We start from the raw sequence: 144,179 nt of genomic DNA, 5'->3' as shown, positions 1-144,179 counted from the left end.
GGAAATTCTGTTGAGCGGCAAGAACAGGGCAAATGGGCTTGAAATTCTAAATTCAAAAGAGGTATAATATAACTCATAGAAAAATCATTGAATAAGAATTTCCGGGGAATATGCACATCTACACAGTGTTTCCTTATCATCTACAAAGTTTCATGAAATCATGCTAAGCGATCTCCAAGAGTTGCAATGACAAGAACAGGACACACAGACTCAAAATTCTAAGTTCAAAAGGGACATAACTCCCACAAAAATCATTGAATCAGAATTTCCTGTGGATATGCACATCTACAAAGTATGCCCTTTATTAACTACAAAGTTTTACGAAATTCTGTTGAGTGATCTCAAGAGATTTGTGCTGACACGAAAGGAACTGACAGACGGACGGATCCCAAAGTCATTACGTCATCTGAGTGACTCAGGTGACCTAAGAACAAATGTCTCCCCAGCTTCCCAAATTGAAATTGCTCCAAATTACACACCCCCTTTAATGCACTGCATGGTATGGAGAAAGCATGAGCAGGAACATCAACATTATGAACCGCACTTTGTGTATTGAGGACAAAGATAGTGAACAGATTCTATCTCGATGTGACTGATGCCATTAATTGTAATGATACAAAACTAATGACTATTACGCTGAAGTACCAGTAGAAAGTCAATATACCTTGGTACAACAACAAGAGACCCAAGGGCCACATCGCTCACCTGAGTCACCTTGGCTCATATTTAAAGATTTGTCCTATATATTCGCATGGAAAACTTTGATCCCTATTGTGATCCCAACCTACTCCCGGGGGCCATGATTTTTTTCAAAATTGAATCTGGACTAGGTCAGGAAGCTTTCATGTGAATGTAGACTTTTCTGGCCTAGTGATTTTTCATAAGATTTGTAACGATTTTCCCTACATATTTGTATGCATAAATTGATCCCCTATTGTCGACCCATCCAACCCCCCGGGGCCATGATTTTAAAACTTGAATCTGCACTATGTCAGGAAGATTTCATTGTAAATTTCCACTTCCTTGACCCAGTAATTTTTGAGAAGATTTTTAAAGATTTCCCCTATAGATATATTTGTATATAAACTTTGATCCCCTATTGTGTTCCCATAATACCCCCCGGGGCTATGATTTTGACAAACATAACTCTACCCTATGTCAGGAAGCTTTATGCAAATCTCAGCTTTTCTGGCCCAGTGGTTCTTGAGAAGATTTTTAAATGACCCCACTCTATTTTTGCATTTTTGGAATTATCTCCCCTTTGAAAGAGACATGGCCCTTCATTTGAATAATTTAAAAGCCCTTCACCCAAGGATGCTTTTGGCCAAGTTTGGTTGAAATTGGCACATTGGTTCTGGAGAAGAAGTCAAAAATGTAAGAAGTTTACAGACAGACGGACAACAGGCGATCAGAAATGCTCACTTGATCTTTCAGCTCAGGTGAGCTAAAAACTTATAAAACAGTTCTCTTTGATCAACTCTAAATTGTGGGATATTACTTTATCCCAGGATTAGAACAGTGAGAACATCATTTAATGATAATGAAGTATTGCATACAATTTAGAGTCTATCTGATAAGCCATATGGGAGTAAGTGTTCACAAGCTATGTTACACTTTCCATCCCTCTTAGATCCACTATAACTTTCAGGAAAGTTATTGGATCATCACGTCCTGATAATATGCATATGTACAAAGGACATTGAAGCATTATACAAAGTTTCAAGTTTATCCAGTAAGCCATAAAGGAAGAGAAATGTTGATAAGATTTCGTGACAGACAGATGGGACGGACTTACAGACAGATGAACACAGTACAACAATGGTCCCCATGGGCCAAATCGCTCACCTGAGTCAAAATGACCCAGATGTGAAGACTTTCCATATATATTTGCATGTAAAACCTTAGTCCATATTGTGGCCCAATCTACGAGGCCATGATTTTTATAAACTTGAATCTACATTATGTCAGAAAGCTTTCATGTAAATGTCAACTTCTTTGGTCAAATGGTTCTTGAGAAGATTTTAAAATATTTTCTCTATATATTTCTATGTACAATTTTGATCCCTTATTGTAGCCCCAACCTACCCCAGGGGGGGGGGGGGGGGGGGGGGGGGGGCATGATTTGAACAAACTTTAATATACACTATGTCAGGAACCTTTCATGTGAATGTCAGCTTTTCTGGCTCAGTGGTTCTTGAGAAGATTTTTAAAGATCCCCCCCCCCCCCAATATATTCCTATGTAAAATTTTGATCCCATATTGTGGTCCCAAACCTACACCCCTGGGCTATGATTTGAACAAACTTGAATCTGCACTATGTCAGGAAGCTTTCATGTAAATGCCAGCTCTTCTGGCTCAGTGGTTCGTGAGAAGATTTTTAAAGATTTCCCCTATATATTTCTATGTAAAATTTTAATTCCCTATTGTGGCCCCAACCTACCCCCGGGGCCATGATTTAAACAAACTTGAATCTGCACTATGTCAGGAAGCTTTCATGTAAATGTCAGCTCCTCTGGCCCAGTTGTTCTTAGGAATATTTTTAAATGACCCACCCTAATTTTGCATTTTTGTGATTATCTCCCCTTTGAAAGAGACATAGCCCTTTATTTGAACAATCTTGGAAGCCTTTCACTGAAGGCTGTTTTGTGCCAAGTTTGGATGAAACTGACCCAGTGGTTCTGGAGAAGATGAAAATGTGAATAATTTACAACGACAACGGACAAATTTTGATCAGAAAAAAAACAATGTCCCTGACAGAGGGGAGACTTGATTACCGACTGCATACGAAAGGTGGTCGCCAGAGATAGATCAGATGGTAAGATACCTTCCCTCAATTCTAAAGGACAGGAACTGCTTCTGTGGTTAGGATGCCAACATCTCTTGAGGCCAAGAAAGCTGAAAAATGATTGTAGCAATGAGTGCTGGAACGACCAGAATTCAGACATGGAAGTAAGATTGAGTGTAATTCAATGACAATCAATCAATTGCATCACTAGTTTTCATGTAATCTGCTGCTAAATGTAGAATGATCAATTGATTTTTCCCCCTGTCACATTGAACAATTTTTTTCAGTTAAATGGTGATGCCAGTTTTTATTGGTGGAAAAGAGAACCCAGATACCTGTACAATGTACCTGGGAAGAGACCACCGACCTTCCGAAAGTAAACTGGGAAACTTTTTCACTTACTGGCGCGAGCGGGATTCGAACCCACGCAGACAACATGTAGAATGTATATAAAGTGAGGGGTGGAGTTACAAGTCACGCTTTTGACAAATGACCAGATTTGAAGCATTTCAAAAGCAATATCTAAAATTACATGATTGTTTTAAGGTCATTCATCTAGTCTAAGGGAGATAACTGTAATATCTACCATTCTCTTTACACTTTTGCAAGAAAACTGAATACTTCTCCAACTCTTCTTAGAGTACACGAGGACTCCCACACGTATCTACACTCAGGTAAGACTGCAGGTTAATGAGATGTTCAGCCTCCACTAGCAGGGTAGGTCAAGCTGTACTGGAATCTGGCTATGGAGAGGCGTGGTCTTGTTTTGTCCTTGAACCCTGATCTGGGACCAACTCGGATGAGATTATATTGACCAGAGTGGCAACATGTGTGAGATTTAGACCAATTTCCAAGTAGACAAGCTGTCATAGTTCACAGGTTGGCCTGAGTCGAGCTACTGTAGGTGACAATGGGCCTAGGAATGTTTTTCACTGTTTCTTCAAGACAAGCCCCTACAAGAATCCAGAAATAAGTCATGACAAAATTGATAATATACATCATGAGGTGTTATTAGCTTTGAACAATATTCCCAGGGAAACAAGTCCCTGTGTGTCATCACTGTTTCAAGCCATGACAGGTACATTAACTCTCTGTACTCGGAGGGTAGGGGTGAGATTGTCACACAACAAGAGGCTCATGGGCCACATCGCTCACCTGAGTCTTGGCAAATATGAAAGGTGAAGATAATGAACAGTGATCAATCTCATAACTCCTATAAGCAATACAAAATATATAATTGGGTAAACATGGGCCCCTGGACACACCAGAGGTGGGATCAGGTGCCTAGGAGGAGTAAGCATCTAAATATTCTCCATATATATTTGCATGTAAAACTGGTCCCTATTGTGGCTCCAACCTACCCCCATGGACCATGAATTTTACAAACTTGAATCTACATTAAGTCAGGAAGCTTTCATGTAAATGCAAACTTCTTTGACCCAATGGTTTTTGAGAAAAGGGTTTCAAAGATGTTCTCTATATATTAGTATGTAAAATTTTGATCCCCTCTTGTAGCCCCACCCTACCCCAAAGGCCACTGATAAAATGTGTTGTGTTTCCGCTAACCCGACCGACCCTAAATTATAGCCCCGACCCAAGAAATTTTTTCCGCTAATTTGAAAAAAAAAAAACATGTCATTTTTCCGGAAAAAATATATTCTCTGTTCTTGGTTTTCTTTTTAGTTAGACATTGAGATGAAGTCATTCAAACGCTTTAACGATGTACAAAATTGCATGGTATTGTGTCAAGCGTTTAACAACATTGATAATGTTTGTAACTAACAGCATGGCATGATGGTTGACCTAGTACTGTACCTCCATGCTTGCCTCACGCAACAGTGCTTTGACAATTGAAGTTAACAGACGGTCGAGAGACTTTGCCAAGTGTCATGTTTCCATAGAAGACTTTCTTTTGTTAAAATTGCCAAGTCCTATGGTGTTTTTAGACGGTGGCTATTTATAGCCATGCACTGTCTTATGCTATCGTTTCAGCGGGCATTACTGTATATATACAGGGACCCTAGTTTTATATGGAGGTCATGATGCAGAGTGACAGACATGAATGTCCAGTCTGTCAAATTTGTATGCACATCCTTGGTTTCTGCTGCAGTTCTAACTGAAATCACTATGAAAAAGGTCGCAAATAAAGCAGTGAACGCATCAGAGTTGTTGATGGCTGGTGAGAACCGAGAGGAAAAAAAGATGTGCAGACTGTTTTTAAAATAAAAATTTATGTCTGGTAAAAAGTTTTTGCTGGAAGAGAGTTGGATCCCATTAGGATAAGTGGGATCTGCCCAGACTGTCTTCCTACTCTTGTTCCATTTAGATTGTGAAAGTACATTCAGAAATGTATTAATAAACTTAAAGTATGTTAATGATGTTGATATTTTGGTGCTGATTTAATATTTTTTTTCATAACCATCACATTATTTTCCTGTCAAACATATCCAATAGTAGTATTCCCATGACAACCAATCTACATGTAGAAACAATATATCTGGTACTTGTAGAGCATAGTGGCATAGATGAGTTAACTTTTGTGTTTTATGCTAAATAGGTTTCATTGAAAAATGTAGTTTCTTATAAAACATCTGGAAATAATCCTCAGCCAATAACGGGTGAAATGTTATGATTGAAAGTTTACTTGCAATGCAATTTAAGCAAAATTTTATTTTGAAAGTATAAAATTCAATAGAACATTTAACTTGTGTAGTAATTAGGGCTATATCGGCCTGGATAGCTCAGTGGTTAGAGCACCTGCCTAGTAATAAAGGGGTCCCGGTTTCGATTCTGGTCAAGCCAAAGATTTTCTCCTCCTTCCCATACTACATTTGGTGCCTTTGTCCACCCCTGGTGGTGCAGGTTGGCCTGCCAGGGGCGACAAGAACCTGGGTTGATATTGAAAGACAATTATAAAATTATAATTGATCTTAAGGAGGGAGGAATGTAGTAATAAGGGCTATATGGACTGGATATCGGCCTGGATAGCTCAGTGGTTAGAGCACCTGCCTAGTAATGCAGGGGTCCGGGTTTAATTTCCGGTCCAGCCAAATATTTTCTCCTCCTTCCTATACTACACTTGTTAGAGTTTACAATGTTTTTGCATACTTTGAAAAAATAAAATTAAAAAAAAATAAAATTTATTTCCTACCTACCTACCCTATTTTTTTCTGGAACGTTAGCGGAAACTCAACAAGTTTTGTCGTTGACCTAAATGCCGAACGTTTGGCGAGCATATATTTACATCTTAGATCTGACATGGCCATGACACGAGCAGAACGAGAACTCGCAACCTTCCAGTTATGAAGCGAGCACTCTACCACTGAGCTTTTTCTTCCTGGGTAGAGAACCTTTCACAAATTTGATCAGCCGTGCGGCCATGTTGTTGAGTGATTTTCAGTTGTGCATCCCGAACCCGAGCTCTAAAATAATTGGACCACAGCCGATATTTTCAAACAGTCATTTGGACCGACATTTTCTAGCAAGTTATCGGTCCAGGGAATTTTATACCGGCCTTGTCGACAGGACCGACAGTTTTCGACAACTCTGGATCTACTATAACTTTTAGGAAAACAATTTAACTCTCATGTCCTGACAATATATGCATGTCTACAAATGGCTTCTGTGACAGACAGACGGACAGACTGACAATAAACTTCAGTACAAGTTTCAATTAGAAAAGCTCAGCTAAGCTAAAAATAAATTATAATTTACAATTTGTTGGTGGTCATTTCAATTAAGTTGAAAAAATATGAAAATGATAAAAAATTCTATTAAGATATGCAAATTAGTTTTTGGGTTGAATGCTACACAAATTCATATGTATCTATAGTTTACAAATCATTACATTTTACTATTAAATGATATATTATTCTACATACACAGGGATAGACATTGACTTTTCATCTCAAAGGTTTACTTGTCCGAATGAAAAACTTAGTTGTCCGAAATATTTTAGACTCTAATAAGCCTGTCAACCAGTAAATCTAATTATCTTATTTATCTCTCTCTCTGAAAATTGGTGATACAGTACGATCTACAAGAATGGGCCTTCGCTATAATCTGAAGGTTCGTTCGAGAAAACAACTCTATATGAAGTTGAGTTTTACTTTCTAATATTTAATACTCATCATCAAGCTTAACACAATTATTATAATAATCACATTTTCTACCAAAATTATCACTTGCCCCATCGGGCAAGTGTGTACATGTATTGAGTTTCACTTGTCCGAACTGGGTTTTCACTTGCCTCGGGCAATCGGATAACTGTTAATGTCGATCCCTGTTATATCATCCAAGATTTTAATCTAAATACAAAATAAGGCCAAAAAAATAATGTTTGTTTCAGGTTGCCTCTGATTTTGAAAAAGGGTCGGTAGGTAGGTTTTTATTTTATTTTTTTAAATATTAATATGTGTCTTCGAATCAATGACAATTTGATAGTTAAAGTTGTTATACAATGTGCTTAATACAGTGTAGATAAAAAATGGGTTCAGAGCACAATGTTTAATTGACACAATACACAGTATGTGATTGAGTTTTGATATATATCAGAGTTTGACACTAAGGCACGTCCGAGCGACCGAGACTACTAAATGATAGGCTCGGTCGGGTAAAATGTTTATTTACTAGTCCGACTGGTCGTGTTAAAAATATAAACAAATTTAAGAAACTTTACTTTAAATCATAAGATATTTTATTCATAAAAAAAATAACTGTAAAGAGTTTGCGAGCAGTTTTGAAGCGCATGATTACATAATCTCTATCTTTAGTTCTAATAAGTCGCAGTCGTAAGTGATGTTCTACGACATCTACACATTGTTAATGTGTGTAAAGTTATGTTTTGGTTAAATAGAATTATTGAATTCATTTTCACTAAAAAAAAAACCCACCAAAACAGTTCATTTGAATTGAATATAAGAAAGTGTTTATTAAACATATGTGTGGGAATGTCTATGTAATCAAATATGAAATCTCGTCCTCGATGAAAGCAAAAGATGTCTCAAGAAAGAAAAAAAAAAGGAAAACGTTGGGACGAAACAAAGCAGGGCTTATGAAATAGAAATTTAAAAAAAAAATATTGAGGTCAATTTATTCTAAATGGATTAAAGAATTTCCGTGCCGTTAAAAATTTAAAGAAACTGAAAATAGGATTGAAAGTAAAAGAATCAAATTTAATGACGAGATTAAAGATTTTTTTTTGAGAGAGAGAATTAAACGCATTTTAGTTCAAACTTAACGTTTTTCATTTAAATTAAGTATATGTATTTAGATATGGAGAATCTTATGAGATTTTTTTCTGGAACGTTGGTCAGGGCTAGTGGATGTAAGGTCAGGTCTAGCAAAAATCATTTTAAGTAGCCCGATTGGTCTAGTGCCCAAAAAAGTTAATGTCAAACCCTGATTATATACATTTACAATAAATGTCTTAGCATTTCGGGTAATAGTTCGTACATCGATAAACTGAAAATTGGAAAAATAAAAAAAATTAATAGGGTCGGTAGATATATTTAGGGTCGGTCAAGCGACCTGAAACAAACACAATTTTTATTTTGGCCTAATATCATATAAAATTTGTAAATAATTTATAGATTAAAAAAATTGCTAAATACCAAGATCTTCCTTCATATCTACTGTACTTCAGGCTACATAAAATTGGTATTTAAATTATTATCCACGCCACCCTTCTCAAAATGACCCACCCCATTGTTTTTCATTTTACTTTTTTCTTTTAAAAAGTTGAGAAAAAATATATCAAACATTTAGAGCATTCCAATGGCTGACCCTAACATTTTGGCATGTTGTGGTATTTGACATTTTGGCATGTTGTGGTATTTGACATGTTTTTAAGGGTACTCAAAAGATGTGGTAGCTGTGAAGTACTCTTGCAGTGTGATATGGTCAATTGAATGCACATGTAGGCCTAGTTAAAATTGATAAAACAGAGATGCTATCAAATGTGAAAGTATGCGATACCATGCCATTTCCCAATCCTGTGTTTGGAACTTTATTAAATTCCCCTCAAATATAAAATGGGTAGTAACATAAAACACTGTGGTTTATCAATAAGGTCACCGAAACTGGTCAGTCGAGGATACATGTGTAAAAGTGTACATGTGTAAAGTTCTGTGTACATGTGTAACAGTGTGTGTATATAACTGTGTGTACATGTGTAACTGTGTGTGTACATGTGTAACAGTGTGTGTAGTGTGTACATGCTTAACAGTGTGTGTACATTTGTAACTGTGTGTGTACATGTGTAACAGTGTGTGTACATGTGTAACAGTGTGTGTACATGTGTAACAGTGTGTGTACATGTGTAACAGTGTGTGTACATATGTAAATGTGGTTGTACATACTGCGCTCGACCGCCAACTTCGCATTTCACAGCAGTGAGTGGTACGGAATGTACATTTTTTTTCTTTCGTTACAGTTTAACAATATGTCGGTACATTAATTATCTACATTGAATTATAGAAAGTACCTGAGTGGCGGTCACTTTTGCCAACTTCGCTTCCAGCGTCCATTTTTGTGCTGCTCGTGCATGTGTCGTCTGATTCGTCAAGAAAGATAACTCTATAACTATGAAACCGCTCATCTTGTTCCCGAGGCTTTCCGATCCGATGTGCAAGGCAGTCTGGTCCCCGCCCCAAAACAAGTGATCAAGGAGTGACGGGGGCGGAAACCAGACTATGTGCAAGGCTCAATCGTAACTACTCGGCTATTTCCGTAACCGCAAATGAACCCGTTACGGAAAAGGACGAGCGCATGATCCTATATGCTTCCGATTGCTTCCACATCGGAAGGCATCGGGAACCAGGCTATGAAAGTACAGGAGCTCCAAAAAAAAAAAAAAAAAAAAAAAAAAAAAGGGAGGGTTACAACACAACCTATCAAAAACAAATTTCTATGAATTGAAAGGCAAAACACTCAGATATGATATAGTGAAAGAATGGATTACTACCACTGGATAGGTTGGGTCGCTTCCGGGATACGTTCCCCACTCCCAGATCTACTGTATTTTCAAAAAGTCATTGACTGTAAAAGAGCTAATTTGGAATGTCATTAATGGGTGTTGCTAAAACGCGGAACAGAAAACTGAACGGAATGGAATACGGAAAATATTTTAAGCAATGTTATGAGGAGGTCAGCATTTAATAACATCAAAAACAAGGGAAGCAGAAATTATACAGAGAGAACAGGAAGTCATCCTCAGAATCCACCATTTCATATTAATATCTCATACTAATACATTATGTATTTTCAAACGGTGGATTTTGTGAATGAATGTATTAACGTACAGGTGCTTGCTTAATATTTGGCATAGTAAGTTTTAGTAAAAATATTAAGCAAGTGCCTGTTGGTACCATCCCTTTTCCCGGATTTGTCACCCCCCCCCCCCTCCATCTCCGATTGTGACAGTGTGTTGTTTCACAAATGAAGAAAAAAACATAAATTAATATACTGAAAAAGACTTGAATTATAATTGAACCCCTTTCAAATTGTATTACTTTATTATGGCTGATACCCTAAGAAAAGATTTTATGAGCCTACTCAATAAATAAAGCCACCCCCACCCCGAAAACATAATTGTAAAAGATAAAATTATGTTTTGAGCAATGTCCCCAAACATAGCCTTTTTAAATCGAACGTGCTTTCAATCGAACTAGATATGTTTAGATTTAAAAAAAAACAACTGAATTTGAATTTAGTTCTACACCTGGTACAATATACATTAATTCTATGTATCACATCAAATTTCAAAGCGAACGAGTCCAGTGTGCAGAAAAGGTTGCTTGTTGGCGTGAGAGCGCGAAGGCGCGTTGCTTGTTGGCGTGACGGCGTGTTGTAACTAACGCACAGTCACGCTTTTGCAAATGGCCCTATCCGGACACCATATCCGTTTCATATACATTGTATATGTTATATATATAGTATGCACCACAGTAATTTTGATAGTATAGCCAATAAGTCACCAAAGTCGCTCCTACATGTACATGCAATTTGCATCTAGGCATTTACAAAAAGAAAGTTAATCGTGCGTAAACAATGACTTGGTGCAAGTGTAAGATGATGATCGTTTGTTGATATTTACTATAGCAGTGTGAAATATTAACGTCCATGCTAGGAATGTTTAATTTTTCTAAGCATTTTCATGTAGATCTAAGTACGCTTTATCTCTCAAAACTATTTTATATTCCAAATTATTTTTACTAACTTTACGAAACACTGCTGCGGAAATGGTAGTAACTAATGTAAAAAAAAATATGAAACACTTCGGAATGTATGCGAGAAGCAGACGTATGAAAAAGAAAAAAGGTGCAAAGTCACAACGTGTGCGACACATAAATTTCTTGAAAAATAGAATGGAGACGATCGAGGCAAGCAACACTAGCTACTCTGGCCGCGGAAGTACTGTTGATCTTGTAAACGAAGTAGTAGCTTATATTGACGTTAACTAGATCTAACCCCGTGGTTTGAAGGAAGACGACTTGTAGAGCTAGACGTTTTGTCCGAAGCCATGTATAATATATACATGTATATTTAAAAAATTAAAATTTAATTTGTTTTCATTAACTCAATTTGTTACATAATCATGAAAATTCTAAATATTTTAAAAGGTTCAAAACGAATATAGTTTCTAACAATTAATGTATTCCAAAACAGGCACGCAGAATTGGGCTGCCCCCCCCCCCCCCCCTTCCCCCCGATCATTGACAATGAGGTTTTTTTTTATTTTGTAGTGCAAATAAATTGAGACTGTCCCCACCCCCATTACTTTTAACAGTAGTTGTAGATGAAAAGAATATAAGCTTGAAAGTTATTGATAAAACAATCTAATTAAAATCAGATCCTAGAATACGCTCACAATCGCTACATACGCAGAGTATACGGCGCGGATCTAAGAAGTCTGATTTTAATTAGATTAGATGGGGTGCTTAGGGTCTTGTCCTTTTAAGGCGGTATACTATCTCCGTAACTTTTACATGTAAAAAGACTGCGTTTGATTTTTGACTGACTGGATGCCTCTCACACTTTTTATCGCAATTTCAAATACGATAGGTAATGAACATGTTTGAACCGACGGATTATGAAATCCTAAATGTATACTAGAAAGTCCAAAATAACGAACATTGATTAATCTCATAACTCCTATACGCAATACAAGTTTAAGATATTTTAGCTTTGGTTTGAATAAAATGTTTAAATTTCTTTTTATGTTTTTAATGGTTGTTTTTGGCTCGAAGAGTTTGACTCCACGGGGGGATAGATCCGCGTATGGTCGTCTTTCCAAGAATTTCCGACAATTTCTTTCATCGATGGATCCAAAAGGGGGCGGAACCTATGACGGACTTATTGCAAGATTAGAAATTAATTGGGAAAAAGTAAGATTTCTCTTCCCCATTAGAAAATTGAAGCAAAATTGGAAAGAAATTCCTCTGTCGCAGGAAGGGCGGATCCAGAGGGGTGTCAGGGGTCCGGACACCCCCACACCCGCCCTTGCGGAGCAAAAAATTAAGAGTTATTCAATTTTAACGAATCTTTAATTCTAAATGACATGAAAGGTGGATACTTTGCATCATTCAAATTTATCAACACAAGTGTGTCATTTAATTCTAGGGTAAACAAGACTTGGACGACTCTGTGGTGTTTTATTTCGAGTTCACAGGGATATATTTAAATCGACAATGAATGAGTTATTATTGTTAATAGACAAAACATCGTAGATATATCTAAATATTTACATTATCAACTGCTTTCTCCTACATAACACTTCTACGAGCAATACGTATTTACCACTGCATAAATCCACTACGGGGTCAACAGAGGTCATGGCTGTGAGTATGAACATTTGTTAAAAGTAGGTAACAGGTACTACTTTTACTAAGGCAATCTAGCAATCGCTCTCACTCACTACAGAAGTCTATCAATAGATGAAATCAACATCACAAAATGTATTTATGGTTTTATGTGTATTCCAAGATGCGGACTTTCATCAATAATTGATAAAAGCATTTCTGTAAACAATGTCTAAAATTTCGCCTGCTACAACTTCACCCTGGTCATCGGTGATGCAGAATTGTACCTACTGCTAGACGATGACATTAGGCTCTAGCAAAAAGGTAATTCACAGGATGTATGGCCGATAAGTCGTCAAAGTGCATTAAAACTTACACACTGCCCTGCCTCCGTGCCACAGAAGCCGATGTCGGTTTCTAAGTTTTAGTCGGGACATCGAAGTGAGGCGTCGTTAAAAACCTATCACAGAAATTTATTGAGTCAAAAGAAGCGTTCAGTGAGCTCATGTTTGTCAACAATTACATATCCAAATCCAAACCGTTCCTTACCTTCGTGCACTTCCACATTATCTGCGATGTTCAGTTCTTTCCGGAGATTCATTTGAGCTGCGTCCTCTATCCTGTCTATAAATGATTTGCCTACACCTGAAGTCTGCCGCCCTGTTCTTCATGTTCCTTCACCTCAGTCTTCTGTTAACTCCGTAATATCCACAGAATATCTTTCAAAGTCGGTCTTCACTTTTCAAATGTGAAAGCGCATCACAACTGTAAATGTAACCTTGCGCACCCCCGTTTAAATCATATCCCCCCCCCCCCTAAAATTAGACATATGGAAGAGTTTTCTTTTATATACTCCCGAGTTAATGTATATGTGCATGTTGAAATACTTGGTTTTTAGCGTCTTAATAATTAAAACAGTTCTTCATTTGATTGAACTTTGTTTTGCGTTGTCGTCATTTTGAACATATATGACGTTTCGTTGTGCAAGTCAACAATGTGAAATGTATGGAACCGTGTTGTTAACACAATTCAGCAATGTTACCGATCAAAAATGTAAATATAAGTAACAAGGTATCATTTTAAAATATTTATCGGGATATAAATACGGGTTGGCACGTGATCAAATTTTCCATGAAGCCCAAATTTGATTACGTGACCAACCCGTATTTATATGCCGATAAATATTCTAAAATTATACCTTATTTCTTAAATGTCGAATTGAAGGCCAAGGCAATTTCTTCTTACTTAGAGTTTTTTTTTTAATAAATTCTAGTTCATATGAATATAGAAACAGGTCAACTAACGAAGGAACATATCACGTGTATATATATATTCTATTTAAATTTCTAACATACTATGTGTATATACAAACAAATACAAACATTTCTAATTACCAAGGATGCATGCCACTATATCATTATTCTGCAAAATACCATGTACATGTATATACAATATGTCGGAGTTTCTTAACGTACCACGTACATGTATATACAATGTGTCGGAGTTTCTTAACGTACCACGTGTACACAGCATGTCTACATTCTTCAGTATACTACGTGTACACACAGCATATCTACATTCTTCAGCATACTACGTGTACACATAGCATGTCTACATTCAGTATACCACGTGTACACACAGCATGTCTACATTCAGTATACCACGTGTACACACAGCATGTCTACATTCTTCATACCACGTGTACACACAGCATGTCTACATTCTTCAGCATACTACGTGTACACAGCATGTCTACATTCTTCAGCATACCACCTATACACACAGCATGTCTACATTCCTCAGCATACCACGTGTACACACATCATGTCTACATTCCTCAGCATACTACGTGTACACACATCATGTCTATATTCTTCAGTATACCACGTGTACACACATCATGTCTATATTCTTCAGCATACCACCTGTACACACAGCATGTCTACATTCTACAGCATACCACATCTACACACCGAAATATTAAGATTCCTCAACATAACATATGTACATGTAAACACAACATGTAAATATTTTTAAACGCACCACGTGAACACAAATCATGTTTAGACTTTTGAACGCACCATGTGCACATACACGTCAACATACCTCAACACGCCACGTATGAATTCAACTTATCCAGCTATCTCAACATACCACGTGTAGATACTAGCTGTCTTAATTTCTCAAAACAGAGTAAACAAACATGACCAGATTCCTAAACATTAATCAATAAAAGACACCACACAGTCGTCCACTTCTGCTTCATACTTAGATATTTTATTGAAAGTAGACATTAACGCAAACTGACAACTCAACTTTATGACAAACGGGATGATTTCACCTTCTCCATCATCAACTTCCCATATCTATGTAGCAATATGCCATTACTGCATATGGTGTTTGTATCTCTCAACTGATTCGATATGTTAGAGCTTGTTCTGCGTATAGTCAGTTTTAAGGTAGCTCCATCCTCATGTGATTTATCAATATTAATGGTTAAAAGTGGACAAACTTTATTAATTTCCACTCAATATAGTTTAATTCAATTAATAACCAAAGAAAATGTATATGTTGCCACCTTTTTAAAGATATCAGACATACAAAAACAGAAGTATACGTCAACATCAGAAAATCACACGTTTTCATGAAACATAATAATAAAAATAGAAAAAAAAACCATGTTGAAATGACAAAATTTGAATGTCAACAGTTTTAAACCAACTGCTAATTCCTAAATATGTATAGATTAATTGTGGATATTAGGGTAACCAATGTATAATAGACATCCAGTAGAGGAAATTCCAGCATAGGAGTTATTGCCCTTGACAACAATTTTTTAATCATAAATAATTGATTATCTATGGAAAATATAAACTTTTTCAGTACTAATAGTTTACCAGATTTTTTAATATATCCAGTGAAAAAGAATCCTCAGAAAGATAACATATCACGTGTACATACAACATATCACGTGTACATACAACATATCACGTGTACCTAAAACATACCACGTGTACATACAACATATCACATGTACATACAACATATCACGTGTACATACAACATATCACGTGTACATACAACATACCACGTGTACATACAGCATACCACGTGTACATACAACATATCACGTGTACATACAACATATCACGTGTACATACAGCATACCACGTGTACATACAACATACCACGTGTACATACAACATATCACGTGTACATACAACATATCACATGTACATACAACATTTCACGTGTTCATACAACATACCACGTGTACATACAGCATACCACGTGTACATACAACATATCACGTGTACATACAACATATCACGTGTTCATAAAACATATCACATGTACATACAACATATCACGTGTTCATACAACATACCACGTGTACATACAACATATCACGTGTTCATAAAACATATCACATGTACATACAACATATCACGTGTAAATACAACATACCACATGTACATACAATATATCACATGTACATACAACATATCACATGTACATACAACATACCACGTGTACATACAACATATCACGTGTACATACAACATACCACGTGTACATACAGAATATTCAGATTTCTTAGCATATCACGTGTGCATACAGACGTGTTAAGATTCCGTAATATACACATTAACCATAACAAAATATCAAGATCCCCAGACATAGAATGTGTGTTCACAACTAAATTTCTCAACAGATCGTGTGTGCATACAATCTGTCCTGGTTCCTCAATATATCAAGTGTACATATAAAGCATGACCAGAATCTTAAACATACCACTTATACAAATCAATATGTCTATATTCAACAACATATCACGTGTTTATACGAAATGTCTTAATTCCTCAACATGCCAAGATATCCCAATTCTTCAACATACCACGTGTACATACCAACATGTCCCAATTCCTCAACATACCACGCGCATTCCAAAATAAGTGGATTCTTAAGCATATCCTCCATATCCTACAAGCAATACAAAATAAAGAGTAGGACAAACACGGAGTCCTGTACACAGCAGAGGTGCGATCAGGTGCCTAGGAGGAGTAAACACTCGCCGTATCTAGAATCTACACCCTATATCTGGATTCCTCAACTTACCAGATGAGCTCTACAGCCCAGTAGCTAAGTACTTCGTTACTAGCTTGAAAATACGGATGCATATTAATTGCTGTTATAAAATTTAGAATTTCATTTCAAAATTAAGGATTATCTCCCTCACGCATAGCTCTTATCCTTGAACGAATTTGACTTCACTTTTTAGGCACACTGTTTTTGCCTATAATAGCTCTAAAACTTCATTTTTATTTCGGATTTCAAACATTTCGGTTGACCATTACTGAAGAGACACAATTTGTCGAAATGCGCATCTGGTGCATCAAAATTGGTACCGTATAAGTTTTACATTATGACCCCTGGGTCGAGGCCTCTGCTGGTGGACTGTTAGTCCCCGAGGGTCTCTACAGCCCAGTAGCTAAGTACTTCGTTACTAGCTTGAAGATACGGATGTATAAGTTTTACATGTACCAAAATATGAAGATTTCTGTATATAGATTACACCATGTTCAATCCATGTTCACACCATGCATACCATGCATACACCTTACACGTATACTCACGTGTACCTTTCTCCGCTAATCACGTGTACATACAACATGGCCAGATTCCTTGACAAATCACGTGTACATACAACATGGTCAGATTCCTTGACAAATCACGTGTACATACAAAATGTACAGATCCTTCGATATACTATTTGGATAAGAGGTAAGGCACGTGACGAGTAATGCAGATGTCGCAGGATTGATTCCTAATTCAGTCATAAGCTTTACTTTTTACTATTTTTGGTTCCTATTCCTGCCATTTATTCTCTTTTGTCCTACTCTAGATAGGGTTCAAGGTCGATTCATGGATCAAACATACAGTTTCTCATTTCTTAAAGATGGTACCACGGTTCAAGCTTTGGTCCTGAATCAAAAATAATTTTTTCCTCTCCTTTCCAAAATAGGGTACCATGGTTCGAGATCGTTTCCTGGATTTGATTTCATATGGTGACATGGTTTGATATGGTTTCCTGGATGAAACATACATTTTCTAATTTCCTAGATATGGTGACATGGTTTGATATGGTTTCCTGGATTAAACATACATTTTCTAATTTCCTAGATATGATGACATGGTTTGAGATGGTTTTCCGGACGAAACATACATGTTCTGATTTTCTAGGTATGATACCATGGTCTGAAGTGTATTCCTGTATTAAACATACTAACCTTATACTGAATATGTATTCCTGTATTAAACATACTAACGTTATACTGAATATGTATTCCTGTATTAAACATACTAACCTTATACTGAATGTGTATTCCTGTATTAAACATACTAACCTTATACTGAATGTGTATTCCTGTATTAAACATACTAACCTTATACTGAATGTGTATTCCTGTATTAAACATACTAACGTTATACTGAATGTGTATTCCTGTATTAAACATACTAACCTTATACTGAATATGTATTCCTGTATTAAACATACTAACGTTATACTGAATGTGTATTCCTGTATTAAACATACTAACCTTATACTGAATATGTATTCCTGTTGTGTTTGTGACTTTTTTGTTCCCTTGATTATTTTAATGTTTGTTGATTAATATTTTTTAAATGAGTAATCAATAAAGTAAAGTATAATCGTCTTCGGCCAAAATTGGAATAAGTATCTATAATTATACATATCTTGTTCACTACCAAACAGAAGTGTTCCCAATAGGAGAGTATTCTTGTGTAAATAACTATGTATAAAGGGAAATACCCAGCCAACACAAGATAGAATGATGTGATAGCTATGTGCAGTGTAATGAAGATACCTGTTAACACAATGTATGATGAGGTGATAGCTGATGACGAGGGTAATAAAGAGAGAATGTTCAATGTGTGGTTTGTCCCTGCATCCTTGATCAGTAAAGTGTGGTGTGTTCATCTACAGATCTACGCGATTGGATGTCTTTTTCACATGAACGTTCCATATATGATAATATTACATAGTACATTAGTAACTAAAGTAGCAGATAGAACTATCATACACAGGCTTCGAAGCTACAAAAGTAACGCAAACGTAGTTTTGATTTTTCCTCTTGGAATTAAAGCCAGTGTTTTCTAGCTTTGGAGACACTACTCATATTACACGTTAATAACAAATACAGGTGTCGAATTTACTGGTCTTCAGACACTTCAGTAGTTTAGGCATTATAAATTTACTGGTCTGCAGACACTTCAGTAGTTTAGGCATTATGAATTTACTGGTCTTCAGACACTTCAGTACTTTAGGCATTTGACCAGCAATGACAGGGTCATGGGTTTGATTCCTGGGTCAATGTTTTCCTGTCCCAATACAAACTATATTAATTATTTCAATACAGTATTTTTCATACAATAAATGCACCATCAGCAGTCAAACAGAACATATAATCTACAACAGCGAAGCCCCAATAGGAAGTGGGGATGAGGGCATACATTTTGATAAAGAGGACTGTTGTCCTATGGAGGAAACTAACGCTAAGTGTTTCTAAGTGATGAATGCGATTGTACAAATAAATCAAATCTCATATTTATCTGATGTGAGAACAAGTTGGGGTACATCGAATCCCTCCATGTTTATCTGATGTGAGAACAGTTCACAGTACATCGAATATTCTCATGTTTATTGTTATTCAGATCAATGATTAGAGCACTTGTCTAGTACTGGCGAGGTTCCGGGTTTGATCCCCTGGCCAGTGTTTTTCCGTTCCTTTTCCAATACAAATTTCATTAACCATTTCAATTCATTAAAAGAAAGAAATGCACCATCAGCAGTAAAACAGAATATAAAATCTACAACAACAAAACCCTCATGATCGACAGGAAGTGGTGATGAGGGTATAAAGCTTGATAAAGAGGATTGTTGTCCTCTACAGGAAACTATCACTAAATATCACCAAGTAATATATTATGATGTACCAGGTACATTAATCTCCCTATGATTAGCTCTGTGGGGACAGATCGCAGTATCTTAGCGGTTAGGGTGTTCCTATCGTAGTGAAAGTCAATGGTCTTTGAATGTGACCTTAAAACCAAGTCCCTGTGGTTAGGTACCCATTACGATGAAAAAGAATCATTACCAACGTTTAGGAAGCCATTAAGACGATAAAGGGCCTTTACCAGTGTTTAAGTATTCATTGAGACGATAAATGACCTTTATCAGTGCGGTCCTGAGCGTCATTCAAAGGTTAAAAAATTTGACACTTCACTTAAAACTATTCTTCCTTTGCTTGAGTAAAACAAGACGCACACAGGCGTTATCGACTATCTGAGTTAACGGAGTACGTACCACTATGAAATATGTAAGGCAAAGAATGTCTTCTACACATTAAAGAAAATGATATTTGATATTTGAATGTACATTAAAAAATATATGCCGGGTTTTGTCCCGCCATTGAGTCCAAATTTCTACTCAAGGAATCATAACAATATGTTATCGAGACCTTTCTGCTGTACATGCTTATGTTTATAGAAAATTCCACACATCTTCATTTATCTCTGTATTAAAGAAAATAAAGGTCAAAAAGTCTGAAGAGAAGACACAGCAGACATCATTGTTAAAATGATCGTTATCGGCTCTGTCTAATGCATTCACTCTCAAACTACAATTATCTTTCTCCATGAGAAGCGCACAACGAGTATTCGGGGACAATCCTATTCTCTCAGCTTTCACCCGAACATATGTTAGTAAAATGCACCAGATTATGTAGAAATATATGGTTTGTTGTATACAATATTACGTAAATTATTACATCTTCAATATATCATGTTCTTATCAGTTCTCTGTTAACAAATAAAATGTCCTATATGAACCAAGAGCTTGATAACAAAATGTTTCTGAATATAATGACCTAAATAGATGCATACCAAGTGAAGCTGTTGATCAAAGTCGTCTGTCTTTTAAGTGTCTACTTACAATGGGTGACTGTATGAAGCTCTCATTTTGCACACTCTTAAAAACCAAACGGATATTTTGCCCACGTGTTTATGAGTTATCTGCCTTAAGAACAGCACTTCACAAAGTGAATCCTGATCTGTATGTAAACTAGAGGAAGAGAGCTCTGACCTGCAAATTTCACATAGTTTGCCTGATTTCCATAAAATTTAAATGACCTGTGGAGATTTTCAACCGTAATATGTGTCGCAATAAAGTGTCACTGTAAGCTTCTTCTCCAGAACATAGTTGTGTTCCTAACGAGAGATGAGATGAGGTACATGAAAGCAAAATATGAAATAAGTGACAGACATGCGGCATGTAATTTTGAAATGTTCACATTTCATATCTATCCGATGTTGTTTCTCACATCTTAAATGAATTTTGAAGTTGTTTTGCACAGCATTCCAAAATAATATAATAGAAACATATATCTTTCCCATTCCTGCTTTATATGTGACCCTGAGATCGATTCCTCGTTCAGTCACACAATTAAAATTAATTTCGAACGATATATAAAGTACAATGTTTCAGGCGTTTATCATTATTAGTCCTTCCAAGGATGAAAAAGTGTTGACATCTTTGAAGTGTAAGAAATGGTTAAATAATAGTAAAATTACTGAACCGTATATATCTACCGAGACAGCTGGGCACATAAAGTTAGCACCCGGTGAACGGACACTAAATGAAAAAATGAATTCGACACTCTTTTATCTGGGCGCCTTGTGAACTTGGCATCAGAAAATGGTCAATTCGGCACCTGTTTTGGTTACCTAGACACTTATTTTGTAATATTTATAAAGGAAGACAAGAAAGCGAGGTTTTGGTTTTACTTAAAGTAGTTCACACTCCAAGGTCAACGTCACGAGGTCAAAACATGATATAAAATGAAAGGTCGTGCTAAAAGAAATACATATTTGAAACATTAGAGCCATACCACACGTAATAAGGACATGTTCTCTATCTGAAATTTTCTTACAAGTTTGTCACACTCCAAGGTCAATGTCAAAAACCGTGATAACAATTATGTATATGGAATTTAAGAGCCCTGTCTTACACAATTAGATGTATGCACATCGTTAACGTTTTGTACAGAAAAGTACATGTCCCCGACTTCCGATTATAAATGAACTTGCCAGTGAAACAAAATCTAAATCTACAAACTGTATTAAACAATATTTTCTCTTTCCTCTGGGGATCCGGGCTAGAATTAATCCTCAGTACCCCCTTGCTTGTCGTAAGAGGCGACTAAATGGGGCGGTCCTTTGGATGAGACCGCAAAACTCGAGATCCCTTGTCTAAGCAGGCGTGGTACGATACAGATCCCTCCCTGCTCAATGGCCATAAGCGCCGAGCATAGGCCTAAATTTGGTAGCCCTTCACCGGCAGTGGTGACGTCTCCATATGAGTGCAATATTCTACAGAGGGACGATAAACAATATTCAATCAATCAATCAATCATTGAAATGTGAAAATAACGAACAGTGATGAATCTTATAACTCCTATAAGCAAAAGAAAATAGCTAGTTGGGCAAACACTGATCCCTGGACACACCAGAGGTGAGATCAGACAAACACTGACCCCTGGACACACCAGAGGTGAGATCAGACAAACACGGACCCCTGGACACACCAGAGGTGAGATCAGACAAACACGGACCCCTGGACACACCAGAGGTGAGATCATGTGTCCAGGAGGAGGAAGTATCCCCTGGCGGTCGTTTTTCTTGATTTCTAAATGCATTATTAGCAGTAATACTGAAGATAAGATGAACTGTAAACTATTGATATCAATTAAAACACATTTATTGTACAAGAAACAGGGGAGAATGAAACACTTTGACAACAACAGAGTCCTCATAACAATAGGAAGTGGTGACACAATCTTTTACAAGAGAGAGGAAAGAAACTCATCTACGACAATACGGTCTTTACATCAACAGGAAGTGGTGACGGGAAGGTTTTATGGGATGAGTACACAGAGTCTAGTGAAGAGGATTGTTGTACTGTACCGGACACTATCGCTAAGTGCACAATTAGAGTTAACAAAACAAGTACATACAATCTGTCTATGGTTTTTCCAATTTTGAGGTCGCGATGATGCTTCGTGGTGAAAGTCATTGACCTTTGGTTATGACTTTAAAATAGAGGTGTTGTGCCGTGGTAGGTGTTGGTACGGTAAAAAAAACCCTCACTGTGACCAGACTGACAACATAGATGAAAATTTGACAATGAACCTTCAGATGGTAACATCTTTACATAAGTAAACATGTTCAATCGGGAAGGGAAACAAACAAGCAAAAGAAATTGTAATACAGATGTTAAGAAAAGATCTATATACAATATTAGGGATACAAATCTTCCACTCTCTGAATCAATTAATATATGTCAAATAAGTCTGAGGAGGAGACATAACAGAAATCTATCTCCGCGTTAAACATTGCTCTATATCTGCAGCTACTATTACCCGTATGAACTATTCCATTCAAAATATTCAGTGAGCATTTTGTGTAAACAATGTGAACTTAAGGTCTGTTAGTGTGTTGGGATATGTAGAAAGCTGTGAGCTTTTGGATACAATATTTTGCAAATGATTATTTCTGAATATACCAAATGCTTAAAAACTGAATACACTGTACAGTATATCTCAAGTACATGGTAATTCAATATAAATGAACCTTAATGATCTGATAACGTGCATACCAAGTATAGTTCTTGATAATTCCTGTCTGTAGTTTTAGTAACCAATAGTGAATGAGATAGTGTGTGAAGTGAATGAGATAGTGTGTGAAGTGAATGAGATAGTGTGTGAAGTGAATGAGATAGTGTGTGAAGTGAATGAGATAGTGTGTGAAGTGAATGAGATAGTGTGTGAAGTGAATGAGATAGTGTGTGAAGTGCTATATGCTCATAATTTTCTTCGTCAATAACATTACTTCACTATCGAAATGTTGCCATGTGCAAAAACTGCAGAGTAAAACTGTACGATTTGATAATTTCACACAGATTTGCTTATTTTCATGAAACTTAAATGGCGAGTTCAAACCTTTAGCTGTACTAATGTCAATATCTAATGTTACTGTAATTCTCCTCTCTAAAATATCATATCCCTTTATACAGCTACATACTCACCATGCAATTAATACAGCTATAGACGTAAGAAACAATGTGTACAACTGTAACCTCATCAAGTAATTTGTACAACTGTACACTCATCAAGTAATTTGTACAACTGGACACTCATCAAGTAATTTATACAGCTGTGGACTCATCAAGTAATTTGTACAGCTGTGGACTCATCAAGTAATTTGTACAACTGTAGACTCATCAAGTAATTTGTACAACTGTACACTCATCAAGTAATTTGTACAACTGGACACTCATCAAGTAATTTATACAGCTGTGGACTCATCAAGTAATTTGTACAGCTGTGGACTCATCAAGTAATTTGTACAGCTGTGGACTCATCAAGTAATTTGTACAACTGTAGACTCATCAAGTAATTTGTACAACTGTACACTCATCAAGTAATTTGTACAACTGGACATTCATCAAGTAATTTATACAGCTGTGGACTCATCAAGTAATTTGTACAGCTGTACACTCATCAAGTAAGTTGTACAACTGTACATTTATCAGTTAATTTGGACAGCTGTGGACTCATCAAGCAATAATCAGTTTTAGAGTCAACAGACAATTCGTACAACTATCGACTCACAATTAAATTTATACAGATGTAGACTCGCCATACAATTTATACAGATCTAGAACTATCTGTAATTATGTACATCTGTTAAACTATCAAAATATAACATTGTAATGCATGTATATGATTTCATGTATAAGTCGCCTGAGTACCTGAGGAGTTAGAACATCTGACTAGCAATACAGGGATACCGGGTTCAATTTTCGGTCCAGCCCAAATGATGTTGTTATTTCATTCATATATCTATATTCAACCACTTAGTTATCCAACTCACATGTCTTTAATCACTGTGCTTGTAACTTCATGTAACCTGACGTATATTGATAATATGAGTTACATCAGCCGATTAATAACCTGAATTCAGTTAATTCATTACATAACTGTCCCATTCAGTTGATTCCTTAATGGACTGCCCACAAGAATTACCTTGTATCGTCTCAAAATTCGTTTATCAATAATGAATATTGATAGAGCAGTACGTTATACTTGTCGTCTGAAGAATTTAATGTCCCCAAAATGTTACGAACGGCCATGTTTACAGTATGATGATTTCCAAACATCATGATATACAATTAATTTATTTTGGAAAACTTCTAAAAGTGTTTAAAGGGGGATAACTCCTAGATGTACTACAGTCTGATATACAGCATTCAGAAGAGAACTTTAATCATGCAAGTAATGAGTTAATCGGAAAACGTTAATTCCTTGGACACTAAACCATGACCAGTGTCCACTATAACGACCAGTCGTGTGTGACAAATCTTCAAGATGATGTATGCAATATATTTTCTATCCTTTTCGGAGTTTCTCTCAAACAAAAAGCATCGGCCAATTCCTAAACACCAGATACCTCTAGATATAAGATATTACGAATAACTCCGGTTACCTGATCAGGATATAGGGCCCACGGCGGGTGTGACCGGTCGACAGGGAATGTTTACTCCTCCTAGGAACCTGATCCCACTTCTGGTGTGTCCAGGGGCCCGTGTTTGTCCAACTATCTATTTTGTATTGCTTATAGGATTTATGAGATTGATCACTGTTCGTTATCTTCACCTTTCATACAACAGAAAAAACCCAGACAAACCAGTCAACAGGTCAACAGAAAAAAAGACTGACCAATCGATTACTAAGTAAAAAAAAATGGAGATAAGGAGCAGTGATCTATTTTATAAATCCCACAATTAAAACGTTAAGAGATAGGAAACACAAAGAACTTAGACACCGGAAGTGGGACGATGTGCCTAAGAATAATGAACACCCCCTCCTGACTGGTCACACCCGTCATTATTAACCCTTCCTGACTGGCCACGCCCACCATGAACACACAATTTTCATGCTACGATTAAAGGAGGAATCCGTGCTAAAAAAGAATCAGTCCGCAAAGCACAGCCTGATGATTTACTTGAAACATATGATATTCAACTTTGGTTATGATAACCACGAAAGACTTTACAAGATGCTGATTTTAAAACCAGACTGTAGAAATCACTCTAACGTAGATATTTGTCGGTAGTCTGCCTTGATTTAAAGATACAAGACGATCATGAAACGTGAAGGAAACAAATAGTGATACATGTCGTAACTTCCGTAAGGAATACAAAATAGATAGTTGGACAAACAATGGCCACTGCATAAACCAGAGGTGGGATCAGGTGCCTAGGAGGAGTAAGCATCCCTTGTCGATCGGTCAAACATCTCAAACATCTCACACATCTCACACATCTCAAACATCTCACACATCTCAAACATCGCAAACATCTCACACATCTCACACATCTCAAACATCTCACACATCTCAAACATCTCACACATCTCAAACATCTCACACATCTCACACATCTCAAACATCTCACATATCTCAAACATCTCACATCTCACACATATCACACATATCACACATCTCAAACATCTCACACATCTCAAACATCTCACACATCTCAAACATCTCATGTATCTCACACATCTCACACATCTCAAACATCTCAAACATCTCACACATCTCAAACATCTCACACATCTCAAACATCTCAAACATCTCACACATCTCAAACATCTCAAACATGATCGAGTGTATTGAAACAGTTGACGTGAGAAAGAAATATTTCTATATAGATATGGGAAGTTGACGAAAACGAAGTTGAAATAATCCTGTTTGTCATAATGTTGAGTTGATAATTTGCCAGTGGGAGCTATATGCAATGAAATATCCAAATATGAAATAAATGTGGAAACCCCTGTAGTCTCTTTTAGTACACGTAGTTGGGGTAAGAGTTAGAAGCTCGTTATAACGAATTAGATTTTTTACTGTTTCAAAAGAGAGACTTTCCACTTTTCTTAATGTCAAACAATAAATGACCACTGTATTCCTATTGTATGTTTCCTAGTAGTTTACACTAAAAAGAAAAAAGCACAATTACACAGTGTAGCGAAGGCTTTTCGTGAAAAATCACCACCGCACATTATGAAAAGGTGATTGTAACGAATCCAGAAGAAAAGAGTTTGGCAAACACGGACCCCTGGACCTACAAAAGGTTTGATAATTTACCTAGGATGAGTAATGATTTCCTGTCCACCGGTCACACTTGCCGTGAGTCCTATATTTTACTCATATAAACGGAATAATACGTATTCAAAATCGGTGTGTAAAAACGACCCAACGATCGGTATGAAACACGCGTCAGACAACATTTCTCCCAATGGCAGATTGTATTGGAAAACTGGATCATTATACCGATCATAGAATTTGCGAAAAGCTGAGTTTAAACGAGACTGTTAAAACTCCACTAACATGAACGTGGTTGTCAGTAGCTTGTCTCGATTTAAATCAAATGATCATACGCGGAACAAGCTCTTGTGTGTTGAACTGGTTGAGATACGTAAACACTATATGCAGGTGCTCATGAAATATTTCTTTATGAATATTGGGAGCTGACGGTGGAGAATCTCTGAATGATTTCTGAAGTGTCATTTTTACAAACTTTATATACTTCCGGAAAGTGTTTATTACGGAATATCTATATATTGAGCCATAGTCAATATGAACGGATTGTGTTGCGTACTGAAATTGGTTGGTTCATAGAGGAAAATGCGATTTGTAATATGAAAGGTGAAGATAACGAACAGTGGTAAATCCCATAACTCCTATAAGCAATAAAAAATAGATAGTTGGGCAAACACGGACCCCTGGACACACCAGAGGTGGGATCAGGTGCCTAGGAGGAGTAAGCATCCCCTGTCGACCGGTCACACCCGCCATGAGCCCTATATGATATAAATATATATTCATAATTTTTTATCTTGCTGATAACCATTCATGTAGCGAGATCGGTTTAGGCGACATGACAAATGATTTCTGAAGTGTCATTTTTACAAACATTATATAGTTCCTGGAAGTGTTTATTACGGAATATATAAATATTGAACCATTTGAATGGAAATCTCATTTAAGGTTTTAAATATCCATAACTCCGTCCATATAAAGGATAAACGATACCAATTTGGATGCACCAGATGCGCATTTCGACAAATGAAGTCTCTTCAGTGATGCTCAAGCCGAAATTTTGGAAATACGAAATAACAATAAACATATATATTGATGCATCATTTTCAGTGAAAACACAAACAAACATGCACATATGAGGAGTAATATATATCTTTGCAGAATACCTTGATTTTTTTATATACAAAAACCGTGAATGTATGAAACTATGATATCTTAAGGATGATCAAAAGATGAAATGCAAACTTTATATTCAAGGGAAAAATATTCGGTATATACGTGAAAGGTGAGGATAACGAACAGTGATCAACCTCATAACTCCTATAAGCAATACAAAATAGATTGTTATGCAAACACGTACAAGTTATATTCTATTCAAGAAAAAAAAACTATTCAGTATATACGTATAAGTAATACTCCAAACTATCAAATGAAAGACAATCACTGTATAATACCTCATTAATTGCACTTTTTTTACCCAAGAGTTATCTCTCTTTGCATGCAGTTGATATTTTGTGTTGCTATGCTCTAATTCTGGCAGAGTGACTTATATCCTTTCCATGCCCCTGTATTATCGTGCATATCGCTTAGTTTGCTCGCTAGTTACCCTTTGGGGATTTACGCAGTTTTCACAGCTCTTTGAGGCACTATATTGCACTTGCTGGTTTCATCTATAATTTCTATATGTTAATTATGGCCTACTACCATGTGAGTGTATTTCTTATAGACAGAAACAATATTTTGGAGTTCTTTACTAAACCTTAGACGTCCATTTCGTATGCTGAAATCCTTTGTTTGTTAACAGTACTGTTGTCTTATACTTAACATGTACGTTACAACCCTAATGTTTTTCGTATATGTAAAAGTAATGTAAATTGTAAGTCTATTCTGAGCTATATTCTACATGCATTATGTATTTTCATTTGAAATCGGAATTTGCAAGTCGCTAGTCTTGAATTGTATTAGATAAGTGTTACTTTAAATGAATTCATTAAAACATTTTACTAGAGTTAGATTGGAGTTATCGATGTGACAATAAGCACGATAATTTCGGTATGTGACGTACATCACATCTCGTATTCATATGCTTGTAAATCACATCTTGTATTCATATGCTTGTAAATCACATCTTGTATTCATATGTTTGTAAATCACATCTTGTATTCATATGTTTGTAAATCACATCTCGTATTCATATGTTTGTAAATCACATCTCGTATTCATATGTTTGTAAATCACATCTCGTATTCATATGTTTGTAAATCACATCTCGTATTCATATGTTTGTAAATCACATCTCGTATTCATATGCTTGTAAATCTCATCTCGTATTCATATGCTTGTAAATCACATCTCGTATTCATATGCTTGTAAATCACATCTCGTATTCATATGCTTGTAAATCACATCTCGTATTCATATGCTTGTAAATCACATCTCGTATTCATATGTTTGTAAATCACATCTCGTATTCATATGTTTGTAAATCACATCTCGTATTCATATGCTTGTAAATCACATCTCGTATTCATATGCTTGTAAATCACATCTTGTATTCATATGTTTGTAAATCACATCTTGTATTCATATGCTTGTAAATCACATCTCGTATTCATATGTTTGTAAATCACATCTCGTATTCATATGTTTGTAAATCACATCTCGTATTCATATGTTTGTAAATCACATCTCGTATTCATATGTTTGTAAATCACATCTCGTATTCATATGCTTGTAAATCACATCTCGTATTCATATGCTTGTAAATCACATCTCGTATTCATATGCTTGTAAATCACATCTCGTATTCATATGCTTGTAAATCACATCTCGTATTCATATGCTTGTAAATCACATCTCGTATTCATATGTTTGTAAATCACATCTCGTATTCATATGTTTGTAAATCACATCTCGTATTCATATGCTTGTAAATCACATCTCGTATTCATATGCTTGTAAATCACATCTTGTATTCATATGTTTGTAAATCACATCTCGTATTCATATGTTTGTAAATCACATCTTGTATTCATATGCTTGTAAATCACATCTTGTATTCATATGTTTGTAAATCACATCTCGTATTCATATGTTTGTAAATCACATCTCGTATTCATATGCTTGTAAATCACATCTTGTATTCATATGTTTGGTTCTTTTCGGGTTTATGTTTTTTATAGGATATATAATCTCTGTTCCATATATTTAAAACCGTTTGCCACTTGAAATAGCAGAGAGAGAGAGAGAGAGAGAGAGAGAGAGAGAGAGAGAGAGAGAGAGAGAGAGAGCTGTTATAGAAAAGAGACTCGATGGAGAGACCTTGTTAAAATCAACATTCAATACAGGACTTTAAAGTTTTGGCCACAGTCAAGCAGCAGGTAAACTTGAAGTCCCCGGGAGAAGATAATATATGTTCCTCATTTGCTACAGATTAATTCCCCCGTTTGGATCGAGAACTAGAAATAATTTATGGGAATCAGATCAAATACGCATTATCGTTTCCAAATTGACAAACAAGCAAGTAGGAATTTCTTCGTAATTTTCATTTTAAGTCTGATTGAGCAAAATTCTGTAAAGTTATTAATTGATCACTATACAGCTGTTTGGCGAGACTTCGCGAGATTTCGTTTCTGGAGATACAAACTACCACACGATACCTGGTGCGATGTTTTCGATCTTACACTGGGGGTGTTACATATTGAGAACAAACATTTTAATATCAAATCTTGAATACTTGTTCATTAACACCTGTTGTTAAAGGTTACTTAGTAAAAGAGGTGTATGATGTCTGTGGTAAAGCTTAAGGTCAAGGTTCCTGTAACAAACATTTTAGTATCAAATCTTTAATAAACGTTCATCAAGACCTGCTAAAGAGAGGTGTACTATGTCGGTTGTAAAGAATGAAGTTCCATGCGAGACAGAAGCTATAGTGTCAACCCTAACAGCATGCTGGATTTTAGTCTTCTGAGAGGTAGAATATAGATTTTAATTAACAAAAAACGTCTGTTTCCTTAATAATTATCTAAAATCCATGAAGTTTTGAAGGGAAGGAAACCCATGTATACTACATCACCCACCCCCTTCCACCCCAATTTCAATATGAATTCAAAACATCCACGAATAGCAGGTTACGATTAACGTGGAAATCTGAATATGTATATCAGTATTCAGCTTCTCCAAACAAAATCTACTATAACGGTGACTGACTCGAACTAACTGATCCATATGTGTAGATAAAAATGTGTTATAGCCATAATCATGAAAAGTATAACATCCCATAAAACTTAGTGAAAGAACAAATCATTGTCCGTGCAGCTGACATCCTCCCTGGATGGGTATGAGAAAGAAAAAATCATTGTCCGTGCAGCTGACATCCTCCCTGGATGGGTATGAGAAAGAACAAATCATTGTCCGTGCAGCTGACATCCTCCCTGGATGGGTATGAGAAAGAACAAATCATTGTCCGTGTAGCTGACATCCTCCCTGGATGGGTATGAGAAAGAACAAATTATTGTCCGTGGAGCTGACATCCTCCCTGGATGGGTATGAGAAAGAACAACTCATTGTCCGTGCAGCTGACATCCTCCCTGGATGGGTATGAGAAAGAACAAATCAGTGCTCGTGCAGCTGACATCCTCCCCATGGGTGTTATATTTAAACAAAGAGTAACATGATGAATGATAGCAGATATCAGTAGAATATAATGAACGAAAACGCTCTTTAAATCAAATAATGAAAGGGGATATATATTATGTAAGTGTATAATGTAAGTGTCTTGGTCCCTGTACGTTTGTTATATCTTTATTTATAAATGTTTATGAAATGAAGACAAACTAGTGATTCATATGATGTGAGTGAGAGTGTGCACTTCCTTTTTTAAAATCTTGTATTCACATTCAGCATGGAAAGCGTAAATATCATCAGAACAACATTCAATCACTGTCAATAGCATGGCACAACAGTTGGGTGAAAGGTGAAGATAACAAACAGTGATCAATCTAATACAAAATAGATAGTTGGGCAAACACGGACCCCTGGACACACCAAAGGTGGGATCAGGTGCATAGGAGGAGTAAGCATCCCTTGTCTACCGGTCACACCCGCCGTGACCGCTATATCCTGATCAGGTAAACGGAGTTATCCGCAGTCAAAATCAGGTGTCCGTGCTTATAGGAGTTATTTATAAGATTGATCACTGTTCGTTGTAGCGTTCACATTTCATATGTCGACATACGATACATTCGATATGCAATGTGTATTGTACCACAGCGCGATAACGCTTTGCACGATTTAGTGGATGATCATACTCGTTAATAGCTCTATTGAATACCTTCCCAACGGTATAAGCACCAGGTTCCAGCTGCACATAGTTTTAAACTTATATTAATTTCAATAGAGCCAGTCATTAACCACTGTTGTAAAAATTGTTGGGAAACGGGTTTAGAATATTGAAGAAATTAGAGCTTATATAAAAGTTCGCACAAAACTCGGTCATTAGGTACTGTAAATTTTTACCGAATCGGGGGAAGTTTATGGGTCTGATCAGGTATCTTATGAGACAGTTCGTAAATGGAGAAAGAAAGTTCTGACTGGCGCAGAGTCCGTCAAAGATGCAGAAAAATCTGACCGACCTGTGACTGAAACAGGAAAGGCAAATATCTCAAAAGTCAGGGAAATAATTGAAAGTGATGGCAGATACACGATTCGTGATATTGCCAAAGTTGTTGGCATATCGCTATCGCGGGTGCATTTTAATTTAAAGTCTATTTTGAAAGCACGAAAGATTTCTGCTAGATGGATACCGCATATATTGACAGATGTCCAAAAACGGGTATTTGCTCAAAGTTTTCCCCCAAATCAATCAAAGACAATATGCAAACATTGTTACTGGTGACGAAACATGGATCACTATTTTTAACCAATATGAAAAATTGGAAACAAAATATGGCCAAGTAAACAAAGTAGAAAGGATGTAGTTGTCAAAACAACCATAAAGACAAAACCCAAGTCCGGTGTGTCCAGGGGTCCGTGTTTACCCTACTATGTATTTTGTATTGCTTATAGGAGTTATGCGATTGATCACTGTTCGTTATCTTCATCTTTCTTTATTACATATTTTTCTCATGTGATGGTATAACCGTACAAATTCCGGTGTCGAAGGACAAAAGTGTTATAGGTTGGTATTACCGAGATGTTATACTAAAAAACCTCAAGAAATATCATCATACACGACGCCCTGTGTCAGGATTTAGGCTTGTTCGTTTACTTCAAGATAATGCTCTCTCACATACATCTCAGCTTGTGAAACAATTTTTGAAGTCGGAGAAGCTTATCGTCTTGCCACATCCAACATAATCTCCAGATCTAGCCCCATGCAACTTTTCCTTTTTCCAAAACTTAATTTGTTTTATCTGATCGTCGTTACAAGTCCCGACAAGCCATTGGCCCAGCCATCAGTCAGTGTATCAGAGGTCTACCTAAATCAGCGTACCGTGACGTACTTCAGAAATGGATTCAGATATTGAAATTATGTACTTGAAACCGCGGAGAATACTTTAAAGGGATGTAATGTTCATTTCACTATTTGAATCGAATGCTTTTGAGATATCGTACAATACAAATGGCATATCGAACAGCCCTTGTACAACGTGTATACACAACATATTCAGATTTCTAAAAAATATCACGTACAATATATCGGGATTTCTCAACATAACACGTGTATATACAAATATTCAGATTTCTCAACATAACACGTGTTTATATAAAATATTCAGATTTCTCAACATACCACGTGTATATACAAAATTTTCAGATTCCTCAACATACCACGTGTATATATAAAATATTCAGATTCCTCAACATACCACGTGTATATATAAAATATTCAAATTTCTCAGCATACCACGTGTATATACAAGATATTCAGATTCAACATACCACGTATATGTACAAAATATTCAGATTTCTCAACATACCACATGTATGGAGTAGTGTGTTTTTATCTTTAAAAAAAAAAACTATCATGCAAAATGTTCACCTTTTAAGTTATAGATCCAGCCCATAAACGTTTGTGGTCCTGTGGTCAAGTTTAAATGGCTTGTATTGAACTTTCATTGGTTCTTGTGACTGAGTTTTATTCAGGTACTTTTACCAGAGATTTTGAAGTAGGAAGTTGACAAAAAAGTTCTAGTTTGCTGACAATACAAAATGTAATAAAGATATTTTAGATCGTATACGGACTGGACAGTAAGTATTAACTTCTTTATTAACATGTCTGTATAATCAATTTCATTTTGAAAGAATGGTGCAAGTTTAAATTATCAAATAAAAGTAAAACCTTGTAATTTATATTAAGGTATTTCGTGTATAATGAAAGGATAATGAACAATTTTGAAGGATTTAGATCAACATAAATGTTTATTGTTAAATAATGATGAAAGTGAAGCAGATGAAATTCACATGACTGGTAAATGATTTGAAGCTGACCTTTTTGCACTTAAGACTTTTTGGAAGAGTTGTCTGCCCTTTGTAAAAATAAGAAAAATCTAATTTTCTAAAAATGCGTTTGGTCAATGATTAATTTGATTTCATATTTTCATTAAGAGAAAGTGTATGTAACTTTCTACCAAGAGATTTGTATGAAAATATAAATTCTTTTTAAAATATTGTAATAAAACATGCTTTTCCTATATACTACAATGTTAAATTCTAGGTGAAATAAATCAAACAGTAAACAAAATTTTGAAAATTCCTATGGTAGATTATTTTTATTTGATGAACCCTTCAAAATGATACCATCATTACAAAAATTCCTCCATCCATTTATTAGATATCAAATATGGTCATTATACATTGAATACCTTAAAGTCAAAGAATTTGGAATGAGTGACTTTATACTGATAAAACAAATAATGGTCCTAAGATTATGTATTTTTATTGACAGATTTATTTCTGGAACATCCAACTGATATTAAATCAGCTAGCTAGTATATGCACTGGACTCTGTCCCATAGAGAGGTAATGGAATATATTGCCTATTATATATTGTGAAATTTATTAGTTTCATAGTACTCATAATGAAATACTGTGAGATGTAAGCATAAATATACATATTTAGATTATCTAGATTAAGGGATAAAACTGTTAATGTGAAATCATTTCATTGTGAATGATAATTTATGCATGATGTAATGTATATTATTATATGAAATGATATTTATGTATGTGTTATTTGTTATAGGGTCGAAAAGATACATTTTAAGTGTATATATCAGCATCAGATTGCATCGATAAATAAATGAATGAACCTAAGGCAGGAGTGTTGGTGTTTTGCTTGTGACAATCAGTACTAACCAACCCTGGTTCATGTACATACAAAATATTCAGATACCTCAACATACCACGTGTATATACAAAGTATTCAGATACCTCAACATACCACGTGTATATACAAAGTATTCAGATTTCTCAACATACCACGTGTATATACAAAGTATTCAGATACCACAACATACCACGTGTATATACAAAATATTCACATTCAACATACCACGTGTATATATAAAATATTCAGATACCTCAACATAGCACGCGTACATAAAAAATATTCAGATTCCTCAACATACCACGTGTATATACAAAGTATTCAGATACCACAACATACCACGTGTATATACAAAATATTCACATTCAACATACCACGTGTATATATAAAATATTCAGATACCTCAACATAGCACGCGTACATAAAAAATATTCAGATTTCTCAACATACCACGTATTTACTAAATATATTCCAACACATCACGTGTACATGCAATATATCCTGATTTCGCAGCAAACCAGGTTTATATAAAAGTTATACGGTGCCAATTTGATGCACCAGATGCGAATTTCGACAACTATTATATCTTCAGTGATGCTGAAGCCGAAATTTTGGATTTTCGAAATAGCAATAAACTTGTAAGAGCTAAAAGGAAAACTAGAGTGCCCCCCCCCCCCCCCCCGCCCCCAAAGAAAACAAATGACGCTAAATTCGTCCAAGGATAGAGCTATACATGAGAGAGATAATCCCTGATTTTGAAATGAATTTCTAAATTTTCTACCAGCGATTATGTCACAGGATGAAATAATTCATATTTGGCATACTGGTATAATTTCATTACGTTACTCATTTCATCGTAAGTCATTTTATTTAATTCATATTCATGGGGATGAACGCTGATTGGTAGAGAGAGGAGTGTGAGAGTTCAGTATGGTTTGTGTGTGGTTGTGAGTATCCTGTGAGTTGTTTTACTGGTTTGGTGCTATATAAGCAAGATTCGCGACAATTCCAGAAACTAACCCAGCAACACTCCTACCCGGACTGAGTGACTTATTATTCACGTATTGTCACATCAAAGAAACTAGGTTTTACAGCAGTTTCTGTTCTTTCGAGTTTACGGTAAGATTTTGAGTTTAGTCTATTGGTAAATATTTATCTATTACATTAATTTATAAATATTTCGAAATCGTTATTTTGATATAACTAAAAGTGTGAATGATAGAGTGAGAGAGAACTTAATTATTTTCCATATTTTTAGGTCATCCTCCAGAATTAGGATAAAATAATAAAGAACCCAAACCACTAACCGGCGTGTTTGTATTAAAAATACATGACGGTTACAATTAAATATACATCCGTATTTTCAAGCTAGTAACGAAGTACTTAGCTACTGGGCTGTAGAGTTCTTTATATAAAATACAATGTATATCTAGATTTCTTAACATACCACGTGCATATTCAATTTGCACGTATTCCTCAGCAAACCACGTGTATGCACAATATTCCCAGAGTCATCAACACACCACGTGTATGCACAATATTCCCAGAGTCACCAACACACCACGTGTATGCACAATATTCCCAGAGTCACCAACACACCACGTGTATGCACAATATTCCCAGAGTCATCAACACACCACGTGTATGCACAATATTCCCAGAGTCATCAACACACCACGTGTACATCGCAACATGTTTGGTCAGATCATAGTTGTTCTCCGTGATTTCATATTTTATTTTACATAGTATAACAACATACATTGGAAGTAATGCTAAATATCTGTAACTCTATGTAAGGTGATACTTATTTCACGAGGATAAGTCTTTAAATAAATTCAACGTTTACTTTCTTTTTTTAATCAAAAATGATATTAAAAGTTTGATATATTTCGCATAAATAGAATAGAACGCATTGGCGGATCCAGAATTTTCGCGAAAGAGATCTGGGTTGTTGGTGTGTTTGTAAGAGACATGTAAGATATCTGGGTTGTTGGTGTGTTTGTAAGAGACATGTAAGAGATCTGCGTTGTTGGTGTGTTTGTAAGAGACATGTAAAAGATCTGGGTTGTTGGTGTGTTTGTAAGAGACATGTAAGAGATCTGGGTTGTTGGTGTGTTTGTAAGAGACATTTAAGAGATCTGGGTTGTTGCTGTGTTTGTAAGAGACATGTAAGAGATCTGGGTTGTTGGTGTGTTTGTAAGAGACATGTAAGAGATCTGCGTTGTTGGTGTGTTTGTAAGAGATCTGGGTTGTTGGTGTGTTTGTAAGAGATCTGGGTCGTTGGTGTGTTTGTAAGAGATCTGGGTTGTTGGTGTGTTTGTAAGAGATCTGGGTTGTTGGTGTGTTTGTAAGAGACATGTAAAGAGATCTGGGTTGTTGCTGTGTTTGTAAGAGACATGTAAGAGATCTGGGTTGTTGCTGTGTTTGTAAGAGATCTGGGTTGTTGGTGTGTTTGTAAGAGATATGTATAATAGCGTTGTACAGAGGTTTTGTTGATCATTTATCAATGGAGTCTGAGACAGATTACAGGAACACAACAACAGACAGTTTTAAATTTATACATAGACCAAAAACCCAACAAAGATTAATTGATAAGTAGAATCTATCTGTCTTTGGATTTATTGTAGTGTGAGCCCGGAAACTATTCTAAAGAAGTTCGCTACGTTTGATGCTGTGAGAGAAAGGCAAGTTCTGGTCCGACAGACGGCAAGGGGTGTTCACAATCCCATAATGGAGAGTACAAATTTACACCTTAATTTCTTTGTTTGCCTTCTACCTTGCTACCTCTAACGAAGGACTTCAGTGTAAAAGTATTTCATATTTCTGCTAGGTGCGATGACATTAAAAATGCTATCACTTAAAATATCAATGTCGATTTGACTGTAGTGTGCGTGTCCATTAGTTTTAGTGTTTAATTATAAAAAAAAAAAATATAGTGAAGATAGTTATCTCCTATAAAGTCAGGGCGATAGCAATTTTGTTATGGAATTTTTGAAGAGCTGGGTGACAAGTGCAGTAGATTGATGAAGTTTTTGGAGTACTGGGTGACTGGTGCAGTAGATTGATGAAGTTTTGGAGAGCTGGGTGACTGGTGCAGTAGCGGTCGATCAAAGTTTCTGGTTGATGGCAATGCAATCGTATTTCCTCTCTTATAACATATTACACCTTCCATACTTTTTTATGTTGTTTATTATTATTGTGAACGGTCCGTGACATCACCGACTGTCGTTCTTTGTTATCACTTGTTACATCATACGTATCTACCTTTCCTTGCTAAAAACTTATTCTCTGTAAATTTGTTTGGTAATAGGATGTAAAGCATAACTGATGTCTGAAGTGATCTCCTTCACGTGACAATCGATGAATTAATAGATGTATACTACAGATAAACTGGGCTGGAGACAGGTGGTGGTTTCAAATCAATTATTTTTTTTTCCAGATAAAACATATCAAAATGTTTGATCTCTAAAGAATTTTGTTTTTGTCAGTTTTGTAAAACGACTGTGTTGAAGATGAGTTACATTTCTAAATGTCCGCTTCATGTATAAATATATAATAAAGACATGTTACTCATTGAACATCTACAATTCAGATGATGATATACCAAAGGAAAATCATTCTAAAGTAATATGCAACCCTGTCAATGTAATTCATGCTAGAAGGCTATGTGAATTTTTACATGAATGTTTTGAATTGCGCACCAAAAGTAAACTACTATAATCATACTTAACTACAGTTATATAGAATGTTAAATTGTGTAGATACAGTTTAATATCACAGGTACATGTCAAATATATTGATTGATTGATTGCTTTGATGTTTTCCGCCATACTCAACAGTTTTTTAGTTATATAGTGGCGCCCAGTTTTTATTGGTGGAAGAGAGAACCCAGATACAATGTACCTGGAAAGAGACCACCGACCTTCCGAAAGTGAACTGGGAAACTTTCTCACTTATAATCGGCGCGAGCGGGATTCATATATATATATAAATATACTTGTATTTAGATATATGTAAACGAACTGTTAGTATTTAGTTTATTGTCTTTAAACACATTATATATTTTATTTTGTGTGACATGATTGTATGTCAATATGCTTGGTGAATCAATAAATAAATTGAATTGATCTGCTGTAGGTTAGAGCTTGGAGTTTCGAGTTTATTTTTCCAGCTCACCCCCTCCCTCGGGCCAGACGGGAGTGCCCAGTGAATATCACATCATGCTAATCATCTTACGCATTAATATCCTTTCGCATGTATTGCTCTCAAACAGGGGCGGATCCAGGAATTTTTGAAAAGGGGGAAAGGTTCTACGATTAATTCTAGTTTTCAAGGAGATTCCCCTGTACGTGCCTTTGAGGAGATTCCCCTGTACGTGCCTTTGAGGAGATTCCCCTGTACGGGCCTTTGAGGAGATTCCCCTGTACGGGCCTTTGAGGAGATTCCCCTGAACGTGCCTTTGAGGAGATTCCCCTGTACGGGCCTTTGAGGAAAATACAACATTTGATTTCTCCAACATCGAATCAAAATTCAAAATGGAAATTTTAAAAAATGCCATTTTCTTGTTTTTTCCCGCTCAGTTCGACTTAGTAAAGGGTGAGTTCTAACCAGAACTTATCGTTTGGTGCATGTAAGTTATATCGGTCAGTATCAATGTTTGAAATTTACTACCTTATATGTAACAGGATTTTATTTTAAAGGATAATTATTCACCAGGTCAGTTAATGGACTTAACAGATATAGTATAACATATATTTCACCCCCCTCCTCCTCTGAGTTGTACGTTAAATCCGGGCCTTATTTATTCCCTCCCCCGGGTTCTATGTTAAATCATGACCTTAGACTTCTTAACCTTACATTAGAGTTTTAAAGCAAAAAAAAAAAAAAAAAAAAAAAAAAAAACCAAACAAACAAACAAACGAAAAAAAAACAAAAAAAAACAAAAAAAACCCATAAAAACAAAAAACAAAATCAAACCAAAGGACTGTTAATTCATGATAAAATAAGAAATAATTGTTGAAAAATTGGTTTATACGAATTGAAAAGGCCAGAGCAGACCAGTCGGTTTGAACAAACGAAAAGAAAAACACAAAAAGAGCTTATTCGTGAAAAAAGATGGGCTCTAATAATGTCCCAAAGTGAAAGCCAGATCATTGATTTTGATAACTGTTATCATGCATGCATATACAGTGTAAATATATTTTCCCTACTTGTGTATGTGCAAATTTTATTTCCGATTAAGGACCTGGCGGGGGGGGGGGGGGGGGGGCAAGAAAATAAATACAAATGTATACATATATCATCAAAGAAAAAGTGAATGGCATATAGTTTATACACAATGTCACTATTGTTAATTGCATATCTATTTTGCTCATGATAAATTCCCTGTGTGTGAGCTCTGTTCTAGTACGTAGAAGAAAAAATCCTAAATGGAAAGTTGATCTAGATAGTAAATGAATGGTTTTAAGATTTGATGTGAAACATCGTATTAGTTCTGATATTGACCGTTTATTTTTTAACGACTTCATGAAAATCAAAAGATGTGCGACTATAGTACAACATGTGATAGTCTGTAGTGTTCCCGACCTCGTGATAGTCTGTAGTGTTCCCGACCTCGTGATAGTCTGTAGTGTTCCCGACCTCGTGATAGTCTGTAGTGTTCCCGACCTCGTGATAGTCTGTAGTGTTCCCGACCTCGTGATAGTCTGTAGTGTTCCCGACCTCGTGATAGTCTGTAGTGTTCCCGACCTCGTGATAGTCTGTAGTGTTCCCGACCTCGTGATAGTCTGTAGTGTTCCCGACCTCGTGATAGTCTGTAGTGTTCCCGACCTCGTTTTCTATCCAGTCTTCTGATTTTATTTTCCACCGTGATACATGCAGAATGTATTATCTTGATTGATTGATTGATTGTAAATTGCTTAACATCTCTCGAGAGAATTTTTCACTCATATGGAGACGTCACCAAGACCGGCAAAGGGCTACGAATTTAGGCCTATGCTCGGGGCTTGCGGCCATTGAGCAATGAGGGTTCTTTAGCGTGTCACACCTACTGTGAAACGGGACAACCGTTTTTAAGGTCATCTCCGAGGACCCGTGATATTCACACCTGATGCCGAGCGTTTGGCGATGGAACTGTCACTACCGATTTGGGTTTATCACGGCCGCGATTCGAACTTTTACTTTCCGCATGCGGGGCGACCGCTAGACTACCGCGATTTTAATAGATTTGGCAACCTTCTATGAATTGAGGAAGTTGCAAACAAAATTAGAGGGTTTCGTCTTCAAACTTCTGCTCAATGGTGTTTTATGAGAGCCAAAAATGTCACAGGGAGGAAACTTTGAGATTGTCCTTCGGAATCTTTATACACGGCGACATATTGATTTTATTTCATGATATTGTTATGTATGTCTTAGACTTCCACATATATCAAAAACATTAAAGATGCTAGCGCAAAAAAAAAAAAAAAAAAAAAAAAAATGAAATATATGAAATATAAAAACGTTCTTTATTTTCGGAGAAATTTCCATTAGGTCCCATAAAAAAGTGTCGATATTTTTGAGTCGATCTCTACAGAGTACTGTACTGGCAAAGGTGTTTTGTATTTTCTAAATGACATGTCCAAAGTAGCTTTCATTATTACTACAAAAATAAAAATCACTAGGACAGAATTAAGTGTAGGTCGTCAGTGCGAGTCTCGCTCTTGCCTAACATAGGGAGTGCTTCTTCCCCAAACTTTCGACATTTAGAACTGAGAATCTTGGGTCTGTTTGATATCAAACTTGAAAAAACTGACACCCTGTGTCGTTAGGTCTAAATATGAGGTACTTCACCTACAGCAGGTGATGGCTCAATATGAGTGAAAAGTTCTCGACAGGACGTTAAACAACGAACCAACTCAACATCCACCTTATACAATGAATTAATTAATAATAATGATAAATTCTTTTATTTAGACAGGATAGCATTGTGGTCCTGTATAAAACATATTCAAAAGGAAATAAGAAATATGGGACCCCACTCCAAGACTCGTTACATGAGACTGGGAACTGGAAATTGTGTCAGAATTCTGGGTCAAGGTCATGGGACAGATGTTGGTCACCTTAGTGCAATGAACACGTGCAAGTTGTCACTGAGGTCACACGCTGTACAGGCTAATGCACATTTAATGGCGGTAGGTTTTAGGTATCCACATCGTACTGTCAATGAAATCGGCGCGGTGGAGGACTGTTGTGTCGCTTCTCATCCTACAAGACTTATTGACACGTTCCGTGGGTGTGAACAGACGCGTCAGGACAATTGACTGCATCGTAGAACTTATGGAAACCTGCTGTTTGAAAGGTGAGATTATTTAGTTTATCAAGTTACTCACGGACGCTAAAAGGCTTTCAGAAAAAGGAACAAATGGATTTTCACTACTTTTCTTTGCCGATTAGATTGTAGGAAATAAAATTTTATTTCTTCATCTGGCATCATAAGTTACATCTATCAAATTAACATGGAATATCTCTCTCTCTCCGTCTCTCTCTCTCCCTTCCTCAGTCTCTCTCTTGCTCTGTCTCTCTCTCTCTCTCTCTCACTGTCTCTCTCTGTTTCTCTCCCTCCCTGCCTCCCTCCCCCTCTCTCTCACTGTCGCTCTCTCTCTCTCTCTCTCACTGTCTCTCTCTCTCCCTCACTGTCTCTCTCTGTTTCTCTCCCTCCCTGCCTCCCTCCCCCTCTCTCTCTCACTGTCGCTCTCTCTCTCTCTCTCTCTCTCTCTCTCTCTCTCTCTTACTCTGTGTTCTCTTTTTTGTCACTCTCTCATTTAGTTTTAATGACAATAATTTGTTATTTTGATTTATAACCTAAATTACTAATATATGAATGAATAGCCTAACTATATGGTACACTGTCTGTATTATAAAAAAGCAATGCGTTTTAATACGACATACTATTTATAGTACAATAACTGTATTATAAAAAAGCAATGCGTTAAAATTCGACATAATATTTGTAGTACAATAACTGTATTATAAAAAAGCAATGCGTTATAATACGACATACTATTTATAACACAATAACTGTATTATAAAAAAAGCAATGCGTTTTAATACGATAAACTATTTATAATACAATAACTGTATTACACAAAAAAAAAAGCATTGCGTTATAATACGATATACTATTTATAGTACAATAACTGTATTATAAAAAAGCAATGCGTTTTAATACGACATACTATTTATAGTACAATAACTGCATTATAAAAAAGCAATGCGTTTTAATACGATATACTATTTATAATACAATAACTGTATTACAAAAAAAAAAGCATTGCGTTATAATACGATATACTATTTATAGTACAATAACTGTATTATAAAAAAGCAATGCGTTTTAATACGACATACTATTTATAGTACAATAACTGCATTATAAAAAAAGCAATGCGTTATAATACGACATACTATTTATAGTACAATAACTGCATTATAAAAAAAGCAATGCGTTTTAATACGATATACTATTTATAATACAATAACTGTATTACAAAAAAAAAGCATTGCGTTATAATACGATATACTATTTATAGTACAATAACTGTATTATAAAAAAGCAATGCGTTTTAATACGACATACTATTTATAGTACAATAACTGCATTTATAAAAAAAGCAATGCGTTTTAATACGACATACTATTTATAGTACAATAACTGCATTATAAAAAAAGCATTGCGTTATAATACAACATACTATTTATAGTACAATAACTGTATTATATCAATCTTAAGGGTGACGGACCTAATTCGTTTCTACAATAGAGATTTTATACAAATTTTGATATAAGGTAAAGCATGCATTAATGAGTTAAAATCAATGAAAAAACCAAATGAAAATCGTATTTGATTTTCACCGGGGGGGGGGGGGGGGGGGGGGGGGGGGGGGGGGGGGGGGGCGTTTCAAAAGTTGACTATGAGGTAGTCGTAATTGCAAAGGAAATATAGGGAAATTTCCAATGTGCAATATAAAAGTTAAAATTTAAAAAATTCTACAATAGAGTTTTATACCAAATTAAAGGATGATTTTAAAAAGACAATAAGCTTACTAATTATAAGAAAAAAAGTATGGGTCATCGGCAATTCTTTTTCAGGGGAGCATGTCAAAGGACGATTTTTGGCCAGTTTTCAAGGAAAATGTCATTGAATAAGAAATGGATAGGTTTTCTACTTGTAGTTTCATACTTTTCCTTTATACTAAATAACCACATGGATTAGGAAAAGGTTCACCAATCATATCTAGACACTGAGTCATTGCATAATATTCCAGGGGTGGTGTCAAAATATGTAATGTATGAACTGTCACAAATTCAATAAATCCGATATAGAGCTCAGTATGCAGTGGATTTGTATATATAGTGTAGGCCTATATGTAATATGCATATTTTGTTTTCATTTTCATAATCTTCAACCTTTCTAAATAAATTCAAAAATTTCAAATGTTTGAATAAAAGTATACATGAGAAGAGATCAAGTGCATGACTTATCGGACAGTTTCAAGATAGGATCTAACATGTACTTCAAGTGTCATTTTCATCTATTAGATTTTTCTTATGAACACTTTCAGAAACAAAATGGACTTTTATTCCCTGAAACATTTTTATAAGTTAAGCTTAAGAGTAGCATAAATCTATTTTATTAAAGGAATTCTGATATTTCTTGTAGGCTACTTGTATTGAATGTAAATGCATATATACATGTTTTTGTAATACGGTGGTACATGTTGATTGGTAAATGCAATCTCAGACGCATATTATTCTAACTGACTATATTTTTCTTTACATTAAAAGATAATGATAAGCCGACTATTTTCGCCAATATATGTGTATCTCTGCCGTGTGATCGGTTCTGTGCTAAGATCTGCGCTAGGATGATATTCTTCAAATTATTATATACTTTCAATTTCATCTCTTCTTTTTTCTTTAAAAGTTTGCGGGCATGTATCACACGATATATGCCCGGAAACATTCCGGCCCGCAAACATTACATCACAATCCGGTTTCTACGCCGTTAATTTTCAAATGTTTCGTGTTTTTCATCTTTTACTCAGTTAAACCGATAAAGCTATTGTTAAAGATAAAATTATTGTTAGTTTCTAAATGAGATTGAAAGTATATAATAAAGAGGTTATAGACTTTGCATGGGAAATATGACGACCTCGTTTTTTGTCGCGAACGGACCTCGCAAGCTCGGTCCGTCTACGCGCCAAAAAACTCGGTCGTCATATTTTCCCATACAAAGTCTATAACCTATAACTATTCAACGGCAGGATCGATTTTCCGCGCAATCGGCATTGTGACGTCAAATACAAAGCCCAGCGGCGTATTCAACGTCACAACTATAGCAGCTGTTCCCAACATTATGACGGAACGATTTGTTTTGGGTTTTTTTGTCGGAAGAGGAATTATTTTGCTTTGGTATAATAATAAAATATCTACCCAATAGGGTCGGAAAGTCTCGGCACGTGACCTGCGAGAAAGCGCGATAAAATTCACTTCCGGGCAGTAACCCATTATGGCTTTATCAATAACATACTGGGCAAATTACGTAAACGGTCAAAGTAAACTTACAAAAAAGAGTGAGGCAGCGGTGGAAAGTGATAGAGTGTTACGTTTCGTTTTCGACCGGGAATTGCGGGTTGTTAATTCGTCAGTGCAAGCGTCAATGCGAGATACTTCTTACAAAGTTCAGGTAAGTTTTGACTTTTGTTTAACAGTGTAACCATAACAGTTCAATGTCAGTTAAGCGGAATCTTTTAAATATAAGCAATTTATCTATTCAAGGCATACTATATAGTCATCGTAGGCAATTACACTTAATCTTCGTACAGTAATGATCATAAATTAACTGGTAGCAGCTGAAACAAAAAATTGCATTGATAATATATGAAAATCAAAAGTTATGAGCCAAAATTGAAGAATTGTCAATGAATTTTAGTGTATGCATATGTCCAGCGCACTGTATGCATGTTCACATCTGAACCTGAACAATATGGTGGAGCAAACATTGAGCTTACCATGTAAATATAATGGGAAAATATTCCCCTGGGCATGGCATGGCCATGCCGTTTGACAACACTGCTTGTCAGGGAAGTTAAACCAATATATTTACTAAATTTAATTACATATTGTATTTATTGTTGATTTATTCAATCGTGTTATTAGATACACATCAAAAATTTTATGAGCAGGTATTTCTGGAAGAAAATGACAATGGCGTTGTAAAAGATGCGTCATGTGAATGTCCGATGGGGGAATTCAAGTGTCACCATGTAGCAGCAACACTGTTATTTGGGTATGTTTGATTTACATTTGCATAGAACAGCTGTAGAACCGAATAACCAAAATGCTTTCTAAATGTGTTTTATTTATCAATTGCATGCAGATTTCACTTGTAATGGTAAATAGTTAATTTTAAATTCACCATTTGCATTATTTAATGTGATACTGATTTATTGGAAGTTTTTCATATCTGGGTTTCCCTCTGAACTATATAAATGATGACAGCAATAAATGTATACATGTATTTGTTACAGTTACAAAAGGGCAACAAAAACTGACGTGAAGTGTAGCTGGATTAAACATCCAAAATCGGCTGGACCAAAGACTACAATGACAATGCAGGAGCTGTATCCATCAAATCAACCTAACTACAGGTACCTGCTCCAAAATTGTTATCATGGCTATCAATATTTGTCAAAGCTATGCATCTTTAAAGACAACTCATATTTTGTGAAGGATAAAAATGTTGGTTTGCAATTTTGCGTAATGATTAATGAACGGAAACAAAATTACTTAAGTTTGCATGATTTCCCTATATAATCAGAGCACTAAAACGAGTAGTAGCTGATGAGGATAGATTATTTTTACATAATCAACTTGGACAGTTGGGGCGGTATACAGGTTGTTTTCATTGTTCTGAAAAAATGTTTTTTGTTGTCAACAGTTGATTTTCTTGTTGTTTTTAAGGAGTTAAATTGGTTTAATTGATTTTCCTTTACAGTTGTGTTGAAATTGGATTGTTATTGAAATTTTAAAATTACTGATGACAGATGCAACAATTATTTAAATTTTTGGCCAGTGAAAGTCATTGTACATATTAGAAAGACAATTATTGTTACATACAGTACATATCAGTCTAGTGAAATTGAGGTTGGGCTTGTAAAATTATTACTAATGCAAAGACTGCCAGACCTGTGCTTTTCATCAAATTATAATTCACATATATATTGATTTGGAGTAATGATTGTAATCAGAATTAATAAGATAGTGTTTTTATCACACTTGAACTAATATTAACTAAAGCTACAAGTGTATTAATATACACTTGAACTCTTCTTCTCTTTAAAGCTCTTTTCAAAACTGTGTGTCTGAATTTCTCTTTTGTCTAGTCCAGATACAGAGGCCTAAATGGTCAGTGCTCAAAAATGATTTTTGTGAATATTGTACTAATGAAACTTATTAAATTATACTAGGTCTAAATATTCATCTTTGTTTCATTTGAAACAAATGGCATTGAATATTTTGATCTAATATGAGAGCTCGGTCAATTTCCGAGTACAGGTACTTTTAGATGCAAGTTTATTGTTTCCACTTGTTTAATTGATTTACACCAAGAGAGTAATGCAATTAGTATACTGGTACCAGGGTTAACAATATTATATGCACTGTGGAAGTAAAGTATGTTGCACAATATTGTGCTATTCAGTATTGTCCTGTCTTTAATAATATATCTCATGTATCTAAAGATGTATTTAATTTGAGGTGTTTTTTCTTTAAAGCTATGCACTGGATTCTCTCCAAGGAACCAGAGGTTGAGGCACCACCTGTGCCAACAGTTGAAGACCTTATCACATGTCAGGAGTACCTCGAAGCAAAGGAGCCTCTTCCATGGCTGAGACAGCAGCTTGCGGTATCACCTGACAAGGTTATTCATACAGCCTTTCTGACCACTGGCCAAAGAGAAAATGCTGTATGGGCAGCAGTACGGAAACTTCGATTTACTGCCTCTAATTTTGGTCAAATCATAGCAGCTACAAAGCGCAACAGGTAAACTTTACATTTACTTTACTTAAGTACTTTGATATTTGCATCTCAGATTATTTTAGTTAAAAAAACTATTAGTCTATATTGACTTCCTAGAAATCCCTCAAATGTATTATCGTATATAAACATTGCATTAAATACACTTGATGTTAGTTCATGTGATTTAAAGTGTTAAATATATATTCATTGTCCAATTGATAGTACAGTTAATAACCTCATCCATTTTTTTCTCATCAGGTTGACTAATTCGTTGAAGAAAAGGCTTCTAAGTGCCTACAACTTGGAGAAGAGAGCCTCCATCCAGTGGGGGTATAAACCACGAGAGTGTTGCAATAGCAGAATATTGCAAAGCAGGGGACGTCACAGTAGTGCAAACAGGTATCTTGATATATTTGTGCGAGTTATGATACCATTTACATGCAACTATAGATATCGATTTTAGAAGAAAAGAATACTCTTGCTTAAGTTTCATATTAAATTAATTAATTAAATTAAATTAAATTTTCTTATTTTGAAATAAAAGTCAATATCATTATGGAATCTATTATATACGAAGCTGAAACTCTGCTTTAGTACATGTATGTACAATTTGGTCAAATTTATTTAATAATCATTATTTGTATTTATAGGCATATGGCTTCATGAATCTGGAGTTCTTGGTGCCTCTCCCGATGGATTTGTCCAAGGATATCCTAAACTCCAGAAGTTCCATCTTCAAGGAAAAGTAGCTGGATGTATATCACCAGATATCATTGAAGTGAAATACCCCTTTTCTGCTAAAGGGATGGCCATTAAGGATGCCTGTGCCAACTTGAAAGCTTTTTATCTGGGTAAGTAATGGATAAGATTTTAATGACAATGTTTCCTTAAAAGGAGGTACTACATTCTCAGGCAGATGTCTTTAAACATAAATATCAGTTCATTTTTTTTAAAGAATAAATTACCTACCTAAGTTACAATGCAAGTTACCATGTCGACTGTTGAACTGTAGGTCACAAGCTCGAGTCCACCAGGGGTTTTAAGTTTTCCCCCAGATTACTTTTTACTAAAACTGCGTTTTTGACCAATGAAGTATATGTAAATTTAATAGTTTTAAATTTCAAAATATTGTTGTACATATCCACCACATCATTGATATCAAATTCCTTTGGTGTAGTAAGTTTCATCCTGTGTAAGTTCTCATTTTTCTAGGATGTATAATGGTCTAAAATAATAATCATGAAGGAATGCTAGATGTCAGTTTTTCATTTTTTTTTTCCAGAGTGCAATTCTGCAGGAACCCTGAATCTGAAGGAGCGCCATGACTATTGGCATCAAATTCAACTTTACCTTACAGGCACTACTTGCTGTGATTTCGTGGTGTGGACACCAGTGGATATGGCAGTGATTCGAATTCTTCGAGATGAGTTGTGGCAGTCAAACTTGACAAATATGATCGAATTCTATTTCAATGATTTTTTACCATCTGTGTAATAACAAGCTTGAAAGATATTTGTATTTTCTTACATTTCCCATCCACACACAGGTTTTTTTATGTCTTGATATCAAGGACTTGGGCCTTTTCAATTGGGAAATGATAGTGACATTTGCTTGAAATTGGGGAAAACGTTTCATACAAACGAGGTAGAGAAAAAAACTTAAGTGCATGAGGTATGATTGGACTCTTTGTGACTTTCAATTTGGTCAAAGCCTACCTCATTTAAATAAGTAGATGCCAAAATATAAGGTTTACTTAACAATTCTAAAGCAAAATTTGTCATTTGTGGCCTGTGAATGAGTTATGAACAAGGCATACCTGCTTCGATCTATTTTCATTGCTTGGGAAATTTAAAGTAAAGATTATGAAAAATATTTGCTTTTTAGCATTAAAAATAAATGTATGCACCCAGGGGTGCATGAGCCGAGTTGCATGGGATACATTGTTTCAAAGTTTCATTTGATTAGATTGTAAGTTTTTATACGCCCGTCTTAAGACGGGACGTATTATGGTATGGCGTTCATGTCCGTCCGTCTGTTAGCTTTTTCGTGTCCGACCCGTAACTTAAATACTACAAGGCCTAGAATCATCAAACTTTGTCTGTAGATACATCTTGGGTAGAAGGTGTGTCGCACATTAAAACCAGGTCACTGTGACTTTTCATTAAGAAGATATGGCCATATATGGCAAAAACTTGTCCGGCTCATAACTTGAAAACTATTAGACCTAGAATCACCAAAATTGGTTAACTAATGCATCTTAGGTAGAAGGTGTGTCGCATCCTACTTTAAGGTCACTGTGACATTTAATTAAGGTGATATAAAAAAAAATGTTTTAATGGGTACAATTTATACTGTTAACAATATGTGACGGGCGTATCATGTGCCGTGGCGGTGCACTTTATTCGAGTTATCCGGAAACCAATTGTTGATGCCCGCCCGCATCACCAAACCAATAGCCGAGTTGAACTTCGTTGCAACTCGGCTAAAAATGAGACCTTCATCAAGACATGAGATGAAAACTTATAATACAGTATTGAAATTAATTTATGTGTGCAACAAAAAAATCCATGTATAACAAATAAATACATGTATCATATGTTGACAATTTTCTTTACACTAGTAATTATGTTACACATCAAATTGTTCAAATTTACATGCAAGTTGACAGTTCACAACAAGATCTAGATTGGATGCATAGCATCAAATTATCCAAGTCTTTAAAATTCCCAGTCTTATAAACAATTTCCAAGGAACAATTGAAGAATTTAAAATATTACAGTTCATAAATTTCTATAAAGATGGAAAAAGACAAGTGATGTATCAATACAAACCTAATCCCATATACATGTCAGAAAAATATAAGCTGGGGTAAGAGTAAGAAGAATCTTAGATTATTTCAGCAGTAGAGTTCCAGGACACATTAAAAAGGTATACTACATCATCATAATGGTTGACACCCTTTTAAATAAATATCAGCAATATTCGTCTTCATGGGCAAGTGGTTAGAGCATCGCGCTCAAAATCAAAACATCAATCAATCAATCATATTGCTTAAGATTAAATCGCCTAACTGAGTAGCTCAGTAGGTAAATTAAATTTGAAAGTTTTCAATATAAAAATATTGTTGTACATATCCTACACTATATATTCACATAAAATTTCTCTGGTGTAGCATTCCCCCTTAATACATGTATCTGAAATAAATTGCACTACACATTATTAATTTCATATTTGTCTGCAATTTCCTTCAATAGAGGAGACTGTAAATTTACCAATGCCACACAGAGTTGAAACATTTTAGTAGATAGGTGTCTGTATTGTGACGGTATATGGTTTAGAATACTATAGTTCTTGATTCTTTCATTTGCACGCTCAATGTGTATCCTACTTCTCCCAATCTTGTAACAGAGCTGTGCTTCCTCTTTAGTAAAATGGGACTTTGAAGAAAGAAAAGGTGGAATGTTTAACGTAACACCTGAAGGAAGTTTGTCGAAAATGTTAAATCCCTTATCTGCTAGTATCATATCCCCTGCTTTCAACTGATCTAATACACTACAGTGGTCGACAATAGCAGCATCAGAAGTGGATCCAGGATAAAGATCTGAACTATAGACCAAAGCACCATTTGGTGCTACACAAGTGACGGCCTTCACTGTGTGTCGACTTTTGTAGTTGCTATAAGATACTGACTGGTTGTTCATATTGGATGGAGCATCCTGTGTTATTTCTGTTGCATCCATAGCTATTCTTGCAGATGAAAAGTCTTCGAAAGATTTGGGCAGTGATCCTTTACATTTTAACTGGGAAGGTATTCCAACTACATTCAAAATGCCATCAAATAAGATTTCGTGCAGAGCTGCAACAAAGGTGTTAAAAATGTTTGATACTGTAGATTTGCTGATATTAAATCTCTCTGCTAAATCGAGGTCCCTGAGATTAAGACGCAATTTCATCAGAGTTAAGAGAAGTTGATCACAAATACTCAATCCCTGTACCGTCCAACCACTATAATAGTTAAATGGACCCATTCTCTCTAACATAGCCACCAACACGTTAAACACATCCGATGGAAACGATGTATATAGCAGCATCTGAAACAAAATAACAGCAATTTATAATTGTGGAAAGGAATACTATTATTAGGCCAAATAAAAAAAATATGTGTGGTTCCAGCTACCCAACTGTCCCTAGGGGTGCATAATATATACCACTATACTTATAGGGTTTAGACCCAATTTCCTTCAGGTGAAGCTTGACTGTAAGTTCATTCATAGCCAATATATAGATACCGCTAAAATGCTAAACTGTAAACACTTAATACAGGCCATCTAACATCATGCGGACTCTGGTTGAAATATCATTTCCAACTTTCATATTCAAAAACATGCACAGATTTTTTTCTGTACTTATCTATTTATTTGAAATATATATTTATATAAAAGAGTTGCCGAAACTAGAGTGATCCCTACCATTTTGATATATATATATATATATATATATATATATATATATATATCACACCATATACATGTATAAATGGTAAAGAAGTGAAAGTAAAGGAGAATTGTGTTTCCATCTAAAATCTATCATTAATAAAGTCCCTACCTTCCTACCCTATTTTTCAAGGGAGTGTAACAAGAACCACACATATTAATTTATTTCGCTTTACCATCATAAAGAATTTAAACACTTGCATGAAACAAGAAGCCCATGGGCTGAGTCACCTTGGCCCAGCTGTTGTCATTTTTCAAAGTTTTTTCCACCAAAAAATTGCCATATTGTGGTCCTAATCTAATCCCAAAGGGTCATGACATAATCAAACTGAATTCACACATCATGGGGATGTCTCGATACAAATGCATAACTTACATAACATTGTTGTTCTGGGGAAGGTCAAGGTCACATTTAGTTGAAGAAACAAAAAATATTGCCATAGAAATCTATTTACAAAATATGAAAGTTCTTTCTTAAATTCTACAGGAGATATTGAATACTAGTAGTTTGGTTTTCTTAAAAGCAGGTCAAACTCCAAGGTCAAAGTTAAAAGCAAGAAACATGAATCCACTCTATTTCGGGAAGCTTTCATATAAATGTCAACTTTTCTGGCCCAATGGTTCTTGAGATCTTTAAATGACCCACTATATTTGCCTTTTCTTGATTATTTCCCCTTGAATGTAGCATGACCCTTCAATTGAATGAACTTGAATCCCCTTCATCAAGGGATGCTTTGTACAGTGTGATTGAAATAGGTATAATGGTTCTGGAGAAGATGAAAAGTTTATGATCACGAGACGATGGACAATCTTCGATCAGAAAAGCGACAGTGTAATTTTAGTATTGTGGTAAATTTTTCAAGAATTAATGCTGCATTTCTGCAATAGGTTAACACCAATTAGTTCCCTACTGGTCATATTAATTTCACATGGTGACCTGGTGCCAATGTTTTAAGCCACAGTTCAAGGTCAAACAACATTAAATGTACATTCTTTCGAATATTACAACTGTCAATGAATGGGGGGGGGGGGGGGGGGGGGGGGGGGGGGGGGGGGGGGGGGCGACAATAGGGGACATATATTGCTTATGCAATACTCTCAGAATGCTTATTTAAATAATCTTTGTTATATATATGACCAACCTTGTCTGGGTCTTGTATGATGTTGCTGATTGAGAAAGCCTTTTTTCTAAGTTTAACAGATTCTAGTTCTCTCTGAAGATCTTGCACTTTTTTCTCCAATTCAGTGACACTTTCTGTAAATGTAATTATACATATTGAAAATAATATAAGCAACAATCTCAGTAAACCATAATCAGGGTTGTGGTCTATATTTGTATTTTTCTTCTAGGGTTCTGAAATCACCACACTGTTTATATGCGGCTAGTCTAGATCACATTATATGCTTGATATCACCAATGCTTAGCATCTGCTTTACACATGACATGACATATTATGGTTAGTGTAGTATAGGAGAGAGGAGAAAATCTTTGGCTGGACCGGGAATCGAACCCAGGACCCCTGTTAGGTGCTCTAACCACTGAGCTATCCAGGCCGATATCCACAGTCCATATAGCCCTAATTACTACATTTATTATAACATTTTATTGAAAGGGAAAGTTTGGGGGAAGATATGGTCACCATGTGAGCGAGGCGATTTTTGATATATAATCGCCCACAGAAAATATTACTCATATTGGAGAATGGTTATCCACAATCCTGATAAGGAAATCAAAACACTATGTTGCCTGTCATGTACTTGAAATAAATGTACATGTGTTGACTGCTGTACAGACAGATAGATACTATAGCAAAAATGAAATTGAATTCATTTTATAAACCATTTAGTACCTTTGGGTGCATTTGGAAGTGAACCAGCATAACAATGGTCAGTGTTGCTCCCATGTGCTTCAAACTGCGACATTGGTACTTCCATTGCACATGCTCCACCACAGTCATCTGTATGAAACATAAATTGATAATGTTATAATTATAAAATTACAATGTTATTTATTACAGTTTTGTTGATTGATAAAGCTAAATGAGAATTTACACATCAATAAATCCAAAAATGCTATGTAGATTTATACATATGCACCTGAAAGCAATTAACATAATGAGGGGAAACTGTTCAAATTATTTTTGAAATTGATAATACAGGGAACAAATTGGAATTATGAGAATCAGTTTTCAGTTTGTGAGTAAAATGTCCAGGGTTTACGCATTGATAAATTCTTTAAAAAGAATGTTTAATCCTATAATTGTGAAAGAACATGTAATTATTGAAGTGTTAAAGTACATTTCATGAAAAAATCACAACTAAGATTGAAGAAGTTATCTGTTTGATATATACATGATATGTTTACAATGTGAATATAATGATAATGATTTAACAACCTATAGAGACTGTGTGATTATCAACTGCATGTGGATGGTCATGGTTTGGTTCTGCATTGAGGGACCTCTCTGTATCGATATCCATAAGTTTGCATCTGTAAAATTCATTCAAAGTTTTATATTACATTACCTTACCTATATGGACATTTTTATATAAAAACTAGAGATTGTTTTTATGAAAAACAATGTCTCCCGGCAGCACCCCAAATTGGAAGTGCTCTATTAAATGAAACCTTTTCCCCTTTAATGAACTGAATGGTACGGAAAGCAGGAATATAGACATTATGAACTCTGATAAGTCATATTGGAGAAGTGTTCACAAACTATTTTACACCCTCAGATCCACTATAACTTTAAGGAAAACAACTGGATGTCTTCCAGGGGGAGACATAAAAAAATATTCATCGAAACATTAATTAATTACCCCCCCCCCCTCCTTAAATATACATCAATAAACAGGGACAACGAATTGATCAAAATTGTAGACTATGCCACATATAATAAGGGAATGAATTTGAAACCAGTATCTGTATGTGCATTATTCTGTAATTCACCTTTTGGGTTTCAAAACTTCAGGAAAGCAGTCAACATTCTTGCTATATACAAAAATTGTAGGTCCATTTTCCTTTTTACCATCTTTAAAATGGCAACTACAAATTCTGTCATTGCTGTTGTATTCTCTATCTGTTCTCCTGAAAAGTAAAGGATATTACACAAGCTGAAGACATTTTAATTTTAAATACAGCTGGTATACATATCGTTGGGTTAAACAGCTGTTAAAGGTACACGTTTGCAACATGCCCTGCAGTGCAAGATATTGTTTGATATAAAAAAGGAATCACTGTATTTTAGTGCAGTATAGGCAATACTTTATAGTATATAACTTTTTTATTACATGAAATTATTACTGTAAGTGTTTGTATAGGACACAAGTTGTCACAACGGTGATATGATTACCATTAATACTCGGTCATCGACAGCTTTTCACCATTTCATTATTAAGATAATTTATTTTTTATTTAATTTACCTGCATCTATCAATCCATTTCTTCCTCTTCTTGGCATCAGTGGGGAATCTAAACAGACTGCAAGTACGTTTAGACCCTGTCATATGGGTACAGCCGAAAGCAAAACAAAGCGGCATCTTCGCCTACTGCCCGGAAGTAGTAAATCGAAAGTGAAAGTAAACGAGACTTTCCGACCCTATGGGTAGGGGCGATAGCGTGTTTATTGTCAGCCGAGAAAACTACCCCCGGTCCTGCCTTTGTTCTTCGTTTGTTGTTGATTGATACGGTTTTAGTCATTATTTCTTTGTCGTTTTAATGAATGGTCGAAAGATTTCAAAATATAATTCTACCCTCTTTTCCGCAGTTGGTTTTAAATAGATATTGTCGTCGGTTTTTGAGTAATGCACTTCTGGTGCATGCCGTAAATCGTTAATTGTTTATAGAGTAATACAGTAATTACTATTGATAAAAATATTCATGATATAAACTATATTCAGAAGTAAAATTTTAATAACAAAAGAGTCTCCTTTTTTTTTATTTCGTTGTGCATACGTAAGACAGTTTGATTCATCCCATATGCGCGGAAGGTTGTAAAAACACGGACAATTACGGAATCCCAGAAATTATACATAAAACACGGAAGAATCACGGACAGATTTTTTAAAGTCACGGATTCACCATCGTCGCAAACCACAGGTTATTGTTTCATTCTATTTGTGAAATAGAATGAAACAATAAACCGTGGTTTGCGACGATGCGGATTTACAGACACAAAAGTCATGGAAATTCTATAAATCGACTTTATTGAAGAATTGATATAAAATATGGATTAAAACAAGATGTATTACTTGTATAATGAAAGAATTATACAGTCTCAAGTTCAGTTCGTAAATTTCGCATGTTCATAATGTGATGAAACAATTGCAGCGACGTCACAATGCACGGAGACTGTAAATAGCGATGTGCGCGGCTTTCTGCGCAGAAGTGCAAAATTTCGAATTAGGTCTGTCGTCCTTAAGTTTCCACCATTTACAAGGTATTGATTCCTCCTCACAAATCATAAATCCTCAAAAGTCAATCCTTCAAAGTCATCACAAATCATTGATTTAATCCTCAAAAGTTAATCATTCAAAGTCATCACAAATCATTGATTTAATCCTCAAAAGTTAATCATTCAAAGTCATCACAAATCATTGATCCCCTATGCACGTCATAGATTTACACCTATACACGTCATTGATTTACACCTATACACGTCATAGATGTACACCTATACACGTCATTGATTTACACCTATACACGTCATTGATTTACACCTATACACGTCATAGATTTACACCTATACACGTCATTGATTTACACCTATACACGTCATTGATTTACACCTATACACATCATTGATTTACCCCTATACACGCCACTGAAGTACCACCCAACATGTCATTTGCAGATTGAGGCAGGTAAACTGCAGCCTACAAAACTGATGATCGATCCCGATCAATAAAGACATAACTCATATAGTATGTATAGAACTTCAATCCCGATCAATAAATAATCATATACAGAATTACACGGTATAAAACCCAGCGTGACACATTGATAGTCACATTATTGGGTGATACCTGTCTGGTGGTTGGACTCTCGCGGTTTTACGTGCGGGCATTAACGCCTACAACAGGTTGGTAGATTTATCTCGCTGCAAATTAATATCTAGATGTCGTATCTAAAATTTAACTTTTCCAATAGGATTTGAGTTTCATTGAAGACAAATGAATGATGTCTTTTCATGTTTTTGTACTGGAGGTGTCTCTCAACTCTCAACAATGTAATTTCTTTTTTAATATTTTATGATTGATGTATGCTTAATCTAGGCAAAATGTCATTCAAACTCTGGATATCTCTATTGAGATGCGCTTTTCGTTATTCCGCCAAAATAAATAAATACAAAAAATAGTGACAAACTGTTACCATATCATTACCATTTATTATTATTACTACTTTCTTTTTTATTGATTCTAAATAGACAACTTGTACAATTTCAATTGATATCAAGAGTTTGACCGGTCAAGGGGGGGGGGGGGGGTCTCCTCTTGGGCATCTGATTCCAACCAGGGACCCGTGTTAGCTCTATGTTAATTTCTGTGTTTTATGTGTATATGTTTTAGATATAATTTGTTTTGCTCTCTCTCTCTCTCTCTCTCTCTCTCTCTCTCTCTCTCTCTCTCTCTCTCTCTCTCTCTCTCTCTCTCTCTCTCTCATCTTTCCACCGGTTCACCTCCAGAAAAATACAATTACACTGATAAGAAAACCTTTCATATTCTGATGCAAAAATCGCAAGGTCACGGAATAATTATACTGATTCTAATTAATAAATTAATAAGTTTAAGTCGTGTCATTGCACGTGCGGCGTGGCGTACTCTGGGAGACAGACCGTACCAGGAAATATTGATTAAACAGACAAATTAAGAAAACATACTTAGAGTGATAGTTACGCATTTTTCCTTGAATTTTATGATATTTGTGTGAATCACGTGACAAACACAACAACTTGAGGGGTGATCCATGAAGCATAAGTAAATTGCAAAAACATCTAATGTATTTATTGATTAATTAATTTTTATTTCATTCCGAATAATAACGAGGAATATTATACACTTAGTCACGTGATGCGCGGACATTCACCGAGGTACAACTGTAGTCTAACACGGCGGGAAACATCCGGGTACCATCAGTTTATGAATGGATACTGAAGCAGGGTACGAGCTTGGTAGTGTATTCCTCACTCAGTGCGGGCTCAGTGATCCGTTTTGATGTTGAAACTTTATTCATTTTATGTCAAATCAAGCGATTATTTGGAAATGAATGCGTGCAACAGCTGCGCAATATCCCAGATGCACGGAATATATAAATGTCCCCTTCACATTGTAACAATCAATGTCAGCGGCAACAATCAATGTTAGTGAGACGCTTTGTGATTGATAACAGTGAACTAGAAACAAAAGATGCGTATTGTGAAAGCTCATCATCGTAACCCACTATCGGAACCTCTCGCGACTTGTACTGAGACAGTAGTATCTACCCGAGGTATATCCAAAGTTGTCAAGGGCGGATCCAAAGGGGGGTCCGGACCCCCCCCCCCCCTTTTTTTTTGCGGACCAAAAAGTTTAAGATTTATTCAACATTCTTTGAGTCAAAATGATGTGAAGATGTATACTTTAATATAATTGCATCATTCAAATATATGAACACCAGTGTATCAGTTGATTCTAGGATATTTCTTAAAAAGTGTATGTAACATAAAAGGAAGCGAAAAAGAAGTGTCGAGAAATGCTTGGAATGCAGGATTTTGCATCATTTACCCCAGGGCTTCTGGAAGCCTAGGCGGCCCCCAGACCCACATCTCTGGTCTCTTGGAAGTAATCTTTAAATCAACTTTTTTTTAAAATTTCAATTCAGTTCGATATATCAGACCTGAGTATGGGGATTAGAATGACTGGAAAACTAGTAGTAGATGAACTAAACATTTTCATGTGGAAATACTATCTTAAGATATCCCCTATGATGTTATGTACACAGGTGAAGGGTCTAAATGGAGTAGGGGTGGAGGTTGTGAAAAGCACCTACTGTAAAAGATCAAATGCTAGACCCCCCCCCCCCCCTTTCACAAATTTCTTGATCCGCCTATGGGCGTAGAGTCGGAACTACACTGACGTACCTTCTCTGCCCTTTTCCTCAACACGGTTAACCTTGTCTGAAAGCAAGGTCACTTTGGTAGCGATACGGAATCTATAGATCCATGAACACAGTGCGCAGGTGTAACAACAGGTCAGCTAACAATGGACAGGTATAACAACACGTCAGCTAACAATGGACAGGTGTAACAACAGGTCAGCTAACAATGCGCAGGTGTAGCAACAGGTCAGCTAACAATGGAGCACGTTTTGGTTTTCAGACTGGGGGTATGGCCGATGCTGATATCATGCCTAAACGTCTAATATTAGCGTGTATCTGGAGGCTTTGATCCGGGGCCTATTGTGTACACTTTGATGTTACACGCTCAACCTGCCTATAGAATCAACGAATATTCCGCTAATATTCTATCTTTAATTATTCAATGATTCTTGCCCCGGATGAGGTAAAATATCTCTTCATTGAGCAGAGAGTGAAGAACGATTTAATCATACAACCGGCTATTCTTGGGTGGGGGTGGGGGTGGGTGGGCATAATTTATAATGTATGCAGAAATGGAATTACGCGGTCTCTCCGTACAGGTTAATTAGCACAGAAACATTTTTTTAACATGCAAATTTAATTAACAGTAGCAGAGTCACGAGGCGAATTCTAGACATGTCAAGGTGATTCAATGTAAAATTACTGTTTTGGTTCTGTCGAAAAGTAACACCCTACACCCCCCCCCCCTCCCCTCAAAGAAACCCAAAGAAAAACAAACGAAGCTTTCAAAAATGTTCACTTACGACGCAACGATGAAGTTGATCATTTTAAAAGTGTAACGGGAGTATATACGATCATACGTTCTCTGTAATTACAGGCACCTACTGCCAGTAAAGTCAATTTGCATATGTATGAAATCACCAGTCAGAAAATTGACACTTAATAACAAAAAACCGCTTGTCTACGAACTAAGATCGTGTCATGACCATTAATTAAATTCGGAACCTTTAATGCAGAAGTGTTCCGAATGTGACCTATACATGCCGTACTAATTAAAAGCTGAGTAATGTATACAGTAATTAACAACCTTTGACGTGGAAATGAAAACATCATAGTTTACTTTGACAGTGGAAAGGACGGTGATAAAACCGCACTGCTGCGTCGACTAGAGGAGAGAAAGAGAAACCGATAGTTACACTCTCCTGTTTTGGAGGTACCAAAAGTCTACCTGTTTCCGAATATTCAAAGTTTTGTTTTTCAATAGGACGACGAACATTCTGTGAGGAACACTCTGCAAATGACCCCCGTGTGAATTATCATAAAGAAAGAAAAAACCCGTCCATTATAGGAGTCCAATGTCCCGCCAGTTCTTCCTCTGAATCCGTCACTTCCTGTCCCAGTAGAAACAGTGGACAATAATGTGGTTACCTGTCTTTGTGATGATTTTTTCTTTAATAGGTAAGTACGCTATAATGACCTAGTTTGCCAATACAACCTATCATTGGGTCAAATGCTGTCTGACGTGTTCCATAGTCATTGTTAAGCCGTTGTTGGCACACTTATTTTAACTACTGATCATTCCGTTTACTTGATCAAGATATAGGGCTCACGGCGGGTGTGACCGGTCGACAGGGTATACTTACTCCTCCTAGGCACCTGATCCCACTTCTGGTATTTCCAAGGGCCCGTGTTTGCCCAACTATCTATATTGTATTGCTTATAGGATTTATGAGATTGATCACTGTTCGTGTCTTCACCTTTCATGCTAACGTTATTTTCTCTATGTCAAATATTTGCAACGGCTGGCGTGTGTACTAGCTTACAGCCCATTGTTGTTCTTCCTTTAATAATTAGATTTATATTTACCTTATAATCAAATGTTACACACCCAAGAATTAAATGTTGTTGTTAACAAGTTAATATTGCATGTGTCTCCAAAATGAATGTCGCTATTTACTCAAAATCAAATTATACTGCGTACATCAAGAATTAAATGCCGTTCTTACATTGAAATTAAATAATGCGTTGTATCTAAGGATCTAATAATGTAGTAAACTCAGAATTAAATGTTGTTCTGTATCCACGAATGCAATAATGTATTAAACCCAGAATTAAATGTTGCTCTGTATCTACGAATGCAATAATGTATTAAACCCAGAATTAAATGTTGCTCTGTATCCAGGAATGCAATAATGTATTAAACCCAGAATTAAATGTTGCTCTGTATCCACGAATCCAATAATGTATTAAACTCAGAATTTAATGTTTCTCCGTATAGATAAAAAAATTAAATGCAGGCATGCACCTCAAGATTGAAATATGACCCCTTACCTCAAGAATCAATATTGTCCTTTACCCCAATACTTAGTGTTGTTTTATTCAAGACTCAAATACTGTCCGTTATCCTAAAATCAAGTTTTTCTTATCCATTTTTTTTTTAAATCCTAGAATCAAATGTAATTGTATTCAATAATGAAATGCTGTTTTTATACAAGAATCAAATGTTGTTTTATCCAATAAATAAATAGGTTTTTCAATCCAAGAATGAAATGGTTTTATCCAATAATCAAATGTTGTTTTTACCCCAAATTAAAACGTCTTACCTAAAACGTAGATGCCGTTATCCATGAATTAAATGATGTTTGGTTCATCAACAATATAATTTCTACACCACAACTAAAATTAAATTAATTCAATGTTTTCTTTTAACCCATGAATTAGAGGTTGTTTATTTTAACCGTTAATTTGCATGGGTAATAAATGCCGGTAAATTGTACAAGCAATTAATACAGGTAATTTGTACAGGTAATTATTACAGATAATTACTACAGGTAATTTGTACAGACAATTTTTACAGGGTTATCTACACAGGTAATTACTACAAGAAATTTGTACAGGTAATTTGTACAGGTAATTACTACAGTTAATTGCTACAGGTAATTATTACGGTCCTTATGAGTTCGTTCTCATGTACTTAGTAAACTGGAAGGCGAAATTAAAAGAAAGTAGTTTTCTTTAAAGTTCAATATAAAAGCTAGCTGCCGTACCTAAAACTGCCATCACGCCAACGTTTAGAAAGAAGAGCGTGCCTTGAGACTCCCGCACGACATTTGTAAATCGATATAAGAGTTTAATCAGGTATAGCCCCAGGGTATAATTGTTTACAAGTAGCTAGGGCCCGGCACTGAACTCTGTACGAAATGTCTGAATCGCTAAGATGTATCTCATCGCCATGGGTCATGTTCAGTTTGTGCCTAATCCGTCTGGAATTATAATTCATACTTTAATTTTATTCTATACTATAAGTTTATTTCATACTATAGGCCCTAAATTTATTTTTATACTTGTCAATGATCAATTAAAATAGTGGAATTCTTTGTCTGTGTATGGTGTATATTGGGTCCATTTATTGGGATGGGCGTGTCGTTTCTACACACCCCTCCTAAGTTGAATGAAATATTTGTAAACAATGCAACAAATTGTGTCGACCAACTTACTACTCCCCCCCCACCACCAAAAAAAAAAGAAAAGAAAAAACCAAACCAAAAAAAAAAACACGTTACCTGAATCAGAAGAGGGGGAATCAATTCTTTAAAAAAAAAGAAGAAAAAAAAAAAAAAAAAAACCGTTGCGTGCATTTCGGTGGAAGGAAACCAACTTTATCAAATCTAAAATAAAAAAAAAGAAGCCAACAACCCCAGTAAGATGAATGAGGGAAGGGGACGTGAATAGCACGGCGCGCTTTATAGACGAGCTTAATGGGGAATATATGCACATGTCTGCAATCATCTCTGCGGGTCAATAATATAAATATTTCCTGTCCCGTGTGTTTAACTACTCAGGGATTGTCAAACAAGACATTACCTGGCGATCTACATACCGTCGTTACATCTCCTAAGGGTTCCGTTCATCTCACGATATAGATGTTTAGGGCGCGTGCTCTCCGTAAAACGACTGGATATTTAAACTTCATGTAGTGTTTTATTACTGGCATAGGGAGGCAGCTATTTAAGATGAGAACAGCGTCCTATCTGTTGTAGTTTTAGGAGAAAGACAGGCCCAGGGAATTTCATTTGATCGATTTTAATTGAAATATATATATATATTTTTAATAATCGATGCTGAACCTTGTTCAGAGTCTTATTCGTGAAGATCCGTGCCTGTAAGATATAAGGAATAATCAAATACCCGGGACTTCTTCGTTAAGATCCGCGCCTGTATGATATTACAAATACATATGTATTCAAATACCCAGGGTTTATATCCGTTAAGATCCGCGCCTGTACTTTTATGACATAATAAACATTTAAATTTCCACGGGCTTATTCGTTACGATCCGCGCCTGTATGACGTAGTAATTATTCAAACGCCTGGGGGGGGATTATCCGTTAAGATCCGCGCCTTTATAACATAATGATTATCTGTCTGTTGATATCCGCTCCTGTAATATGACAGATCCTTTGACAGTACGATATATAAAACAAAGTCTTAATCTCACAAGTGTTGATACATTAATGTATGATATGTTTGAAGTAGGTAAAATAGGACAAGCTAGCATTTTCAGCGGAAACAAGGGGTGCTGCTAAAACGGAACGGACAATACAGTTTGTAATGATGTTATGAGGACGTCAGTATTTTGCATAATCTTATTGTTATGAACAAGGGAAGCAGAAATTACAAAGAGAACGGGTAGTCATCCTCAGAATCTCACGTTTCATATACTTCATACTAATGCACATGTATTTACACTGTATCGCTGTAAGCACGTGCTTACAAATATTTTTTGGCATTTTTTAAAAACCATTTATGCTATTTTTCCATAACAAATCCTGACAACGCTTTGTGTTTGTACCGGGACATTTCCTGAAGGGTCCCAAACTTGTTCCTATACACTCTACAAAATAAATTAAGAGCACGGTCTAATAATATACACTCTACAAAATAAATTAAGAGCACGGTCTAATAATATACACTCTACAAAATAAATTAAGAGCACGGTCTAATAATATACACTCTACAAAATAAATTAAGAGCACGGTCTAATAATATACACTCTACAAAATAAATTAAGAGCACGGTCTAATAATTTACACTCTACAAAATAAATTAAGAGCACGGTCTAATAATATACACTCTACAAAATAAATTAAGAGCACGGTCTAATAATTTACACTCTACAAAATAAATTAAGAGCACGGTCTAATAATATACACTCTACAAAATAAATTAAGAGCACGGTCTAATAATTTACACTCTACAAAATAAATTAAGAGCACGGTCTAATAATATACACTCTACAAAATAAATTAAGAGCACGGTCTAATAATATACACTCTACAAAATAAATTAAGAGCACGGTCTAATAATTTACACTCTACAAAATAAATTAAGAGCACGGTCTAATAATATACACTCTACAAAATAAATTAAGAGCACGGTCTAATAATATACACTCTACAAAATAAATTAAGAGCACGGTCTAATAATTTACACTCTACAAAATAAATTAAGAGCACGGTCTAATAATTTACACTCTACAAAATAAATTAAGAGCACGGTCTAATAATTTACACTCTACAAAATAAATTAAGAGCACGGTCTAATAATTTACACTCTACACAATAAATTAAGAGCACGGTCTAATAATTTACACTCTACAAAATAGATTAAGAGCACGGTCTAATAATTTGAATCCTGACCAGGCAATAGACACCTCAGATGGAAACCGTAAAATACAACTTTTTGACTGCTTACATTCATTTAATCCTTAGGTACGCCACTGACCTATGATAAAAAAAAATATTAAGCAAGCGTCTGTTATCATCACCAGCTATTCCAGGCTTTGTCATTGTCTGACACCCAACCCCTTCCGACTGCGACAGTATGTTGTTAAATTCATAAATTAGAGGGGAAAAAAATGAAATTAATATACTGAAAAGAGCCTATCCAATGAACAAGAGGTTTTCAACCCCCTGACACATTGAAAAAAAAAGATTAAAGATAAATATCTCAACAATTTCCCCCCAAGCCTTGCCTTTTGAAGTCGAACTTGCTTTTAATCGAACTATATAATACCGAGCGAAGCTCGGACGGGCCGAAGGACCGTCCGCGAAGCAAGGCTCTAAAGGTAACACGTATGTGAAAGAAAAAAGTCAAAATCAGCAAAAGAAAAAGAGACAATCTCTATATACGTTCACTGAAATTTTCGTGATCCATATGGGCGCCGCCATTTATTTTTTCATTACCTGCTTCAACAGTTATTCGTGTTTTATTTTGAATGCCAATAATAGAAGACTCTGACGTGCAATTCGTAATTTAAACACTCAGTTAGTTTAAAGTGAATAGTATAATTATCAATGTAACAGGTTTTAGCAAATAATTACATATAAAACCGTAATACGACTAAATAGATGAACGAGTTCATGAGTTTTTTTAAATAAGAATATACGATAAAATTACGGTTACATTTTTACCATTTTGAATTTATTGGTTAATTTTATTTAGTTTTATAAGGGCCTTTTTCATTGCATACGGAATGTATTATTGTTGTTTATAATTGTTTGCTTTGGCAAAGAGAAAAAAGTCGAGGCTAAATGTGACGTCACCATGCACAGTTTACGTCGCCTTGCGTTTTATTTCCCGCGTTCAATGAATAGGCGGATCCTGTAAAACTGTTGTCCCCATATAAACCCCTTTGATATTGAGATGTTACTGGGTTTTTAGCGCAAGGAAAATTTCATTAAAAATATATATTTTTAAATGAATCATAACCTACCATACTTAACGGAATTATGATTACCACTTGGGACACTCCAATGACCATCACATGGTTCGCTCGGTCCAACGGTCACACCGTATACATATTATTTTAAAGATAAAGTAAATTGATTTAGGTTGTACCCCTGCTATACTATTCATTTATTATCACATCATATTTTAAAGCAAACAGGTACTAGGCCCGGTGCGTATAAAATGTTTGTCTGATTTAGGATCAATTTACGTAAAGTGAAAGTTCCCGCATTTACCGGTATCCTGAGGAGGCGGGTTGAACCCGAACAGATACAGCGAAAGAGAAAATATTGAACCCGAACAGATACAGCGGGAAAAGAACATTGAACCCGAACAGATACAACGGGAAAAGAACATTGAACCCGAACAGATACAACGGGAAAAGAATATTGAACCAATGAAAACTAAAGTGAAGTTTATGAGCCCGTAGTAAGAGGAATTTAAAACAGATTTATTTCACGATGATACACAATACCACAACTCCTAATATAATATATGAAATAGCTGAATTGCTGACAGAGAATATCATTGTGTGAATGAAATTATTAGGCCATATTATTGCTATTGTGAAACTTATACGGTACCAGTTTTGATGCATCAGATGCGCATTTCGACAAAAAATGTCTCTTCAGTGATGCTCAACCGAAATGTTTGAAATCCGAAATAACAATGAAGGTTTAGAGCTATTTTAGGGGAAAACAGTGTGCCAAAAAAAGTGGAGCCAAATTCGTCTAAGGATAAGAGCTATGCACGAGGGAGATAATCCTTAATTTTGAAATGAATTTCTAAATTTTACAACAACAATTAAACATACATCCGTATTTTCAAGCTAGTAACGAAGTACTTAGCTACTGGGCTGTATAGACCCTCAGGGACTAACAGTCCATTAGCAGAGGCCTCGACCCAGGGGTCATAATGTAAAACTTATACGGTACCAAGTTTGATGCACCAGATCTAATTAATGATATACAAGTGTTTACTTTGTTAATAAATCTAATCTAATTAATGGCATACAAGTATTTACTTTATAAATAAATCTAATCTAATTAATGATATACAAGTATTTACTTTGTAAATGAATCTAATTAATAATATATAAGTATTGACTTTATTAATAAATGTCAGAGGTCCTCGCATATTTAGCATTGGAATGTTGCGGCCACGAATGTTCTGTTATTTGTTTATCTTGTAATAAGATCAGGATTTCTCGTTGTTATTTACTTATATATTTATACCACACTCCCTGTTGTAACGACACACAATGTATTATGTGTAAGCACATGTGCGGTGATGACGTGTAAACACGTGTGCGGTGATGACCTGTAAACATATGTGCGGTGATGACGTGTAAACACATGTGCGGTGATGACGTGTAAACACATGTGCGGTGATGACGTGTAAACATGTGTGCGGTGATGACGTTTTACCTCGAGAGGAGGTATAAATCCTGTGTGTTCTTTCAATTATCTACCCATAGGTGTCTCTGCTCTCGCTAACACCCCTGTCAATGCAGGAATTTCAAAATTCTTGTAAAACGCGTTGTAAAGTTTTATACATAGCCTACAGGCAATCGGTTTATGGTGTAAACGTTTAAGATTGTATTGTTTTACCGCCTGTACACGGTTTTTCTTTTTAATTAAAAATTTATTTTAATTTAAAATTTCGATTTTGATTGAATAAAGCTTATTTCCCCGATTATATGATGTCCTCTCAGCTTCTATAATCATTCTAATCATTGAATTCCGCACCGTTCCGCGTTTTAGCCACACTTCCGTTTTAGCCACACGTCCGTTTTAGCCATTCTGTTTTAGCCACACTTCCGTTTTAGCCACACTTCCCACGCATGTCTGTCTTTCTGTCTGTAGGTGTTCACGGAAATGAACCAATGTTCTTAACATTATCGAAATGTAACTTTGAATATTTGCTTTTTAGTGCTTTTGAGAAAAGAAATTACGATCAAAAAGTTGTGAATATCGAATTGATTTGATTTCCTTAGGGTTAGGGTTAACCCTGACAATCAATAATCCAACAAGAACCATGCTTTGATGCGCGATACAGATTGTTCCAAAAGCAGTGCTCGGAATTTGAACACAGGAATCATTAATTATCGAAACAATGATATGGATTCTCAATTAATTTAACAAAGAGTACATCGTGCAGACCTCCCTCTCCTCTTCTGCATTTTACAAAGAGTACAGGGTGCAGACCCCCCCCCCCCCCCGCCCCTCCTCTTCTGCATTTGACAAAATGGTAGTGTGTTTTCGGCCTCCCTCTCCAACTTGATTTTAAATTTTCAACATGATTGCTTAAGTAACTTTGTTTTTTCCATTGTATTTTAATCTATATAGATGGTATTTCCGGTTACTGTCGCGAGGGCTTTGCGCAGGTGGACAAATGGTGTTTTTCATTCAACCTTCAACCAATTGGAATGCTTGACACATCGAGGGAATGTCAACGACAAGGGGCGGGGCTTGTAAACCTGGACTCAGCCGAAAAAGAAAGGGCACTGACTCAGTTCATAGAAGGTAAGTTGTGAAAATTAGCCTTTAATCTTAAAAGGTATGACGAAAGTTCCCTTTTATAAAACCCTATCCCCCCCTTTTTTTATATGTGCCTAATGGACAAGCTGACATGTGATATTTTATATTCAACAGGTACCAACTTCACACATTATCTTAATACACAATCTGCGGGTCACAGTTCTTGTTTTTATGATTCACCCTCCATGATTCACCCCCCATGATTCACCCTCCATGATTTGCCCCTGTGATCCACCCCTCTTTATAATCCACCTCTATAATTCCCCTCTGTAATACCCCCACCCTTTATGAATGATGAAACTTCTATATTATCCACACGGAGTGTATATCATCTTATTTCTCAAATTATACGCATACGGATAACGCATCGTTAACTGAATTTGAATTTCTATTTGTGTAGGGCGCGGTGACTGGTCAGCTAGGACAATAAACACTATTTTTATTTGAATTTCTATTTGTGTAAGGCGCGGTGACTGGTCAGCTAGGACAATAAATACTATTTTTATTTGAATTTCTATTTGTGTAAGGCGCGGTGACTGGTCAGCTAGGACAATAAACACTATTTTTATTTGAATTTCTATTTGTGTAAGGCGCGGTGACTGGTCAGCAAGGACAATAAACACTATTTTTATTTGAATTTCTATTTGTGTAAGGCGCGGTGACTGGTCAGCTAGGACAATAAACACTATTTTTATTTGAATTTCTATTTGTGTAAGGCGCGGTGACTGGTCAGCTAGGACAATAAACACTATTTTTATTTGAATTTCTATTTGTGTAAGGCGCGGTGACTGGTCAGCAAGGACAATAAACACTATTTTTATTTGAATTTCTATTTGTGTAAGGCGCGGTGACTGGTCAGCAAGGACAATAAACACTATTTTTATTTGAATTTCTATTTGTGTAAGGCGCGGTGACTGGTCAGCTAGGACAATAAACACTATTTTTATTTGAATTTCTATTTGTGTAAGGCACGGTGACTGGTCAGCTAGGACAATAAACACTATTTTTATTTGAATTTCTATTTGTGTAAGGCGCGGTGACTGGTCAGCAAGGACAATAAACACTATTTTTATTTGAATTTCTATTTGTGTAAGGCGCGGTGACTGGTCAGCAAGGACAATAAACACTATTTTTATTTGAATTTCTATTTGTGTAAGGCGCGGTGACTGGTCAGCTAGGACAATAAACACTATTTTTATTTGAATTTCTATTTGTGTAAGGCGCGGTGACTGGTCAGCTAGGACAATAAACACTATTTTTATTTGAATTTCTATTTGTGTAAGGCACGGTGACTGGTCAGCTAGGACAATAAACACTATTTTATTTGAATTTCTATTTGTGTAAGGCGCGGTGACTGGTCAGCAAGGACAATAAACACTATTTTTATTTGAATTTCTATTTGTGTAAGGCGCGGTGACTGGTCAGCTAGGACAATAAACACTATTTTTATTTTAATTTCTATTTGTGTAAGGCACGGTGACTGGTCAGCTAGGACAATAAACACTATTTTTATTTGAATTTCTATTTGTGTAAGGCACGGTGACTGGTCAGCAAGGACAATAAACACTATTTTTATTTGAATTTCTATTTGTGTAAGGCACGGTGACTGGTCAGCTAGGACAATAAACACTATTTTTATTCTATGATGGGATCAAATAATTGATTCTTTTTGAAATCAATACAAAATTAAGATGCTAATCTTGTTTTCCAGATATGAATTTCTTCGGCATTAACCAGGACAGAAGCGTGAGTTGACTAGTCTTTCGTGTTGATTTATATCGGTGCTAGAATATTACCTTTCTTTTTAATGCTGATTTTATCGGTACTAGAATATTCCCTATGTGTTTGTTAATTTATGTCGGTGCTAGAGTATTTCCTTTGTTTTTGTTGATTTATGTCGGTACTAGAGTATTTCCTTTGTTTTTGTTGATTTATATCGGTGCTAGAGTATTTCCTTTGTTTTTAATGTTGATTTATATCGGTGCTAGAGTATTTCCTTTGTTTTTGTTGATTTATATCGGTGCTAGAGTATTTCCTTTGTTTTTGTTGATTTATATCGGTGCTAGAGTATTTCCTTTGTTTTTAATGTTGATTTATGTCGGTGCTAGAGTATTTCCTTTGTTTTTGTTGATTTATATCGGTGCTAGAGTATTTCCTTTGTTTTTGTTGATTTATGTCGGTGCTAGAGTATTTCCTTTGTTTTTAATGTTGATTTATATCGGTGCTAGAGTATTTCCTTTGTTTTTGTTGATTTATGTCGGTACTAGAGTACATGTATTCCCTTTGTTTTTAATGTGGATTTTATCGGTACTAAAGTATTTCCTTAGGGCGTTGCCCTCGGGGAATATGATTTTTCTTGTGCGAATAAATATTTATATCTCCCTCACGGTCATGCAATAAATGTATATTGTCACCCCCCCCCCCCCCCCCCACTAAAACAATAAAATGCATTGTCCTCCCTAGCTTCATGTGTCCCTTTCCGACCCAAACACAAAATGAGAATTAGAAATTGGACATCATACCGAAGTGAATTTCTACTCTCCACCTAACCAATAAGAACCTCAGAACATTTGACATAATTGTGAACCCCAGAAATGCACTCAATGCAACAGATAGGGGAAACGAAAAAGGGGTCCCGGGTTCGAAAACCGGTCTAGTCCTTTGTTTTCCCCCCTTCCTGTTATAACTGATACATAGTCACAATGTATTTCAAGCGTCATAACAAAAGTAAACATAGCATTAATAACAGGCAATTAATTAAACATATTTAATGAGTTATTTTTGTCTCAGATCGTTAGCGACTGAAATAGATGAACTCCTCCATTAATAATAGAAACACTGATATACAGTGATCGTTTGTGGTGGTAGCTGATCGTTAGCGTCCGAACAATGCATGCTTGTGGTGTTGCAATGACGGATCCATCCAGGAAAAAAACCCAATGAACTTTAGCTGTCATAGAATTAGATTAACGTTCGGCGGTCAAGGATAGAACTGCACACAATGGCAATGTCCGAAAAATGGTTAATGACTGGTCACTGCTTCACCATGGCCTTCCAGTCACGAAGCGAACCAATCATCGACTGGCCGCCATTTTCCCAACAGTCCGCCATATTTCCCTGATTTGATTCCATCGCAGCCCCGATATAATTTTGTTACATATATAATTCTATATGATGTCATCTTGATAAAGAACAACGCGTTTAATCCAACTTTCTTGAGACCAAAATATCACAAGATAGTGTTTTCAACAAACAGACAGAGGGTGATATTTTTTACATGACAACGATGAGAAAATCAATCTGTATTATTCATATTTGTGTTTATGCAAACTTGATATTGTGTACGGTCGGAGAAATGCAACAGACTATTTGCGGTCGTTTTTTGACGCTTACGTGAACATATTTCTTGTTTCAGCTGCGACCTTTCTTTGACTCTGGCGTCAATATGTGTCTTTATCAGCTGCGGCCGTTCTTGGACGCTGGCGTCAATATGTTTGTTATTTTACCTGTGGCCGGTTTTGGACGCTGGCGTCAATATGTTTGTTATTTTACCTGTGGCCGGTTTTGGACGCTGACGTCAATATGTTTGTTATTTTACCTGTGGCCGGTTTTGGACGCTGGCGTCAATATGTTTGTTATTTTACCTGTGGCCGGTTTTAGACGCTGGCGTCAATATGTTTGTTGTCTCAGCTGCAGTCGTTCTTTAACGCTGGCGCAATTTTTTTTCCTGTATCAGGTTTGGCCGTTCTTTAACGCTGGCGTCATTTTTTTCCTGTATCAGGTTTGGCCGTTCTTTAACGCTAGCGTCCATATGTTTCTTATATCAGCTTGATGCTTAACAGTATTGAATTATTTAATACATTTTCATTAAATTATTTCATCATCAATTCGAGAAAGAAGCAAAGCAGATGACACTTCCTGCTATAAAATCAATTAGGATTCGAATCAATGGTTACTTAGTTAAACAATATTTGTAAAAAAAAATTGTTGTTAAATGATAGAAAAGTTCCCAAACTTATCTTCTTTTTTCCAGGATCTACAGAGGTCGCTCCAGGAATTGGTTAACACAGACAACGATGCCGCGGCCTGTGAGTATCACTGTTATAGACAAAATACAGTAACATAACCTCTAATAATACCGAATAACAACGGAAGAACAGCTTCTAAATCTGAATATCTGGACACTTCATTGAATAAATATATGAAATAGGACATTGTTGTCTTACAATAGTAGGGGGTCATCTCTCCTACGAACCACCATCTCTGTGTGTTTCATGAAGTTCAGTGTGAATCCAGTCCTTCTTTTTACAGTCTGTGACGATTATCTAAAGTACAGAGAGAAATCCAAATCATACACGTTCATTCCAAACACCAAGGTGAGTCTAATTGTAACTCTCAAACGCGAAGTTGAGTCTGATTATAACTCTCAAACACCAAGATGAATCTGAGTGTAACTCTCAAATGTCAAGGTTAGTCTGTTTGCAACTCTCAAACGCTAAATTAGTACCGTATGTAACTCGCAAAGGCCAAAATGAGTCTCATTGTAACTTCAATCACCTAGGTGAGTCTCATTGTAACTCTCAATCATCTAGGTGAATCTGATTGTAACTCTCAATCATCTAGGTGAGTCTCATTGTAACTCTCAATCACCTAGGTGAGTCTCATTGTAACTCTCAATCATCTAGGTGAATCTGATTGTAACTCTCAATCATCTAGGTGAATCTGATTGTAACTCTCAATCATCTAGGTGAGTCTGATTGTACATGTAACTCTCAATCATCTAGGTGAGTCTGGTTGTACATGTAACTCTCAATCATCTAGGTGAATCTGATTGTAACTAGGTGAGACTGTTTGTACAGTGTTTAGATTTATCTCTCTTTCCTGTAACTCTCAACAACGTCCAATAGTTAGAATGAATAATTTCCGAGGTCAATGATAATTCATTCTGTGTTTCTCGACTTAAGCTCATGTGTTACATACCGGTATAAAGATTTACCAATTCAAATATTTGCGTTTGTCGATCAAGAACAATTGATTTGCATTTGAATTGCATTGAGTTTGACTTAAAGTCATAAACCAGAATGATTGAATGTGCATGAGCTTTTGGTAAAGACTAAAAGCAAATCTGGTCATTTATTGTTTTCATTATCCTGGGTTGATTCTTTTGGAAAAATGAAGCTAGGAATATTTTGAAGGAGATACTCCATCAAAGTTTCCTTGAATCTTTACTCCTTACATTGTGCACAGCTACTGATCCCTGCTCTGCCCCTCTGCAGAATTTTGACAAATCATTATCATGTGTGCTGCCCATCCGTACGTAAACTAATACTAACGAGTATTTAGTTTCGTACATAAACTAATACTAACGAGTATTTAGTTTCGCATTTGTTGTATTAACTTTATGCACTTAAATGGACCACCCTCTTTAACAGATTGTCATCATAAAGACCTTCACGTTAAATAAACAAAATAATTCAAAAGACTACTTGAAAGAATCAATATGATTAACTCGTTCATTGACTTATTCCAGATCCCGCTGGGCTCTAATCCCGAGGATCGGGCCAATCAAACGACTCCTGAGGGATTCCGAATCAAGTTGTCAACAATTCCAGGGGCTGGGTTTGGAGGCTTTGCCGAGAGATTCGTTCCCAAGCACACCATCATTGGGAGTTACGAGGGGATTACACACACACACCACAAGGACGATGACCTCTACTCCTGGCAGGTCAGTGGGGGTATATATTTCATCCAGCAGGACATTTTCAGATCTTCATCTCTGATTCGATAGCTTCTCGTTAGATGCAAGGTGAAGATAACGAACAGTGATCAATCTCATAACTCCTACAAGCAATACAAAATAGATAGTTGGGCAAACACGGACCCCTGGACACACCAGAGGTGGGATCAGGTGCCTAGGAGGAGTAAGCATCCCCTGTTGACCGGTCACACCCGCCGTGAGCCCCATATCCTGATCAGGTAAACGGAGTTATCCGCAGTCAAATCAGTGTGCCAAGAATGGCTTAACAATCGGTATGAAACACGTCTAGATCTATTTCATCAAACTCCTATTTTAAGGAATCTAGAAAATTTCTTTTGCATTGATATACCTCGGGTGTCCTTTCATTTACATCTCAAGGACAACAGTTGTGTATAAAGTTATATTGATCAGATTCCATCGTTATGAATTGATACAACCTTACTTTCTCTTGTGAAATTGATAGTGACTCAATCCAAATGATGTGAATAAAAACAACAACACAATACCACTTATGGGCAGTAAAGTAGATTCTGTACTATAACAAATGTATTTGAGTTTAAATCTGAATCAAGAAGACGGACTACAATGGAGATTTTATCATTTGTCTTGATGGCTTTATTCTCTATTTTACCCCGTGGTTCAGTTACTATTTTGAGCAGTAGGTATAATTATCAGAAAAAAATGCTTTAATTAATGAATGTGAGATTTAATGAACATAATTAGCTTTCCTTAATTATAGTTCTCTTTATGAAATTAGCTATTTCATAAGGTATTCATTTCTTCATTATCAGGTCGGTCGAATGATAGATTGGGTTTTATTCCATGAGTAAGACATGCATGTCCGATCTACCTAATGTGTTAAAGTGTACAGCAACGTGGTGGTTTTCACAAGAAATAGAAAATAAAGTGTATTGGAGTTTTCATTGGAGAAATGACAATTTTAGATACATAGCTTTCTTGTAAGTCAGGTCGATCACAAGAGGCGGGGCAACTGTGGTTTGATTGATGTGGATATAATGAATACGTTATAATCACATGACAGGTGGAGAAGCTTGGTTCTTCCGGTATGTACATGATTGACGCTGGAGACCCCGCCCACAGTAACTGGTTGCGCTGGCTCAACTGTGCCGGAAACGTTGAACAGGAGAACGTGATCGCTGTGTCTTGCGCAGGCCTGATACTTTATATGACGACCAGAGACATCTATCCCGGAAGTGAAATGTTTGTCTGGTATGGAGAGGGATATGGGGACTTTCTCAAAATTAACAGAATCCATCCAGGTAATAATTTATGATAAAAATAGAAATACTCAACTCAATCACAAAGCCTTTTGTCTGCATCCCTGTGTGTTTGTGTTTGTGTGGTCAAGTGACTGTGACGTCATGTATCTGTGTGGTCATCTGTCAGTTTTCCCTACTCTCAATTTCGTATTCTTTATAGGAATTATCATATTGGCCACTGTTTGTTATTTTTACTTTTTCATATTCAGAAATGAGTTTTAAGAAAGCAATGCGATTCATAAGTCTGTGTTCGCTGCGTCTCAGAAGCCTTAAGATTGGATTACACAGGGGAAATATCATAAGTCTGTGTTCGCTGCGTCTCAGAAGCCGTAAGATTGGATTACACAGGGGAAATATCATAAGTATGTGTTCGCTGCGTCTCAGAAGCCGTAAGATTGGATCACACAGGGGAAATATCATAAGTATGTGTTCGCTGCGTCTCAGAAGCCGTAAGATTGGATTACACAGGGGAAATATCCGTCAGTTCAGTACAACTCTAGAAAGGAGGCCTTTTTATTGGAACTAATGGACACACGTGTTTTGAAATTAGATATTCTTAAACTTTAAAATTTTATCGCATGAAGGTCACGTGATACATCTGTCCATTGTAATGTAAATGTCGTCCGTGTATACGTGGAATCATGGAACAATCATTGTACCGAAGCTAATGTTTGCTTAGATAAATTGGTTGAATATTTTAATTGATACATGTAGACGTCATGCAACCAAGTTCAGCTATATATTTGGTTTATGTCTCGCAATTCATTCAAGAGCATGTTCTACGTATGCTAAGAATTTAAAGCGAGGCTGACTCGGACGTTGTTTTAATTATTTAGATTCAGATCTCCAGGGCGTGTTCACTATCTAATGATGACGTTGTTTTATTTATCTAGATTCAGATCTCCAGGGCGTGTTCACTATCTAATGATGACGTTGTTTTATTTATCTAGATTCAGATCTCCAGGGCGTGTTCAATATCCGTGTAAATGTCCTCGTGTTTGACGAGGAGGACCGGACTCTGTTTGATGACGGGACTCAAGTTAGCTACTCAAACTGGGTACCAGAGGCAGCTTCTGACTTTGTCGACAATACGTTTGGCCTCGTTTTGACGTACAACGGAAGTGACTGGAAATGGTTTCCAGAAAAAGACTATCGCTATTTCACAGGACCAGAAGGTTTAATTCTACCATACGTGTGTGAGGACAGAACGACATACGGGGAGGATGGCGTCATCGACCCTAACTACCAGGAGGAGGACATTGAGAGTTCAACGACTGACGGTCAAATAGACTCCGATATTGCCCGCAAAGACATCACATCGTTTCAGAGAGAGGGTCTATTAGAACCAGTTTGTGACGGGTCGTCGTAGATTTGTGTAGATGTGTTTAATTTATTGTACAGGTGTGGAGAGAGCACTGGCGAGAGAGAGAGAGAGAGAGAGAGAGAGAGAGAGAGAGAGAGAGAGAGAGAGAGAGAGAGAGAGAGAGAATGAGAACATAAACAGACATACAGGGATAGAAAATTATATTTATTGAATATGTTCTTATCTAAGATCTCGTTTTTCCTGATCAGGATATATCCATCATCTTTCTATCCTATGTTAGTTATTTGCTCTTGTTATCAAGTTTCCGGAATGACTGAGTTGTTTTCTGGGTAATATTACCAGAGACCATCGCTGAGAGTTCTAATGTCTCTATCAATGGGAGTCTGACATGTAGGAAGAATCTTAACCAAAGGCGATCGATTGACGTCAAAATATTCACAGGAACCATAACTCTACATTTTGTCACATTCCTAGTAGTATGCAGATACACATTTCTATTGCTTTTGGTTTGTATATCTCGCTGGGGATCAGACTAGAGACATCTGTTTTTACACCTTTTTCTCGAGAACCACATGTCTACAGTTTGACTGCATGACCTTGAACTCTAATGCGAGGATGGAATCGCCAGTTTAAAGTTTTGGACACAAGAATTGATTTCTTGTGGATGAGACTGACGTACCTGTTGTTTTCGTAGTAAGTGCGAGTAAATGAACTTTGTATACACAGTATTATTTTTTGTTCATGTTGAACTATTTGCTTATATTTTTGTCTGATTTTGTTTAATAAAATTAAATTATTAAGACACTGGTGTCTTCAGTGTGAACGTTGTCACGCGTGTTCACCTTTGACCTTGTACATATCTATACACTCTCTTTTATATCATTGTTAAACAGCATCTTCCGTGAGAATGATCTATTTATAACCTAGTCAGTTGGTGAGATAACACACAGTTGCTACCCCCAGATCAAAGTACCGCCGCTCACAATCAGTTACCCCTTCTCTGATTGGTCCAGGACAAAATCTCGCTACCCAGAATATATCCTACCTTGACTGGTCCAAGACAACATATCGCTACCAAGAATAACTCCTTATCTGGTTGGTCCAGGACAAAATCTCGCTAGCAAAACTAACCCTTTATTTGGTTGGTCCAAAATAAAATCTCGCTACCAAGAATAACTCCCTTTCTGATTGATTCACGACAAAATCTCGCTACCCACAATCATCCCTTTTCTGATTGGTCCAGAAGGAGTTCCCGCCGTCTACAATTACTTCTTATCATTGTGGTCCAGGACAAGTTCTGATTTTGACTACGGAGAACTCCGTTTACCTGATCAATGGCGCACGGGGGATGCTTACTCCTCCTAGGAACCTGATCCATCTCTGGTATATCCAAGGATTTGTGTTTGCCAAACTCTCTATTTTGTATTGCTTATAGGAGTTATGGAATTGATCAACAAACATAATACCCACCTCTCCTTATCTTATTGATCTAGGACGAGAATCTAATTTCAATGTAGTGGGTAATATCATGGAGATTTCTTGCATTTCTCGAGTTTTAGGAAAAAGTGTTTTCAATTACTGACGTACAAACCTTTTACCCCGGATGCTGTTTGAATTTCTCTGTTGATGTACAGACAGAAAGACAGGGTGTTTTCCGCCACACTCAACACTTCTTCAGTTATCTGGTGGCGCCCAGTTTTCATTTGGTGGAAGAGAAAACCCAGCTACAATGTACCTGGGAAGAGACAACCGACCTTCCGAAAGTAAACTGGGAAACTTTCTCACTTACCGGCGCGAGCGGGATTCGAACCCGCGTCGACAGAGGCGAGAGGCTGTGTGATTTTGAATGCGATGCTCTAACCACTCGGCCACGGAGGCTCATTGATGAAATAAATATATCAATTATTAAACAAAAACGCCTATTGGACGCACAATGCACTGTACTTGTACGAACGTCCTGCGAAAACGGAAATGTTTTTAAACTTTTGAAATGGGTGACCGAGTGCCCCCCCCCCCCCCCCCCCCCCCCCCCCAATTTTCAGTGTCAATTTTCAGTGTCTTGTCAGTTACCATCCAATAACACGCCCAATATCTATGATAGAGACATCCATTGCTTTGTCGGGGCTTCCGAGAAACATAATCAGTTTTCATTTCCATCATCTTGGAGTAAATGTTTACAGCAATTGTGTTATGTTTCCCGCGTTCAATGAATGGCCGATGATATCCACACGACGCTCGTGCTAATTGCAAACAGTTATTCAAAAATAATCAAACAGTTATTCGCACGACAAAGACAATTTCAAACTGGGTATAATGAATGCATTTTTTTTTTTTTGCAATTTCCGGTAGTTCGTAGGTACATTCTCACCGCCCAGGTTTTGCCATGTTACGTAATTTTTACTGTTGTAACGGGACTTTATTGCCGTCAATCTAGTACAAGTTTGAAAAGAACCTCTTTGCTTAACTAAAGTATAATTTCCCCCAATCATTGGATACATATCTATTTATTTGAATGCCCCTACCTTGGGTTGACATCAAGAAGTAAATCAATAATAAATGGAAGACTTGAAGAAAGTAAATGTTATGTTTCCTTAACTAATTAGACCAGAACAGGTCGGCTCTATTCGGGCCACTATCCCCAGCACTAACAAAGTATCCATGAAATTTCTTCTACTTTCCGAGAAATAAATGACAAAGTCTTTTGATTCATTGAATTACTTTTATTGGGAGAACTTACATTTTTTCCAAAAGCCCTTAAAACATGCGTCATTTTATTAAATTCACTTTATCAAAAATGACAGAATATAGTAAAAATGACTACATAGGAGACATATTTCAAGCATTAGGGGCGTGTGGGGACTTCGCCCCCTCGGCCCCTACTAGAGCCACTGGGGGCCTCAAAATGGCCCCTAGACCTTCTGCCTCATATAAAGTTGCGCCTCCCTAACCGCCATTCCTGGATCCGCCCCTGCAAACAAAACAGGAAGGATGGGGGATGAACAGCTCCTCCAACCTTGTGAACAACACCTCTATCAATCTAAACCGAATAATATTTATTTCATTGAGTTTAAATTGGGATATTCTGGGGTTTTATAGAGTATTTCTGGGGTTCTATGTGGTATTTCTGGGGTTCTATGGAGTATCTCTGGTGTTCTATGGGGGCATTTCTAGGACTCTATGAGGGTATTTTGGGGGTTCTATGGGATATTTCTTTGGTTCTATTGGGTATTACTGGGGTTCTATGGCGGTATTTCTGGGGTTCTATAGGGGGGTTTCTGCGGTTCTATTGGGGTATTTCTTGGGTTCTATGAAGTATTCCCTGGGTTCTATGAGGGTATTTTTGGGGTTCTATGGGATATTTATGGGGTTTTCTGGGGTTCTATCGGGTTTTTCTGGGGTTCTATGGGGATATATTTGTGGGGTTCTATGGCGTATTTCTGGGGTTCTATGGGGATCTATTTATGGGGTATTTCTGGGGTTCTATTCGGTATTTCCGGGTTCTATGGGGGTATTTCTGGAATATTTCTGGGGTTCTTTGGGGTATTTCTGGGGTTCTATCCGGTATTTCCGAGGTTCTATGGGGGTACTTCTGGTGTTCTATGGGGGTATGTCTGGGATTCTATGGGGTATTTCTCGGGTCCTATGGGGTATATCTGGGGTTATATGGGGGTATTGCTAGGGTTCTATGGGGTATATCTGGGGTTCTATGGAGATATTGCTAGGGTTCTATGAGGTATTTCTGGGGTTATATGGAGATATTGCTAGGGTTCTATGGGGTATATCTGGGGTTCTATGGGGGTATTTCTGGTGTTCTATGGGGGTATGTCTGGGATTCTATGGGGTATTTCGCGGGTCCTATGGAGTATTTCTGGGGTCCTATGGGGGTATTGCTCGGGTTCTATGGGGTATTTATAGGGTTATATGCAGGTATTGCTAGGGTTCTATGGGGGTATTTCTGGTGTTCTATGGGAATATGTCTGGGATTCTATGGAGTATTTCTGGGGTTATAGGGAGGTATTGCTAGGGTTCTATGGGAATCTATTTATGGGGTATTTCTGGGGTTCTATTCGGTATTTCCGGGTTCTATGGGGGTATTTCTGGAATATTTCCGGGGTTCTTTGGGGGTATTTCTGGGGTTCTATCCGGTATTTCCGGGGTTCTATGGGGGTATTTCTGGTGTTGTATGGGGGTATGTCTGGGATTCTATGGGGTATTTCTCGGGTCCTATGGGGTATTTTTGGGGTTCTATGGAGGTATTGCTAGGGCTCTATGGAGGTATTGCTAGGGTTCTATGGGGGTATTTCTGGTGTTGTATGGGGGTATGTCTGTGATTCTATGGGGTATTTCTGGGGTTATAGGGAGGTATTGCAAGGGTTCTATGGGGGTATTTCTGGTGTTCTATGAGTGTATGTCTGGGATTCTATGAGGTATTTCTCGGGTTCTATGGGGTATTGCTAGGGTTCTATGAGGTATTTCTGGGGTTATATGGGGGTATTGCTAGGGTTTTATGGGGTATTTCTGGGGTTCTATGGGGGTATTGCTAGGGTTCTATGAGGTATTTCTGGGGTTATATGGGGGTATTGCTAGGGTTTTATGGGGTATTTCTGGGGTGTATGGGGTATTGCTAGGGTTCTATGGGGGTATATCTGGGGTTATATGGGGGTATTGCTAGGGTTCTATGAGATATTTCTGAGGTTCTATGGGGTATTGTTAGAGTTATATGGGGTATTTCTGGGGTTATATGGGGTATTGCTAGGGTTCTATGAGGTATTGCTGGGGTTATATGGAGTATTGCTAGGGTTCTATGGGGTATTTCTGGGGTTATAGGGAGGTATTGCTTGGGTCGTATGGGGTATTTCTGGGGTTCTATGGGGGTATTGCTAGGGTTCTATGAGGTAATACGATTCTCCGGCAATGAACCACCAATCTCTCTACAACGAAAACTGACTGTCAAAAAACAAAAATAAAAAAGTTATAACTTGATGTTGTTTAAAATTCAATCTTATTTGCATATTACATTATTTATTCCATCTCTCTCTCTCTTTCTCTCTCTCCCTAGCTCTCTCATTTCCCAAGAAGAGAACTGGAGTTATATCTATGATATGTCGTAGTGAATACAATCGGCACGGCCGTCATACTGATAGACACTCCCTTCAATGAATAGGCGGATCAAATCGCATAGTGCGAGGTAACGAATCAATAAGCCTTGCCTTGTGAAGATGTAGAGGCCAATGATGTTTGCTTCGCCCTCAAAGACGGTCACGCCGTTAGATGTATTAGTTTTAATGAAAAGATTGATCATTTGCATTTATGACTGAAATCTCATTAGGGATTTTTATCTATTCTTTGTATTTTTATATATTCTTTGTATTTTCATCTATTCTTTTTATTTTTATCTATTCGTTAAGCACATTTTGGGACCAAGAAAATAGAGAGGGATCTCCGCTCTCCCCTAAATAGGTACTGTGGTGATTAACGCTGCTCACCAAAATAAAGAGGGAGCTCCGCTCTTCCCTAAATAGGTACCGTGGTGATTAACACTGCTCATCAAGACAAATATCTCATAGAAATATTAACTAGTTTGATTTTTGAATTGGAAAGGTTAATTGCATTTTGTTGAAGTGTATACGTAGGAACAGGTCTATACTTTATGTCCTTCATTTGGTACACTTCCAGATATAAGTGATTTTCAGAGGTTTGTTCCTTTAAAAAAAAGATTTAGAAAGATAAGAAAGTTCTATTAAATCCATCGTCAATTGATCGTAAAAAGACGCCCACTTCATTTAGGCCAAATAAAACGAAATTTGAGATATAAACCTGAAATAGAATTCTTACTTTTTTTTAATTATAACATCATTTTGTTAAAGACCCAGGCTCAGCAGGATATATGTGTGGACTGCAATTAGGGCAGTTATGTTTAATTAAAAGTTCACTGCAATCTTTGTGCTATATATACATATATCTCTATGAATACAAAAAAAAAAAAAAAAAACAAACAAATCCCGCAAAAAACGACCACTTTTTTTGTTATATGATCAACCTTACGCATTTTTGTGATATGATTAACTTTACACATTGTTTGTGATATAAACATACATATCCATTGTGTTGACCTTGCTAGAAATAACGCGCTATACCTGTACAGGTGTTTGACAATCTTGTCATGTATACCAGAACACTGTCCCATTCACCACGCGTCACCTGCCTGCCTCGACAGATGACGAACTGTCATCAACCAGAGATGTCACGGAAATGATCGAACTATTGATTCAAACAGCGTCGTTCCGTCCTTCTTCCGAACTGTCACGGAATTTATCGAACATGCTGAACATTCGTGAAACAGGTGCGAAGACAAGCACACGAGGACGGATTTAACCGAGGAGTTTGCGAATCTTCGGGAAAAGGCGAAACCTACCGAAGACAGGTAAACATCAGCGGTATATGACATGCTGACCACAAATTATATTTATAGCCGCCAGAGTTCATTGCCGTGTAATTTTTTTTGTAATCTTAGTGTACGAGGTCAGATATCGCAATCATAAAAAGCAAATCAAATAAACGGTTTCCTCCGAGCAAGCGAAATGCGAAATGAACGGTTATGTGGGACTGTGTATCGAAGATCGACTTTGAGGTAAGGCTGTTCTCTTGTGACTTCTGTCTCTGTTATATTCAATATTTTATTGGTTCAGACATCGACATGTAGAACTATTTCCTCGTGTCTTCGTCGTCACCGGACAGAGTAAATACCGGTGTTGACTGTGACACCTGACAGAGTAAATACCGGTGTTGACTGGGTACCACAGAATGATTACCTGACAGAGTAAATACCGGTATTGATTGTGACACCTGACAGAGTAAATACCGGTATTGACTGTGACACCTGACAGAGTAAATGCTGGTGTTGACTGGGTACCACAGAATGATTACCTGATAGAGTAAATACCGGTATTGATTGTGCCCCCTGATAGAGTAAATACCGGTATTGATGGTGCCCCCTGATAGAGTAAATACCGGTATTGATGGTGCCCCCTGATAGAGTAAATACCGGTATTGATTGTGCCCCCTGATAGAGTAAATACCGGTATTGATGGTGCCGCCTGATAGAGTAAATACCGGTATCTGGTCTATAGAGTTAACAGTTGATTATGTACTGTCTCCTATTTCTCTCTCTCCCTCACTCTATCTCATCCTCTTTTCCTCCTATTTCTCTCTTTCTCTCCTATTTCTCGATTTCGTATTTCTCTCTCACTCTTTATCTCCCCTATCCTCTTTCTCGTTCTCTCTATCCACCACTCTATCCCCTCCTCTTTTTCTCCTATTTCTTTTTCTCTCTCTCTTATTTCTTTCTTTCTCTCTTATTTCTCTCTCTCTCTCTCTCTCTCTCTCTCTCTCTCTCTCTCTCTCTCTCTCTCTCTCTCTCTCTCTCTCTCTCATTCACAGAATGAATAACATTAATCATGTTCATGAAAAGGTGACGAAAACAAACAGTAATATTATTTGTTGAGAAAGCAAAATGAATGTAAACATCTGTCAAAGGTTTCCCTCAAGACATAATTGTAAACGGGTTCTTGACGTAAAGTCTCATTATCAATTCACATTTAAATGTCGCCAATAGTAATTTGTCAGTTTGAATTTCGTATGGTCTATTTCACATGAAGTTTAATGCAGATTTCTGAAACAAAATTAGGAATGAAATTAGAACCTGACTTCCTTAAATGTAATAGCCGATGAGTGCACCTTCTCTTCTCAGACTTGATTGGATTAGCAAATCCAGGGATACGTTGAAGGCTCACAAGCACAGCGTCACGATGTTAACGTCAACAAACGTAAACAAAAATATAAATAAAATAGTAAGCATTCGTTCTATTTTTGTAATAATTACATAATAATAATAATAATAATATATATTTTTTAATATAACAATCAGAAATATAAATAAAATGATAAACGTTGGTTATTTTTTTTATGATAATCAATTGCGACGGATAAAGTTATTACATGTATGATATGAAGCCGAGCTGTCATGCGTTTAGAAACAAAAACGAAAACAAATAAACAAGACTTAACGTACATCGCCATAAACGATAGAGAGAGAATTAAAACGAACAGCGGTCAATCTAGTAACTCTTAAAACGACTACAAAATCAAATATGGTCACACCAGAGGTTGGACCAAGCGAAGGTAACGAATAGGGATCAATCTTGTACAGAATACAAAAAAGAGCTGCTCAAACACGGACCCCTGGATATACAAGAAATTCATGTAGTTTTAAGCATCCCCCTGTATACAAAATGAACATTAATTAGTGTAAAATTTCAAAACAATCATAACCCAGATCAAGACCAAAAAATCTATCTAGCTCACATTGATCAAAACTCTCAATTTCCTCTACGTAATATACATTGCATAAAATGGGAAATATATAAAAATATACTAGCACTAGTGAACATTTCAGAACTTATTTGCACTTCAATAAAATGTTTTGAAGCTATGATTTATTCAATATAGGCATTATATTTCACAGTAAACTTGATATAGATATACTAAATTTTTAACCAGCAATTTTTTGGACCATTTAGTATACACTCTATACAGCGATGTCAGCAAGTTGACTGGTCCCCACCCCTGACAATGTTTATATTCACTCTACACGGGGATGTTAACAGGTTGACTGGTTCCCGGCCCCTGACAGTCTTTATGCACACTTTGTATGGGGATGTTATCAAGCTTACAGGTCCCCGGCCCCTGGCAATGTTTATATACACTCTATACGGGAATGTTAACTGAATGGTCTCCGGCCCCTGACAATGTTTATATACACTCTATACGGGAATGTTAACTGACTGGTCCCTGACACCTGACAATGTTTATATACACTCTCTACGGGGATGATAACAAGCTGACTGGTCCCCAGAACCTGACAGTCTAGTGTGCACTCTATACGGGGATGTTAACAAGCTGACTGGTCCCCAGAACCTGACAGTCTAGTGTGCACTCTATACGGGGATGTTAACAAGCTGACTGGTCCCCAGAACCTGACAGTCTAGTGTGCACTCTATACGGGGATGATAACAAGCTGACTGGTCCCCAGAACCTGACAGTCTAGTGTGCACTCTATACGGGGATGTTAACAAGGTGACTGGTCCCCAGAACCTGACAGTCTAGTGTGCACTCTATACGGGGATGTTAACAAGCTGACTGGTCCCCGGCCCCTACAGTGTCTAGTATACATTCTATTTAGCGATACTAACAAGCTGACTGGTTTCCGGCCCCTGACAATGCTTATATGCACTCTATACGGAAATGTTAACAAGCTGACTGGTTCCCAGACCATGACAGTGTTTATACACACCCTAAACGGGGATGTTGACAGACTGACTGGTCCCCGGCCCCTGACAGTGTCTATATACATTCTATACGGAGATGTTAGCAAGCTGACTGGTCCCCGGCCCCTGACAGTCTAGTATACATTCTATACAACGGAGTTAAAAAGCTGATTGGTCCCCAACCCCTGACAGTCTTTATGTACACTCTATACGTGGAATTATTCGCTGACTCCTGGTGCACTCTTTGTATCAATTCGTTTTCTTTCAGGGCAAACTGTAGAAGGATGACAGCAGCTTTAGTTTTCCCGAGGACGTATCGGAATTTTAAAATTTCCGAACTGATGTTTTCCGCGAGTGTGTGTTTTTCCATTCTCCTTATTAATCTATTTTTAGGAGGTATGTAATTTCAAAAGATATTCAGTTGTATCTACAATGTAAATTTTTTCATAGTTCATTTTTTTTATTGTCTCCTTTTGCTCTTTATGTAAATTCATATTTTATCGATTTTTAACGGTTACTAAACTTCGACCTCATCACCAACCCTCTCCCTTAAGTTCAAAATTTGTAAAAATCAGGAAATAAATGTATTAAAGGATTTTTTAACAAACCGCATTTTGACGAAAAACGTTAATGAATTTTAAACAGATGTCAAATGAAAGAGAACAAAGCTTGTTTAAACGTGTACTACAAGGCGTCGTCATTGTCTCAAGCAATAAAATGTCGAGGACTACACGGGAAGGGGTCAAAGTACGAGAGCGTTCAAATCCCCAGAGTGAACTAGAACACACCAGACTCAGCGCAGAGTCATTTCAGGAAGTTCAATGGGGATGTGAACAGACCTAAAAGGATTGATAAAGTACTAAAAGGATTGATAAAGTACTAAAAGGATTGACAGAGTCCTCAAATGATCGACAAAGTCCAACAATTTCAACATTTGGACTCCAAACCCCACTTTTTAGTTCCATTATCAATTTTAATACGAGACTTTGAACATTATGTGAAAATTTAGAAATTAACATTACTCCCAATATATCTTTTTAAACTCTCAAATTTGATTTCATGATTTTTTTCGGATATTAAGTGCAAAAAGGTCATTATTCTTTATTTATTTCCATTATTTATATTAAACTTGTTTTTGATTGTATTGTTAGAAGACATGATTATGTATCTATTTCATGTAATGACTAATATCTGTTGCTTATAATGTGTTGACACCAACAGACAAATCAAGTTTAATTGAATATATTTTAAGTGCATACAGGTCAAGTGCGGAACACTGTAACTTAATAGCAAGCATTGGGACCCCAGTTTTTCTTTTCAGTTCCCTAATTCTCCATCAACGTAGAAATTAAAAAAATGACATAACTCTCCAAAGCCTACTCTAGCTTTAAACCCCTTGGAGGAGCTTTTAGCTCTTCTCTGATAGTCATTTATTTCCTTTACCGCGGACAATAAGACATCGATGTTAGTTTCTCTAATAGCCCGTTGTCATTATATATATATACTATATACTGTATCAGAGAAGTAATGAAAATTACAAGTTGATGGTACAGGGGTTTCAACAGTCTCGATTGAAGTCAGCATTTCGCAAATTCTATGGTTATTATAACGATCTAGTTCGTCAATACAACCTATCATTGAGTCAAATGCTGTCTGACGTGTTTCATACCGATTGTTAAGCCGTTCTTGGCACACTAATTTAGACTGCGGATAACTCCGTTTACCTGATTAGGAAATATGGTTCACGGCAGGTGTGACCGGTCAACAGGGGATGCTTACACCTCCTAGACACCTGATCCCACCTCTGGTGTGGCCAGGGGTCCGTGTTTAGTGGCACTAGAGCGGCTGAAACAGTCGGAGAATATACTCATGGAAATATGTGAGCATGGCTTAAATGTAATTTTTATCATTTTTAAATACAGTTTGAATATACGTTCAGAACCAATTCCTTTTAAGGGGAAAAGAACGTTTTCCTTTTCAGTTTAATGTTTCTACAAAATACTGTTCCTTGCGAGGTGTATGTTAGATTCTTTGCGAAGAAACATTACGCATTTTTAAAGATTGTTAACAAATCTACAGACTAAAACTTTGCTTCGTCAGTACAGTAAGTGACGTCACTGGGATGTGACCATAACGTTGTATGTGATTACATTCAGTGATGTCACTAGTGATCATAACGTTGTATGCAATACCTCTATTCCATAGGTCATGGCGTCTGCGCAGTATGTAAATCCGGCTTCACGAGGGTGGGGAGATGGTGTTTCGCTGTCCAAACTGAGCCAGCTAGCAAGAACGACAGCATCGCCATCTGTCAGCAGATGGGAGGAGCTATGGTAGTGTTAGATAGTATGGAGAAGGAAAGTGCTCTGACGTCATACATTATAGGTATTTTTATTAGCCGCTTGATTCGTTTTTAAAGTTTGGTAAAGGTAGATAAAAGCATAAACACCTTCTTAATAACATATTGCATCAGGGAAAAAATATCGGTATATATAATTGAAATTCCCCGTATTTTTTAAGTTTTTGATTTTTTGATTTTTAGAGAACGATCTTCTTCTCATGACAGACCAGAGGATGGTGAGATCCCTGTTTATCTAATTCAATAATTTAAACACATGTAATCGTATGCTTATTTAGCACATACTGTGTTGTTCTTCCGTTATTCTATGCTTTTTGTATTGTGATCATAGTGTACTGCTACATAGGTTTGTGCTATGAAAGTTGAAGATAACGAACAGTGATCAATTTCATAACTCCTATAAGCAATACGAAATAGATAGCTGGGCAACCAGCCACAAACAAATTGTCTTATACAACCACGTGATATCCTATATCAAAGTTGGAGAAGAGAATTTACTTCATAATAATATAAAAATTCTCAGCAAGCACAAAAAGGATTTCTGCTCGAACGAACCTCAATATCCCACAGGGGCTAAGCCCGTTTTGGACCCGAACTCTGTGATACCATAAATATATCTATATTTATGGTATCACAGAGTTCGGGTCCAAAAGGGGCTTAGCACCTGTGCAATATCGTAAATAGGGGAAGAAAAGTTGCGCCTTCCGTAGCACCGGAACTCTGGTTTTAGCATTATCCCTCGTGATTTGTAACTTATAATGGCTGACAGTTCAAGTTCGGGCTCGGAATGCACACTATTATTGTATGAAACCTGGACAGTCACAGTCTATGCTAAACGCTTTAAGTTTGACGAAAGGAATCAAGAATTGAACCTGAAGCCCCCGAACTTCCAACACTATACCACTGACGTACATTTATCATGTGATGGTTATCATGTCAAGTCTATTTTTATGTTTATTTCTTTTTCTAGGACCTCTATGATGACCTTGGCGTTATCATGTCCGGTGATGACGAAATGGATACATGTAAGTGACGTAATCAAAATTTAGGGTGATTGACTCTTTCCATTGTTCGATTGTATATGATGAAGCGAATACAATAACATAAAGTTAATTTTGCTAAATGCTGATTTTAAATTAAAGTAATCTGATTGTTATTTAGGATGGCAGGATAACTTTCACTTTATAGTCTTTGATAACATCATTATTTTCTCTTTCTTTCGGTGATAATGTAAATGCTTTCATTCTTTAGTTTGTAATGCCTTTACTTTCACTTTCGAATTTGTGATGCTATCAAATACTTTCACTTTATAGTTTGTGGTGAAATAATTACTTTCATTTGATAATTCATGATGACATAATTTTTACTTTATTGTTGGTGATGACATAATTACTTTCACTTTATAGTTTGTGAAGACTATATGAAACACGGCACACACAGCAAGAAATATCGTCATTTCACCAACAATAAGGTAATGAAGAAATCTCATGTTTATTTCGTTTTCACGTGTTTCGTTTTATGTCCTTTTCCTTAACACAGCTGTTTGTTACTGATATAAATGTTTCCTGATTTAAATGATCTGTGTGTATTTCCTATAAAGATATTTGAATATAGAAACCATCAGAAATAAAGGAGGTGAATCACTTCATTTTAAAAAACCGGTGGTATCGAAGGAGACACGTGATTTTGAAAATGGGTAATAAGAAAGTTAGAATGTAAAACTTATACGGTACCAATTTTGATGCACCAGATGCCCATTTCGACAAATAAAGTCTCTTCAGTGATGCTCAACCGAAATGTTTGAAATCCGAAATAACTATGAAGTTTTAGAGCTAAATATAGCCAAAAAACAGCGTGCCAAAAAAGTGGAGCCAAATTCGTCCAAGGTTAAGAGCTATGCATGAGGGAAATAATCCTTAATTTTGAAATGAATTTCTAAATTTTATAACAGCAATGAAATGAAACAGTTTCAGCTATAACATGTGGTTTTGGCGTTTTCGGCTGATATTGTGAATTAACTCTCAAATCTTTAAATCAATGAGGTTCGGGATCGAGATACAACTATTTAGATATGCACATGATATGTATCCTGTAGATTCCTTTAGGGTCACGACCGGAGAATCGGGCTAATTTAACCACTCCACCAGGGTTCAAGGTCGCTCTGTCGTCAATTCCGGGAGCCGGCATGGGAGCTTGGACAGACATTGCATTATCGAAATACACGGTATTGGGAGAGTATGAAGGACTGGTCAGGACAGATATCAACGATAAGGACCCGTATTCATGGGTTGTGAGTACATCTCAGTAATCATTGCAACTTCCAGAATTTCCATGAACGTCAAAGTTTGTAATTTTATCAATAATAGAAATAGTATATTGTAACCAGCTTATATTTAATTACATGCCTCCGGGGTGACATTGTTTTTGCTCCCGTCTTTTCCGCTCAGTATCTAAGGAATCCTTTAATTGACCAAATTGATATCTAGGTCATAGGGTCAAAGATCAAGGGTCAGTGTTTTCGCTGTAGACCAAGTCTTGTTTGCTCAATATTTGAAGAATCCTTCGCTTGACAGTTAGAACAGTGATTGCCCCTAGCGAATAGATGGCCACTATTGATTTTTCTGGCCACTGGGTCAAAGGTGAAGTATCAAACTGGACAAAGTAGGATATTTTCTGTTCAGTATCTTGAGGACGCTTTACTGTTCAGTATCTTGAGGACGCTTTACTGTTCAGTATCTTGAGGACGCTTTACTGGATATACACTGGTGCTACCTAATGATTAAATTACCAGTATTGATATTGAGATCACAAGGTCAAAGGTTAAGGATCAAACTGGACGAAATAAGATATTGTCTATTCAATATTTTGAGAAGCATTTCATTGATAGACATCAGACTTGTTAAACGAGTGTCCCCGATTGGTTAGATCACAAGGGCAGAGGCCATGATTCAAATGACTAATTATCAAACCAACTACTAGTTAACCCAAATTCTTCACTACCACTATATATATTGTTAATTTTAATAAAAACTTGATCTTTTTCAATATTGGTAAATAGGGACATTATATATTTAAATTCAGCATTTTACAATTTCTATGGTCGTTATAACGACTTAGTTTTCCAATACAACATATCATAGGGTAAAATGCTGTCTCCATTGTTCCATACTCATTGTTAGGCTGTTCTTGGCACAATGATTCTGAATACGGATAACTCCGTTTACCTGATGAATAGGGCTAATGGCGAAAGTGACCGGTCGACAGGGGATGCTTACTCCTCCTAGACACCTCTGGTGTATTCAGGGGTCTGTGTTTACTGAGATCTCTAATTTACGTTGCTTATATTAGTGGATGAGGTTCATCACCCTTAAGGTATTCAATGTATAATGACCATATTTCATATCTAATAAATGGATGGTGGAATTTTTGTAATCATGGTATCATTTTGAAGGGTTCATCAAATAAAAATAATCCACAATAGGAATTTTCAAAATTTTGTTTACTGCTTGATTTATTTCACATAGAATTTAACATTGAAGTATATGGGAAAAGCATGTTTTATTACAATATTTGAAAAAGAAATTATATTTTCATATAAATCTCTTGGTAGAAAGTTATAAACACTTTCTCTTAGTGAAAATATGAAATAAAATTAATCATTGACCACACACATTTTTAGAAAATTAGATTTTTCTTATTTTTACAAAGGGCAGACAACTCTTCCAAAAAGTCTTAAGTGCAAAAAGGTCAGCTTCTAATCATTTACCATTCATGTGAATTTCATCTGCTTCACTTTCATCATTATTTAACAATAAACATTTATGTTGATCTAAATCCTTCAAAACTGTTCATTATCCTTTCATTATACATGGAATACCTTAAGTATCTTCAGTTTCCATGTTAAGAACATGAAAGCTTACTCTATTGATCATGTGAAACCCTTGTGTTGTAAAATCTTAATAATTTGTTGCTCAACGAAAAAATATTAGTGACTCATTGCACAATTAAAATATCAATGGCTATTTATAACATTACAATATTAGTGGTTCATTATGCCATTAAACTATTAATGGCTCAATATACCATTAAACTATTAGTGGCTCATTATACCATTTAAATATTAGTGGCTCATAAAATCATTAACATCTTAATGGCTCATTAAATCATCAACATATTAGTCACTCATTAAATCATTAACATATTAGTGGCTCAGTACATCATTAACATATTAGCGGCTCATTAAATCATTAAAATATTAGTCATTCATTAAATCATTAACATAATAGGGGCTCATTAAATCACTAGGATATTACTTGTTCATCATCCAGTAAAATATCAGTGGCTCGTTATATCATTTGCATATTAGTGACTCATCATGTCATTAAAATATCAATAGCTCATTATATCATTAAAATATTAGTGACTCATCATGCCAGTAAAATATCATTAGCTCATTATATCATTAAAATATTAGTCATTCATTATATTATTAAAATATTAGTCATTCATTATATCATTAAAATATTAGTCATTCATTATATCATTAAAATACTAGTCATTCATTATATCATTAAAATATTAGTCATTCAATATATCATTAAAATATTAGTCATTCATTATATCATTAAAATATTAGTCATTCGTTATATCATTAAAATATTAGTTGCGGTGACGAAAAAAACAAAACAAAAACAAACAAAAAAGAAATAGTTTTGCCTCGTTGGAAAAAATGTGAGTGAAAACGGGGAATTATTTCAACAAGTTTTTTTTTTCTTTCGATTTAAAGTAATCTCTATGTCTTATTTCAAATAATACTGAATCTGTGTATTTTGTTGTGTGGATTTGAAAGGTTGATAAGGTGGAAGGAAATGGTAGCTACGTCATAGACGCTATGCCGCTTGATTGTAGCAACTGGTTGAGGTACGTGAACTCGCCACGTAACTTCCGGGAGGAGAATGCGCAGGCGGTGTCGTGCGCAGGAATGATTTTCTACATGACAATTAAGGAAGTTAATCCGGGAAGTGAGATCATGGTTTGGTATGGAGATAATTACGGTCTACATCTCAATGTCAGCAGGATACATCCGGGTTAGTATGACATCTGATGATGACATATACAATAGGGCTGGTTAGTTGTATATTCTTTAATGTCCCGCTTGAGGATCTAGGCATATTCTCAGCGCATACTGCCCTTGAGCAGGGTAGGATCTTTATCGTGCCACAGTTGCTGTGAGACAGGACCTCGGATTTTGCGGTATAATCCAAAAGACCGCCCCATTTAGTTGTCTCTTACGACAAGCAAGGGATATTGAGGATATGTTCTATCGCATATCCCCACAGGACACACCCAGACAAATACTAAATATATCCATGGCATATACGATACATCTGGGTTAGTGCGAGATTTGCTTCTGACATATACGATACATCTGGGTTAGTGCGAGATTTGCTTCTGACATATACGATACATCTGGGTTAGTGCGAGATTTGCTTCTGACATATACGATACATCTGGGTTAGTGCGAGATTTGCTTCTGACATATACGATACATCTGGGTTAGTGCGAGATTTGCTTCTGACATATACGATACATCTGGGTTAGTGCGAGATTTGCTTCTGACATATACGATTCATCTGGGTTAGTGCGAGATTTGCTTCTGACATATACGATTCACCTGGGTTAGTGCGAGATTTGCTACTGAGATATACGATACATCTGGGCTAGTACGAGATCTGCCTCTGACCAAGTCTTTCCCAGACAATGTAGGCTCTAATTGAGTTAATCGTTTAATCTCAAACAAACATCGGGAAGAAATATGTTTTATCTATGCATGATATACTTCTTTTATATTTTTGTTTCTTGCTTGAGCAGAACGGTAAGCATTACCTAGTTCTTCAAATCTGTAGAGTGACAACAAAAATAAACAGTACGTGTGTTGGTCATTTTGTCAGGAACAAATTATGGCTTGAAAATTATCTAATCATTTCTTACTTTAAGGTAACTCCACCCTCATGTAATGTCATAGTTTTATCACATATTTTCACATGTTAGAAATGGATGCATGAAATGTGAAGACTACGAACAGTGATCAATCTCATAACTCCTACAAGCAATACAAAATATCGTTTGAAGGAATTCTATTCGCTCGGTAAAATGAAGAAGCTGGTAAATTAGCTGACACCAAAAAGTTTTAAATTTTCTGTATTAGTCAGTTATCAGATATAGAGATCACTGCGGGCGTGGCCTGTCGACAGGGGGTGAGAACTCCGCCTAGGCACCTGGCCCCACCTCTTGTACATCAAGAGATTCGTGTTTGCCCAACTTTATATTTTGTATTACTTATAAACGCCATGAGATTGATTACTGTCCTTTATCTTAACCTTTCATTCAACGACATTCATTTAAAGAAGATCATTTTTATTACAATTTCAGAACATGACTTGAACGGAACTGTTGCCTACCGTGTTAGTGTTGTTTATATACTGGATACGGACGGCGATGTCCTGGTGTTTGACAATGGCAGCCCGCTGACGTATGAGAACTGGATGGAGGACTTGACATATGATGTTGTTGACAAGTCGTTTGGGTTATTACTTTCGTATGACTTAAAAAGGCAGCGTTGGAAATGGATTCCAGAAAGGGATTACTCGTATTTCACGGATAAAAACGGATTGTTTCTTCCATTCGTGTGCGAAGATCCGGATTCTGAAATTCCATACGAATAAATTCTTGACTTTGCGAATTATAATGAATAAATTGATGGTATTGTTTTCTGTCACCGTTTTCTTTGTTTTCACCCCAGTCTCCCTGAAATGCTGTTGATAGGAATCACTGTCTTCTTATTCTGTGTATTATCAGGTGAAGTAAGCAACACCTTGTGAGCAGCACACTTTCTGAGTTACATCAGTAGTCCCCTACCGGTCTGTAGAACCGAGTGGGGCTATATAATTGATTGATTGATTAAATATTGTTTAACGTCTCTCTCGAGAATATTTCACTCATATGGAGACGTCACCACTGCCGGTGAAGGACTGCAAAATTTAGGCCTATGCTCGGCGCTTATGGCCTTTGAGCAGGGAGGGATCTTTATTGTGCCACGCCTGCTGTGACACGGGACCTCAGTTTTTGCGGTCTCATCCAAAGGACCGCTCTATATGTTTCTTCTCTATCTGTCCGTCCCTCTGTCTGTGAATCTTCCATTGGTTTTCTAGATTTTGTCCCACAATACTCGAAACTTAACATTGTAGCTTCAGAGTGGAACACTACAGATCGGGTTCGAATTTTGTTTGTGGACGTGTGTGAGAGAAATTAATTTTTATAATCGTACGTTTTAATATTTATCGGGATCTGGATTTGTTTGATGGACGGGTGTGAGAGAACTTAATTTTTGTAATCGTTTAATATTTATCGGGATCAGTATCGTGTTCCGATTAAGGAACTGTAAAGGCAATCGATGAAACTTGCTGACTGTGTAAAAATCACTTAATATAACATTTAGTGTTCATTAATGGCAAAAAGAACATAATTGAAAATACATATCATATATATAAATCACGCGAGTATCTTACCTGTAGTCTGTGGGCGAAGTCTGATCATTCGGCACTTCTCAGTCTGATCATTCGGCACTTCTCACTCTGATCATTCGGCACTTCTCACTCTGATCATTCGGCACTTCTCACTCTGATCATTCGGCACTTCTCAGTCTGATCATTCGGCACTTCTCACTCTGATCATTCGGCACTTCTCACTCTGGTCATTCGGCACTTCTCAGTCTGATCATTCGGCACTTCTCAGTCTGATCATTCGGCACTTCTCAGTTTGCCGCGGTCCTGCAATCTAAATGGAATCGAAATCGACCTTCGAACAGTTAATAGTCAGCAGTACTACGAACAAGGTTCAGAAGTATTGATACGTAATTAAGGTATGCATATGAATGTTATACCAGTATGTTGTTTTGTGTTCCATTTGCATGATTATTTCTCCCAAGGGTTTTGAGTAAAATATTCTGACCCAAAGTTGATGCTTTTTGAATAGCATCGCAACAAGGGAAACGGTCGCACGATGGCGGAGTTTCAAATTGTCTTGGTTGCTTTTACGATTTTAGTTATCAATCTCAATTCTCAAATCTCAAATTTATTCATTTATATTCACACGTAAATATTTTACGTTTGGGTGGATGTAACATTACTAGGCATTGTTTTTTTTAAAATGGTTTCTTTGTTTCCTTAGGTGCTTAGGTCAAGATTTTTGTGATATCATGATATTAAAGTTTTCAAAATTTGAAAGGTACGAGTGTCAAAGATATAGAAGTTCTTTTTTATGCATTCTATAAGGCTAAATGAAACCTGAAAGGCATTTAAAAAAAGATTTCAAATGATTAATTTTGCTGCATCTATAAAATCGTGCGTAGCAATGTCGCACAACTCTGAGTTCAACTTCGGGCACGGAATACACAATATCATAAAGCAGACAAACCGCTCAAGTACGCTTCCCCCACATTGCTAACGAACTTGTGCATGTAAATAACATTACAGACTGCTCTCAGGCAGGGTCAGCATGGCAGTCATGTTGCACATTTACGTGCCTGTAAATAATATTAGACTGCTCTCAGGCAGGGTCAGCATGGCAGTCATGTTGCACATTTACGTGCATGTAAGATTACTTACACTATTCCTAGACCACCTGTGGAGCTAGGAATGCTATTGGTTGTAAATCACAAATCGTAACTTTCTTTGAGGTTCACGTTTACGCCTACGATATTTTATCGCATAGTGAAAGGGTTGTCTGTTCCTTGCCGTGCATGACACACCAAACTTGATGTGTAGGTAGAATTAGATCCGCTCCTGACAAACTTGATGCAAGAATAGATGTATAGTACAAGACCCGATCCTCCTATTCATGATACGCTACGATACGTGGACGTTGTTTGATCCGCCACTTACATACACGAGACACTAGACTATAGACTTAAGAAATGTTAAATTATGGGGGACGTCAACAACGACTTTTCTCCCATGATCCCTTTCGTGGTGGCAATCCCTGAACATTTTTAATGGATTACCTCAAATACTTTTACAAAGTTCTAGTGAGAATATGTGTATCAGCAAATATTTCGAGGACACCGCCTCCGAGTTTTCACACAAAGATGAACACAATACGAGATTTGTTCTCTAAGGTTAACCGCATTTTATGAATGGTTGCTGTTGATTGATGTTATTGACCTTTGACATTTACGTCATTGTTTCACCATCTATCATCCTCTGTGATGTGTTGTCCACAGACCAATCGATCACGTGGTAGTCATGTGACTTGTTGATAAGTCTCCAGTATCAATCCATTCACTTTTTATGGGGATTAGGCATTAGAATGTAGGTAAGACATTCATCTGAGTTTGTTTCAGGGAATGATTTGTTAAAAGTATACTGATATATTTTCCATTTTTCCGATTCATGTGGTAACCATCGTTTACTATTCTACTGTTCGAAATGAGGAATAAAATACAAAAAAAAGATTTAAAACTAGAAAATCATTATATACCACCTATTATGGTGAAGGAGAAATAATTTCATTGGGTCAAATGCTGTCTCACGTGTCTCATACCGATTTTTAGACCGTTCTTCGCACACTGATTTTGACTACGGATAACTCCGTTTACCTGATCAGGATATAGGGCTCACGGCGGGTGTGACAGGGGATGCTTACTCCTCCTAGGCACCTGATACCACCTATGGTGTGTCAAGTGGTCTTTATTTGTCCAGCTCACTATTTTGAATTTTTATAGGAGTTACGTGGTTCACTGCTGATCGTTATCTTCACTTTGCATGTATAGTTAACTATTAAGTATAACCACTCAGATCACATGGATAGTTAACTAATGAATTGAATGTAACCAATCAGATAGCATTTATAGTTAACTAATAAATTAAGCCAATCAGATCACAGACTACATGTATAATGTTAAATATATCCAATGAGATCACATGTATAGTTAACTAATAAATCTAACCAATTATATCACAGGCTATATGTATATTTTACTATTGATCATAACCAATCAGTTCACAAATGATATATATAATTACAAGGGACTGTACTCTTTAAAACACATTTATATTTAACTATTGATAATAACCAATCAGATCACAAACATTTATATTTAACTATTGATAATAACCAATCAGATCACAATGATCACATGTATAGTTAACTAATAATTTGAATATAACCAATAAGAGCACATGTACAGTTAACTGATAAATTGAATATAACCAATCAGATCACAAATGATCACATGTATAGTTAACTAATGAATTAGACCAATCAAATCATAGACTACATATATAATATATATAATATCAAATATTTCCAATGAGATCACATATTAAATGTACAATTAACTATTAGATATAACTAATCAAAACACATACTACATGTACTGCCCTCTATAAAACACAAGGGACTGTACTCTATAAAACACAAGGGACTGTACTCTATTATAGAAAGGACAATAAACACAAGGGACTGTACTCTATAAAACACAAGGGGCTCTACTCTAGTATAGAAAGGACATTAAGCACAAGGGATTGTACTCTATTATAGAAAGGACATTAAACACAAGGGACTGTACTCTATAAAACACAAGGGGCTCTACTCTAGTATAGAGAGGACATTAAACACAAGGGACTGTACTCTATAAAACACAAGGGGCTCTACTCTAGTATATAAAGGACATTAAGCAGAAGGGATTGTACTCTATAAAACACAAAGTAATGTACTCTACTACTCTACTCAGGCCCTGTTGCTGCAGTTACATCCAGATCATCCACTCACACGTATTAATTAATCCAGATCATCCACTCACACGTATTAATTAATCCAGATCATCCACTCACACGTATTAATTAATCCAGATCATCCACTCACACGTATTAATTAATCCAGATCATCCACTCACACGTATTAATTAATGCAGATTACCCGCCTACACGTATTAATTAATTCAAAGTACTTGCCTCAATGTAGAAATAAAAGTTCACTATCGTACTTAAAAGGTTGGGAACACTTCCCCTTTAGCGAGATATTCTCGCTAAAACGCGATTATCCCTCTTTAGCGAGAAATAAACATTACCATAAACAGGTGTTTTGGCGTCTTTATTGGAAATAATGGCAAATCCCGTGCAACGCTGAATAAGCGCGACACGCACTCAACATGATGTGAATTGTTTCTATGAAATTGACAACATAGTCATGAAATTGCATATCAAAGTCGCTGCGCAAGAGGGAAGCAGTCTGAAATCCAATACACATCGTGAGTGTTTTTGTTTTGATTCATATATTTGCAGAAGTATCAGACATTTTAGCACTTTTTCTTCTTTTCACGTGAATCACGAAAAGATGTACTCCGCGGGTGTTTTTCTCGGTTGTACGGGATATATTTATTCTCGCTAGAGAGGGATAATCGCGTTTTAGCGAGAATATCTCGCTATAGGGGAAGTGTTCCCAACCTGTTAAACGGTCTATGTACGTCAGTTTAATGACGAGAGAGAGAGAGAGAGAGAGAGAGAGAGAGAGAAGAGAGAGAGAGAGAGAGAGAGAGAGAGAGAGAGAGAGAGCTTTGCTTTGTCAGCAACAAGTCCAGGTCACACATCCCAGTAGAGAGAAGGGTTATTGCCTCATTTCTGCCACACATAAAGTGGTATGCGATACATTTTATTGACCATAAATACGAGTATAATTGACAATCTTTATATTTATTGCCTTTAATCACTAAAGAAAGGTATGACCTTAAACACGGGGTCGTGGTATTCGCATGTATGATAAAAAAACCTCTCACTGCTCCGTCACCTACAGTACTCTACAAAAACCTCTCACTGCTCCGTCACCTACAGTACTCTACAAAAACCTCTCACTGCTCCGTCACCTACAGTACTCTACAAAACATCTCACTGCTACACCCCCTACAATCGTCCACAAAACATCTCACTGCTACACCCCCTACAGTCCTCTACAGAAACATATCACTGCTACACCCCCTACAGTCCTCTACAAAACATCTCACTGCTACACCCCCTACAGTCCTCCACAAAACATCTCACTGCTATACCCCCTACAGTCCTCTACACAACATCTCACTGCTACGTCCTTTACAGTCCTCTAAAACATCTCCCTGCTACACCCCCTACAGTCCTCTATAGAAACATCTCCCTGCTACACCCCCTACAGTCCTCTACAAAACATCTCACTGCTATACCCCCTACAGTCCTCCACAAAACATCTCACTGCTATACCCCCTACAGTCCTCTACACAACATCTCACTGCTACGTCCTTTACAGTCCTCTAAAACATCTCCCTGCTACACCCCCTACAGTCCTCTATAGAAACATCTCCCTGCTACACCCCCTACAGTCCTCTATAGAAACATCTCACTGCTACACCCCCTACAGTCCTCTATAGAAACATCTCACTGCTACGTCACCTACAGTCCTCTACATAAACATCTCCCTGCTACACCCCCTACAGTCCTCTATAGAAACATCTCACTGCTACACCCCCTACAGTCCTCTACAGAAACATCTCACTGCTACACCCCCTACAGTCCTCTACAGAAACATCTCACTGCTACACCCCCTACAGTCCTCTACAAAACATCTCACTGCTACGCCCCCTACAGTCCTCTAAAACATCTCACTGCTACACCCCCTACAGTCCTCTACAAAACATCTCACTGCTACACCCCCTACAGTCCTCTATAGAAACATCTCACTGCTATACCCCCTACAGTCCTCTACAAAACATCTCACTGCTACACCCCCTACAGTCCTCTACAGAAACATCTCACTGCTACACCCCCTACAGTCCTCTACAAAACATCTCACTGCTATACCCCCTACAGTCCTCTACAGAAACATCTCACTGCTACGTCCCCCACAGTCCTCTACAAAACATCTCACTGCTACGTCCTCTACAGAAACATCTCACTGCTACGCCCCCTACAGTCGTCTACAAAAACGTCTCAATGCTACGTCCCCCAGATTCCTGTACACGTCTAGACGTCGGCGTCATTGACAATTCTTGAATGAGACTTAAAGTTAAAGACACATGGACCTCTCCTCTACCTCTCTAGCTTTTTATGCGATATTTCTAGGAACATCGTTCACTGTTTGTTATCCTTACTTTTTCATGATTGTATCAAACGTAACTGTCGATCATTTCCACGACTTTTTATTTGTATATATTACTATTTATCTGTCTTAACCCTATAAAAAGAACTCGTAACATGTTAACTTACTTAGTTTATGAGTGTCGGGTATGTGCCCTCCATCGCCCAATATACGCTGTCTGGCCGTGTTTACCCAACTCTCTATTTTGTATTTCTTAGAGTAATAAGATTGATCACTGTTCGTTATATTGACCTATGTATAGCTTGCGAATATACCAATAAAATTAAGATAAGTAATCTTAAAGAAAACGAAAATGAAAATGATATATAAAACAATTTGGTAATAAAATACATCGTACTGAATAACCGTGTGGTTGTAAAGCTGTCAAACAAAATTGTATATGTTCAGCATTCGCATAGTGGTAAATGGATTTCTAAATGTTTCCCCACTCCAGTTATCGTTGCTTTAATAAACATTCACAATTTTAACCCCGTTAGTTTTTCACTGCATACAAGCGATGACTTGTAGAGTGTATGAAAGGTAAAGATAACGAACAGTGATCAATTTCATAACTCCTATAAACAATATAAAACATATAGTTGGGCAAACACGGACCCCTGGACACACCATAGGTGGGACCAGGTGTCTAGTAGGAGTGAGAAGTGAGCATCCCCTGTCGACTGGTCACACCCGCTGCAAGTCTTATAGCTTGATCAGGTAAACGAAGCAATCCGTAATCAAAATCAGTATGAAAAAAGCGGTCTATTTTAAGAGACAATTTAAACCCTGGTTCCATGATACCCGAGTGACCGTTAAGTGACCGTTACGTGACCGTTAATTGATCGTTAAGTGTCCATTAAGAGTCCTGTTAAGTGACCGTTAAGTGTCCGTTAAGTGACATGTAGGTAACGTTAAGTGACATTTAGGTACCGTTATGTGACTGTTAGGTGATCGTTAAGTGACGGTCAATTGACCATTAAGTGTTCGTTAAGTGGCCGTTAAGTGCCGGTAGGTGACCGTTAAGTGACGGTCAAGTGACCGTTAAGTGTCCGTAAAGTGACCGTTAAGTGACTGTTAAGTGTCTGTTAAGTGACCGTTAAGGCCCATGGTCTTCTTCTCTTTCCATTTCTGAAATGTCAAGTTAAAATTAATACACTTTGTAAAATTAATGCTGGTTTTATGCACTCTGTAAAATTAATGCTGGTTTTATACACTCTGCAAGGACTTGAATATATACTTTAACCATTAGGTCGTGAGTTAGTGTTGATGTGACATGAACAAACCACACAGCAAATCCTCGTGAAATGTGGACTCACTGGTAAGACATTCATTATGTATCTTAAATTCCATTATTCTAACGCGATATCCATTTGTACATCGATATCAAAATTTACTTTATCTGTAAACAGCGGAATACTATGCTATAACTAGAACTGTCAATGGCACGGCGCTGATGTTTACTTACGTCACTCGATTTATTCATGTACACACTATAAAACTTGTTTTTATAATTAGTGTGTTTATGTCACAGTAGATTTGTAAACTCTAGGCGCCACTAATGAACCAATCCTTGTTTGCTTTCACCAAATCTCCCTAAAACATGTTCTATCAAATCTCCCTAAAACATGTTCTATCAAATCTCCCTAAAACAGGTTCTATCAAATCTCCCTAAAACAGGTTCTATCAAATCTCCCTAAAACAGGTTCTATCAAATCTCCCTAAAACATGTTCTATCAAATCTCCCTAAAACAGGTTCTATCAAATCCCCCGTGTCGCATCAAATCTCCCTAAAACATATTCTATCAAATTCCCCGTGTCGCGTTCGTTTTTATCAAATTGTGTCTTTTTTAGTATGTTCAGAGTCATGTTTGAAACATTTAGAAATAGAATGTACTCTGCAAACTATCAACGAGACAACTTAGGTACTTAATGACAACTCTAGTCCCTTCTAATGGCAGGTACTCATCAAGTTATTTCTTCAACGTCTTAAGTTTGATGTGGACCCGATGGTTGATAATAGAACTTAACAGTTACAAAGTACTGCATCTCTCTCTCTCTCTCTCTCTCTCTCTCTCTCTCTCTCTCTCTCTCTCTGTGTCTCTCTCTCTCTCTCTCTCTCTCTCTCTCTCTCTCTCTGTGTGTGTGTGTGTTTCTCTCTCTGTGTCTCTCTCTGTCTCTCTGTCTCTGTCTCTCTCTCTCTCTCTCTCTCTCTCTCTCTCTGTGTGTGTTTCTCTCTGTGTGTCTCTCTCTGTCTCTCTCTCTCTCTCTGTCTCTCTCTCTCTCTCTCTCTCTCTCTCTCTCTCTCTCTCTCTCTCTCTCTCTCTCTCTCTCTCTCTCTCTGCATCTAACTCTCTCTCTCTGCATCTAACTCTTTTTATCTATCCATCCGTCAAACGACCCATCTATTTATCTATCTACCTATATGTCTATCTTAACCCTTACTGCTTAGTGACCATAAGCGTCGGGCAAAGGCCTAAATTTGAAGCCCTTCACTGGTGTTGTGCCGTCTCCATATGAGTAAGAATTTCTCGAGAGAGACGTTAAACAATATACAATCAACCAATATATCATCTATCTAACTATATATCCACCTACGTTTCTAACTATCTTTATCTATTCATTTATTTCTCTATCTGAAAATGTTGGTGTCCTCTAATACCAGTCAGATCTTACTTGAAACTGGAGGAAGAAAAACGACCCTAGAGACTGCTATCAATAGCTGAAAATGATAATCTGTATGAATCGACAGTTATTTATAACTGCACAATGACAAATCTTTATAAATCTGCAGTTATTTATAACAATAAGAAATTCTATCAATGCAAGGTGAAGATAACGAATCTCATAACTCCTATAAAGGTGAACATAACGAACAGTGATCAATCTCATAACTCCTATCAATGTTAATGATGCCTAAACAATGAAAAATCTGTATAAATCTACTATCATTTATAACTTGACAGTGACAAATCTGACAAATCTGTATCAATCTACTGCTGTCAACTGCACAGTGACAAATGTTATCAATTTATAGTTATTTGTAACTGAACAGTCACAAATCTGTATCAATCTACTGCTGTCAATTTTCAAGTATTTGTACACAGTACATAGTACTATTAGTATCACAGTACAATCAGTACACAGTACAATCAGTACTTCCACTTTTTCGAAAACATACATCCGTATACCTGTAGTATTATCAGTAGATATAATGGTACCTCAGAATGTAGTATTATCAGTAGATATAACGGTATCTCAGAATGTAGTATTATCAGTAGATATAACGGTACCTCAGAATGTAGTATTATCAGTAGATATAACGGTACCTGAGAATGTAATATTATCAGTAGATATAGCAGTACCTCAGAATGTAGTATTATCAGTAGATATAATGGTACCTCGGAATGTAGTATTATCAGTAGGTATAATGGTACCTCAGAATGTAGTATTATCAGTAGATATAACGGTACCTCAGAATGTAGTATTATCAGTAGATATAACGGTACCTCAGAATGTAGTATTATCAGTAGGTATACCAGTACCTCAGAATGTAGTATTATCAGTAGATATAATGGTACCTCAGAATGTAGTATTATCAGTAGATATAACGGTACCTCAGAATGTAGTATTATCAGTAGGTATACCAGTACCTCAGAATGTAATATTATCAGTTGATATAATGGTACCTCAGAATGTAGTATTATCAGTTGATATAATGGTACCTCGGAATGTAGTATTATCAGTAGATATAACGGAACCTCAGAATGTAATATTATCAGTTGATATAATGGTACCTCATAATGTAGTATTATCAGTTGATATAATGGTACCTCAGAATGTAGTATTATCAGTTGATATAATGGTATTGTCAGAATGTAGTATTTTCAGTTGATATAATGGTACCTCAGAATGTAGTATTATCAGTAGATATAACGGTATCTCAGAATGTAGTATTATCAATAGATATAACGGTATCTCAGAATGTAGTATTATCAGTAGATATAACAGTACCTGATAATGTAGTATTATCGGTGCATATTCCATGCACAAGTACTCTGAAGTTGAAATAAAAAATATGCTAGAGTTCCTCATTGACAATATCTTCGATGTCTTCGGCGATCAGGTCTTCCAACAGTATGTTGGAATTCCCATGGACACGAATTGTGCTCCTTTGTTAGCTGATCTGTTGCAATGTTCACATGAAGCAGAACTTAATCAAAAACTTCTCCATGACAAGAAAAAATCTCTTGTTGTGGCCTTCAATTCAACATTTAGATATATCGACGACGTTTTGTCTATTAACATTAATAACTTTCATTCATGTATCGATTCGATATATCCCTGAGTGCTAAAAAAAAACCCACCACAGAGTCGTCAGCGTCTGCTTCATACTTAGATATTTTATTGAAAGTAGATATTAACGGCAAACCGACAACTCAACTGTATGACAAACAGGATAATTTCAGCTCTTCCATCGCCAACTTCCCATATGTATGTAGCACTATTCCATTATCTCCTGTATTTGGTGTTTATATATCTCAACTCATTCGATAAGCAAGAGCTTGTTCTGGGTATAGTCAGTTTTTAAGTCGAGGCAAGCTGCTGACAAACAAGTTGATGGTACAGAGGTTCCAACAATCCCGATTGAAGTCAGCATTTTGCAAATCCTATAGTCGTTATAACGATCTAGTTCGTTAATACAACCTATCATTGGGTCAAATGTTGTCTGACGTGATACATACCGATTGTTAGGCCGTTCTTGGCACGCTGATTTTGGCTACGGTTACCTCTGTTTACCTGATCAGGATATGGGGCTCACGGCGGGTGTGACCGGTCGTCAGGGGATCCTTACTCCTCCTAGGCACCTGATCCCACCTCTGGTGTGTCCAGGGGTCCGTGTTTGCCCAACTACCTATTTTGTATTGATTATAGGAGTTATGATATTGATCACTGTTCGTTATCTTCACCTTTCATAATGGTTCATCAAAAGACATCATAGCAGTGTTTCAGAATGCTAAAATGGAATCTATATTCAGTCGCTTGAGCAAGGGTCACGCTGTGTTTCACATACAATTATTAGGAACTGAGTTGCAGATAAAGACATCACCAGTCTTCCACTGAGTAGCATAAGGCATGGATCAAGATTTCTGTTCGCATGACATCACTCATATTGTAGAATTAAAATTAGCTTCCCCGTGTTCACCGTTAGAAAGGTCAGAGCCCGTTTAAACCTTTTTTTATTTGCAAGTTCTTACAACATGCTTGTTCACTTAGATGTGTGAACCAATTCATTCTGTTCAAACAACGTTGTCAAACAGATTAAAACCATGGATCCTAGACTATCACAAAACGGAATTTGCATACCTTAAGGACATACTGGGATAATAAAGTAATGAAATATTGGCATATATACGGGGAGTTTAGAACACAGACATAGTCTATTTTAAAGTTTGCACTATGCTACCTCTTTACAATTCGCTCTTTTCTAAAAGATTAATCAAAAGCCGCAGCTTCACTTAAGTAATGGTTACCTTTGTTGTGAAAGTATAACATTGATTTACTGAAGGGAACGAATGCTAAGCCTCATTAACCGTTAATTGTTTATCCTTAATTAATGAAGATGGATGTTGAATGTGGGAATTCTCGTTTGTTTTAACCGCAAAGTGATCCCGGTTCTGTTGTAGGAGTGTTGATCCAGTACACATAGCAAGGGTGTTGATAATGATGATCAAAATATGGTTTTCTAAATTTGTATCTATTGTCTGTTAACGTTTTCGAGCGAATTTATAAAATCAATCTTGGATAGTGCTGCCTGACGTGTTTCATACCAACTGTTTGACTGTGTTTACACACTGATTTTGACTACGGATTACTCAGTGTACCTGATCAAGATATAATGCTCACGGCGGGTGTGAAGGGTCGACAAAGGGTGCTTACTCCTCCTAGGCACGTAATTGCCACCTCTGGTATATCCTGGTGACCCTATTTGTCCAACTCTTATTTATTTGTTCCTTTGGTGAGTTATGAGATTGATCACTGTTCGTTAGCTGCATCCATTCATAAACAACCTTGACGATGCATGACTTGCCAGAAGCTGCACTGAATGTCAATGTAGTATTGAATATTAAAGCACTATGGAATGATCAGTTATAACTGAGTGTTTATAAAATATATATCTGTGCAGATAGCTATATCTAGTGTTTTCTATTCTCAGAATGATCTGACAATCTCCTTTCTACGTAATGTCCAGAGGTGTTCCGATTGCAGCAGGGGTTTTGCTGACGTGGGTCGTCATAGGTAATATATGCTGGATTTTGGGGGAAATATTGTTTGTATTTTGTTTCATATTCAGATGGAGAATTTGTAACAGATATAGAAACTCCAATAGACGTAAGGAGTGTAAGTATTTTTTCTTTATTCAAACTTAAGCATGACATACAATGAGAGCTCTTAACTAACCTGTTTGCAATTCGCATTTTGATTGGCTAAGGCACCAGGGGGTTGAGAAAATTGAGCGAACATTAGCGAAACAGAAACATAAATGAGTTTTACGTTATACTAAAATGGCCGTAAACAGATAAAAAATGAAAAGTTAACGGAATATGGACAAACGCCACACAGAATGCTAAACATGTCTTCTGATCTGTTATTTGCAAACGAACAGGTGCACACGTGCCGATAAAACTCAGTCTGCGACCGTGAAATCAGAATTAAGTATCTGTACATACTTTATAGTTATGAAACCACACCGTGTAACCCCAAAGGGACACTGGACCTCCGTCACTAAAGACGATGTACCCCCAACTTCCGGTATTTTATGAAAGAAAGATTCAATTCAATGCTTTCACATTGCACGGTAGTTAAATGGTTAGATTCTTCTGTTTGGTAAAATAAAATTTACTTTTTAATGATTGAGTGACTGCTGCAAAATAAGATCCAGTGGTTAAACACTAAAACCGAAATATCAGTCTGTGTTTTCTTTTATTGAGTTATACTCCGCGGGTACTGAAATACACCTTGTGGTTCTTTCGTGTTGCAAAAAAAATTGATTTATTTCACGGCGGGTGTGATCGGTCAACAGGGGTTGGTTACCCATCCTAAGCACCTGATCCCATCTCTGGTATGTCCAGGGGTCCGTGTTTGCCCTACTCTTAATTTTGTATTCCTTATAGAAGTCTTTGATATTAATCACTGTTCGTTATCTTTACTCCTTTGTCCTAAGAAGCGACTAAATGGGAGGGTGATTGGGTTATGACCACAATAGCCGATGTCCCGTGTCATATCAGGTGCGGCACGATCAAGATCCCTCCCTGCTCAAAGATTGTAAGCGCCGAAATAGGTCTAACTTTTGCAGCCCTTCATCGGCAATTGTGACGTCTTCATATGAGTGTTAAATTTTCGTCCTCTTAAGCAATATATAATCAATTTATCAAATAATCATTTAGGTTTGATCGCCGAGAACATCACACCTTTCAAATGTCGCCAAGGATTCGCCAAGGTCAGTCGCTGGTGCTTTTACTTTCATACAGAGCCCACCAGTATGTTGAACTCCAGCGAGATCTGTTTTGATCAAGGCGCACATATGGCTGTGTTGGATTCAAAGGAAAAGGAAAAGGCCATTACGACTTTCATCGAAGGTGAGTGATGACGGATTCCAATACGGTATTTTCCAGTTCAGATCACTAATGTTACAAACTTAAAATGATCCTTTGGAAGTATAGTCCTTTAAAGAAAGAGGAACGTAGTGACTAGGACTGTGCTATCGGCCTGGATAGTTGAGTGATTAAAACACATGGCTAGTGACTCGGAATCCTAGGTTCTATCCCAAGTCCATCCATTTTTTTCTCAAATTCTTGCTGCAAAGGTATACGACACATAAGGATATATATTTTCACAAAATAAAAATTATATTTAGCAATAAATATGACTAAGGATTACTCCGTTTACCTGATCAAGACATAGGGCGGGTGTGGTCGGTCATCAGGGGACGCTTCCTCCTCCGTGATTGACTATTTGTTTTATGTTGTATTCCTTATAAGAGTTATGAAATTGACCATTCTTCGATATCTTTACCTTTCATTCTTTTTAGAAACGATATCTGACTATTTGGAAGTCTACTGCATATATTGTAGCTGTAATGTTTCTGAGGTTCCTTTCTTTGTTGTGAAATGTCCATATTTGTAGGAGAGTAATGTATAATGTGCATATGTTGGAGACAACTGCTATGACAGTGTGAGTTCTCTTTCAATAAACATGTCAGCAATGTATTTTCTCACAGGGAGTATTGTTAGTTTTCGTCTTATGCATGTTTTAAATGATGAGAAGTAACTTAATAAATTACTTTGAGTGTTGTTGGCCTCTCATTGCAGGTACAATATCAGTTTCGATAATACTGAGGTTGAGTGGGAGGGTGAATTTCAATAGATTCTAACCATGAGGCATTCATATTTTTTTTCAGACATGAACTTTTTCAACTTAATTCAAGAGAGAGACGTGAGTGTATTTTTTCTTTTAAATAAAACGGGAATTAATTAAAAAGGATTGATAGATGCGAATAAAACAGAAATTAATTAGAAAGGATTGATAGATGCGAAAGGAAAGCTAGAAGAGGTAATATTTCAGACAGCATCCATGGGAACAATTGAGTGACCTATATTAAGGCTAATCACCAGTATAGCGGTTAATTTTTGTGTGACTTGTATTGAGGTTAATGTACCAGTATACCGGTTAATTTTTGTGTGACTTGTATTGAGGTTAATGTACCGTATATTGGATAATTCTGGCATGGAGGGAATGCTACTTTTATAAGCGGATGGTGAAAATGGGCCAAAATTCGGAACGTCAGAATTTATGTGCGTCATCAAGAAAAAAACCCTTAAATTTCAAACTACCCCTTTGAGAAAAAAACCCAGTAGAATTCCTGACGCCAAAATCATCCAACATGCATAATGTATAAATGGTTTCAGAAACTACATCAAATTGCAAGAAGCGACTGGGATACTGAAATTCAAAGGAGGGAGTGTAAGTTTCAACAGTTATTTTGATATGAGTTATTCCACTTTGATATGAGTCGTTCCCCTTTGATATGAGCTATCCCCCTTTGGTATAATTATTCTTCTGTATGCTTTTTTTACCTTTGGTATGAGTTATGCACCTTTGGTATGATTTATTTATATATATTATGAATTATTCCCCTTTGGTATGTGTTATTCCCCTTTACTATGTGTTGGCGTTTATTAATCCCCATTGGTATGCGTCTTTCCCATTTGGTACGCATTATCCCTGTTTGTTACAAGTTATTCACCTTTGATGTGAGTTGTTCCCCTTTGATATGCGTTATTCACCTCTGATATGGGTTAAAAACCTTTGGCGTGCATTAATCCTCTTTGGTATGCGTCATTTCCATTCGGTATGCATTATTACCGTTTGTTATAAGTTATTCACCTTCGCTTTGAGTTATTCTCCTTTGGAATGGGGCATTCCCCTTTGGAGTGAGTTATTCCCCTGGTATAAACATTATTTACTGCGTTATTACATTTGGCATATACTGTAAACAAGGAAAATAACTTGCATAGTTTATTTTCGCTATATTCGCTGAAACAAAATTTTCGCGAATTCAACATTCACTGAACTAATCTTTCATATTGATAAGAAATCAGATTAGGATATTTAGATTTGTTTTTCCTCGAATTAAACTGACCACGATTTTTTTTTCAACCGCAAAATTAACAATAGTATACGTTCTCCTAAGTGTAATACTATGTCTAATACATTGGTGTACACCTTTCCATTGATATACTCTCTTGCATTATTCTTTTTATTAACCCCAGTTCGTGTAAGTTTTATTACCCAATATGATTTACAATGCAGACAGTAAGAGACAGAGACAGATAGAGCCTATTTAAAGAAATTTCTAACGGCTTAAGTAACTGAAATTTCAGTACCATTTGCGTATCTTTCACTTTTATGATAAATAAAATACTGTCAGTGAAACATCGCACTATTTGTCTCTCATTAAGACCCACTACTCAATAAGTATTTAGTAAGTATTTGTAGAAATTGCGCTAGTTCTTGGGGAAACAAGCGTCTCTTAGCAATATTTTGTCCAATGATTATCGCCAACCAAACGATGGTTTTATCTTATTGCTATCAGAGTTTAGCCCATGGTTTTATTTGATACGCATAATTCTATCGAATGACTTTTTATACTCCTAGGTTTTGGTTTTATCTAACATGATACAGATCTTTGTTGTGTCATGGCGGGTGTGACCGGTCGACAGGGGATGCTTTCTCATCCTAGGCACCTGGTCCCACCTCTGGTGTGTACAGAGGTCCGTGCTTGCCCAAACATCTCTTTTGTATTGCTTACAGGAGTTATGAGATTGATCACTGTTCGTTATCTTCATCTTTCATGAATATCAGTAGTTTAATCTTCACTCTAACGCCAAGTATTTTACATTGTGCAAACTAAAAGGTCATCCCCTAAAATGATCCCCTGTATAACTCATCATCATTATCATCATCGTAGTCGTCATCATCACATGTATATTTAATGGATGTATATTTAATTGCTGTTATAAAATTTAGAAATTCATTTCAAACTTAAGGATTATCTCCCTCATGCATAGCTCTTATCCTTGGACGAATTTGGCTCCACTTGTTTGGCACGCTGTTTTTGGCTATATTTAGATCTAAAACTTCATAGTTATTTCGGATTTCAAACATTTCGGTTGAGCATCACTGAAGAGACATTATTTGTCGAAATGCGAATCTGGTGCATCAAAATTGGTACCGTACAAGTTTTACATGTATAACGGTACAACATTGATCGATTTATAAATCGTATGATCCCGTATTATAATGGCAAAATTTCACTGGCAATTAAATGAAATTAGAAAATAGTGAGTACTCGTACAGTAATATGACATTGTTGTTCTGTGTTTCATTTCTAAGCAATATATTTACCAGAGAGACGGTTTATAAAATGGCTGATCAAACTTCCGGTCACTTTTGTAATTGTAATTAAAAGATTTATATAGCGTCCTATCAACATTAGTTCTCTAAAGCGCTTTACAAATGTGAAAGAAAAGATAATATAAAATCGATGTGCACATACATGTGAATAAAATAAAATAAAATAAAATATGTCAGAATTAAAATGTATAAATATTATTATTGAATTATAGCGATATGATATGATTTTCCTAATAACATATGAAACAATTTAAAACAACCCTTAGGAATAATTAAATACATAACAAGGACATAGGCATAATAACAAACAGTATGTTAGGTTTTTTTTTTTTTTTTTTTTTTTTTTTTTTTAGATTTTTGTTGTTTTTTTGTTATGTTTTTGTTTTTGTTAACAACACTGTAAGAGCTGTATGTAAGAGCACTAAGTATATAAAAATAATCACAAATTAAAAGCTAATCTAAAGAGATGCGTTTTGGGGTCCACTTTAAAATAAGACAATGAAGTACACGTTCTTCCACTAGCCATTTAAAAGAAAATCAACGTCCGAGAACAAAAAAACAAAACAAAAAAAAAAACCCACCAGAAATGAAAAACAGAAGAATAATAATTCGTTTAATAGGTAGTCTAGAAAAAAAAAGCAATGTCAAAATATCTATAGAAAATCTACAGTCTAGTTCTAATGACACACCTGAGCGCACACACAGGTAAAGTCTCCAGTGAATGGCAGATGGGATGACGGTGCAGAACGAAAGTTAAAAGTACATTTTACCACCAAATATACTACATTTCACCAAACATATATATTTTACCACAAAATATACAACAGTTAACAGCAAAACATACTACATTTCACTGCAAAATATACTACATTTCACTACAAAGTATACTACATTTTAGCCTAATACAAAATATACTACAATTTACCACAAAATATACTGCGTTTTACCACAAAATATGCTACATTTCACCACAAAACATACTCCCCTTCACCACAAAATATACTCCCCGTCACCACAAAATATACTACAAATGTAATGAAAAATATTCAGAACGGTCAGCTATTTGTGCCCAAGTCATAAGTTCCCTAACTAACATGCACTATTTGAATGAATGCAGATATTTGTCTCCTGTGACAATGTATCGGACTGTCTTACATCACGGCTCTTCTGGAAATGATCCGGCTGCTATTATTCCGGCGTCACAGAGCTATTTGCAGATAACGATGCGTTAATCTATTTTCAAAGGCGTATTCGAGATGACATACTCGTGATTGTTACAGTCTACACGGATGTGTTGCTTGTTATTGTTACCTTCATTCACCATACCACAATTGTTTCAAGTAACATAACTTTTCTTTTGACAAACCTGAATACCATGGTCCATCTGCCAACTGACCCAATAGTTTACTCAATAATACCCAAATTGTATAGTTGGTAATTCATTCAAAGTAGCATGACCCTTGGTATATGATTAGGTTGCAATTATATTTTCATATTTACAGTTTGTGAGGACTACAAGATCCACGGTTTACAGAGTCCTAAATATAGGTTCATCTCTAATGCAAAGGTAGGTGTTTTTGTAACAAACCCTCTCCAAAAAAAAAAAAAAACCCAGAAAAAGTAATCACGTGACATATTCCAATTAGTTGTCGCCCGTCGTATGTTAAGCAATGGATAAATAACGAAATGGTGTTGAATAATTAAGAGAAAACATTGCCACCGAGGTGGGCGTATATTCTCTGAACTATTATTTATCTTACTTAAAAACATTCCATTGATTTATCCCCTATCCAACTATTCTCTTGATGAAAATATATAATACGAGCACTCTGAACATAGTCATGCGACATATATGGTATGTTGTAAGGACCTATCCATCTATCCAACAGTAATACCGAGAACACTGTCACACAAGTTCTTACATCATTTCATAGAAAACGAAAAATGAATCTGAAGTAAGGTACGGTGAACATATACTGTTCTTAATGATATTATTTTTGGATGTAGAATCTGTATAGATGACCACTCAATGGTCACTGATTTGTGTCACGTGTTATTGACGTTAAGTTTCCTGTATATATAGATTGCCATTCAATGATCCGTGTCACGTGTTGGTGACGTTAAGTTTCATGTTTGTATAGATTGCCATTCAATGATCTGTGTCACGTGTTGTTGACGTTAAGTTTCATGTTTGTATAACTTGCCATTCAATGATCTGGGTCACGTGTTCTTGACACTATCTTGTACACGTAAGATTCCTCTAGGTTCACCCCCACATCACAGAGCAAACCTAACCACGCCTACTGGATTCTCTGTCAAACTGTCCTCCATTCCGGGTGCAGGGATGGGCGCATTTGCAGATATATTCGTACCAAAATACACGATACTTGGCATGTACGAAGGACAGACCCACACCCGGGACACCTCGGCTGATTTATATTCTTGGCAGGTAAGATTTTGATTTCAAATAAGAGTCTAGAGTTTGATGTGATTTAAGATGTTCTTATATCAAATATCATTCGCGACAAATATCACAAACCCTGAACCATATTACTATTTTATTTAAACCGTTTCATCTCGATAAGAAATGTTCCATCTCAACATCAAACCGTTCCTTTCAAACCGTCCATCGTTCCGCCCCCAGATCAAAGCGTTTCGCTCTCGTCTGAACCATTTGTAACCTCAAACCGTTCGTCCCCGCATGGTCATTCAGAGTTCGCGCCTGACAGTCACTGTAGGGCAGCATGGCGCTTGGTGGAGGTGGGAAAAGTTTATAATAAATACTCTTGATTTGACACAATATTCTGAAAGTTGTATAAGGCTGGGTCAAATAAAAATAGCTTACAGACAAATTACCAATTCACCACGGCATGGCAGGGCATAGTTTTATTTCATGTAAAAGGAGAAAGTAGCTTTCATCAAAGATTGTGAACTGCAGTCAGGTTACTGAAGAGGAAAATATGTGAAAATGGATTTTCATTTTGAATTGAAAAATAAATAATTAACGTTAATGTTACTGCTCATGAAATGTTCATGCAGTTCTTTTAAACAAGCATAATGTCAAATTATAATATCTATTTTAAGCAGTATACCTCTTACATTAATATGAATTTGGCATGTTTGCATGGAAGTGTTGGAAAACTGATTGGAATTACTGATTTGTTAGTATTTCAAATGGATTGATGCCATCTTTAAAAGTAGATATGAAGAGATCGAAACACTAAGAGCTGCTATAACGGTGTACATGTACACGTACTAGTCTATGGAATAATTGAGCCCACCCTATAGGTCCCCGTCTTACTTGTCTACGGGAGAATTGAGCCCACCTTATAGGTCTCCGTCTCACTTGTCTCCGGGAGAATTGAGCCCACCCTATAGGTCTCTGTCTCACTAGTCTCCGGGAGAATTGAGCCCACCTTATAGGTCCCCGTCTCATGTGGCATTGGCTACCTTGATATCCTTCTCTAAATTCTGACAGGTGTCGTTAAAAATTTAAAATTCTTAATTAGTATTCATTGTTGAATTACATTGATAAAATTAAGAAATTAATTTCAAAATTAAGAATTATCTCCCTCATACATAACTCTTATCCTTAGACGAATTTGACTCCACTTTTTGGCACTCTGTTTTACCCTAGAATAGCTCTTATAAGTTTATTGTTATTTCGGTTTAAAAACATTTCGGGTGAGCATCACTGAAGAGACATTATTTGTCGAAATGTGCATCTGGTGCATCAACATTGGCACCATATAAGTTTTACACGTAAACTTCTAAATATGGTATGCATAAGAAAAAATGGATCCAAACAGTTCAACGAGCTCTATATACTGTGATGTACATTTTTTTAATAGGTATGAACCATTGATTTGAAGTTAAGAAGAAATACAGAATGGAAATTAACTCTTTTTGAGGAAAAAATGTCTGCATAAAGTAATCAGAAAAGTCATAAAAATTGACTTAACTGTGACAATGTTACTGAAATTACCCAAAGCAATTGTTATTCCTAAATAAAGCTTTTTCCTTGGTTTTATTTTAGACGACATTTCAACCCCTGGTATATTCAGGAGCCCGAGTCTGCCCAAATCTCTATTTTGTATTGCTTATTGGAGTTATGAGATTGATCTCTGTTCGTTATCTTCATCTTTATAGGAGTTAAGAGATTGATCACTGTTCGTTATCTTCACCTTTATAGGAGTTATGAGATTGATCACTGTTCGTTATCTTGGACTTTCATACATGTAAATTTTAAGATGTAGAATTTAAAGCACGTGTAACTGTATGTATCAAATTATGTCCTTCAATTTTGAAATGTTAATTATTCTAAATAAATTAAACCGATGTACTGTATCTGAAATCCAGGTTAATCCTTTTGTTCCCAATGCGTAACGTTCTAAATGAGAATCACCCGTTCCCTATTTTAAAGTATTCTGCTCTCGTTAAGAGTAATTTCGTCCTTGCCAAGAACTGTTCTGTTGAAACCGTTGAATGTTCGTCCCAACAAATAAATTTTCATTCCCCAAACAAAACATTTCGTCCAGAAACCGATCAGCGTTTCAGTGTTGTAATAGTACACCTCAGTGTCTGTATCATCGCATACATATCTGTGATTCTGTGAAATTCAGCTGCCATAAATCATGTTACGACTCTAATATCTCTATATAATAATAAAATCTGGAAATAGGACTGTTCTGTAGTTATGATTATCTTACTGGGTCTTGCAAAGGCAGTTCGTATTTTCAGGTAGACATGCAAGAGACCAATGGAACCTATATCATAGACGCCTCTGATCCTGCCTGCTCGAATTGGCTCAGATTCTTCAATGCTCCATCTTCATACGAACAGGAAAATGTGGTCCCCGTGTCATGTGCTGGGACCATCTTCTATATGGCTTCACGTGACATCGAACCTGGAACGGAACTTTTGGTGTGGTACGGGGACAGTTATGGAAGATATTTAGGGGTAAACCGTATCCACCCGGGTAAGTTAGTATTTGTTTTCTTTGCTTGCATGCTATTTTCTGCAAAATGGAAGACGGATAAAACATTGGCAGCTTTTCTAGATGTAGCATTTAAAAAAAATAAATACCTTATTTTGCTAGTCTTTTTGAACAACTATATGACTAATAGTGTAATTCAGAAAAATAACATTGTCAAAATGCTTGGCATTCTCCTTCGATATTCTTCTCAGCTTTGAATTCAAATGTAGCTCTGAATGCATTGTTTTACACAACATTCAAACGCGCAATATAAACGCAGTTCCTTGTTGTGTAGGGGCGGTAAACAATATACAGTATTTGTTTGTATAGATGTTTCGATGAGATGGTTGGCATTGATGTATGTACAATGATTCTTTTCTTTCAGAGAATGACCTTAATGGCTCATTTGCATTTCGAGCAAATGTGTTAACGTTTGACGACAATGACCGACTCATATTTGATAACTGGGCACCTGTTACATACCAAAACTGGTTCCTAAACACGGAGGACGAGGCCGACACACCGGTTGACCACATTTTCGGTCTCCTGCTGACATATCATCACGACGAGCAATGGCGATGGGTGGCGGAGAGGAACTACTCGTATTACACTGGAGAAGAAGGACTGAAACTTCCGTTCATTTGTGAGCATTCGCCATTCCACGTTGAACCGGGATGATGTTTGTAAATTCAATACAATCAGATGTGTGATTGATGTCTATATGCTATTGAATAAACCTTACAAAGTCACTATAGTAATCTACAATACTCTTCTCCAGTCAGCTTTCATATGGGGTGAATATGACAAAAGGTATCAAAATGGATCCCCCAAATACTATACCCCATTGTAAATAGGACCACAATAGTTTGATCATGTTCATGGTTTTAATTGCTTGTTCGTTTACTTATATCAAGACATCACCAGATGTAGGCGAAGTATCACAAATTCAGAATTCAAAGCCGTATCAGTGAGGGTTCTCTGACTTACCAAGGACTATTACACCATATGACCTGTACTCTGAGTCATATACAAACGCTCCGTGGTTCTCCTATCTAAATACTCATTGTCGTCCATATGTAAAACTTATACGCATTTCGACAAATAATGTCTCTTTAGTGATGCTCAACCGAAATGTTTGAAATCCGAAATAACTATGAAGTTTTAGAGCTAAATATAGCCAAAAACAGCGTGCCAAAAAAGTGGAGCCAAATTCGTCCAAGGATAAGAGCTATGCATGAGGGAGATAATCCTTAATTTTGAAATGAATTTCTAAATTTTATAATAGTCAAAATATCGCAGTAAAACTCGAAACAAAACGACGCATGGGTCTTTGCTTTTGCTTCATACTTAATACTGTATTAAACATAAATAATAACGGCAAACCAACAACTCATATTTACGCAAAACGAGATGGAGTAACATTGTTAATCGTCAACTTTATATTAACATGTATCAACATTCCATTATCATCTCTATAATACCGGGTTATGTCTCTCAGCTGATTGGATAAGCAAGATCCTGTTCTACATATGATCAGTTTATAAATCCAGACAGACTACTGAGAAAGAGTTTGATGTTGTGGGGGTTACAACAGTCTGGTTTAAAGTAGACATTTTGCAAATCTTATGGTTGTTATAATGATCTACTTTGCATTTACAACCTATCATTTGATCAAGTGTTGTCTGACGTGTTTCATACCAAGGCAAGTCTTTACACACTGATTTTAACTACGGATTTCTCTGTTTTTAGCTCTTCTGAGCCAAAGGCTCAAAGAGCTAATGCTATGGCCATTTGTGCGGTGTGCGGTGTGCGGTGTGCGTAAACTTTTTAGAAAAAGGGCTATAACTCAAGAACCCCTTGGCCAATTTCTTTCAAATTTGGTACAGGGTATCATTGGCCCAAGGGCTTTCATACATACTAAATAAAGGGATGTGACACTTTAACAAGGGGAGATAATCAGGAAAATACAAACAAAAGTAGTGGTTGCTAAAAAATCTTCTTCTCAAGAACCACAGGGCAGATTATCACCAAACTTACACATAAGGATGAGGATATGTTGTAGATTAGAAATTGTTCAAGGCATTACCCTGGGGCAAAGGTCGTGGTCTCAAGGTCACTTCAAAGTTGACCTAAATTTAATTTTTTTTTAAATTCCTTAAATCTTAGATATTTTAGCCATTATAAAGACTAGGATCATCAAATTTTGACAGTTGATGCATCTTAGGACCTTGTGTCAAGTTGTCTCAAAAGTAGGTCACGGTGACCTACTTTTTGAATTTTGCAGGTATTTATTTTAAAATTAATTTTGATGCATATCTTGGACACTTTGAAGCCTATGATCATCAAAACTTGTCAGTTGGTGGATCATGGAACCTTGAAATGCGTCAACTGAAAAATAGGTCACCGTGACCTACTTTCTGAATTTTATGGCTTATCATTTATAGATATATTTTAAGTTGTTATTTCAAATACCGAGAGGTTTAGAATCATCAAATCTTGTAAGTTGATGCATCTTGAGGCCTAGAAACATATTTATAAAAAAGTAGGTCACAGTGACCTACTTTTTGAATTTTGCAGATATTCAAATTTCACATTTTCAATTTTAGATGCATATTTTGGGCACTGTAAAACCTAGGATCATCAAACTTTGTCAGTTGATGCGTCTTCGTCTTCGGTTTGTGTCGACCAAAAAGTAGGTCACCGTGACCTACTTTTGGTATTTGACAGCTAAATTACTATATTTCAGACACTATTTGACCTACAATCATCAAACTTTGACAGTTGATGCATCTTGAGTCAACGGAGTGTGTCGACCAAAAAGTAGGTCACCTTGACCTACTTTTGGAATTTGACGGCTATATTTATATATTCAGATACTATTTGACCTACAGTCATCAAACTTTGTCAGTTGATGGGTCTTGCATGTTCGAAGGGTTTCGACCAAAAAGTAGGTCAGCTTGACCTACTTTTGGAATTGGACACCTATATTTATATATTTCAGATACTATTTGACCTACAGTCATCAAACTTTGTCAGTTGATGCGTCTTGCATGTTCAAAGGGTGTTGACCAAAAAGTAGGTCACCTTGACCTACTTTTGGAATTGGACGGCTATATTTATATAATTCAGATACTATTTGACCTACAGTCATCAAACGTTGTCAGTTGTTGGGTCTTGCATGTTTGAAGGGTGTTGACAAAAAAGTAGGTCACCTTGACCTACTTTTGGAATTTGACGGCTATATTTATATATTTCAGATACTATTTGACCTACAGTCATCAAACTTTGTCAGTTGATGGGTCTTGCATGTTCGGAGTTCGATGACCAAAAAGTAGGTCACCATGACCTACGATTGGAATTTGACAGCTATATTTCAATATTCAGATACTAATTGGCTTAAAATCATCAAACTTTGTCAGTTGATATTTCTTGGGTTCTCAAAATGTGTAAACCAAAAAGTAGGTCACATTGACCTACTTTTTTTGAATTCTTAGGATTTAACTAAAGAGTTAGAATACTAAGAGGCTAAGAATAGAAATGGTGGGGTTGTACAATTTATCAGAAGAGCGATTCTAGGCCCTTGGGCCTCTTGTCAAGATATAGGGTGTGATAGGTCAACTCCTCCTAGACACCTGATCACATCCCTAGTATGTCCAGGAGTCCGCGTTTGCAATACTTTTAATTTTGCATTCTTTTTAAAGGGTTTTGAGGTTGATCATGCTCACTATTTTATCTCTTCGTGAGATTGATCACTGTTCGTTATCTTCATCTTTTAATACATATACAAGCATTGCACTGTAGCACAGATTACATAAGACCTGGGGTTAAAATTGGGTTAAAATAGGGATCCAGTGTATTTAATGAGAATATACATCTTTAAAAACACCTCTTTCAATATAAAAAAAGGACGCACTACGTCATATCCTAAAATAAACTAATACAACTAAGCAATATATATTCATTGGGTTTTTTAATTATGAACTCTGGGGTTAGCGATTTTTATTTTCATGTTAAAGAATCGTCGATATACACTTTTACCATGATACATACATACTGGTAGAAGTCAAATCAGAAATGTCTTTTAATGTATTACAACTTTCCTCATTATCGGGGTTTTCAATGCTAGGTGAAATAATGCAGTGTACTTTTTCTTCAGGTATATCGATCCCCATATGACTTATCAATATTAATGATTGAAAGTTGAAAACCTCTATTAATTTTCACTCAATATTGTTTAATCCAATCATTAACCAAATGAATTGCGTATGTCACCACCTGACAAACAAAAAAGCTCAGAAATATGTGTGAACATCAGAAAATCATACATGTTTGTCAAACAAAATGATAAATATAGATAAGAAATTGTTAAAATAAAAACATCTTTATGTGAACAGCTTAGAAAAACTACTAATTCATGAATATGTATAAAGTAATTTCAGACATTATGAAAACCTATGAATTGTATGCATGCAGTCGAAGGAATACCAGCATAAGAGTAATGCAACAAGGCAATGTTTATTTTAAATCACAAATAATTGATTATGCATGGAAAATATTGACCTTTCAACTCTATATTTCACCATTTTTCATTTTATTCAGTGAATAACATTCCTCTGAAATATGTATTTCTATTCGTATGAAAGGTGAAGATAACGAACAGTGATCGATCTCATGCACAAAGTTAAATTTACGAAAGATTGTTGCTAAAAGCTATGACATCACGAGGTTCGATCTACCTTAACTAGCGTTAGGAAATCCATCATATGAGTGAACCAATCAATACACATGAATGCAATCCTCTCCAAATACGTAAATTACATGCACTCTAGTCTGCCGTATAACAAAGGAAACACATCCGCCATGTTGATAGTAAGTATTCACTCCAGATAGTACGGCTGCCTTCTTATGAAAGGCGAAGATAACGAACAGTGATCGATCTCATAAGACCTATAAGCAATACAAAATAGATAGTGGGGCAAACACGGACCCCTGGACACATCAGAGGTGGGATCAGGTGTCTAGCATGAGTAAGCATCTCCTGTCGACCGGTCACACCCGCGGCGAGCCGTATATCCCGACCACGTAAACGGGGTTCTCCGTAGTCAAAATCAGTGTGCCAAGAACGGCCTAACAATCGGTATAAAACACTTCAGACAGCATTTGACACAATGATAGGTTGTATTGACGAACTAGATCATTATAACGACCATATAATTTGCTGACTTCAATCGAAACTGTTGAAACTCCTGTAACATTAACTTGTTTGTCAGTAGCTTGCTTGCAGATAGAACACACGTTTTGATGAGTGTATCCACTAATGATATAATTGTTTATTGACCTCCCAGCCAGAAGTAAATTTTGATAGGTATAAAGGTGTATTTATTTTCGTAATGATAAAATACTGTTCCCTTGTTGGCATCAGTGGAGGACATTTAGCATATTTCCACTACAATTTGTATCGGTAATGAACCGCTTATTTGTTCTCAAGCCTTAAAGATTATCTTATTATCTTTATTAGCTAACGGATTATCTTTTATACGAAACACGTCAGACTACGTTCGGTTTAACAGCATGTTCTGATTGTAAAGATGACCAAAAAAAAACTGGCCATAGAAAGACTGTTTCAACCTCTGTATAAAAGGCGTTATTCGTTCAGTATCCACCGGCAATGATATATAAGTCATCGTGCAATGATATATAACTCATCGGGTAATGATACATAACTCATCGGGCAATGTTACATAACCCCATTGTTAATCATACATAAATCCATTGGCAGTGCCACATAATTCCTCAGGAAACAATACCTAATTTTGGTAACGATGCATAAATCCATTGGTAATGTTACACAGCGCTATTGGTAATGATAAAAAACTCCATTGTTAATCATACATAAATCCATTGGCAATGCCACACAATTACTCGGGGAACAATATCTACTTCTTTAAGTTGGTAACGATGCATAACTCCATTGGTAATGTTTCATAGTGCTATTGGTAACGATGCATAACTCCATTGTTAATGTTACATAATGCAATTGGTAATGATACGTAACTCCATTAATAATTTTACATAACGATATTGGTAACTATACATAACTCCATTGGTAATGTTACAGTAACGCTATTGGTAACAATACAAAAATTCATTGGCAATGACACACAATTACTCGGGGAACAATACCTAGCTCTATGGACAATGATACATTTTAAGGAAGGAGAAGTATGTCCTGAAATAAAACGATATTATCGTGATATTTTAAAAACAATTCGTGATATATTGCGACACATTTTCTTGACGATGACCATCCCTACACTATAAAGATACCCCACAGTTCAAAGGACATAAGCGCCTGGCATAGGCCTTTACTGTATAGCCCTTCACCGGCAGTGGTGACGTTGCCTTATAAGTGAAAAAATCTCAAGCGAAGCATTAAACAATTTACAAGCAACTATAACTCCATGAACAATGATACATGTATATATGTTCATGGGGATTTATACCTAAGTTAACTAAGTGACTGCGTGGATTTAGATATTCCAAAGTCAGTTTGCTATATCAAACGTGCTTCAGTATCCATCACATTAGACGCATACCGTATAAGTTTTACATCGATACCCGCACATTTTTAGTCCCAGCTCTGTGCTTAGATCAATAATTGGTTATTGATTGCTAATTCCAAATTGATGGAATATGTCTATTTTGGAAAACGTTATCTCCTTAAATCGTTTGAAGTTAATTGATGTTTGATAATAAGCAATTTCGCTAAATTATTAATTTACGGAATAAGGTTTACACAGGATGGAGAACATATTTTAATGACATTCTGAACTTTAACGTGTGTCCACTCACTGTATATGTAATAACCTCCTTGTCTTTCCATTTGTCTCCCAGTGATGTTTCCCCTAATTACCGGCGTGAGTGGAACACTTTGCTCGACAGGGGATGCTCACTACAACTAGACAAATGATCCTACCGCTGGCGTTGGCGATAATCAGTGTTTGTCCAACACTATTTTATCCCTTGTCGACTGGTCACACCCGCCCTGAGCCCTATATCCTGATCAGGTAAAGAATCGTTATGAAAAAAGTATTTGACACAAAGATAGGTTGTATTGGCAAACTAGATCACTATAACAACCACAGAATTTACAAAAGGTTGACTTTAAAAGAGACTGTTGAAGCCCCTGTGCCATCAACTTGTTTTTCAGTAGCTTGCCTCGTTTCAAAAACTGACCATACGCATCACAAGCCCTTGCGTACCGAATCAGTTGAGAGATATACACTCATGTGCAGGTGGTAATGAAATATTGCCACATTTGTCCAACTCTCTATTTTGTATTGATGATGGGAGTTATGAGATTGATCACTGTTCATTATCTTCGCCTTTTATAGATAAGGGAAGGTGACGATGGAGAAGTTGAGTTGTTAGTTTGCCGTTAACAGCTACTTTCAATGAAATGTCTGAGTATGAAGCAGAGGTGGATGACTGTGGTGTCTTTTATTTTGAGCTAGCTCGGATATATCGAGTTGGCATATGAATGTAAGTTATTATTGTCAATAAATAAAACGTCGTCAATATATCTAAATGTCGAATTGAAGGACACAGCAAGATATTTGTTCTTCTCACGTGGAAGTTTCTGAATAAATTCTGCTTATATGCATATAAAAATAGGTCAGCTAACAAAGGGGGTACTCTATCAGTTTATTACCATACTCCCATTGATTGGTTATTCGTGTTCAAATACAAGGTCAACGTTTTGAGTTTGATGATTTTAGGAATGTACCACACCTTGTGTTGGTAGTTTGAATACTCCTTTGCCATATATTTCTATAGAACTATGGGTTTCTCGCCATTATACCCTAAACTTATTAAGTTTAGAAAATAAATACACATATCAACTCATTTTATTTTTTTTTTTTCAAATTCGAATGGTTATTTACATCTTTTAATTTAGATCAACGTTATTGTAGTCCTAGGTATCCCACACTCATAGGATTAAGATAGATATGTTTAGACTTATGGAAGTGATATTATTAACAGAGGCTACTGACAAACACGTTGGTTGTGCAGAAATTCCAAGTCTCGTTTACAGTCAGCATTTCGCAAATTCTATGGTCGTTATAACGATCTAGTTTGCTAATACAACCTATTATTAGGTTAAATGCTGTCTGACTTATGTCATACCGATTGTTAAACCGTTCTTGAAACACTGCTTTTGACAACGGATAACTCCGTTTATCTGATTAAGATGTATATGGCTCACGACGGGTGTGGCTGGTCGACAGGGGATGTGTAATCCTTTTAGGCACCTGATCTCACCTCTGGTATTTCCATCGATCCTTTTTTGCTCAACAGTTTATCTTGTATTGTTTATAGGAGTTATGAGATTGATCACTGTTCGTTATATTCACCTGTATAGGAGTTATGAGATTGATCACTGTTCGTTATATTCACCTGTATAGGAGTTATGAGATTGATCACTGTTCGTTATATTCACCTTTATAGGAATTATGAGATTGATCACTGTTCGTTATATTCACCTTATATGTCCTCATCTAGTAACAGGGTAATCCGTAGTCAAAATTAGCATGCGAACATATTCAACATATTTTATGATGAAAACGCATGTATTGGTTTTTATTTGGTTTTTTCATAAATTTGATCGTGATACCAGAGCGCATTTTACAAACGGACTTACAACTGAGGGTTTACTTCACTTACAGAAATTATCCTGTTGATTGTCACAGCATTCACCACTGTAGTAAAATATGTGACACTATTCAGTCTCAGAAACATTTTAGGTAACGATTGTTTAATACAATTCAAGACTAGCGGCTTGCAAATCTCAACTTAAAATGTAAAATACATTATGCATGTAAAATACTGTTTCAAATAGAGTTAAAATTTGCAATACTTTTGCAGATAAGAAATACAGTAGGTTTCTAACTTACATCTGTTATCAAATGAATTATGTCAGTATATGAAATAAGCGTTGATAGAAGCAATATTGTTTCTGTCTATAACAGATACATGTACCTAGTAGTAGGCCACAATTAACATATAGAACCAGCAAGTTAAATGTAGTGCCTTAAATAGCAATCAAAACTGCATAAATCCCTTAAGCGTAACTAACGAACGAACTAAACGATATAAGCGATTATACCGGGGCATATAAGTCACCCTTCTAGAATTAAAACATAGCAACACAAAATATCCACTGTATGGAAAGAGAGATAACTCTTGAGGAAAAAAGTACAAACACAGATGTTTCACACAATGTGTTGTTTACCATTTAATAGTTTGAACCACTAGTTATATATTTACTGAATATTTTTTTCTTGAATAAATGTTTGCATCCAACCTTTTGATCGTCCTTAAGAATATCATAGTTTTAAACCTCTACAGTTTATGTATGTAAAATGTCAGTGTATTCTGTAAAGCTATAACTTACTCCTCTTATCCTTGTTTGTATTTCGCCGAAAATAATTTGTTATGTCGCCAAAACCTATTTCATTACATGAATGTTTATCAGTTAGACGAAATTATGAATATTTGATATTCCAGAGAGGACTCCCTTTTTACCACACGATCATAAATTCACGTCACCGATATTTGTCCAATTTACTGACACTGAAGTAAATCACTTCTGCAGAGGTGAAAGATCCCATAACATTGATATATAAAGTAGTTAAAGAGAAAAATCGTAGTTAGATTTCATTGGAATTTGCTTTAAAAATTCATAAATATCCTTAACATCGTTGACCGAAGGCGAACATCGTCAAATTCGGGGATATTTTATTTCAGTAACAAGCATCGATTATAACAACGTCAGAATAAGTTGTACCTCCCCCAAGCAAGATTCGCATAACACCGTTTCCCCTCCTGATTTCACACAAAATAACAGCAAACAATCCTAATCGACATCTCCACAAGATTGGTTGTCTCTACTATCAATGACTATGTATATTTTGGACGATTTCAAAGTTACAATGTAAAGTTAAAATGACTGGTGCATCCTATATAGAGAGATTGAAGATATATATTATCAAAGAAAAATAATTCAGAAAAAACCGATCATATGGCAAGCAAATTTAAACATATAAAGCTGAGCACTTCAAAACGAAAATAAACAACGATGATATATTATGATATTTTCCCGCGATATAACAATAAACAAGTACATCGTGACGTACGTTTTGCTTTGACGTCATATAGCTGATCTACTTTGATATTGTTATGAAGCAGAATTTATTCCAACTCTTTTACATGAGAAAAATATCCTGATGTGGCCTTCAACCTGATAGTTAGATGTATCGACGTTCTTTTATCTATCAACAATAATCATTTTCATTGATATGTCGACTCTTTATGTCCCAGTGAACTGAGTCTTCTACATCTGCTTCGTACTTAAATATTCTATTGAACATATCAATGCTAACAGCAAATAAAAAACTCAACTTTATGATTGATGACAAACGAAATATCGAGAGTTTCCTCATCATCAACTTCTCATATTCATGACGCAATATTACATTATCACCTGCATATATTGTTTATTCTCTCTTAGCTAATTCGATATACAAGATTTGTTCCGCGTACGATTATTTAATTTAAATTGATGCAGGTTACTGAAAAAACCCAGGCTGGTGCTACATGAGTTTCTACAGCCTCGTTTAAAGTCAACATTTTACAAATTTTACGGTGGTTACAACAATCTTATCTGCAAATATAACCTGCCATTCGGACAAATGCTGTCAAAAGTGTTCCATGCCAATAAAGCCATTTTACACACTGCTTTTGACTACGGATTAATCCGTTTATCTAATTAAGATATGGGGCTTACAGCAAGTGTGACCGGTCCACAGGGGATGTTTACCCCGCCTAGGCACATCACCCCACCTATTGTATGTCCAGGGGTACATGTTTGCCCAACTCTCTCTCTCTCTCTCTCTCTCTCTCTCTCTCTCTCTCTCTCTCTCTCTCTGTATTCCTTATAATCACCTTTTCATAATGTACAGCGGTGGTGTTTCTCCGAACGCTTTTGTTACACTGTGTAATTGTGCTATGTTTCTTTTTAGTAATACAGCTAGCTAGAAATGCAGTGGTTCTTCATTGTTTACAACTACAAAAGGCGGATAGACTTTCTTTCGAAACTGTAAAAAATAAATAATTTCATATAACGACCTTCGAATTCTAACACCTACCATCTTGTTATAACAAGTTAGTGTCTCATTATAAAATACACTACATAATTTTCCACATTTGTGTGATATTGGATATTTCATTGTATATAGATATCAATGGCAAACTAGCAGCTCAGCATTATGACAAAATGGATTATTTCATGTTTGTTATCGTCAACTTCCCGTATCTGTATAGAAATAAATCCTTATAACGTCAACTTTTTCAGTACACACTTAAGCATTTTCGAGTTGTGTGACGGGTCGACATGGGATGCTTACTCCTTCCAGGCACCTGATCCCACCTCTGGATATCCAAAAATCATTGTTTAACTACCAATTGTGCATTCCCCTAGAAAGTTATAATATTGGGCAGTGTGCTTTTATTTCACCTTTCATGATTCGTCTTTTATTTTCAAATCGAGGCAGACTACCAAACAAATAAGCTAACGATGTGGTGATTTCCAAAGTCTCATTGAAAATCAGCATTTTGCAAAGTCTATCGTAGTAATAACCAATGTTTCATGTGACTTTTCAGGATGTGATTTGTAGAAATATGTTATTTACCACATCATACTCCTAGTAATAGTACTCGTGGTGGGCGTGACCAGTTAAGAAGGGCTAATGATGGTGTGAGCAGTCAGGAGTTGATGTTCACTAATCTTAGTGGGTGTGACCAGTTGAGAAGGGCTAATGATGTTGTGAGCAGTCAGGAGTTGATGTTCACTAATCTTAGTGGGCGTGACCAGTTAAGAAGGGCTAATGATGGTGTGAGCAGTCAGGAGTTGATGTTCACTAATCTTAGTGGGCGTGACCAGTCAGGAGTTGATGTTCACTAATCTTAGTGGGCGTGACCAGTTAATCTCAGACGCATCACCCCACGTCTGTTGTATACTATGTTTCGTGTTTTCTTTCTTTTAACTTTCAGGTTGTGAGATTTATGAAATTAATTACTGTTCGTTATCTTCACTTTTTTATGTAGTAATCGATTGGTCAGTCTTGTTTCTGTTGACCTGTAGATTGGTTTGTCTTATTCTGTGGTATCTGGCATCGAGCAGTTAGGAATTGTTTGAGAGAAACCTCTGAAAAGGATATAAAATAAATTGCAAGCACTTCATTTTTTAAGGTAGCCTTGATAATCCGGAAGATGGAATATACCTTATACAGTGAATTCCGTATATTTGTGCATTCACTGCTAACTGGTATTTTATGAACATGTCAACTCCTGAGTTATGCTATAAAGGGTCGATTTATTAGAACAATAGTCAATAAAAGGATGGGTAAATTAAATTGATGGTGTAAAATGAGACAATCCATCAATTCCATCAATATCAGACTACATAATCCTACTGTACTTATGAAGTTTGATTTGGATGTCATTGAGCAGGCTACATAATCCTACTGTACTTACGATGTTCCGTATGAAGTTTGATTTGGATGTCATTGAGCAGGCTACATAATCCTTCTGTACTTATGACGTTTCGTATGAAGTTTGATTTGGATGTCATTGAGCAGGCTACATAATCCTACTGTACTTACGATGTTTCGTATGAAGTTTGATTTGGATGTCATTGAGCAGGCTACATAATCCTACTGTACTTATGACGTTTCGTATGAAGTTTGATTTGGATGTCAATGAGCAGGCTGCATACATCATCTTGATGATTTGTCCCACACGACTGGTCGTTATGGTGAACACTGGAATTAACGTTTGTCGAGTAATTCATTTAGTTTTCTACTGAATGCAGTGTATCAGATTATAGTAGATCTAAGAGTTACTCCCCTTTAAATACTTTTAGAAGGTAATTTTGAAGATAAATAATTTGTATATCATAATGTTTCGAAAACATCAAACTGTAGACATGGCTGTTTGTGACATTTTGGGAGACATTCAATTCTTCAGACGACACAGTATAAATTGCTGCTTCATCCATGTTCTTCATCTATAAACGAATTCCGAGGTGATGCAAAAGTAACTGTTGTGAGCAATTGTTTAATGAATCAACTGAAAAGGACAATTAGGCTTTGAATTAACAGAGTCAACCCAGGTTATTAATAGGCTTGTGAAACTCAGATTTTCAATATACCTTGTGTCATCATACATATAATTACAAGCACAATAATTAGAAACGCATATGGTTAAATACAGTTATATGAATGAAATAGCAATAAAGTTATGTTGGGCAGGACCGAAAATTGAACCCTGACACACTGCAATACTAGTCAGGTGTTCTTACCGCTTAGTTCCTCAGGAGCCTTTCATATCAAATCCTGTCCGTGCATTACGATGTTAGATTTTGATTGTTTAACAGCAGCACATAATTACAGATTGCTTTGGAGCTGTATGAATCGTTAGATTTTGATAGTTTAACAGCAGCACAGAATTACAGATAACTCTAGAGCTGTATGAATCGTTAGATTTTGATAGTTTAACAGCAGCATAGAATTACAGATAGCTCTGGAGCTGTATGAATTGTTAGATTTTGATAGTTTAACAGCAGCACAGAATTACAGATAACTCTGGAGCTGTATGAATTGTTAGATTTTGATAGTTTAACAGCAGCACAGAATTACAGATTGCTTTGGAGTTGTATGAATTGTTAGATTTTGATAGTTTAACTGCAGCACAGAATTACAAATAGCTCTGGGGCTGTATGAATTGTTAGATTTTGATTGTTTAACAACAGCACAGAATTACAGATAAGTCTAGAGCTGTATGAATTGGATTTTAATTATATAATCACGATTTCTGGTGTATCTCCTGCTCAGACGTATTTGACACTTATTAATTGATTCAGAGAGTGGAAGATTCGTAAATTTACCTAACCTTGAATATAGATCTTTTCCTAATATATCCATAATAATTTTTATTTTTTGCTTGTTTTTTCACTTTCCGATTGAGAATGTTTTACTCATGTAAGCATGTTACCATCTGAACGTGAATTCCGAAATTTTACCTATAGTGTCAGTGTGGTCGCAGTTAGGTTTCGTTAGCCTACCAACACTCAGCACGACACGAGACCTCTATTTCAATATCATATCCAAAGGTCAATGACTTTCAACTCGAAGCATCTTCGCGACCTATTTCCACATGGAAAAACCATAGACAGATTGTATGTACTTGTTTTGTTAACTCTAATTGTGCACTTAGCGATAGTGTCCGGTACAGCACAACAGTCCTCTTCACTAGACTCTGTGTACTCATCCCATAAAACGTTCCAATCACCACTTCCTGTTGATGTAAAGATTGTATTGTCGTAGATGAGTTTCTTTCCTCTCTCTTGTAAAAGTTTGTGTCACCACTTCCTATTGTTATGAGGACTCTGTTGTTGTCAAAGTGTTTCATTCTCCCCTGTTTCTTGTACAATAAATGTGTTCTAATTGATATCAATGAAATGCTGTTCATCTTAGATCCTGTATTACTGCAAATACTGCATTTAGAAATAAAAAAAAATGTTTAATGCATTTTTTGTAGGACAATATATATCGCTAGGCTAGGAATTGAACCCGGTACTCTTACATTACTGGCCAGGTGTTCTCTCCACTGAACAATCTAAAGACGAGGCCATCTGGAACCTCTTTTTGAGAGAAAGAATGCCGGTAATAATAGTTAAGAAAATAGTTTTGGATTTTATCTTCATAATTGCTATCTATGCTCCAAGTTACATAAACCCACCTATAATCTTGAAAAGTTTACAGACAATATCTTCTTCCTGTTCAAGGTACGTATATTATCTCCAGCAGATTCATTTCGCCTAGACCTTTCATTAGCTAATACACATTTGACCTTGTGATATTGATCTTGGAGTTTGATTCTTAATTCAAAACTTTAACTCACCAAAACTTTCACTTTTTTGTCGCCAAAGTGTATACCATTTTATTGGTCTTTGTTACGGTCGAGGGCATAGTGTTTCACAACACAACCTCGCTTTCTTATCTCCCTTTATAAATTTACAAAATAAGTGTTTCAGTAACCAAACCAGGTGCTGAGTTGACCATTTTCTGATACCAAGCTCACTAGGCGCCCAGTTAAAATAGTGTTAAAAGAGTGTCGAATTCATTATTTTTTCGTTTTTCACCGGGTGCTGACTTGATGTTCCTATTTGTCCCGGTCGATATGGTTCAGTAATTTTAGTACTATTTAACTGTTTCTTACACTTCAAAGATATTAACATTTGTTCATCCTTGGTAGGACTAATATTGATAAAAAGCCTAAACCATTGTACAATACATAGCGTTCGAAATTAATTTTGATTCTTTGTCTGAACGAGGGATCGATATCAAGGCCACCTATAAAGTAGAACAGGGAAATTTATATAACTTTATCCAGGATTATGTTGTAAAACTCATACGGTACCAATTTTGATGCACCAGATGCGCATTTCGACAAATCATATCTCTTCAGTGATGCTCAACCGAAATTTTGAAATCCGAAATAACAATGACGTTTTAGAGCTATTATAGGCAAAAACAGTGGGCCAAAAAGTGGAGTCAAATTTGTCCAAGGATAAGAGCTATGCATGAGGAGATAATCCTCAATTTTGAAATGAATTTCTAAATTTTATCACAGCAATTAAATATACATCCGTATTTTCAAGCTAGTAACGAAGTACTTAGCTACTGGGCTGTAGAGACCCTCGGGGACTAACAGTCCACCAACAGAGGCCTCGACCCAGGGGTCATAATGTAAAACTTATACGGTACCAATTTTGATGCACCAGATGCGCCATTCGACAAATTTATGTATTTCTATTTCATTATTTTGGAATGTTGCGAAAAACAAGTTTGAAATTAATGTAAGATGTGGGAACAACATCGGATTGATAGGAAATGTAAGCTTTTCAAACTTATATATCGTATGTCTGTCACTTATTTCATATTTTGCTTCCATGTACCTCATTCCATCTCTAGTAAGGGACACAACTCTATTGGAGAAGATGGCTTACAATGATACTTTATTGGGACACATATTAAAAGCTGAAAATCTCCACAAGTCATTTAAGTTTTATGGAAATCAGCGAAATGATGTAAAATGTGCAGGTCATAGCCCTCTTCCTGTAGTTTACATACAGATCAGGATTCACTTCGTGAAGTGCTGTTCTTAAGGCAGATAACTCATAAACACGTGGCCAAAATATCCGTTTCATTTTAAGAGTGTGCAAAATGAGAGCTTCATACAGTCATCCATTGTAAGTAGGCACTTAAACGACAGACGGCGTTGATCAAGAGCTGCACTTGGTGTATGAATTTATGTCATTATATTCAGACACATTTTGTTATCAAGCTCTTGGTTCATATAGGACATTTTATTTGTTAACAGAAAAATATTAAGAACTTGGTATATTCAAGATATAATCATATTTACACAATATTCTGCACAACAGACCATCGATATCTACACAATCTGGTGCATTCTACTAACAGGTGTTCAGGTGAAAGCTGAGAGGTTAAGATTATCCCGAATACTCGTTGTGCGGCTCTCATTGAGAAAAAAATAATTGTAATTGGAAAGTCAATGCTCTAGACAGCGCCGATAGCGATCATTTTGACAATGATTTCCGGTGTGTCTAGTTTTTTTCTTTAATACAGAGATATAGGAAGATTTGTGGAATTTTCTATAAAAATAATCATAAACAGCAGACATGTCTCTATCACGTATTGTTATGATTCCTTGGGTAGAAGTTTGGACTCAATGGCGGGACGAAACCCGGCATATTTTTTTTAAAATAAACATTCAAATAACATTTTCTTTAATGTGTAGAAGACGTTCTTTGCCTTACATATTTCATAGTGGTACGTACTCCGTTAACTCAGATGGTCGATAACGTCTGTGTGGGTCTTGTTTTACTCAAGCAAAGGAAAATAGTTTTAAGTGAGGTGTCAAATTTTTTAACCTATACATGACGCTCAGGACCTCACTGATAAAGGCCCGTTATTGTCTCAATGAATACCTAAACACCGGTAAAGGCCCTTTATCGTCTCAATGAATACCTAAACACCGGTAAAGGCCCTTTATCGTCTCAATGAATACCTAAACACTGATAAAGGTCCTATGTCGTCTTAATGTTTTCCTAAACATCGGTGATGGTCCTTTATCGTATTGTTGCCCACCTAACCCCTGGGACTCGGTTTTAAGGTCACATTCAAAGACCAATGACTTTATCGTCTCAACGTCTACCTAAACACCGATAAAGGCACTTTATCGTTTCAACGTCTATCTAAACAGTTGTAAAGGTTCTGTACCGTCTCAATGTCTACCTAAACACTGATTAAGGTCCTTTATTGTCTCAACGTCTTACTAAACATCGGTAAAGGTCCGTTATCGTAGCTATGCTTATTAAACACAGGGACTCGGATTTAAGGTCACATTCAAAGACCAATGACCTTAACTACGACAAGAACACCCTAACCACTAAGATACTGCGACCTGTCCCTACATAACTAATCATTGGGTGATTAATGTACTTGGTACGTCATAGCATATTACTTGGCGATATTTGGTGATAGTTTACAGTGCAGGACAACACTTCTCTTTATCAAACGTTATGCTCTCATCACCACTTCCTATTGATCACGAGGGTTTTGTTGTTGTAGATTATATGTTCTGTTTTACTGCTGATGGTGCATTTCTGTTTTGAAAAAATAATGAATTGAAATGATTAATGTAATGTGTACTGGAAAAGGAAAGGAAAACACTGGCCGGGAATTAAACACGGAACACCGACATTGCTGATCAGATGTTCTAACCATTGAACTGACAATCAGTAAACATGGGGATATTCGATGTTCTGTGACCTGTTCTCGCACCAGATAAACATGGGGGGGGGGGGTGATTTACTTAAAACACACAATCGTATCACTTACTTCGATACACGTAGCGTTTGTTTTCAGCTGATGACAATAGTCCTCTTTATCAAATTATATGCCCTCATCACCACTTCCTATTGATCTTAAGGGCTTTGTTGTTGTAGAGTTTATGTTCTGTTTTAATGCTGATAGTGCAGTTCTTTTTTGAAAAATAATGTATTGAATTTATTAATATAGTTTGTATTGGGAAAGGAAAGGAAAATCATTGGTCGGGGAATTAAACACGGAACACCGCCATTGCTAATCAGATATTCTAACCATTGATTTGAAGACCAGTAAAGATCAAATTTAAATTCAGGAATTTGTCCTCAGTTTTAAGATCATATGACTTTGACTATGATGAGTAAACCAAAACCAATTAGCTAATGCGATGTTCCCATAGCAGATAAATATGTGGAGATTTGATTTTCTTGGTACACAAAATCTTATTACTTACTTAGCGACTCTTAGTGATGATTTCCTGTACAGGAAAACAATCCCCTGCATCGAGCTATATGTACTCACCACCACTTCCTATTGATCATAGGGGCTTTGTTGTTGTAATTTTTATGTTCTGTTTTACTGCTGATGTTAAATTTATTGTATGACAAAATGGCCTGGGAATCAAACCCATGACTCCGCCATTGGTGGTCAAATGCCTAAATACTGAAGTGTCTGAAGACCAGTAGATTTGACACCTGCATTTGTTAATAATAAGTGATATGAATATTGAAAAATACATTTAACTTTTATATTAATAACGGTTACGTATCTCCAAAGCTAGAAATAAAACTTCAAGAGGAAAAGTCAAATCTGCATATGCGTTACTTTTGTGGCTTCGAGGTCAGGGTATAATATTTCTATCTGCTACTTTAGTTACTGATATACTATCTACTTCTATCATAGTCAGGGTATAATATTTCTATCTGTTACTTTAGTTACTGATATACTATCTACTTGTATTATAGTCAGGGTATAATAGTTCTATCTGCTACTTTAGTTACTGATATACTATCTACTTCTATCATAGTCAGGGTATAATATTTCTATCTGTTACTTTAGTTACTGATATACTATCTACTTGTATTATAGTCAGGGTATAATATTTCTATCTGTTACTTTAGTTACTGATATACTATCTACTTCTATCATAGTCAGTGTATAATATTTCTATCTGCTACTTTAGTTACTGATATACTATCTACTTCTATCATAGTCAGTGTATAATATTTCTATCTGCTACTTTAGTTACTGATATACTATCTACTTCTATCATAGTCAGGGTATAATATTTCTATCTGCTACTTTAGTTACTGATATACTATCTAATTGTATCATAAATGGAATGTTCATGTGAAAAAGACATACAAGCGCGTAGATCTGTAGATGAACACACAATGCGTTACTGATCAAGGATGCAGGGACAAGACACACATTTAACACCTTGTCTCTTATTTTACCCTCCTCAATCGACTCACCCTACCGTGTGTTGACAGGTCTCTTCATCACCCTCCTCATAGGTATCGCCTCACCCTACCGTGTGTTGACAGGTCTCTTCATCACCCTCCTCATAGGTATCGCCTCACCCTACCGTGTGTTGACAGGTCTCGTCACCACTCTGAACATTACTATCACATCATTCTATCTTGTGTTGACTGGGTATTTCCCTTTATGTATAGTTATTTACACAGGAATAGTGTTTTATTGGGAATACACCTATTAGGTAATGAAAACGGTATGTATGATTATATATAATTACTCCAATTGTGTCTCAATATGATTAGACTTTGCTTTATTGATGACTATTTTTAAACAAAATACCTGATCAGCGACCATTAAAATATCACACAAACACAACAGGAATACATATTCGTAAAGGATTAGAATGAAAGGTGAAAATAACGAACAGCGACCAATCTCAAAACTCCTATAATCAATACAAAATAACCCTTTGTAAAATTAATCGAGGAATAAACGTCGGATCATGGTATCATAACTACAAATGGAAAAAAATATATGTTTGATGTAGGAATGTAGAGTTTATACGGTACCAATTGTGATGCAACAGATGCGTATTTCGACAAAAAATGTCTCTTTAGTGATGCTAAAGTATGGAAAATCGAAATCACAATAAACTTGTACGAGCGAAAAGGAAAACTAGAGTGCCAAAAACTGGACCTAAATTCGTCCAAGGATAAGAGCTATGCATGAGAGAGATAATCTTTAATTTTGAAATGAATTTCTAAATTTTATCGCAGCAATTAAATATACATCCGTATTTTCAAGCTAGTAACGAAGTACTTAGCTACTGGGCTGTAGAGACCCTCGGGAACTAAAAGTCCACCAGCAGAGGCCTCGACCCAGGGGTCATAATGTGAAGCTTATACGGTACCAATTTTGATGCACCAGATGCGCATTTCGACAAATCATGTATCTTCAGTGATGCTCAAGCCGAAACGATCCCACATCATGGTATCGTACCTAGGAATTCAGAAAATGCATGTTTGATCCAGAAAACGATCTTAAACCATGTCAACATATCTAGGAAATTAGAAAATGCATGTTTGGTCGTCAAGGAAACGATCTCGAACCATGGTACCCTATGTAGGAAAGGATTTTTTTTTGTTTCATTCAGGAATAAAGCTTGAACCATGTTACCATCTCTAGGAAATGAGAAAATGTGTGTTTGATCCATGAATCGATCTTGAACAATGGTACCCTATCTAGTAGGGAAGAAAGTGTATGTCTGATTCATCGATCGACCTTAAACCATATCTAGAGTGGGACAAAGGAAAATAAGTGGGTGGAATAGGAATCTAAAGTAGTAAAAGTAAAGCGTAGGACTGAATTAGTGATGGATCCTGCGACACCTGTATCACTCGTCACGTGATATTACTTCTTATGGACATAATATATGGAATGATTTAAACATTTTGTATGTACAAGTGATTTGTCAAGGAATCTGGCCATATTATATGTACACGTGATTAGCGGAGAAATGTACATGTGAATACATGTGAGGTGTATACAAGGTATGTATGGCGTGAACATGGTCTGAATATGGTATATTCTATGTACAGAAATATTGATACGTCGGTACATCTAAGCTCACGTAGTATATTGAGGGATCTAGATATAGGAAATAGAATGTAGATACGGTGGGTGTGTCCGGTCGACAGGGAATGCTTGTTCCTCCACAGCACCTGATCTCACATCTGCTGTATCCAGGGGTTCGTGTTTCACAGCTCTCTGTTTTGTGTTGTATATAGGGTATTGATGACTGTTAGCTATCTTTAACTTTCACATTGTGTATCTACATGTGATGTGGTGAGGAATTCTAATATGTTGTATATACACTTCGTAGATTGTAGATTCGGGTAATATTTGATTGACGGAGTGATTATAGATTGTTAACATGAGAATATTTAACTGATATTTAGACGCCAACATTGATGGTGAAGGGCTGCGAAATGTAGGCCTATGCTCGGCACTTACGGCCTTTGAACAGTGAGGAATCTTCATCTTGCCACAACTGCTGTGACACAGGAACTCGGTTTTTGTGGTCTCATTGGAAGGACCACCCCATGTAGTCACCTCTGAGACAAGCAAAGGGGTATTGAGAACATATTCTAACCCGGATCCTCACGAGAATATGAAATGTTGAAGAATTTAGACACGTTGGCTTGAGGAATCTTGGTATTTTAGCATGTTTCTTTTGTGTGTTGAGGGGTTTAAACATGTTTAATATAGAGGTGGTATGTTGAGAAATCTGAATATTTTGTATATACACGTGGTATGTTGGGATACTTTAGTAGGTTGGTATGCTATTATTGAGGAATCAGGACAAGGTGCTGTATATACGTGATATGTTTAAGAATCTGGTTATGTTGGAATGCATGTGATATGTTCAGGAATTGCGATATCTTGGTATGCTCACGTAGTATGTTGAACAATTGGGTCACGTTGGTATGCACACGTGATATGTTGATTAATTGGGTCATGTTATTATGTTCACGTGTTGTGTTAAGGATTTGAGGCATGTTGGGATGTACACGTGGTATTTGGAAGAATCGGGGCATGTTGGTATGTACATATGGTATATTGAAAAATTAAATTATGTTGGTATGTACACGTGGTATTTGGAAGAATTGGGATGTGTTGGTATGCACACGTGGTATGTTGAGGAATTAAGACGTTGGTATACACATGTGGTATATTGAGGAATTAAGACATGTTGGTATGTACACGTGGTATGTTGAGGAAATAAGACATATTGGTATGTATACGTGGTGTGTTGAGGAATTATGACATATTGTTATGTACGTTTGGTATTCTGGTGAATTAGGACATATTGTTATGTTGAGAAATTAAGACATTTCGTATACACACATGACATGTTGGTGTATATAGACACATTGATTTGTATAAGTGGTATGTTTAAGATTCTGGTCATGCTTTATGTACACTTGATATATTGAGGAACCAGGACAGATTGTATGTACACGCGATCTGTTGAGAAATTTAGTTGTGAGCACACATTCTATCTCTGGGGATCTTGATATTTTGTTATGGTTAAGCGCATATTACGGAATCTAACACGTCTGTATGTACACGTGATATGCTAAGAAATCTGAATATTTTGTATGTTCACGTGTTATGTCTATATGCTATTTTGAGGAATCTCAATGCATGCTTTAAGTATATATGACATGTTCAGAATTTTATGCATGTCGTATATACACGTGGTATGTTTTGGAATCTGCACAAATTGGATGTATATACACGTGGTATGTTGAGGAAATTGGTTGTATTGTATGTGCATGTGTTATATTGTATGTGCACGTGATATGTTGTATGTGCAAGTGGTATGTTGTATATGCACGTTAAATGCTGTATGTGAACGTGTTATATTGTATATACACGTGGTATGTTGTATGTGTAAGTGGTATGTTGTATGTGCATGTTAAATGATGTATGTGCACGTGTTATATTGTATGTCCATGTGGTTTGTTGTATGTAGACGTGGTATGTTGTATGTACACGTGATATGTTGTATGTACACGTGGTATGCTGTATGTACACGTGGCATGTTGTATATACACGTAGTATGTTGTATGTGCATGTGGCATGTTTTTGTGCAGGTGGTATGCTGTATATACACGTGGTATGTTTTAGGTACACGTGATATATTGTATGTACACGTGATATGTTGTATGTACACGTGGTATGTTGTATGTACACGTGGTATGTTGTATTCACACATGGTATATTGTATTTACACGTGGTATGCTGATAATTTAGACTTAGGAATATGGATATGTTATAGTATCATCTTAGTTTGCTAAGGGATCGTAATGTTTAGGTAAATCAGTGTATTGAGGAATATGGGCATATTGTATTTATGCATGCTATTATTGAGTAAACTGGACATGTTAGTGTGTACACATGATATTATTGAGGAAACTGGACATGTTAGTGTGTACACATGGTATGTTGAGTAAACTGGACATGTTAGTGTGTACACATGGTATGTTGAGTAAACTGGACATGTTAGTGTGTACACATGGTATGTTGAGTAAACTGGACATGTTAGTGTGTACACATGGTATGTTGAGTAAACTGGACATGTTAGTGTGTACACATGGTATGTTGAGTAAACTGGACATGTTAGTGTGTATACATGTTATTGTTGAGTAAACTGGACATGTTAGTGTGTACACATGGTATAATGAGTAAACTGGACATGTTAGTGTGTACACATGGTATGTTGAGTAAACTGGACATGTTAGTGTGTACACATGGTATGTTGAGTAAACTGGACATGTTAGTGTGTACACATGGTATGTTGAGTAAACTGGACATGTTAGTGTGTACACATGGTATGTTGAGTAAACTGGACATATTAGTGTGTACACATGGTATGTTGAGTAAACTGGACATGTTAGTGTGTACACATGGTATGTTGAGTAAACTGGACATGTTAGTGTGTACACATGGTATGGAGTAAACTTGACATGTTAGTGTGTACACATGGTATGTTGAGTAAACTGGACATGTTAGTGTGTACACATGGTATGTTGAGTAAACTGGACATGTTAGTGTGTACACATGGTATGTTGAGTAAACTGGACATGTTAGTGTGTACACATGGTATGCTGAGTAAACTGGACATGTTAGTATGTACACATGGTATGTTGAGTAAACTGGACATGTTAGTGTGTACACATGGTATGTTGAGTAAACTGGACATGTTAGTGTGTACACATGGTATGTTGAGTAAACTGGACATGTTAGTGTGTACACATGGTATGTTGAGTAAACTGGACATGTTAGTGTGTACACATGGTATGCTGAGTAAACTGGACATGTTAGTGTGTACACATGGTATGTTGAGTAAACTGGACATGTTAGTGTGTACACATGGTATGTTGAGTAAACTGGACATGTTAGTGTGTACACATGGTATGTTGAGGAATCTTGATTTGGTGAGATACATGTGACATGTTGGAGATTTTATACATGTTGGTATGTAACGTATAATATCTAGGAATCTAGACACCTTGTGTATTTAGAGATCTGGTCATGTTTGTTTACTCTTTTTTTGAGAAATGAAGACATTTAGGATGTAGACGTGGTATGTTGAGATAGCTGGATAAGTTGAATTTATAAGTGGGTTGTTGAGGTATGTTGGTGTGTATGTGCACATGGTGCGTTAAAGAGTCTGAACAGGTTGCGTGTTCACGTGCTGTGCCTACACATGGTATGTTTAGAAATTTTAACTTGTTGTGTCTACACGCTGTATATTTAAAAATTTTGAAATGTTGTGTTTACACGAGGTATGTTTGAGAAATTTGTACATTTTGTGTTTACACATGTCATGTTGAGGAATATGTTGCAGTTTACAGGTGGTATGCTGAAGAATGTAGACATGCTGTGTGTACAGATGGTATACTGAATTTAGATATGCTGTGTGTACATCTGGTATGCTGAAGAATTTAGATATGCTGTGTGTACAGGTGGTATGCTGAAGAATTTAGATATACTATGTGTACATGTGGTACGCAGAAGAATGTATACATGCTGTGTGTACATGTAGTAAGCTGAAACATGTAGATATGTCATGTGTACTTGTGACACGCTAGGGAATTATGACATTGTATATAGATGTACGTGGTATGTTGAAGAATGTAGATATAGTGGCATGTGTCCCTGGTATTTAAAAATGTTTGGATTTGTTTACATATAGACATGATGTGTTAAGAAACCTGTATATACACGTGCTCTGACGTAGATTGATTGATTAAATATTGTTTAATGTCCCTCTCGAGAATCTTTCACTCATATGGAGACGTCACCACGGCCGGTGAAGGGCAGCAAAATTTAGGCCTATGCTCGACGCTTAGGGCCCTTAAGCAGGGAGGGATCTTTATCGTGCCACACCTGCTGTGACACGGGACTTCGGTTTTTGCGGTCTCATCCGAAGGAACGCCCCATTTAGTCATCTTTTACGACAAGCAAAGGGGTAATGAGGACCTATTTTAAACCGGATCTCCACGGAAGTGGTAAGTACACGTGGTATCTTGAGGGATATGTATAAGCTGTATTTACCTGTATTTACACGTAGTATGTTAAGATATATTCATATGTTGTATTTATATGTGGTATATTTAGGAATAAGGTATATGTACACATTGTATATTTAGAAATAAGGTACATTTACACGTGATATATTTAAGAATAAGGTATATGTACACATGGTATATTTCGGAATAAGGTGTATATACACGTGGTATGTTGAGGGATATGTATAAGCTGTATCTACACGTGGTATGTTGAGATATATGCATAAGTTGTATTTACACGTGGTATATTTAGGAAT

The 144,179-nt window shown here is 36.4% G+C and overlaps 4 protein-coding genes, 3 long non-coding RNA genes and 1 pseudogene across 13 annotated transcripts in view; 4 read left to right on the top strand and 4 right to left on the bottom strand.

Moving 5' to 3' along the window:
• The window catches only part of LOC130049820 (uncharacterized), a 20,797-nt gene extending 9,368 nt beyond the window's left edge, over positions 1-11,429 (bottom strand). The window contains exons 1-3 of one of the 2 annotated variants that reach the window (XR_008798162.1): positions 9,270-11,407; positions 3,407-3,738; positions 2,775-2,895 (exon numbers count right to left, since the gene is read on the bottom strand). This is a non-coding gene — a long non-coding RNA (uncharacterized LOC130049820). Of the gene's footprint in view, positions 1-2,774; positions 3,739-9,269 lie in introns of both variants that reach the window. The other variant, XR_008798161.1, reaches the window with a different exon arrangement.
• Positions 11,430-13,819: 2,390 nt separating this feature from the next.
• Positions 13,820-19,465, bottom strand: LOC130049824 (uncharacterized). 2 transcript variants are annotated; one of them, XR_008798170.1, is made up of 2 exons: positions 17,223-19,465; positions 13,820-16,569 (listed from the first exon to the last, which is right to left on the bottom strand). It is a non-coding gene; the product is annotated as an uncharacterized LOC130049824 (long non-coding RNA). The 2 variants fall into 2 exon arrangements; XR_008798169.1 differs by having other exon boundaries at positions 17,229-19,465.
• A 26,182-nt stretch (positions 19,466-45,647) lies between these two features.
• LOC125656062 (uncharacterized) lies at positions 45,648-50,813 on the top strand (annotated as a pseudogene).
• On the bottom strand, positions 50,744-56,277 carry LOC130049810 (uncharacterized). The gene is made up of 6 exons (XM_056147902.1): positions 56,135-56,277; positions 55,661-55,798; positions 55,107-55,201; positions 54,561-54,668; positions 53,853-53,965; positions 50,744-52,308 (listed from the first exon to the last, which is right to left on the bottom strand). Exons 1-6 carry the CDS (start codon positions 56,248-56,250, stop codon positions 51,427-51,429), a joined length of 1,452 nt encoding a protein of 483 aa, XP_056003877.1. The 5' UTR covers positions 56,251-56,277; the 3' UTR covers positions 50,744-51,426.
• A 1,441-nt stretch (positions 56,278-57,718) lies between these two features.
• LOC125662790 (uncharacterized) lies at positions 57,719-78,281 on the top strand. Its single transcript, XM_048895140.2, has 9 exons — positions 57,719-57,791; positions 61,050-61,243; positions 68,923-69,099; positions 70,826-70,860; positions 73,148-73,202; positions 73,426-73,490; positions 74,645-74,839; positions 75,915-76,152; positions 77,103-78,281. Exons 2-9 carry the CDS (start codon positions 61,204-61,206, stop codon positions 77,519-77,521), a joined length of 1,224 nt encoding a protein of 407 aa, XP_048751097.2. The 5' UTR covers positions 57,719-57,791; positions 61,050-61,203; the 3' UTR covers positions 77,522-78,281.
• Positions 78,282-87,076: 8,795 nt separating this feature from the next.
• Positions 87,077-95,931, top strand: LOC125660954 (uncharacterized). The gene is made up of 8 exons (XM_048892803.2): positions 87,077-87,198; positions 89,008-89,187; positions 89,345-89,379; positions 90,132-90,186; positions 90,568-90,632; positions 91,257-91,451; positions 94,011-94,248; positions 95,594-95,931. Exons 1-8 carry the CDS (start codon positions 87,087-87,089, stop codon positions 95,884-95,886), a joined length of 1,173 nt encoding a protein of 390 aa, XP_048748760.1. The 5' UTR covers positions 87,077-87,086; the 3' UTR covers positions 95,887-95,931.
• A 2,565-nt stretch (positions 95,932-98,496) lies between these two features.
• LOC125660940 (uncharacterized) lies at positions 98,497-119,027 on the top strand. Of its 3 annotated transcripts, XM_056147921.1 has the most exons (10): positions 98,497-98,533; positions 103,572-103,640; positions 108,537-108,619; positions 109,768-109,959; positions 110,781-110,815; positions 111,289-111,343; positions 114,799-114,863; positions 115,551-115,745; positions 118,037-118,274; positions 118,657-119,027. In XM_056147921.1, the coding sequence occupies exons 3-10, from the start codon at positions 108,565-108,567 to the stop codon at positions 118,947-118,949; spliced, it is 1,128 nt and encodes a 375-aa protein (XP_056003896.1). In that variant the 5' UTR covers positions 98,497-98,533; positions 103,572-103,640; positions 108,537-108,564; the 3' UTR covers positions 118,950-119,027. The 3 variants fall into 3 exon arrangements, with proteins under 3 accessions (XP_056003896.1, XP_048748734.2, XP_056003895.1); XM_048892777.2 differs by lacking the exon at positions 103,572-103,640 and having other exon boundaries at positions 98,505-98,533; XM_056147920.1 differs by lacking the exons at positions 98,497-98,533; positions 103,572-103,640 and adding an exon at positions 108,111-108,338.
• An 11,657-nt stretch (positions 119,028-130,684) lies between these two features.
• On the bottom strand, positions 130,685-137,291 carry LOC125660973 (uncharacterized). 3 transcript variants are annotated; one of them, XR_007364598.2, is made up of 2 exons: positions 132,282-137,291; positions 130,685-131,152 (listed from the first exon to the last, which is right to left on the bottom strand). It is a non-coding gene; the product is annotated as an uncharacterized LOC125660973 (long non-coding RNA). The 3 variants fall into 3 exon arrangements; XR_007364597.2 differs by having other exon boundaries at positions 130,685-131,459; positions 132,412-137,291; XR_007364595.2 differs by having other exon boundaries at positions 132,412-137,291.
• Between the last annotated feature and the right edge of the window lie 6,888 nt (positions 137,292-144,179).

This window comes from Ostrea edulis, chromosome 8, assembly GCF_947568905.1.
Source record: "Ostrea edulis chromosome 8, xbOstEdul1.1, whole genome shotgun sequence".
Lineage (NCBI taxonomy): Eukaryota > Metazoa > Mollusca > Bivalvia > Ostreida > Ostreidae > Ostrea > Ostrea edulis.
The sequence above is the reverse complement of the archived record's forward strand: the minus strand, read 5'-3'. Positions and strand labels throughout refer to the sequence as shown.

Coding starts and splice junctions, on each gene's coding strand:
- LOC130049810 (XM_056147902.1), bottom strand. CDS start 56,250: ATGCCGCTTTGTTTTGCTTTCGGCTGTACCCATATGACAGGGTCTAAA. Junction 55,202..55,660: donor GAAGTTTTGAAACCCAAAAG/GTGAATTACAGA, acceptor TGAATTTTACAG/ATGCAAACTTATGGATATCG. Junction 53,966..54,560: donor ACTTCCAAATGCACCCAAAG/GTACTAAATGGT, acceptor TTACATTTACAG/AAAGTGTCACTGAATTGGAG.
- LOC125662790 (XM_048895140.2), top strand. CDS start 61,204: ATGTGGTTACCTGTCTTTGTGATGATTTTTTCTTTAATAG. Junction 69,100..70,825: donor ACTGACTCAGTTCATAGAAG/GTAAGTTGTGAA, acceptor CTTGTTTTCCAG/ATATGAATTTCTTCGGCATT. Junction 74,840..75,914: donor ATGACCTCTACTCCTGGCAG/GTCAGTGGGGGT, acceptor ATCACATGACAG/GTGGAGAAGCTTGGTTCTTC.
- LOC125660954 (XM_048892803.2), top strand. CDS start 87,087: ATGACAGCAGCTTTAGTTTTCCCGAGGACGTATCGGAATTTTAAAATT. Junction 87,199..89,007: donor TATTAATCTATTTTTAGGAG/GTATGTAATTTC, acceptor TCTATTCCATAG/GTCATGGCGTCTGCGCAGTA. Junction 89,380..90,131: donor TCATGACAGACCAGAGGATG/GTGAGATCCCTG, acceptor TTCTTTTTCTAG/GACCTCTATGATGACCTTGG.
- LOC125660940 (XM_056147921.1), top strand. CDS start 108,565: ATGTCCAGAGGTGTTCCGATTGCAGCAGGGGTTTTGCTGACGTGGGTC. Junction 108,620..109,767: donor GCTGACGTGGGTCGTCATAG/GTAATATATGCT, acceptor ATAATCATTTAG/GTTTGATCGCCGAGAACATC. Junction 110,816..111,288: donor ACTTAATTCAAGAGAGAGAC/GTGAGTGTATTT, acceptor AAATGGTTTCAG/AAACTACATCAAATTGCAAG.